At 28.6% G+C, this 144,179-nt stretch overlaps 7 protein-coding genes across 8 annotated transcripts; 5 read left to right on the top strand and 2 right to left on the bottom strand.

Annotated features, from left to right (window-relative positions):
• The first annotated feature begins 26,852 nt into the window (after positions 1-26,852).
• Positions 26,853-31,071, top strand: LOC114176146 (leucine-rich repeat receptor-like serine/threonine-protein kinase BAM1). The gene is made up of 2 exons (XM_028061084.1): positions 26,853-29,660; positions 30,206-31,071. The coding sequence occupies exons 1-2, from the start codon at positions 27,074-27,076 to the stop codon at positions 30,664-30,666; spliced, it is 3,048 nt and encodes a 1,015-aa protein (XP_027916885.1). The 5' UTR covers positions 26,853-27,073; the 3' UTR covers positions 30,667-31,071.
• An 18,939-nt stretch (positions 31,072-50,010) lies between these two features.
• Positions 50,011-54,094, top strand: LOC114176234 (leucine-rich repeat receptor-like serine/threonine-protein kinase BAM1). The gene is made up of 2 exons (XM_028061195.1): positions 50,011-52,816; positions 53,362-54,094. Exons 1-2 carry the CDS (start codon positions 50,230-50,232, stop codon positions 53,820-53,822), a joined length of 3,048 nt encoding a protein of 1,015 aa, XP_027916996.1. The 5' UTR covers positions 50,011-50,229; the 3' UTR covers positions 53,823-54,094.
• A 27,853-nt stretch (positions 54,095-81,947) lies between these two features.
• LOC114177683 (tubulin alpha chain-like) lies at positions 81,948-84,713 on the top strand. Its single transcript, XM_028063140.1, has 4 exons — positions 81,948-82,210; positions 83,041-83,275; positions 83,383-83,753; positions 83,840-84,713. Exons 1-4 carry the CDS (start codon positions 82,118-82,120, stop codon positions 84,491-84,493), a joined length of 1,353 nt encoding a protein of 450 aa, XP_027918941.1. The 5' UTR covers positions 81,948-82,117; the 3' UTR covers positions 84,494-84,713.
• Positions 84,714-89,562: 4,849 nt separating this feature from the next.
• On the top strand, positions 89,563-92,471 carry LOC114176209 (cytochrome c oxidase subunit 6a, mitochondrial). Its single transcript, XM_028061166.1, has 4 exons — positions 89,563-89,752; positions 90,438-90,544; positions 90,692-90,734; positions 92,163-92,471. The coding sequence occupies exons 1-4, from the start codon at positions 89,638-89,640 to the stop codon at positions 92,198-92,200; spliced, it is 303 nt and encodes a 100-aa protein (XP_027916967.1). The 5' UTR covers positions 89,563-89,637; the 3' UTR covers positions 92,201-92,471.
• A 4,454-nt stretch (positions 92,472-96,925) lies between these two features.
• Positions 96,926-100,352, bottom strand: LOC114177119 (uncharacterized protein DDB_G0290685-like). Its single transcript, XM_028062370.1, has 2 exons — positions 100,090-100,352; positions 96,926-99,552 (listed from the first exon to the last, which is right to left on the bottom strand). The coding sequence occupies exon 2, from the start codon at positions 99,505-99,507 to the stop codon at positions 97,159-97,161; it is 2,349 nt and encodes a 782-aa protein (XP_027918171.1). The 5' UTR covers positions 99,508-99,552; positions 100,090-100,352; the 3' UTR covers positions 96,926-97,158.
• A 19,493-nt stretch (positions 100,353-119,845) lies between these two features.
• Positions 119,846-121,086, bottom strand: LOC114179198 (EPIDERMAL PATTERNING FACTOR-like protein 2). 2 transcript variants are annotated; one of them, XM_028065447.1, is made up of 3 exons: positions 120,582-120,761; positions 120,438-120,472; positions 119,846-120,340 (listed from the first exon to the last, which is right to left on the bottom strand). In XM_028065447.1, the coding sequence occupies exons 1-3, from the start codon at positions 120,688-120,690 to the stop codon at positions 120,095-120,097; spliced, it is 390 nt and encodes a 129-aa protein (XP_027921248.1). In that variant the 5' UTR covers positions 120,691-120,761; the 3' UTR covers positions 119,846-120,094. The 2 variants fall into 2 exon arrangements, with proteins under 2 accessions (XP_027921248.1, XP_027921247.1); XM_028065446.1 differs by lacking the exon at positions 120,438-120,472 and having other exon boundaries at positions 120,582-121,086.
• A 20,088-nt stretch (positions 121,087-141,174) lies between these two features.
• LOC114177311 (probable xyloglucan endotransglucosylase/hydrolase protein 7) lies at positions 141,175-142,700 on the top strand. Its single transcript, XM_028062598.1, has 4 exons — positions 141,175-141,418; positions 141,539-141,639; positions 141,736-141,932; positions 142,022-142,700. The coding sequence occupies exons 1-4, from the start codon at positions 141,235-141,237 to the stop codon at positions 142,410-142,412; spliced, it is 873 nt and encodes a 290-aa protein (XP_027918399.1). The 5' UTR covers positions 141,175-141,234; the 3' UTR covers positions 142,413-142,700.
• The last annotated feature ends 1,479 nt before the right edge of the window (positions 142,701-144,179 follow it).

The raw sequence follows: 144,179 nt of genomic DNA, 5'->3' as shown, positions 1-144,179 counted from the left end.
TAGGATAATTTTTATAAAAGATATTAAATTTGGTGTCAATTTGAAAGTCACACAATTAATTCATTTTAACCAAAATTGGGACGAAAATAAACAAATATAACGAATATAGGAACTAAGTTGAACATAAATAACGAATATAGAAACTAAAGTGAGCAAAAAGAAATAATATAACCACAAACTGACACGTGGCACTGGCATTGATACGTAGCACAATTGTGACGTGACATGTGGACTATTTTTTTTAAAATTTAAAAAAAATATTAAAAATTTAAAAAAAAACAAAAAAAAAACAAGAGTTGTGGCATGTACTGTTCAACAACGTTAACTATGTAAACACCGTTACTAAAAATGACCAAAATTTGACGAAAATAAGAACCTAATTAAACACAAAACGAAAATAATGACCAAATTAAATAAAAAAGGAAAATAGGGATCAAATGTATATTTAAGCATATTAATAATTTTTTTCTTATTTCTTAAAAAAAATTAATATTTTTCTCTTTTCATAGTATGATTATTAGGTATAAATTTGAGTCTGGTTCTGTTTCTTATAAGTAATGGGTATAGTTGTACTAATATATGTATTATAAAAACGATAAAAAGGTATAAAGATAAATAATAATGATAAACATTTTTTATTTCTTTTTATTTCTTATTATTATAAAAGATTATTTTGATTGTCTTTTTAATGTATTTATTTGTAACCAAACAACTTTTTTTTTCATTAATTTTTCACTTTTTTTTTTCAATTTCATTACTTCTTTCTAATTTTTCAAACAGTGGCCTAATACATTTCATTTCGTCCACGTCCCATCAATAGTATTTTGACGGAGACCACTTTGAGGGTCTTTGGAAATTTAGGTTGTGAATGACATTATTAGTTAAGTTTCGTGGTTAAACAAAAGGAGTGTGTGAATGCGGGCCACAAGAAATCGAAGGTCTAAGTTGAGCTAAGAAAGAAGCTAGGAAGGGAAAGATTGGACACAGATTAGAAGCGAAAATTTGTTAGTAATCTGCAAAATTAATAGCTTTACGTAGGTTGGTGCGTAGCTGGAGATTCTTTCCATCTTCTATAAAGGATTTGACCCAATTCAGTTAATGGGAAACTAATATGCTCATACTTTTCAACACCCTTCAGTTTCGCCATTGTTTTCGTAAACATATATAAAGGTTTATCTACTTGGACTTTACTAATAACTTTAGAGAATTAAAATAATATATCTAAAGTAAACTTAAACTTATATAAAGTCACAAATAAGTTATAAGGTAACCTTAGTAAGTTTTTATTGTTTTTGTATATTTATTATACTATTCTCATTTATAATAATTTTTATCTTTATTTGAAGTAAAAGCGTGTTTAAAGTCTCACATCAATTAATATAAAGAAAAGATCATTATGAATACCTTGAGGTGTTGAACCACGTTAAATTTTCTATGCACTTTTATTTATATTTTTGTTCTTATTTATAAGTATGTTTCCCCTTGAAGAGAATATATTTTCCTAACATATAATTTTCAACAGTGGTATCAAAGCTTACAGGAAAGAGGAATAGTTTGACATGTTGATTCGAATCAACGTTGCGTGTTGCATCTTTGAAAAAAGGTTAGTCTTGATCATTCTTCTTTTCCAATGACTTCATTGATGCTTTTGTGGTTGAGTCTAGCTTGGCCAATGTGGTGTTGGTGATGGATTTCACCTTGAGTATTGGTGAGTTATCAATGACAATGAAGTGGAAGTTGTCGACGATGAGTCTGATGCAAGGTGGTAAGGGATGATGACGAGAAAAGATTGTCACCATCAATCAGACCTTGAGGATCACCGGTGACAAGAGCAAGGACGACTCAAGAGTTTGGAAGGCCTCAAGCAAACTTAAAAAATGAGGTATTTTATTTAAAATTTATTTTTTGAGCTTTTTTTATGCAAAATTATTTATTAAATTGTCATAATTAATATCATTTGACATTTATTATTCAATAGAAAATTACGATAATGCATTTAATATTTCTTGAGATATTGTTGATCTTAAATATATTTTTATTATTTTTAACTTTGAGAGACTCCTTACGGTAACATTATTCTATACGCTTTATATACATTTGGAAAAAAGAATATATTCTTTTTATATAATTAAGAATATCAATTGGTTTATCATTTTCCAAACCTATAGTTTCTCTTAAGATATTTAATTATGAAAATAAATCAAATTTATAAATATCCAACAAATAATCATATTTTAAAGATTTTTTGTGGGGAATTCAAGTGTGAGTCTAAGTCCCACGTTGGGTAGAAACGAGAAAGTGAAACACTATATAAGGATGAAGACGCATAAGTCTATTGCCTTAAGATTTTTTGTCGAAAATGGTATTAATACCTTATGTGATTGGGCTTAAGTCTCACTAGAGTTGTATCTCCGTAGTGAACCTCTACCTTGATAGACTGCTTGGGCTCAGGTCTCATTGGTATCAACCTAGTGAACCTCCTCCCTCAATAGACCAAACATTCATTTTTCAAGGTTTAAGTATTTTTCTTTCAAAAATGTATAGTCTAGTCTCTTTATTTTTTTAACACACTAAACAAAAAATCAATAATTTCTTCATATATATTTTTGTCAAAAGTACAATCATCATCTAGTCTCAATCTCCTTCCCGTTACCATGGGTTTGAGAATCAGAATTATCCTCATCACTAACTACTTCTCTTTCTTTATTGTTGTTTCCACCTATATTTATATTATTATTATCATGTTCAATCATCACTAACCCACCTGTATTTTATTCATTTTTCTTATATTTTTTATATATTTATTCATAGCTCCTTTTTGTGATGCAATTAAAGTCTTAATTATTCTCTTCGTTTGGATTTTTGAATAGCCTAATTCAAATTTTTTAGTTGACATATATATATATATATATGAAAAAAATTATAATATATAAAACACTACTAAAAAGAAGTATATAAAACGAATAAGTTAAAACAATAAAAATTGTTCTAGTTGTAACGAAAGTAAACTCGATACTAGACTTGTAGTATCTTGAAATCTCAAGTCTCTTCCTCTTTCCCAAGTCTCAATTTTTTCACAAACATGCAGAGTTTATTTTAAGATTAAGCATTTAATAAAAATAATTAAAAAAATTCTTGTTTTTCTCAACTCGATAATAAGTCTTTTTTTTTTCTTAACTTGACTTATTTTTCTACAAAAAACTCAACCAACTTTGAATTATGCTTCAACTAATCTATTATCCACCAAAAGACTCAACTCTAGTCTAATTAATAGTTTTGTAAAAAAAAATTAGTTCCTCGTCAAAATTTATGTAAAAAAACTCTCAAAACTCATAAATCGAAAAGTACCGGAAAAAAAAAACTTGACAAAATAAACACATTTATAATTCTAATACAAATCCAAAACAAAATAAAAACAACAACAATATAAATAGAAAGAAAAAAATATTCTAACCAAAAATGAGAACGAAAGAATTGGTACGCACGGGCAATATGTGATTCATGGAATGTAAATTATCAGAACCATACAAAAATGAGTCTTGGAAGATAAGAAAGTAAGGAGAAACAAAAGAAATCAAAGAAATAAAAAAATAAAAGAAAAAAATAGAATCCATATCGATTATAAAATAATAAAGAATACTAATCATTCTCAAATAAAATTAATAAAATTATAATTTACTAAATAAATGTTTGAACTCATTAATTATCATTTTTAATACTAATAAAAATTAAGAGGAATTAATAATAATTTTTTTAATTTTTATTTTCAACCATAAACTTATAATTAATTTAATAAAACATATTAGTAATAAAAAATTTTTTTGAGGTTTTTTATTTTTTTAAACATAATTTTGTAATTAATTTAATAGAGAGATATTAGTAAAAAAGTTTGAGATTTTTTAAATATAATTTTATTATTAATTTAATAAAGAAATATTAGTGATAAAAAAAATTAAGAGTTTTCTTTTTCTAATGACCTAAAGGAGTGATTTACTTTTTATTCTTGAGCCATGTCACAAAACTAAAAATTGAAGAGAAATATGATCCGAGATGGCAGATACGTGTGAGGACGGAGAGAGTTTAATTTTATTGAATCAATGTGAAAAAAAAAGATTGATTTTTCTCTATCTTTACTAGTGGGGAGGGGACTAGTTTTACTATTTCATGTTCATTGTCATAGAACAAATTTATCCAAATTCTCATATTCAATTTCAACGAGTATCAAATTCTTAACTCATTCTGATCGTAACGGGTATATACTTGTAGAGATGACAAATAAACATGCTTCCGTGAGTATTGTCTGAACCCGTCCATGTTTTGACGGGAAATTCCCGCATTGAGTGGGTATGGAGAATCTTCGACTTTTTCAATTGGGTATGGGGATATACATATCCCTGCCATAATACTCGTCCCCGTCATATCTCCGTCCCCATTTAAATTTTTAAAATATTCACAATTTATTAAGTAATCATATATATATATATATATATATTCTATTTTTTATTTCTTTTAATTATTTGGTTTGTCATGGAACTCGCATCTCCAATATATTTTTAATTTTATCATAACATTTATGTAATTATGTTAAAATGATGTATGTCAATTAAAATTTTTTTATGACTCACATTTGAATATTTTTATTATTTTTTACTATTTTTATTTATTATATATTTTCCTTTCACATGAGAATGTTTAATACTCTCAATTTAAGGTAATATAAAAAAAATTCTTTACTTATTCTTATTAATTTTTGTTTAATTTAAAGAACTCTTTTGTTAAAATAATTTTTGTTTTTTTTTCAACCATTGGGTACGTATGTTGATATTTGAAAATTTTTTTAGATCTCTAAGGTATTTTTCATTTTATTATACCCTTAATTATACATTTGATTTCCTGATTTCTTTCAATAATCTCTTAAATTATTTCTAAGACACATATTTGTTAACTTTTTAATATTTTATTTATTGTTTATTTTCATCATGTAGAAAATATTTCGATATATTCTATCTAATTATTTTTTATTTTCTAACTCATTATCAATCATCTTGTAATTTTTACACTTTAATTGTATAAATAACTTTTATTTACGATAATATAAAAATTTAATGTAATTGTCATGAATATTTTTTTGTCACTATCCAACATATATTAGAGTTCAAAAGATACAAAATCTATGTCAAAATTTTATTATTATGTTTATTATTTGTTCTTTGTGTCATTTTGATCAAGTGATGTATTGTAACTTTTATTAGTATATAAAAAAGAGATTCATTATAACTTAAAAAATTGAAGTAAATAAAAATTTAAAATATATTTTATTTTGAATATTTGTTTTCCTTTTATATTTTTTAATTTTATCAAAACTAAGTTTCATTAATGTTTGTAGTTTACAAATTTAATAAATGTTTTGGTTCTCATGAAATTTTATTTGGTATTCTAATCTAAAATGTAAACAATTATAATTTATTTCAAAGTATTTGATATGGAAGAAACAATCATCCTCTTAATATTGAATATTTGATAATATTATGTTTCCTTTACGGTAATTTTTTTATATAAAAATTAATATTGAAGTAGTTAGAAAACGGGTACTGGTATGGGTACTAGATTATACCCATTACCCGGTAGGGATGGGGATGAGACAAAAGTTTGATACCCGTTGGGTTTGGGTATGGGAATGAAGATGAATTTTTTTTACATGGATGAGTATGGGATAGCAATACTCGTACCCATACATGTATTTGTTTTCTTACTTCAATGTTAATTAATTAATTTTTTATAAAATAATAAAAAATTACGACAAATGAAACATAATATTATCAAATATTCAATATGAAAATGAAGGTTATTTCTTTGATTTCAAATATTTAGAAAAAACTTTATAATTGTATACATTTGAGATGAGAATACCAAATAAAAGTTGATGAGAACCAAAATATTTATTAAGTTTGCAAATATTAATGAAACCTGTTTCATAAAATTTAAAAATATTTAAGAAATATATAAAAAGAAAACAAATATTTAAATTAAAATATATTTTAAACGTACGTTTATTTCAATTTTTTTTAAATTCTAATGAATCTCTTTCTTATGCACAAATAAAAATTATTATACATCACCATCGGATCAAATCACATAAACAACAAAGATTAAACTAATAATAAAAAATATTTTAACATATATTTTGTATCTTTTGAATTTCAATATACGTTTGATGGTGATAAAAAAAATCATGGCAATTACATTAAATTTTATATTATAATAAATAAATTTTATTTATACAATTATAATGACAAAATTACATTAGATAACGAGTTAAAAAAATTAATTATATAAAATATATCAAAATAAAATTTTACATGATAAAAATAAACAACAACAAATAAAAATATAAAAACATTATCAAATGTGTGTCTTAGAAACAATTTGAGAGACTATTGAATGAAATCGTTCGCACATAGGAAAATAAATATATAATTAAGAGTATGATAAAATGAAAAATACCTTGGAGATCTAAGAAAACTTTTTCAAAGATCAACATAGTCAATGGTTGAAAAATAATAAAAATTGTTTTAGTGAAACAAAAAGAGTTTTTCAAATGAAACAAAAATTAATAATAATAGAGTAAAGAAGATAAATATTTTATATTACCTAGTAAATGAAATGTTTGTGCTATTAAACACTTAAATTGAGAGTGTTAAACATTCTGGTGTGAAAAGTAAATATATAATAAATAAAAATATTAAAAAAGAATAAAAATATTCAAATATGAGACATAAAAAATATTTAATTGGTATACAATAATTTGAACATATTGCATAAAAGTTATGATACATGACAAACCGAACAACTAGAAAAAAAAAATAGAAAGTGTATAGTAATATATATATATATATATATATATATATATATATATATATATAAGATTACTTAATTAATTATGAGTATTTTAATAATTTAAACCGAGACAAAAATATGGTGAGAGACATTATGGCAAGTATGAGAACATAGCATATATGTATATTTTCATATTCATTTTCATCCAAATCAATGCGAAAATTCTTCATCAAAACAAATACTATATGTACAATATCCACAAAGTCAGTTTTATTTGTCATTCTTAATTTTTCACATATCTTCTGTCTGAACGGGTGTACAAGTAGTAATAACAGAAAATAAATGGATCTGCACCGAAAATTAAAAAAAAAAAAAATATATATATATATATATATATATTATAAAAAGAGGTGATTATTCAATTCAGAATGATCAAATGTCTCTTTCTTACCTGAAAAATAGAAGGAGAAACATACACTAAAAAGAAACCTATCAAAATAAACTTTACTGGATTATTATATGGATACCATGATAAGGGTCAACATCACCGTTTGCTTTTCTTAACAGAAAATAAGAGAGAAAGCTTCAAAGTTACGTCATGACGTAACATATCTATATTACTAAATTGTTGATTCATAAATAATTTATTTAATAAAATTGAATTAAAGTTCGGAAATTATGAACCGAAGAATATGCGTAGACAGAAAATAGCAGGTCCTGGCTGAGGAAACATGAGTTTGGTAACTTTCCACTAAAAGATACATACACGATCTTACCATTCACTTTTGTACCACATCAAATTTGATTTCATACTTATACTTTATACCATAAAGATGTGTGAGGATGACATGCAATGCTTCCTTTGAAGCCCCAAAGTCAAAGTTAGCAGTGACAAATGCATTGCACTCACTCTTTATTCACTTCCATTTTTTTCTTCCCTACCTTCTTACAGATCCTCATCACATCACCTATGTTTTAGCCCACAACAGGACAAACAAGAGGGTAGTGCTTTTGGGTCCTATTCAAACTCCAACTAATTATCTTTTCAACACTCTTTTGTCGTTTATGGGCCTCTGGGCCCAATTCATGTCCCAATCTACCCACTACACTAAATTATTCCCGAAATTTAGTTAACCTTTCACTTCTTTTCTTTTAAGATATCCAATGAAATAACAGAAATGTACAGTATGCAAAAAATATACTTTTTATCTATGAAATTCGTTATTCAACTGCTTTATTGTTCAAGACTCTTTCTTAAACCAAATATGTAATGCAATCATTGAGCCTGCCAAAATATGATACTCATTTGTAACTTTATTTATAAATGGATTTATAATGATTAAATATTTTTTATGGACCTGATTTATCTATATTTTGGTTCTACAAGTAATTTGGAATTTAACTTAACCGTTCCTTAACTCTCTCATCTTTTCTCAAAATTTAATTCTACTTTTATTGTGTGTTTGATATAAATGTTTCATCATTGATACCGTTTTTGGCGTGATTACTAATGAGCACACCCAATGATAAAGTTGTTTTTAGAAATTAAATTATTAGTCTTAATTTAGTTTATGAGTGAAAAAAAAATTAATTATCATTATATAAAAACAAATTTAGTAATTAATTATATAAAATTAATTTAGTAATTTTAATATATGAAAATCACATCAATTTCTTATATAAAGAACACAAGTGTGGAGTTTGTCACTTTTTCTGTGTAGAAAATGTATATCTCAGATGACCACTTAATGAAAAAACACTTTTCATTGTCATTTTTTGTTACAGTGAGTCCTTTAACTAATGCAGCGTGAAAAGTGATGTAAAATTTGTCAGATGGAAGTAAGAGACTACGTTTATTAAAATATCATTACTTATAAAAAAATTAAAAGATGATATTTTACCAAAATATTTTATTGTGATAAATGAAGAAAATTAACCACATCTAAGATTTGATAAGTTGTTCATTAAGAAAGAATAATTGTAAGTTGACACATGTTTTCTACAACGATAAAGTAGAAAAAAAAATTGTGTTTAATAAGTATAAAAGTGTGTCAAAGTTTTTTTTTCCCTAAGAAACCTAACATTGTTTATAGTTTAAAACCTTAAAGTTAATATTTATATCTTATTTATTTTATACACACTTATTTTTTTCATTTCTATTCGGTGTAAAACTTTCAATTTATATTTAAATTAATATCATTCCACTCACATATTGACCATCTTATTGATCTCTAATCAATATTGAACTTGTAACTCATGTTAAATTCATATCACATTTCTACAACAATTTCAAAAAAAAAGTAACATCCTTTGCATTTTCACGTTAATCTTTTAAATACTAAAGAAACTTTCTTTTCAAATATTACGAAAAAAAAAATGACAAACAACATATATCGAAAGGATGACAAACAACATATTTCGGAAGGATGTATTACAACTTTGATATCTCTCAGATTCCTTTTTTCCAAATTATTTCAAAATACCAAAGCATCACCCCGTCTCATACACACAATCTACATAAATCCAAAACCATATTTAAAGTAAGTTAATTATATAATTATAGAATTAAAAATAAAGTTCGTAATCCACTATATCATTAGAATTGAATCTTATTGACTACAGTAGTACATTGGATGATCTCTTTCATGTTTTACAATACTTCATGATTCATTCCGACATTCATTTAAGATTAGAAGTAGTGCACTAGAGTAATCGGAAGTCACTGAACTGCGTGATAAGCTGTAACACATCATTTCACACTAGATATCAATATTATATTCTATTATATGAGTTTGTTCTCTCATTCCTACCACCTCTACCCTCAACCTCTATAATTCCAAAAGTGTTAAAAAGTAATAATAGTATTTTGTCCACTTTTTCTAATTCAATTTTATTTTATTACTTCAGACACCTTTTTATTATCTATGTAAATACGTGATTATACACCTGATGAATATTAATCAACATATTTACATAGAAAGAAGCAGGCCTATTGCACAGACATGTAAAAGCATCCGTTCAAACAAATTACATAATTTCCAAATCAAGACTTTAATAAATTTATTTGCAAAATGCGCCTTTTTCGTTCCACTGGTATTGGGAGTGTATCTGTTAGCATATACCTTAAGTCAGCTTCAAGAATTACAGATAGAAGAACATTACATGATGTTGACAATTTGAAACTATTTGAAAGAGATAACAATAACTCATTGTGCATCACTGATTGATCGTGACATCATTTGAGTCTTGGTGAGATGAGTGCAACTCCTTTGATAGAGATCCAAATCATAGTTATGAAGCATGGCTATGGTAATGTAGGAAAATATTATGGTTAAGAAAAATACCAATACGCATTCATGAAATATAGTTTAAATACCACTCGTAAAATATCATTCACATTATTGAAAATATCAGTATTGTTTAGTTAATTCGTAAAGGAAATATTTCAGTGGCATGTGTTGAGGATACAGTACAACAACAAAATTTGTATATTCATGATTCTTATCCTATAAGAAAAGTTACATTATTGCAATTCAATTTAATAACTAGAAACAAAAAAGTTATGTTATATTTAAATTTTTTTTATCGGCTTCTTTATCTATTTAATAACTAGAAACCAAAACGAAAAGTTTCTAATCTTATTCTTTTATTAAAAAAAATAGTCTTTTAGATAGATTAATAGTTCAAAAAGAATTGTTCGGAACTATATTTCAATAAAAAACTAAAAAAAAATAATAATAGATACACATAAAGGAATTTTGGCGCTTCAAAATATTTTTTTAAGATCCGCCCTCAAGGAATTGTTAGACAAAATTTTGCCAACCACTTCGATTTTGAATATTGTGCATTAAAATTAGTTTTATTGCAAATTCAAGCTCAGTGAAATTGTGTTCCACTTCTCATGCAGAAATGGGAAATATGGTGGATGTCACCAAAACAATGTTTCTATGTCTTTACTATCATTTTGGTATCTGGTTAAAAAATTATATTTTGGGCTGAATAATTTTGGTATCTGGTTAAGTAATTTCTGAGTTGGATTTCTATGGTTGATAATATATTTATCGTTAAATTAATAATGGAAAATTTATGTAGACACATAAATGTTTGTTTACTATATTGGATGTTCTTAATTGGATAGAATATGCTGAAAGAAAAATAATACAAATATTTGAAAACTTTATTTTTGAATATATCGATCTGCATGCATCAGCCATGCCATTGTTAAGGTTTGATGAATATAAATCTAAAGAGTAGAAATAAAAATGAATTATATATGTTTTTCATCTCTAAGTTTCTACCTATTTATCTAAGTTTCTACCTATTTATTGCGGTAGATGATAGATTTGTAGTTAAGGGTTTTGTTTCTTTCGACTGATTTGAGATAATTTATAAGGACACATTTGAACAAATTTGAACGAATATAAAAAGAGTGATTTTCTCTAAAATATAACGATTTGAGTAGAAAATTAAATCTGTCTTTATAAAATTACTATTTCATTCTTATATTTTGTATTGTTTGTGTAATATATAAATTTTTTAAAATGAAAAACTGTTTTTTAATGCATATTTTTATTTAATAAATAGTATGATATATTTTATGGTAAAAATAATTACAAATGTATCTTTTTAAAATAATATTTTTAAAACTTGTTACGTAATTACAGAAAAATATTTAATTTAATTTTGTTGTTAAATCCATTATAGGAAATTTTTAATTTATTTTTTACATCATTAACTAAAATAATATTTATTATAAAATGTTGTAATTAATTAGATTGTAATTTTAAACTTTTTTACCCATTAGAGAAAAATGATATTTATTATAAAAAATTGTAATTATTTAAAATGTAATTAATTAGTACTTTATTTTGAATTATAAATTATTCAATTTTAATTAATTAAAAGTTACATTATTAGATTAAATTAATTAATAACTTGTTTAGATTAAATTTTTATTGGATAAAAAAGTTATATTAATCACGAATGAATAGAATTAAACACTTTTTTTTTTAAATATTATAAATTTGTAATTTATAAATTGTATTAGATAATTATGGTAAAAATATATATAATTAATATAAAATTTATAGATTATTGGAATTTAAGTTTGAAAATTATGGTAAATATTTAATATTTCTTATTATGTTTATTTTAATTTATTTTTGACCAGATTCCTGAAAACATAGTTGTAGTGATACATGTATTGGTAGTGGTAGAGGTTAACTTTTAAATATTGAATACTTTACAGGAAAGACACAATTGTAATCCTACATGCATTGATGGTGGTAGAGGTTGACTTTTAAATATTGAATGCTTTATTTTAAAACGTTGAGAGGTGTTAATGATGGTCTATTTAGATTAAGATGAGGGTGATTCCTGGTGACCACTTTAGAGAGTCTGTTTTTCTTGGTTTAATTATTCCTTGTTATTGATTTTGAATCTGAGAGAAATAGATAGTTGAGCTTATTTATATATATATATATATATATATATATATATATATATATATATGTAGATTTGTAATTTTATTTTCTTATCAATTAAACTATTTTTTCAAATTATCACATTCATCATGTCATTCCTTACTTCTCATAAACTTTCTTCTCATTTTTTCTTCAAATCTTATTATCTTTCCTTTGATCCAAACAACTCAACTTTACTCTCATTTTCCCTTAAATTCACTCAAATTTTGTCCCTTAAATTCACTCCCTGAAACAAAACAAACACAGGCTAAGGGTGTGAAGATTGATTTGGAAGAGAGGAAGATGATGAATTTCAATGGATTAGACAACGATGTTTGTATTATTCACTTAAAGAGAGTTGAGGGTGAAATTGAGTAAATGAGTGAATTTAGAAGTAAAGTTTGTAAAAGGTTGTGAATGATGTAATTCATGTGATAGATTAAAAATTAAGTTTAATTGAAATAAAATCAATATTACTAAATTGCCCTGTATATTGAAAGTAATCTAAAATTATATTTAGATGACTTAGATTTATTTTATAAAAAATATTTTATGAATATATTGGAAAAATTAATATTTTAATAAAAACATAATAAAATACAATATATATATATATATATATATATATATTGAAATTTTTAGATATTGTTCTAAGCATAATTTGAAAAATTATGTTTTTACATTATTATCATAGTTATGAAACATTATTAGTGATGATTTAAATCATTAATTCACATGAATTAAGAAACCATGTGAATCAACTTGAATTAACAAAACAAATAATAATAATAATAATAATGAAGGGTATTACGGTAATCTTACTAGAGATGTCAAAATAGGTTAAAACCCGTGAGCTAACCTGACTTACCACGGGTTCGAGCCGGGATGGGTTGAGAAAATTTCAGTTTTTTCATAAGTGAATTGACCCACTTAACCCACCAACATTTTTTTATAATTTTTTTAATAATTATTTACTACTTCTACTTATATAGGTTTACAATTTCATATTTTTAAATGCTAGAATGTTGATCAATAATATTTGAATAGTTTGAATGTTTCATTAATTTGATTGTCAAAGTTATATACAATAATACTTTAATCTTTAAGTATAATTTTTATAGTAAATTACTCAAGCAACCGTCTTATAAACAAAATTTTCTAAATTAGCATGACAAAAATATGTAGTTTTTTATGTATATTTTGTTGAATAGTATGACAGAAAATGTATAATATTAGTCATGTTTTCTTGGACAAATATAGACACTTTCTTATAAACAATTCATTATATATTGGTGGTGAACATGATGAAGATATTGGTTCTTGATTTTATTGTGATTAACATCTCATGGGTTGCTTAAAAAATTATTTGAATACTTAAAAATAAATACATAAATAATTTTTTATGTGAGTTGGTAAGTCATCCACTTAACCCACCAGTCCGTGATGGGTTGAGCCGGATTGCAAAATTTCTAACTCACCATAAAGTTAGTCGGATTGGGTTCACTCATTTTCAATCTGGCTCGTGGTGAGCTAACCTGTGTGAACCGGATTGTCTCACTTTGATATATCTAAATCTTACACAAATCACCTTTAAATTCCTTCATTTTTCCCTCCCTCAAGTTCCTATAAGTCAATTACCCTCAAATCATTCTTCTATCATCCATCTAACTAGTAAATACCCTCAAAGAGAAACATTGTAAATCATATTCAGAATTTATATTTTATTTCTGCATTAAATATAACTTATTTTGTCTTTATATTTTATAAAGCTCATTTAAAACATTTTTTCTGATAAATGACACATGAAATTTATATTATAGTTCATCGTAAATTTATATTAACTCACCAGTAATTTGTTAGGAAAAATGTTTTACATTACTTTTATAAAATGAAAGATAAAATAGGTATATGATTTAGTTTAGAAACAAAAGACAATTTTTATAATTCTTGTAGAATAAAAGTTATATTTAATTCAATAAAATTATAAGAGCAAATGGGTGGACCATGAAGTACTTGGTGTTAGGGATATTATCATGACATTATTGATGTAGTTTTTGTAGGATTAATATTTTCAAATTGATTTGTTGATGCGGAACAGCTACATTTAAATTTAAAAGAATAAATAGTTGGTTTAACATAATAAGTTAAGTCATAACTTTTAGTATAATGTATAAAAACTTTAATTTTGTTTATTTGATTTAAACTCTTTTAACGGTTAATATAATTTAACTAATTGTCGTATAGATTTATTGATGGAGGAAAATTAACGCTAATATGCAATTTATCCTTTGTTTTTTGTTTTATAAATTTAAAATTGTCCGTGCTTATTTCAAAGGTATCCATATATTAATATATATATATATATATATATATATATATATATACAAAAATTACGAAAAATCACGTGCTCAATTATATTAATCATTAACCAAATCCAAACAAAATTAATAAAATTAAAGTTATTATACAAAGACTATTTTTTTACTGTATTAAAAATTAAATATATCAATATTTATTATACTAAACCATTTATTTATCCAATTTAATATTATAACACTGATATATAACAAAATAAGCCTCATTTTTTTTAGAGAATAGTTGTTCTTAATATAGTATATTTTATATAACATAAAATGAGAAAATAAATTTGTTAAAGTCTTACGACTCCTTTATTATAACAACCCTCGCTGTAGAGTTTTCAAAATATATTTTAATAGTTAAATTTTATTAAATATATATTAAAAAAATATTTTGGACGTTGCAATATTTATAATATAGGTTTTTCATTTTATTTTTTATGATAGTAGTAGTGTTTAGGCACGAATATGTGTCGTTCACCAATTTCTTTTTTGTATTCAAAATGTGTTGAACAAATGTTCAAAATATTTCAAAAAGGTCTATAAACTAAAAGAAAAAATAGTTTTGATGATAACGCATTTGAAGAATATATATACATATACACTTTATTAGATGTTTGTGTGTGGTAGGTAGATTCATATTTCAAAATTGTTATATATAAGTTTAATAAAAAAATTCTATATATTTGTAATAATAATTCAACTTTTTATTTGTGTATCTGCTTTTTAAACATGACCTCTTCTCTTTGATCAGATGGCATTAATGTTTTTTAAAGGATGATGATTTGGATACAAATAGTATCTTTCTACTATCCGATCTGTAATAGAAAATCTAACTCATTACCTACTTCGTTATCAATTAGATGTCTATTTAAAAATATTCGTAAATATCATGTATATGAACATATGTCTAAAAAATATAGATTTTAAAAATTAATTTACATATATAATTAAAAAATATATAAAATATTTAAATTAAATATAAATAAAATTTTAATTTTAATTAAATATAATCTAATAAAATATAAACTAAATTTTTATTTTAATTAAATTTAAACCTAATAAAATATAAATTAAATTTTAATTTTAACTTTTTTTTTACCGATGTTGACCAAACATATACTAATATATTCATTATTTTTTTTATGTGTTTATTGTCCTATGTTAGGACAAAAGGAGAGGAATGACTTTAATATCGATGTAACTGAAATTACCACATTAAATTTAATATATATATATATATATATATATATATATATATATATATATATATATATATATATATATATATATATATATATATATATATATATATATATATATATAAATCACATTCACTAAAATTTAACAGAGAAAAACAATGAATAATAATAGGAAATGTTACTAGGCCTTTAAATATATATCTCTTAAGTAATGTTTTCATGTTCAAACTTTTTTTTATATGTGATTATTAATACTGGACTTTTTTTCATTCTATCAATTACGGTATACAATGCATTACTTAATAAAATAACGAAAAATAAGTTATATATTTATAAAATTTGACCATAACATGTTTTTTTTTTTTTAAATTAGAATTTGATATAAGAAAATTTTAATGAAAAAAAATTATTAGTCATTATAGTGACTAATTTAGATACCAATTTAGAAAAAAATAGTATTGGTTACTAAAATAGGCATTATTATAAAAAAAAGAAGTTATAATTGATTGTTAAATTGATCATTAATTAATTAGAAACTAATTTTAAAACTAATTTATGAGATAATAAAAATCTTGGTTGTTAATGTTTAATGACCAATTTACAAACTAATTCATTTAGTAATCAAAACATTGGTAGCTAAATTTTAGAGATCAATTTAGCAACTAATTGTAATTTTTTATTTATATTTATGATTATTTTAATAAACAATAATTTTTATTTTGTAAATTGGTATTTAAATTTGGTCACTATAATAACTAATTTTTCATCACAAAAATTATTTTTTTAATGATAATAATTAAATAATAAGTATTTATGGACGAGTCTTTTAAATCTCAATCCCTAGTATTGATAGTATTGGAGGATTTGAATAGTTTTAGAGAGATTTCATATTAAAGTTTGACCGTTGTTTATTATAAGAAAAAAATGTAATATTCTATCTTCATTTCATTAAAAATATTTCTATTTCAAAGTTAAAAATTGAAAATTGAAAAATATTCTTCTCAAATTTGATTGCTCACCACCTTCTAGCATATTTAGATTCGCGTTTCTAGGCGAAAAGTTGCATGCATTTATTAAAGCTAAAAAGAAAGAAAAGTATGCATCAAATGAAAAAAAAAAGTGGCATGATTTTGAGACCTGGTTAAGTAGATCAAGTAGATCGACAGTGTGTTTGTTAATACGCCTATAAGTTTGATTTGAAGCTAATAAAAAACCAATTAAATGTAAACTTTGAACGCGTTAATTTCACATTTTGAAAACTAACTCAGTATCACTCATTTAATTTTTGGTATTCTAGTTTAAAACTAACGAGACAAAATGAAGTGAGTGAGTGCATGATAGGTAGAATTGGGCAAACGTTATCGTAGGTGGTTAGGTAAAATGTAGGAGATCGAAAAGAACAAAAACACACATTTATTTGTTCAATGTGTCCTCTTTTGTCGTCAATTTTCAGCGGTAGTTGTTGATATCTCTCATTCAAAGTTTTGTCGTTAATATCTCTATACAAAATATACAAAATTGTTTGTACAAAGAGTGAGACAGAGGCTTTGCTTGTTTTGTTGGGTGGGGACTTGGGGAGGGTGAGTGCAGCAGTCTTACTCTTTTTGTAAATTGAAAAGACTGGTTATGCCATTTTCCCACACTAAAGTTGAATAATGGGTATCAACCACTTCCTCTGTTTCGATCTTCCAATTTAGAGCGTGGTATAGTAGCATAGCAGGTTGCAGAATCTGTTTCAGGATTCATCACACAACTCCAAGATGTTACTTGCACGTTAGAAAGAAAAAAAGGAAGGCAAAGGGACCAGTTAAGATTTTCGAGAGAATTAGAGGGACAGAGCCATGAATAGTTTGGGGTTCCAATGGTGAAAAAGAAGACAAAAGGAACACCATCCGAGACGATTTTTAAATTCTAACAATACAATTCAACGTGTTTTATGGGATGCAAGAGCTTCGGGCTCCCAAATTTTGTTCAACTCAACACAAAGTCTTTCTTGTTCCAAGTGAAAAAAAATAAAGCAATTACAGCTAGCGAATCTTGCGTGCCCCGCACCAGAATTACACAATAAACTAAAAACTTTCAACATAGATCATTATTACTTGTGTAACAGTACAGGTATATTAAAGTTTAATATACAATATCCCAGTTTTGGCCACAATTTGTTGTAATAAAGAAAACAAGGCTAGTTAAGATGAGCATGGAGATCTACTCCCTCTTTTCAGTACTTTGTTAATCTATATTCAGATAAGGAAACATAAAATAGTTTTAAAATTATTCCGAAAATTCCTTCCATAGCTAGCTAACTCCAAAAACATTTGTCTGGGCCATGCGATCACGTGCAGAGTGATTAGGAGTTAACATCGAGAAGATTAATATGACTTTGCATCATGATTAATCTGATTCTGATCCAGTCAAGTAAGGCACGTAGAAACGAGGCTCTATTCTTTAATGATTAATGAAAAGGTTATAAAGACAAACTTGACCTCTTGAAATAAAGTGGAACACCTATGCATGTATATATTTCTTGGATGCTACAATCATGCCCTGCATTATTCTCATCACTGTGTCTAATTCAGTGGAAAAAAAATCAAAAGCACCGAAGTGACTGTGATTGAGATTGATTAGGAGGTGCAAATTTGTTGCCAATTTATTATCTTTCTTGAATTGGAGAAATTGGCAGTGCCCGTATTTGGCAATACTACTAGTTCAAATGGCTGTGTTGTGCATGATCGATCTGCTTCTTAATTGCCGCGACATTAGTGGCTTTTTACAAAGCCTTTAAGAATCTGAATCGAAAGTGTGCCTGTATATGCATTATAAAGGACCGTGGAGCAAAAGTGAATGAAAATCATTTTTTCACAGGTCTAGAACAAAGTTATGGTAAAGCAGTGGACCGCAAAAGTTATATTGCTCCATGCCGTTATATATCTACACTTTTTTCAAATTCAAAATAAATTATATTTTACATTTTATGTTATTAAATGTAAATTTGAGGAATGTACTGAGTAGTTTTACTATATGATGCATATTAATGTCACATCAAACTATGCCCTCCACCGCTAATCACAATGAGTTTTTTTAACAAGGATTAAAACATTGGCTTTTTAGTGTAGGCAAAATCGGTGCAATTATAAAGAGACAGAGTAAAAAAAAATACAAACATAAGACCTGATACATAAAGTGTAACACACATTCATACTGCATCAGTACTACATCAACGTGACGTATTTAGAAAACGAAATACTTTTACAGGTGTGGATTAAAGAATAACGTTAATTTTAAATTGAACTACAAAAATATATTCAGTACCAGTTAAAAACATATTTACGCTTTTAAATTAATATAAAAAAAATATTAAAAATATAGTTTTATGTAATACTGAAGTTTAATAACACACGTTTACCATCTTGTTATACTTATTTCTGGAATTCTATTGCTTTAGTTATGTATTTTAGCGTTAAAACTGTCAACTTTCGTAAATTTTACATATTTTAAAAATTTATGAGAGAGGTACCATGTGATAAAGAAAAGTCCTTTAAGAAACAAAACAAAGTCAAAAGGACATCCACAAAATGATGTTGTTTTGGTTATTTAAAGAAATTGTGACGCGCCGAATAAAAAATTGACGAATCGGTTAATTTTTTACGAAATCAAGAACTTTCAATAGTAAAAACTGTGAAAAAAGTATCGAAGATAAAAATTGTGAAATAATGTTAGTTAAGTAAAAAAAAATCAATTAAATTTAGTAGCTGTCACGGTTAAATAAATAAAAAATTGCAATATAATTCATTACTACCGGTAGAAAATATTATAGAAGAAGCTTTGATTTTAAAATTGTATTCATTAAGAATCCATGTACAAAAATTTGTGGAATGAATGTTGTTTTAGTAAAAAAATATTAAGAAGCAAAAAAACCTTGAAAACAAAATGAGGAAAATGAAGTGTTGCCTGAAATTCACCCAAAGCACATTAAGCACTTGATACCCGGAGAATAGGGTTGCAAAGAAGGGCAGGAATTAGCGAAATGGTTAAAATGATTAATGACATTATTGGTGTTGTTACCATAAACACATGGGAAGGTAGAATTTGCAGTGCATGGTACATAAAAACATATGTGGTTACTTGTCACTTTCTTGAAACCCCATTGTTTGGTTATTTCATACAATTATTATTTTTAGGATAATAATATTATTATTGGATGTATTGGTCTGGTCATTCTCTTGGAGAAAAAGTATGTTGTTTCCTGTAGGATGGTAATGTCAGGGGACCATTGTGTTAGATAGGATAATAATGCTTTCTCATGCTACCACACCGTTTCATAGCTTCACTCTTCACTCTCCATGTGGATCACAAACGTTAGGCAAACATCATCAAAAACCAAAACAAAATCAATTCTTTAACTAATATCCTTAAGATCATCACTACTAAGAAATTATTATTATTATTATTTGTATGGATTGGTGGAGAGTAAAATGGGGTGGAAGAAAAGGGCAAAAAGGAGATTGAAAAAGTTGAGTGTTGTAAATTGTAATAATGGGGGTGGTGCAGGTAGGATAGAAGAAGACAAGGAAGATAACATAGGGTTTTGTTTTGTTACCTTCTCCTTCGTCTTCTCTCTTGCTGTGTCAGTCAGCAATGTTTGACCACCTTTATCCAATCCAACAAAATTATTACTGTTTAATAATTACCTACCACTGTTGCACAGTTTTATTTCCTTTTTGAATTTCTGTGTTCTTGCATTAACATTGCATGTCTAATTGTAAGGTGTGTGCGTGGTAAACTCATTTCGGGTAATGATGTCTGGTTTTATTATCTTGATGCTCACACTCTGTCTCTGCCGGTGGGACCTCTACTCCAATTCATGCATCACATCAATACCCCAAATTTCTTGCAAACCAATTCATGCTCACACTCTTCTTTTCTTTTCTTTTTCCGCCAATATATCTTTTTTTTTAAATATTCTCGAATTACAGAGTACCAATTTTATTTTCCCAAAAGAATCTATTTACTGTACCTGCCAGCCATAAGAGTTTGATATTTGGAGCCCATATTTTTAACCGGTGTTTTGATCCTCGATTCTAGAAACTTCATCCTAATTTAGCTCTCCCGATACCGAATTTCGAAAAGAGATTTTTGTTTTTTCTTCAGAAGAAGAGGAAACTTAAAAATAAAACTAAAGAAAATCGTTTAAAATAATTAATTAAAAATATTTTGATTCAGTTTTAATTAGTCCGAGAGGAAAAAAAAATTAAGGACGAATAATGTTTTTGTTTTGTAATATAATTTGAAATTAGTTTTTCATTGTTGATTTGTTAAAAAATTTAGAGTTTTTGAGTTAAGAATAAATATAGTGGTTTAAATATAATAAATATTATTTTAGATGGTGTAAAAGGTTTGAAACAGAAGTTTATTAATTTAACAATTTTTGTTGTTATGTCTACTATGATATGTAAATATTTTTGGATGTTGAAAAAATATTAACAAGCTTATTTTTATAAAAAAGTTTGATAATATATTAAAAAGATAAGATTTTATCGAGTCTTTCCAAAAAAATCATAGGTGAGATACAACACTAATGAGATAATTAATGAGATATGAATCCAATTCAATGATTGATAACATTTTTAACCCAAAACCTCTTACATTATGTTCTTTTAAAAGTATTTACTATTCATGAGTGGGATGAGAAACAAGGATTAGCATGTGATTACCGTGTTCCTTTGAGAATGATAGAATGTGATGTCAAACGATGATCATAATGATTCACTTTTAATTTATGAAATTACCCTCTCATATTTAAGTTTTCTTACATGTGATTTGTTCATTTCTCCTTATTATGAAAAAAACATAATAAAAATTAGTAATACAAATAAAAAGTTATTATGGTTATAATAAAAATTTATTACTTCTAAAATTGATATTAAAAAAGAATAAAATCTCCATATAAATAAATTATTTTTCACTTTACATATTAAATTTATTTTCATATCAAATAGAGTATTATTCGTTTTTTATAAATATTTTTTAAAAAAATTTAATCATTCAATATAATTTATAAAACTAATTCTAAATCATTTATAAAACTAATTTGAAAGGATTAGAGGGTGAAGTTGGTGTTGTTTCTTTTAAGTGATTCAAAGTAGATTAGAGAGTGAAGTTTATGAAAGTTTGTGACAGAAATGACTGATGTGATATATTAAAAAAATGTCAAATAGAAAAAAAAATTAGATTACCAAAATGTCCCTATTATTATAGGTAATATAAAATTATATATAAATAATTTAAAATTACTTTATAAATTTTATTGAATGATTAAAAATATAAAAAAATATAAAAAATGAATAATACAATATATTTTGTATAAAATAAATTTAATATATAAGGTGAAAAATAATTAATTTACATGGAAACTTTTTTTTTCTTTTTAATAGTAATTTTAGAAGTAATAAATTTTTATTACCGTTAACATGGAATTAAGAAAGTGAACTAAAACTATCACGTGTATTGATTTTAACTGCTAAATCACATGTAACCAAAATTAAATAATGAAGGGTAATTTGATAAATCCAGCTGTGTCACCCTCTAATCTTACTATAGATTGTGAAATTGAATTTTCAGTTCATCCCTTTAATCATCTATTCCCATCACCTTGTATCACCTCAAAAAGAACACACTATTCACCTCCTAATCATCTCTTCTCATTCCTTGTAAATAGTACATCCACCCAAAAGAACACAGTCTAAAGCAATGGGTTTGTGGATTTTCATATTTACATGGTGTTCAACTTTCTCGTCTTTACTCAATATGGAAACTTAGACTCACACTTTAATTTCCAACAAATTGGTTGAAGTAATTATTAAATAACATATTGATGTTATAAATTTGATGATAAAAGTTAAAAATAATTAATAACATCTCCAAAATTAAAATTTCAAAATATTAAATTTACAAATAATTCATAATTCGAATGGAATAGTTTTTTAATATAAAATGTATTTTATATATTTATTGATCGAATTTATGTAATAATATTTGAGGAAAAAAAACTAATATAAAGAAAACATAAATCCTTAGTGTTTTAAAAGGAAAATTTAAATATTTAGTGATAATTAATTGAGATTTAATTTATTTGATACTTAAGGTGGAATGAGAAAAAAAAATGTTGATAAAACATAATTATTATTAAAATGAAATTCATGTACATTCCGTCAAGATATTTTTATTAAGGTAGTATAAATTTATGAAATAACATACTGAAAATAATTCATAGAAAGACATATCTAATTAATAATACATAGTAAATATAGTAAATGAATGTACATTAATGTTGTTATTCCCAGTTTTAATTAAGCTTCTGTACCTATATCATACATATGATTAATGTTTTTCATTCTAATACTTATAAGCTAAGGATTTCCTGTAACAGAGTTATCATTGTGTGGGGGCCGTTTAACAATTAGTCATGCATTTTTTTTTAATCTTACATAACATTCTACATTCATTAAATAGATTTTAATATATCCTGAAAAACTTTCATATCTTCCAGATCAGTTAAAAAATTGTGACATTGGATTTAAAGATTTCATGACACTTCAGATTTTGACAGAGTTATCTTAAAGGTAACAAAATTAAGCTACCATTCTAGGAACATAGAAGTAGGAATGGTAATAGGGAGCGACGGTTTCCTATGAGATAGGTAAAAAAAAAATATTTTCATTTATAATAGTTATTAAATTTTTGTTTCATTTTTATTTTTATGAAGTAACAGGTATATTTATATATATATATATAGTCGTATCTGTTTTAATATTAATTAATTATTTTTTAAAAATAATAAAAAATTAGGTAAAAAAAATAATATAATCAAATATTTAATATCAAGAGATTGATTATTTTTTCGATGTTAAATATTTAAAAATAAATTATAATTGTATACATTTTAAATTAGAATACTGAATAAAATTTCATGACAATCAAAATATTTATTAAATTTGTAAATATTAATGAAACCTAATGGATAATATTTAAAAATATTTTTAGAAAAATATAAAAGGAAAACAAATATTTAAATTAAAATATATTTTAAATGTATGATTACTTCAATTTTTTAAATTCTAATGAATCTTTTTTTATACACTAATAAAGGTTATAATATAACACTGGATCAAAAACACGCAAAGAACAAATATTAAATTAATAATAACAAAAAAAAATTTAACATAGATCTTGTATCTTTTGAACTTCAACATATGTTATATGGTGATAAAAAAAATAATGGTAATTACGTTAAATTTTTATATTATAGTAAATCAAATTTATGTATATAATTATAGTGAAAAAAATTACAATATGATTGATAATGAGCTAAAAAATAATTATATAAAATATATTAAAATAATATTCGATATGATAAAAATAAACAACAAATAACAATATTAAAAAATTATCAAATGTAACAATTTAAGAGACTATTGAATGAAATCGCACAAAGAAAAAATAAATGTATAATCAAGGTATGATAAGATAAAAAATACCTTAGAGATCTAAGAAAATTTATTCAAATATCAACATAGTCAATGGTTGATAAATAACAAAACTTGTTTTAGCGAAACAAAAGAGTTTTTCAAATGAATCAAAATTAACAATAATAGAGTAAAGAATATGAGAGTCTTCAACATTCTCATGTAAAAGGAAAATATATAATAAATAATAATATTAAAAAATAATAAATACTTAAATGTGAGGCATAAAAAATTTTTGATTGACATACATCATTTGAACATAATTGCATAAAAATTTTAAAATTTGTACTTTGTTTTTTTTAATTTTATTAAAACGTAAATTGTCACGTGTCAAATCATGGTCGCACCACGTGGAAGTGAGTTGTTGTATAAATTCTAACAAATTATTTTAACTTGTATACACAAGTTTTTACTAAACTTAATTATTAATTTGGTCTCAACTTGAAAATGACAAAATTTGCTCGTTTTGAAAGAAAAGGAGAACTAAATTAAATAAAAAATAATAAGGGGACTAAATTGAACCTTTTTATGAAAATGGATTAATAAATTAAACCTAAAAATAATAAAAAGACCAAATTGTAACCAAAACAACAAATTGAAGAACTAAATCAATAATTAAGTTTATTTTTTAAATTGTCTTTTATTCACAAACAATAAAATGAAAATAAATATAATGTAAAATCATATTATAGAAAAATAATATATAAATACTTTTTTAAAATTAACATATTTAATTATTTTTTACTTTACATCTCAAAATAAATGAGTTTTACCATAAATAATAAAATAACATAAGAATAAATTATTATAAATAATATTTATTCATTTAAATTCTCAAAGTCGTATTTCCAACTACAATATCATATTTTCATATTTGTTTTCTATGCAACAACGGAACAAGGAATTCGATGTATAAATATTCTTTTAACTTACCACATTCAATTTTATTTTACATTAATAATATTTAAATGGCTTTGGAGTATATTTGTCACAATTTTATCTTTAAAAGTGTTTGGTAGGTAAAAATAGAAAGGTGTATTTAAACCATCTTAGACCTTGACTTATAAGCAATGTAGACCTATTGGGTGCGATAATAACAATGAGTAATGTTTACTCGTCTAAATCTACAAGATCATAACTCTCAATACATAAAGAATCTACTTATTATAAATGTTATTATTACTCAAGAATAATAATTAAGATTATTCTTATCGCATTTATTTGCCACAAGAAAATAAAATAATAAATATTAAAAATATAAAATACAAATAAATATATAGGATCAATATAAAAAAAATATATAAATAAATAAAGGATTAAGTATGTATTTATTTTTTGAACTTTCACGTTAAATTATAATTTATTTTTGTTTAAAATTTTGATGCATTTTGGTCACTAACTTTAAAAGTTAATAGATATAATTAGTTTAACCTAATTAGGTTAATTCTTTTTTTTGTTTAGGTCAATTTTGATTTTTATTGAATTTGAATTATTTATTATTTTCTAAAATTAATAAATTTTTAATTCAATTTTATTTATTTTTTTATCTCTATATATATGTAATTAAATTATGAAATATATTGTATTGAAAAAATATTATATTATATATTTTGAGATGTGACAAGCTCACTCACATGTAAATTCTTCATTGAAATCGAAATAATCAGTTGAAAAAGTTATAACACATGGTAGAGCTAAATGGTCTATTAGAGATGCTCTTATGAAAGAATTTGTTGACTCGTTGTTGAGTTTCTTGATTCTTTATTTGGTGTTTCGACATCATAAGGTCTCTCATCGGTTGTGTACTCAATGCATATGGTACTATTATTAGTCGGAAGGTCATCCGACATAAAATAACGATTTTGTAAAGTGTAAAGTACAGTACATTGTTATGAAGTTGTGAAGAATTTCTTTTGAATGTGGAGTATAGCCCTAAAGCTAAAGGTGCAAGACCAATTTATAACTGTTTAATATAATAATAACAACACTATACAATTGTCCAATAATCAATTTTTCTAAGAAATAATAAAATACATTAATATTAAGTTACAGAGAGAATTTTACTCTATCTCTTATATAATTAAGAAGTTTCTACCATATAACAAGTTCTTTTACCGTTTGGATTTGATGTATCAGATTCATGATTAGGCCGATAATAAATTCAATGACAAGTAGTTGTTCTTGTTTAGATGATTTGAGTTGATTCAAGGTAGAAATTTGTGAAGACCATATCAGTAAAATATTCTATAATGTGTTGGACAATTTAAGTAAATTATCTAATCTCTTAACAACTAATAATCTTTGAACTGTCTAAATAAATCATCTCAATAATATTAAATCTTAATAACAAAAAGTGATGATCACATTTCTCTCCCATTAATTTAAATACACTTTTGTGATTGAGATATTCACTACAGAAAAAATAAAAAGAAAAACGGAAAAATGAACATTAGTAAGATTGTGTGTGTCCGAAGGAGATAAAGATGGGAGGGTCTGGGGGCATGGCTGAGCACTGGCTCAGCCCTCATCCACTCACTCTGCACAGGGGTCAGTGATCAGTAGCATTCACACAAAAAAACACAGAATACAACAATGTACACACACAACACTCACTCACTCACCCTTTAACTCACTCCCCTTCCCTCCTCATTTTCATTTTCATTTTTCCATTTCCATTTCCATTCCCACACAAAATGCGACTCTTCCTCTGCTCCATCTTCTTCTTCCTCTTCCATTCTCACACACTCCATGCTGCGCGCATCTCTGAATATCGCGCGCTTCTCTCTTTTAAAGACTCTTCCATAACCGACGATCCTACGCATGCTCTCTCCTCCTGGAACACCACCACTCCCTACTGTTCCTGGTTCGGTGTCACGTGCGACTCGCGCCGCCACGTCACCACCCTTAACCTCACCTCCTTGTCCCTCTCCGGCACACTCTACGATGACCTCTCCCACCTCCCTTTCCTCTCCTACCTCTCTCTCGCCGACAACCAGTTCTCCGGCCCAATCCCCGCCTCCTTCTCCGCACTCTCCGCCCTCCGCCATCTCAACCTCTCCAACAACGCCTTCAACACCACCTTCCCCTCCAACCTCGCCCGCCTCGTCAATCTCCAAGTCCTTGACCTCTACAACAACAACATGACGGGTCCCCTTCCCCTCGCCGTCGCCGCCATGCCCCTCCTCCGCCACCTCCACCTCGGGGGCAACTTTTTCTCCGGCCAGATCCCTCCCGAGTATGGTACCTGGCAGCACCTCCAGTACCTCGCCGTGTCCGGCAACGAGCTCACGGGGAACATCCCTCCGGAGCTTGGAAACCTCACCGCGCTTCGCGAGCTCTACATTGGCTACTACAACGCTTACTCCGGCGGCATACCGCCGGAGATGGGAAACCTGTCCCAGCTTGTCCGTTTCGACGCCGCGTATTGCGGACTCTCTGGCGAGATTCCGGCTGATATCGGAAGGCTTCAGAATATGGACACGCTCTTTCTTCAGGTGAATGCGCTCTCCGGCTCGCTCACTCCTGAACTGGGGAACCTGAAGAGTCTCAAGTCGATGGATCTGTCCAACAACGTTCTCTCCGGCGAGGTTCCGGCGAACTTTGCGGAGCTCAAGAATCTCACCTTGCTGAACCTCTTCCGGAACAAGCTCCACGGTGCCATTCCCGAGTTTGTCGGCGAGTTACCGGCGCTGGAAGTTTTGCAGCTCTGGGAGAACAACTTCACCGGAAGCATTCCTCGGAGTTTGGGAAGAAATGGAAAACTCACTCTCGTTGATCTTTCTTCGAACAAGTTGACGGGAATGCTTCCCCCTGATATGTGTTACGGGAATCGTCTTCAGACTCTGATAACTCTTGGAAATTATCTGCTCGGTCCAATTCCTGATTCGCTTGGGAAGTGCGAGTCTCTGACTAGGATTCGAATGGGGGAGAACTTTCTTAATGGTTCTATTCCTGTTGGGCTATTTGGGCTTCCCAACCTCACCCAAGTAGAGCTTCAGAACAATCTTCTCACGGGACAGTTTCCTGAGGTTGGTTCCGTTGCTCTTAATCTCGGTCAGATTAGTCTCTCTAATAACAAGCTCTCTGGGCCATTGCCACCCACCATTGGAAACTTCACCAGCATGCAGAAGCTTCTTCTCGACGGTAACAAGTTCTCGGGTCAAATCCCTTCGCAGATAGGCAGGCTGCAACAGCTTTCCAAGATTGATTTTAGCCATAATCAGTTTTCGGGTCCCATTGCTCCTGAGATAAGCAAATGCAAGCTTTTGACCTTCATTGACCTCAGCCGCAATGAGCTCTCTGGTGAGATTCCAAACCAGATAACTGCCATGCGGATATTGAATTATCTCAACCTTTCAAGAAACAATTTAGTTGGCTCAATTCCGGGCTCCATAGCTTCTATGCAAAGTTTAACTTCTGTTGATTTTTCCTACAACAATCTCTCTGGTTTGGTTCCTGGAACTGGGCAGTTCGGCTACTTTAACTATACCTCTTTCCTAGGGAACACTGAACTCTGTGGTCCTTACTTGGGTCCTTGCAAAGACGGGGTTGCCAATGGCCCTCGTCAACCTCATGTTAAAGGTCCTCTCTCTTCTTCGTTGAAGCTTCTGTTAGTTATAGGGTTGCTTGTGTGCTCCATCGCATTTGCTGTTGCGGCAATAATCAAAGCTCGGGCTTTGAAAAAGGCCAGTGAAGCTCGTACGTGGAAATTAACTGCATTCCAGCGTTTGGACTTCACTGCTGATGATGTTCTGGACTGTTTGAAGGAGGACAACATAATAGGAAAAGGAGGTGCAGGCATTGTGTACAAAGGTGCAATGCCGAATGGGGATCAGGTTGCTGTGAAAAGGTTACCTGCCATGAGCAGGGGATCTTCGCATGACCATGGTTTCAATGCTGAGATTCAGACTTTGGGGAGGATTCGACATAGACACATTGTTAGACTGTTGGGTTTCTGTTCAAACCACGAGACAAATCTCTTGGTGTATGAGTATATGCCTAATGGAAGTTTGGGTGAGGTTCTTCATGGCAAGAAAGGTGGTCATTTGCACTGGGACACAAGGTATAAGATTGCTGTGGAGGCCGCCAAGGGCCTTTGCTATCTACATCATGACTGTTCGCCACTCATTGTCCATCGAGATGTTAAATCCAACAATATCCTTCTTGATTCCAACTTTGAAGCTCATGTTGCGGACTTTGGGCTCGCTAAGTTCCTTCAAGATTCTGGAACATCTGAATGCATGTCTGCAATTGCCGGTTCCTATGGATACATAGCTCCAGGTAATATATTGAAATTCAACATAATTGATGATTTAGACGTTGAACTAGCGTGACTAACAACCTTTATTTCTATATGGAATCCTTAATGATCGGAGCTTGTCTCATGTCACTCAACATCATTCGTTTAGGGTTAGAATCGAACAGTATTGACACTACTGTTTGGTTTGGACGTTTTATGTGGTTAATTAATTAATAAACGCTAACATCCTATGTTGCCTTCCTTGACTCGTTTTCCTTTTCATGACACACTAATAATAACGACCGCTTTGATTTGTCCTCTAATTTATGTTGCTTCGAAATACTGTTACTGTTTAAAGAGATAACTAGCCCAGTGTGTCGTTTGAGTGTTCATCGTAGCTCCCATCGTATAATTAGGCAGTCCTGCAGTCATAGATTAGAGATGTTCACAGTTGAAAACAGATGGTGATTAATTGGCAACATGTACGTCAAAGTAAATGGATAGCAAATTCCCATGGCATTATCTCGTATTCACTTAATTGTTTTCAATTAATGTGGCTGATTTAAGTTTGTGATTTCGACTGCAGAGTATGCCTACACGTTAAAAGTTGATGAGAAAAGCGACGTGTACAGCTTTGGAGTTGTTCTTTTGGAGCTTGTAACAGGCAGGAAACCGGTTGGGGAGTTTGGTGATGGTGTGGACATTGTGCAATGGGTGAGGAAAATGACGGATTCAAACAAGGAAGGGGTTTTGAAGGTTCTTGATCCTAGACTTCCATCAGTTCCCCTCCATGAGGTGATGCATGTTTTCTATGTAGCCATGCTATGTGTTGAGGAACAGGCGGTGGAGCGACCTACTATGCGAGAAGTTGTTCAAATTCTCACCGAGCTTCCAAAGCCGCCAAGCTCTAAACAGGGGGACTTAACAATCACAGAGTCCTCTCTGTCATCATCTAACAGTTTAGAGTCTCCAACCACAACATCTAAGGAACCTAAAGATGATCAACGTCCTCCTCAGTCTTCACCACCTGATCTTCTTAGCATTTGAAGGGATGTGTTTCATATTTATTTCTTTTGGGTTGTGATAGCTTATCTACTTGTTTTCTTCAGTTTTCTTCTTCTTTCGGGGTGGGGTTTCTCTCTTAGGTGTTAAATGTTTGAATATTTCTTCTCTTTAATGGTTTTGCAATTTGTACATTAGGATTGGTGGGAGTATTTTGTTATATAAAGTCCGTGTCTTCATCATGTAGCACTTGTTGTTTTATGGTACGGCCTGTTGCTGTTTTGATCCTGCACGGGGAACAGTTCTTCTCGTTTTATTTTTTCGGACGAGATGGTCAAATGGGAGAAAATTACATATCTAGGCATTGTCAGTTGCACCGGTTTATCCCCTTATAAATCTATCAAATGGCCACTCAAACAAAAGAACCTCTTGTGAGCTTTTGTTTCTACACATCTGCTGTTATTTATTATTGTTACTGTGTATTTTGTTGTCACTATCTTCAGTGCATGATCGAGTATATTCTGTTTGCATTATTAAAACAAACTTTTAATTTTTTACTTTTCTACGCAGGCATACCCATATTTGCAAATCCGCAATAAGAAATTCCTTTAGGGTATGTCTTCAATTTCATGCTGTTATCTATATACCATGTAGCTTCCCTGGGAGTAGTTCTTATTCCTCAATTATTTGTGTTTGAATTTTCCCTCCGTTTAGTGATGGAAAATCTGGTTAGCAATAGTCTTTTTTGTTCGTGTCATAATAATTGTTTACATGGCTATTTTTCGTTTTTATGTAGTGAATGGAAGCCATCTTAACACATGGGTAGGGTGGGTTGTGGTTATTTAGGGTTAATTATTAACATGTTATATTTTGTGGCCTCTTCAAGTCACAATTTTTATGCATATATTGTTTCCAATTGTCAAATTTATGGTACATGTAAAGCCATTTTTTGGTAGGAGATCCTGTGTGAAGGAGTTTTTTGTACTGCTTTTAGTTTTTATATGTTTGTTCGCTTTTTACTTACCTTCTCTTCATACAGACAGAACTCTTGCCACAGAAATATCGTTTGTCTTATTACTTGTATTGAGTTAAGAATAACATTTTTATTGACTGGAATCTATCACCAAAACGTAAGAAACTCAAATCCTCGGTACAAAACCAAACAATTTAATAATTTCAATTCTTATAATTTTCACCCTAAAAAGGGGGAGAAGAATTGACCTGGTCTAATGTTTGTAGTGGTTGCATGCTTTATAAAATAAAAAACTACTGTAATTTTAGTGTTTTGAATAACTTAAATTTATTTTTCCAAAAATGTAATTCAAAAATGTATCTGGATAGGCAACATATTAACATATTTTGTGGTGGCCGCTATAGCAGAGTAGCGACATTGTAATGCGACTGCAACTTCATTGTGTCGAGGGTCACGGTCGTCACAGCTGTTCAACTTTTCTGAATTAAAAGTTGAAGGAAATTTCGAAAATGCCCTCACCTTTTAGTTGTAGTTAGTGAGGGTACTTTTAGATTTTTACATACTTTTGGATTTTACTGTATCTTCCAAAGTAAAGACACCATAGACTCCCAAATTTTAAACCGACAGCCTTCTCTGTGCAACTTCTCTAACCCACACTGACAGAATTACCTTCTTTGTCTCTTCTCCTGCAAAAGAGAGAAACAGAAAATTTGAAAAAATACAAAGGTGCAATAATTGAATTGTGTTTTAAATTTATAGATCAAGCTTAATTATATATTTATTATATATTTGTTCTTTATTTTCGCTATTTTTATTTGATTTGGTTTTTATTTATGTTCTGTGTTCAATTAAGTTTTTATTTTTGTCAAATTTTGATCAATTTAGTTTTTTATTAATGGTATTTAAATAGTTAACGTTTTTTAATAATACATGCTACGTGTTATTTTCTGTTTTTTTATAATTTTTAATTTATTTATTTTTAATTTTTTTATTTTATAAAAATTGGTCACATGTCAAATCATAATTGTGCCATGTGTCAATGTCACTGTCACATGTTAATTTGTGGCTATATTATTTTTTGTGTTCAATTTAGTCTTTATATTTGTTATTTTTGTTTAATTTAGTCCTAATTTTTGTTAAAATGAATTATTTTTTTCTTTTAAAATTCACACCAGATTTAATATATTTTATAAAAATTATACTAATATTTTTCTTTAGATTGAAATTTTTATTAACTATTTTTGAAAGTTAATTATAAATTATTATATTTAATTATAAATTAAAAATAATTCTTAGATTCAATTGTTAAATAGAACATTTCTAATCGTTATAAATATTAATTTATTTTTCTAATTAAATATAAGAATTTTATTCAATTTATAATTAAAATTAATAATTTATAATTGAATTTAAAAAATAATTAATAAAAATGTCAATTTTAGAAAAAATATTGGCATAATTTTTATAAAAGATATTAAATTTGGTCTCAATTTAAAGGGAAAAAATTGATTCATTTTAACCAAAATTGAGACTAAATTGAACAAAAATAATGAATATAGGGACTAAATTGAACAAAAAAAAAATAACACAACCACAACCCACACCTCATACTCACGTCCACACGTGACACAATTATGACTTGACACGTGCACAATCTTTAAAAAAAAGAATTAAAAATAAATAAATAAAAGATCAGGAACTGACACATGGCATGCACTTTTCAAAAACATTAACTATTTAAACACTATTACTAAAAAGGACCAAATTGACAAAAAATTGACGAAAATAAAGACCTAATTGAACACAAAACGAAAATAAGGACAAAATTGAATAAAAACATTAAAATAGGGACCAAATGTATATTTAAGCCTTTTTTATTTTCAAGCTAATCAACTAACTTATCATCAAATTCGACATACATAAGAGGTACATCCTATTAATTAATAAATTTTAAAAAATTATACAAAAAATAATAGAAGCTCCAAATTATTTGTTCTTTGTGTCCCACTTATTTGCCTATCTAGTTTGACCTTTTTTTATTCAAGCTAGTCACCTAGTGCAAACAGGTTGATTTTTTAAAATATATTATGTTCTTTGTGCCCCACTTATAAAATAATACGTGGTTCCTCACTTATTTGTTCTTTGTGCCCCACTTATTTGTCTATCTCTTTTGACTTATTTTTTTTTTTCTTCAAACCAGCCATCTGGTGCAAGCAATTAATTTTTGTAACTTATAATCAAATTCAGGGTAAATAAGGGGTACATCCCATTGGATGATAAAAACAAGATTGATTAATAAATTTTTAAAAATTGTACGAAAAGTAACATGCAACTCTCCACTTATTTATTCATTATTTCCCACTTATTTGTCTATATGGTTTGACCTATTTTATTTTTTCAAGTCAGCCACCTAGTGCAAGTAATAGGAGTACGTTTTATTAACTTATAATCAAATTCGGGATACATTAGAGGTACATCCCATTGGATAATAAAAAAAGATTGATTAATAAATTTTAAAAAATCTTACGGAGAGTATTACACAGTTTCACACATATTTGTTTATTATGTCCCACTTATTTGCCTATATGGTTTGGACTATATTTATTTTCAAGCCAGCCATTTATTGAAAGCAATAAGACTTGATATTTGTAACTTATAATAAAATTTGGAGTATATAAGGAGTACATCCCATTAGATAATAAAAAAAGATTGATTAATAAATTTTAAAAAATGGTAAGAAAAGTAATAGGCAACTCTCAACTTATTTATTTATTATTCCCCACTTATTTTTGTATTTGGTTTGGTGTTTGTTTTTTTCAAGTCAACTAGTGCAAGTAATAAGAGTTGATTTTATTAACTTATAATCAAATTTGGGGTACATTAGATGTACATCCCATAGGATAATAAAAAAATTGATTAATAAATTTTAAAAAATCTTACGGAGAGTATTAAACAGTTCCACACTTATTTGTTTATTATGCCCCACTTATTTGTCTATATGGTTTGGACTATATATTTTTTTTTCAAGCCAGCCATCTATTGAAAGCAATAAGACTTGATATTTGTAACTTATAATAAAATTTGGAGTATATAAGGAGTACATCCCATTAGATAATAAAAAAAAGATTGATTAATAAATTTTAAAAAATGGTAAGAAAAGTAATAGGCAACTCTCAACTTATTTATTTATTATTCCCTACTTATTTTTGTATTCAGTTTGGTGTTTGTTTTTTTCAAGTCAACTAGTGCAAGCAATAAGAGTTGATTTTATTAACTTATAATCAAATTTTGGGTACATTAGATGTACATCCCATAGGATAATAAAAAAATTGATTAATAAATTTTAAAAAATCTTACGGAGAGTATTACACAGTTCCACACTTATTTGTTTATTATGCCCCACTTATTTGCCTATATGGTTTGGACTATATATTTTTTTTTCAAGCCAGCCACCTATTGAAAGCAATAAGACTTGATATTTGTAACTTATAATAAAATTTGGAGTACATGAGGAGTACATCCCATGGGAAGATAATAAAAAAAAAGATTGATTAATAAATTTTAAAAAATTGTACGAACAATCATACGCAACTCTCCATTTATTTATTTATCATTCCCCACTTATTTACCTTTATGGTTTGGACTATTTTTTTTTTCAAGGCAGCCATCTAGTGCAAGTAATAAGAGTTGATTTTACTAACTTATAATCAAATTCGGGGTACATTTGATTAGTAAATATTAAAAAATTGTACGAAAAGTAATACATAGCTCTCCAATTATTTGTTCTTTGTGTCCCACTTACTTGCCTATCTCGTTTGCCCTATTTTTTTCTGTAAGTCAGCCATCTAGTGCAAGCAATAAGGATTGATTTTTATAACTTATAATTAAATTCGGAGGTACATAAGAGGTACATCCATTTAAATGATAAAGAAAAAGATTGATTAGTAAATTTTAAAAAATTGTACGAAGATTAATACGCAACTCCCTACTTATTTGTTTATTATGCCCCACTTATTTACCCATCTGGTTTGACATATTTTTTTTTCAAGCCAGCCACCTAGTGTAAGCAATAAGGATTGATTTTTGGAACTTATAATCAAATTTGGGTACATAAGTAGGACAAACACAAAGGATGATAAAAAAAATATTGACTACTAAATTTTAAAAATTGTACGAAAACCAAAGCTCTCCACTTATTTGTTCTTTGTGTCCCACTTATTTGTCTATCTATTTTGGCCTATATTTTTCTTTAAACCAGCCACCTAATATTAGCAATAAGGGTTGATTTTTGTAACTTATAATTAAATTCGAGGTACATAAGAGGTACATCCCATTGGATAATAAAAAATAAGATTGATTAATAAATTTTAAAAAATCTTACGGAGAGTATTACACAGTTTCACACACATATTTTTTTATTATGCCCCACTTATTTGTCTATATGGTTTGGACTATATTTATTTTTTCAAGCCAGCCACCTATTGAAAGCAATAAGACTTGATATTTGTAACCTCGTACAAGCAATAAGAGTTGATTTTTGTAACTTAAAATCAAATTCGAGGTACATAAGAGGTACATTCATTGAATGATAAAAAAATATTGACTACTAAATTTTAAATAATTGTATGTAAAATAATACACTTATTTGTTCTTTGTGCACCACTTATTTGCCTATTTGGTTTGTTGTATTTTTTTTCTTTATGTTAGTCACCTAGTGCAAGTAATAAGGGATTATTTTTGTAACTTATAATCAAATTTGTGGTACATAAGAAGTGCATCCCTTCTGATGGTAACAAAAAAGATTGATCAATAAATTTTAAAAAATTGCACGGAAAGTATTAAGGAGTTCCCCACTTTTTGTTCATTGTGCCTTACTTGTTTGTCTATCTAGTTTGACCTATTTTTTTCTTCAAGTCAGTCATCTAATGCAAGCAATAAGGGTTGATTTTTGTAACTTATAATCAAATTCGAGGTACATAAGATGTACATCCCATTAGATGATAAAAAAAGATTGATTAATGAATTTAAAAAAATTGTACGAACAATCATACGCAACTCTCCACTTATTTATCTATTATTCCCCACTTTTTTGCCTATCTGGTTTGGACTATTTTTTTTTTCAAGCCAGGCACCTAGTACAAGTAATAAGAGTTGATTTTACTAACTTATAATCAAATTTGGGGTACATTAGAGGTACATACCATTGGATGATAAAAAAAAGATTGATTAATAAAGTTTAAAAAATTGTACGAAAAGTATTACGCAGCTATCCATTTATTTTTTTATTATGCCTCACTTATTTGTCTCTATGGGTTGAACTATATTTTTTTTTTTCAAGTAAGGCACCTACTAAAAACAATAAGGCTTGATATTTGTAACTTATAATAAAATTCAGAGTACATAAGGGATACATCCCATTGGATGATAAAAAAGATTGGTTACTACACTCTCCACTTATTTTTTTTTATCATGCCCCACTTATTTGCCTATCTTATTTGGCCTTTTTTTTTTCAGGCCAGCCACCTAGTGCAACTAATAAGGGTTGATTTTATTAACTTATAACCAAATTCAGAGTACATTAGATGTACATTCCGGATGATAAAAAACAAATATTGATTAAGAAAGTTTAAAAAATTGTACGAAAAGTATTACACAACTCTCCATTTATTTATTTATTATGCCCCACTCATTTGTCTATCTAGTTTAGCCTTTTTTTCTTCTTCAAGCCAGAGTCACCTAGTGCAAATAATAAGGAATGATTTTTGTAACTTATAATCAAATTGTGGTACATAATAAGTGCATCCCTTTGGATGATAACAATAAAAGATTGATTAGAAAATTTCAAAAAATTGTACGAAAAGTAATATGCAACTTCCCACTTATTTGTTTATTATGCCCACTTTTTTGCCTATCTGGTTTGACCAATTTTTTTCTTCGGCTCAGCCACCTAGTGCAAATAATAAGAGTTGATTTTTGAAAATTATAATCAAATTTCGGGTACATAAGGAGTGCATTCCTTTGGATGACAAAAAAAAAATTGATCAGTAAATTTTAAAAGATTGTACAAAAAGTAATACACAGCTCCCAATTTATTTGTTCAATTTGCCCCACTTATTTGCCTATCTAGCTTGACCTATCTTTATTTCAAGCCAACCACCTAGTGCAAATATTATTAGTTGATTTTATTAACTTGTAATCAAATTCGGGGTACATTAGAGATACATCCCATTGGATGATAAAAAGAAAGATTGATTAGTAAATTTTAAAAAATTGTACTTAAAATAATATGCAGCTCCCCACTTATTTGTTTTTTGTGCCCTACTTTTTTTTTTCTTCAAGCCAGCCACCTAGTTCAAGCAATAAAGGTTGATTTTTGTAACTTATAATAAATTTCGGGGTACATCCATTGGATCATAAAAAAATATTTATTAGTAAATTTTAAAAAATTGTACGAAAGGTGATACGTTGCATCCCACTTATTTGTATATTATGTCCCACTTATTTGCGTATCTTGTTTGACCTTTTTTTTTTCTTTAGGTCAGTCACTTCGTGCAAGTAATAAGAGATGATTTTTGTAATTTATAATCAAATTAGTGGTACATAAGAAGTGCATCCCTTTGGATGATAAAAAAAAGATTGATTAATAAATTTTAAAAAATTGTACGAAAGTATTAAGGTACTCTCCACTTTTTGTTCTTTGTGTCCCACTTATTTGTCTATCTGGTTTGACCTATTTTCTTTCTTCAAGCCAGCCACCTCGTGCAAGCAATAAGGTTGATTTTCTTAACTTATAATCAAATTCGGAATATATAAGAGGTACATCCCACTGTATGATAAAAAATAAAAAATGATTTAATAATAAATTTTAAAAAAAATACGAAAAGTGATCATTATAAAATCATGATTTTATGAACATGATACATCTTTAACTTTAATTCAAAAAACAAAATGATAACTTTTAAATTATATAATTTTGAATTAAAATATTTAAATTTTAATTATTTGAGGGTTACTGTTTCAAAAATTGTTGTTTTTTTTTAAATATTATTAAAAAATTATGATATATTTTTAACTTTGATTCAAATAACAAAATGATAATTTTAAAATTATATAATTTTGAATTAAAATATTTAAATTTTAATTGTTTAAGGGTTGCTGTTTTAAAAATTGTTGTTTTTTTGAAAATATTATTTAAAAAAATTAAAAAAGATATTAAAATTATAAATTTTAAAATGAAAAATATAAGTTATAAAAATATTAAATACATTACTATAGAATTATAAAATATAAAACTATAAAAAATTAAAAAAATTAAAATTTGATAATTTTGTATTTTTATAATTTCATAATTTTTTAATTTTTAACTAATTTTATAATTATATAATAGTATTATTTTATAATTTCATAATTATTAAATTATATGTTTTTATAATTATTTAATTTTTGTAATTTTTTATTTTATTTTTTAATGTTTTTACTTTTGTTTCATAATTTTATAGTTACATATTTTATATTTTTGTAATTTTTTATTTTTTATTTTATAATTTTAATGAAATTTAAAGATAATTTTTATTAAATAAATTGAATATTTGAAAAATATTTTGTCATTACTTTCTTTTGTAACAAAATATTATGCGAGAGCATTTATGGAGAGTGATTGAGCAATCACATCAAGATTTTAGAATTATAAAAAGTCAAAAGACCTTCAAAATTTATTTAAGAATTCAATTAAAAGTTTCCAAATTTAGCAAAGAGTCAACAAATAATTAAACCTATAATTAATAAAAAAGAAAGAAAGAGAAAACTAAAACCTTAAACACGATAACTATTAACCGTGTGATTTGTAAATGGATAGGGAATTATATATCTCGAAATTTTATAGCGATCACATAATTAATTATTTTATCCATAATTATATATAAATAACTGTTTTATCACTTTTTTTACACATTTTGTTATCCTTCTTATCCTTATAAATACAATTATTAATAAAAAACTAAAAACTATTTATAGAAAAATTATAATTCCTCGTTATGTAATAAGATAATAAAATGTAACTTTTTTTATGTGTTTTCTTTTTTAATTTTAATATAAATTTAACCATCACATTTGTATTTTAATAATTATTATAATGATTTTTTCATTACATATACTTTTGTTAAAACTAATGCGAAAAATAATTAAGGGCTAACATATGATCATCGTCACTGTCATATGAGAATATTCTTTAATGTGCTGTGCTTTTTTGTTTCAAATTCTTGTTGTCTAAAACTTTGATGATATAGTATATTGTAGAAGAGAGTAGATTTGATGACCCAAAGCATAAAATACCTATGATATTTATATAAATATTTGTCCATCACATAGTAGTTACCATAATAAATTATTGCCCATTATTTGAGATTGCATTATCAAAATTTATGCAACAATCATAAAATTAACTAACAAATAGACCACATATATGGAAATAATAATAACTGACAATGTGAATATGTCATATTATTCCACATATGACATATTGGGAAATTTTCAACAGTCTCCCATTTGATCCATTTATCTCATTATCAATTTATTAATCAATACAAGAAACTAAATACAAGGATTATGGTGTCAGGTCCTCCAAAAGTGAGTATTATCTTTCATGTATCACAATATATCAAGTCTCTCATAAAAAACTCTTAGCCATATTGAATAAACCATATGTTTATTCTGGGTCAAACGAAATTTCTAAAGATAAACGAATATGTGCACAACAAAATGAGAAAAACTGAATAAGAATTTTATCAAAGTAAAGAATAATGATTGTCACAACATGTGTCGCAACCGAGATCACACTGGGACGGCAAAAATAATTTAAAAGATACAGAAGAGTCGCCACCATAGCTCATTATGGAAAACTATAGAAAAACCTTAAAAAAATAGTCTTCAAAACCAAATTTGGGTTCAGGAGTCAGTTACGTGTGAGAAAAATATTAGCACCCCCACAACGTCTGTCCTAAGACGGTTCCCTTTAATTAGGTATGCAAGAACAAAATGAAAATTTTAAAATATTTGTTGTTCCCCAGAAAATCAAACAAAATAAATACATACACAAAATAACAAAAATAAAAAATTAAATTATTTTTTTTGTCCGATAAGGATTGTACCTCGCTCTTACTAATTTTTATTTGGAAAATCAGGGATGACGTAGTTCTTTGTAAAAGACTATTTGACTAATTGAGATTAGGGATGACAACGAGACGAGGCAGGGACATGTTTCGCCATCCCATACTCATTTCCGTAGAGAAAATTCATCCTCATCCCCATACCAAAACCCAACGGGTATCAGACTTTTGTCTCATCCCCATCCTCATCGGTAACAGGTATAATTTCGTACCCATACCTGTACCCGTTTTCTTACTACTTCAATATTAATTTTAATTAATTTTTATAAAATAATAAAAAATTACGGTAAAGGAACCAAAATATTATCAAATATTCAATATTAAGAAGATGGTTGTTTTTTCGATATCAAATACTTTGAAATAAATTATAATTTTTTACATTTTAGATTAGAATACCAAATAAAATTTCGTGAGAACCAAAACATTTATTAAATTTGCAAACATTAATGAAACCTAGTTGATAAGTTTTAAAAATATTTTAAAAAATATATAAAAGGAAAAAAATATTCAAATTAAAATATATTTTAAATGTTTGTTTACTTCAATTTTTTAAATTCTAATGAATCTTTTTTTTTTACACTAATAAAAATTATAATACATCAATTAAACATAATTGGATAAAGGTTATAATATGATGTATAATATATTGGAGATACTAATGAATTTCATAAAAAACAAACAAGAAGAAGAATTAAAAAAATAAAAAATGTGTTGTAATATATATATATATATATATATATATATATATATATATATATATATATATATTATAAAAGATTACTTAATTTAGTAAGAATATTTTAATAATTTAAGCGATGACGGGGATATGGCGGGGACAAGTATTATAATGAGTATGGGAACGGGACGAGGCGAATATGTACATTCCAATACCTAAACCTAGTCAATGCGGGGATTCCTCGTCAAAACGAGGATGAGTTCGGGCAATACCTACGAGAGCGGGTTTATTTGCTATGTATATTATACTATTATGTTTTACCGATATAAACACACATCTTTGAATGAATCTAGTGACATAAAACTTGCACATGGGTTAAATTATTACTCAATTTGACTCATTAAGCAAATGATAAAACTATTATACTATTATGTTTTACCGATGTAAACATGCGTCTTAATGAATGAATCTAGTGACATAAAACTTGTCTGTGGGCTATAGTCTTACTCAATTAGACTCACCTAACCAAATGATAAACTATTAGACTATGTTCCTTTTCTCAATTCCTGTGGGCAATTTGAGAAATATAATCTAATATTTCATCTTAACTAATCATATAGATGGAAGAAGATTCCTTCTTGTGGGTAAAACAATTCTTCACATAACCTATAATTAATGAATATTAATGTTTATTACGTGATTATAACTATAAATCAATTAAAGATGTTGTGGTCACTGTAACATTCCTACGGGATATTTCAAATTTTAATAAAAAATAAAGAAAATAACTAATTACATTGCATTTAATAATACATCATTTCCCAAAAACGTGGGAAATTAAAACTATTTTTATTAATTCCAAATATAACCAAAGTTCATAAATCATAAAAACTGAACATAATAATAAAGCCTCTCATGAGAGTTTACAAAATATTTCAAAACAAAATCATGTAAAACTCCCAGGCTATCCCCTCTCCGCAGCTAAGCCTCACCAGCTCCACCTGCAATATCATCTGCTCACGTGTACCGCGTACACGATCATCGCCAAACACAAACAGATAGGATGAGCTAAGAAAATAACACATAAATATACACCAAACATATATATATATATATATATATATATATATATATATATATATATATATATATATATATATATATATATAAGAAAATACATCAAAATCAAATCTCTTCTTTTATTCCGCATGGCCACCACCATGTATGATATCATTTCATCGTCAAGGAACCCCCTCCTTCTTTATCACATGGCCACAACCATGTAACATCCATACACACCAAGGAAGACTCGTTACCTTCCTTCCACATGGCCACAACCATGTAGTATCAGTGCACATCAAGGAGACTCCTTCCAGCTCTTCCACATGGTCACAACCATGCTAGCAATGTTCTACATCTTCTAGTGAGTATCTCAAAGCGCCTTACTGCCACACCTATCGGTCACAACCGATAGAGCACGTGCGAGAACCATGCTACAGATCACACATCGTAACGCCAGGTGGAGTTCCCAAATACGAACATAGTCCGTAATGTCCCTGGACTACCAAACTCGTCAACAAATCACTGAAGAAGGCAATCCATCTGGACCCATCCGTACTGGCCACAACCAGCACACTCACACCGACAACACTCGCCAACCCGAGCCACAACTCAAAGGTTCCTCGTGTTCATCCGCTATCCCGAGCCACAACTCAAGGAAAGTCATTCCGGGCCATAACCCATAGAATGCCACGTGTTTCACCCCTATCCTGAGCCACAACCCAAGGATACGTTCCGGGCCACAACCCATGGAACAACCAGCAAACCCACCATTGAGATATCTTAGAAGCATTGTAGACAACACATCTCGTGTTCAACATCACTAATATGATACTGCACTATCAGATTTCCTTGAAGTATATCCCTGCACTTTTCTTTGCTTGGACTAAAAGCCTTAGTTCCACATCCCAATCCATTTCGGTCAAGCTAGACTCACGAGCCTGAGCGAGTCTTAGTACAGTAGCAACCCCACAAAGTCTCGCCTAAGCGAGTTCCTTCTCGCTTGGGCGAGCCCATCCTTCGCTCATATCTAAGACACCTCGCCTAGGCGGTGAACCTCAAATGGACCACATTAGTTTCTCGAACTCTCGCTTAGGCGAGAGGCTGTCGCCTGAGCGATACACACTTTCACCCAAAACAGTAAATCCCGCCTGCGCGAGATGTGCAACCAAATCACTCAAAACGCACACGGGTTCTTGCTTAGGCGAGACACACTCGCCTAAGTGAGATGGCCTGTCGCCCAAGACCAAATCACCTCGCCTGAGCGAGATGCTCGAACAGAAAAGGTTTACGAGTCCCTGCATATTTCGCCTAGGCGAGCCTGGCTCGCTTAGGCGAAATATGCAGACTCTGGCACTATTTCACACACACAACAATAACAACATACCCAAATTCACACTCCAATTCATGCCACACAATCCAGAATAATGCACCAAACATGTACACACAATTCAGACCCAAAATAAATCCCGAAATCTCAGTTTATACCATATCTCATATGTACAGTTCCCCAAACCCTCATTATTTTCATTCAATTGCATAAGAAGTATGAGCAATTACCATCAGACCAAACAATTACAACTTCCATCAGCTTAGACACAAAATTTAGGGTACACACAGCCCAATCATGTAAAACCATATAATTAACATAAGATTTCGGGTTCAACTCCCTTGCTTAAAAACTTGAATAGCTGCCCTTTCTGCTAGGTTTTCTCCACCCTTTCATATTCAACCCACCATTAATTTTTTTAAGCACCCTTTCATATTCAACCCACCACTAATTTTTTTAAGCAAAAAAAGTTAAATCTAACTCACCAAGGTTCAAACCCATGACCTTACCAATGCCAAGTCAAAGCTAAACCACCAAGCCAATTCATGTTTCATGCAAATTCACATACTTTTACAATCATGTTATCACCCAACACGACCATGTATAATATTAAAATTAATAATAAATCAACCAAAACATAATGGATCAAGTCCTCTCACACAATAAAGTACTCTTAACCACTTGACTAGTACTTTTCCACGTCATATCCATTAGAATTTAATGTCATAAATACACTACCTACCCGCATTTATTAATTAATTAATTATTTAATTAATTAAATTCCGCGGATCTTACAATCACTCTATAATTCATTGAAAATATATCCACCATTTAGACATTCAAAATAAATATTTGTATCAACATTATTTATAATGCAGTAAAAATAAATAATAATATTCATTATATAAGTTAAATATACAATATATAATTTATATCAACATATATTATATATTATGTACAAAAACTTATAGTACGTATAAAACTTATAGTATGTACAAAAACTTTGGGCTATTTCTTTGCAAAATTGTGCTCAATTTCATATGTGACAATTCCGTCAAGATCTCTTCATTAGTTGGGGGAAGAGTCCGCACATCGGATTTTTTGAGGAACATGTCACGAGAGAATTGGATTTGGTTAGACAATGTGTGGTTGGGAAAAAGGGATCGGTTTTTTTAGTAAGTTACGGAATGTATCATCAAATCTTCAAAATGATTCCACGAGATCTAGTTTCATTCAAGTAACATATTCTAGCCAATTGAAAGGATCTTCTGAACAATCCAAGGATTCTTTCGATTCCATACATATGAAACCTTATAGTACCTACAAAAACATATATTATGTATAAAACCTTATAGTACGCACAAAAAACATATATTATATGCTTTAGTTTATATGAAGGAGTTATTTTATCAAAAGATGTAAAAGGAACAATCGTATGTCAATCCTTAATAAACTCATACAATAATTCAAATGAAAGGGTTACTTGACCATCACACCGTCAAATATTTCACTTCACGGTATAATATGAATATAAAACAAATTATATACTCCTCATTATTTTAAAAAAATAGAAGTTGTATTTTTTATTCATCTTCAACCGTAAAATATTCAACACACCCACAGTCCAAAAATGGTGTCAATTGCCATAATCAAGTGACAACGTTTTGCATTACATGAGTACACAAAACAAATTTCAGATTCCTAGAATTATTGCAGCAAAGCCTCGAAGGACCGCAATGCAGATGCTCCGAGATCTTTTGTACCTACAACCGCAAAATCCAATAGTGATATCTCCAACACCGATAATATTATGTTCGATATCAAACACAAATAAAGAATCCAAGAGGATAACCACGACAGATTAAAAATAAGATACACATTCAACATTGCTCTGATCCCAAATGTAAAACTAATGCCGAAAAAGGATTAAGGACTAAACTCCAGTCATTGCCACTGTCATATGAGAATCTTTAATGTGATTTTTGATTTCAAACTCTCACTTTCTAAAACTTTGATGGTATAGTATACTGCATAAGAGAGCAAATCTGATGACCCAACGTACAAAACACATAGAGTAGTTGCCATAATAAATTATTGCCAATTATATGGGATTACAATATCAAATTTTATGCAACAATTATAAAATTGATTGACAAATGAATCACATCTACGAAAATAATTGACCATGTAAATATCTCATATATCCCACATATTATATATTTGAAAATTTTCCAACAATTTTATCTTATTATCATATAATGTCAGACATCAAATATATATACATTTATATATGTTTGTAATGTTGTAATATATAAAGAAACTATTTGTAGAAAGATTTACAAAATTCGGTTAAACACATATTTTAAAAATAAAATTTAGTACCGTAGAGTTAATTTTTGTTTATGAGTGAAGTATGTCTAAAGTCATTATATTTGCTTAATATTCATGGTATGACCATCTTTGCTTAATGAGATTTCTTTAACCTTATTCTATTTGTTTGTTTTTTAATCTTACAAATATCTTGTCCTTAACCCCATACTATTTATTCATTTGATAATGTTATAATATATTTTCTCATTAAGAAGTCCATAAAATAGTAATCTAATAGTTAAATTTGTTCACTAAAAAGCCACTAACATCATTTATTTATTTGATTACTTTATAATTGTATTGATTTGCAAGATATCTCTAACTTATTATACATACTTTTTTCTTATTATTTAATATATCAATACATATTTTTATTGATTTCTTAATGTTGATATTTATTATATTTTTATGTGTGTGCGTGTGTAACAACTCCAACTATTTTAAACAACATATATCAATGGTTAATTATCATACGATCTATGTAGCATTAATAAAGTCTTTCGAAATAACTTCACATTATAGTTTTTTACACTAGATAATGAACTCAAGAGTATTTCAAAATATAAACTAGGGAACTTTATTAGAGTTTTTCAAAACTATAATTCATCATCTCTACCATATTTCCATCAAAATCCTTCAATTTCCCGTTCTAACTCTCAAATGTCACTATCACTATCAGCTTCTACATCTGTTTTCGTATATTTAGAATATACGATCATCACAAAAGAGATAAAAAAAAATAACAGATACACAAAATTTAAGAATAAGCTAATTTTTACAATATTAAACTCAAATATTAATACACACACACACACACATATATATATATATATATATATATATATATATATATATATATATAAGTATTTTATATATAAAAAAGTAGTTAGCTAAGGTTTAAACATCGAACTACCATACCTCATCTCATTTTTTCTCTAATAACTCAAGTTGAACTTCTTATATCTCTTTTATATCATATATCATACCGTTTACTCTATTAAGTATTATTCGACTCTCAACACCTAGTTATCTTCCTCTACATGAGTTAAATACTAGTAGAGTCAAAATAATCTTACACAACTAGTTCCTTTCAATACACTTGAACTAAATCTAAATTAACGTTTTCTCTTAAAAATAACCAATTTGACAACAACAACATGCTTATAATCTTCATGCATACACATGCATTGTTAAACACATTTTATATGCCTCTATGGGTGGATTTATTTATTTTGAAGATGAGGAGACCTCCCAAAAATTTAAAATTCTTTATATATATATATATATATATATATATATAATGAAAATTTATGAGAGTTAAATTAGATACATTTTTTATTTTTTTATAAAACACACAGAGATGTCAAAATGGATTTCAACTTGTGAGCCAACCGGGCTCACCACAGGTTTAAACCGGGTTGGGTTGAGAAAAATTTAGTTTTTGCAAGAGTGGGTTGAACTCAACCCAACTCACTTAACCCATGGGCTAAACGAGTTCGAGTTGGGTTGATCCACTTAACCTACCAACATTGTTTTACAATTTTTTTTATAATTATTTACTACTCCTAATTATATAGGTTCACAGTTTCATATTTTTAAATGTTAGAATGTTGCTCAATAATATATAATGAATAGTTTGAATGTTTAATTAATTTGATTGTCAAGTTATATATATTGATACTTTAATCTTTAACTATAATCTTTATAGTAAATTACTCAAGCAACCATCTTATAAACAAAATTTTCTAAATTAGCATTACAAAAATGTGTAATTTTTTTATTTATATTTTGTTGAATAACATGACAGAAAATGTGTAATAATATGGACTATATGGACACTTTATTAGAAACAATTCATCATATATTGGTGGTGAGCATGATGAAGAAATTGGTTATTGATTCTATTGTGATTGTCATTTCATGAGTTGCTTAAAAATTATTTAAATACTTAAATAAATAAAATAAATATTTTTTTATGTGGGTTGAGTCAACCCACTTAACTCACCAACCCGTGGTGGGTTGAGCCGGATTGCAAAATTTCTGATTCACGATAAAGTGAGCCAGGTTGGGCTCACTCATTTTTAACTCATCTCGTGGTGAGTCAACCCGTGTGAGTCAGGTTGACTCACTTTTACATATCTAAAACCACGTCATTTAATATTAATAAATAGTAAAACATAAAATTAAATTGAACAAATAATAAAAACTTATTAAGATTTTTTTATCCTTAAATCTTGACTTATTATCTTTCCCTCTTTTACATGTATTTTTTTTGTTTCTGAAAAAAAAAGTTAAACACAAACTAATTATTTATACTTTCATTTCTTACCTGTTTAGTTCATTTTGAAGAAAAAAATACAATTCTCTCTTGCCACCACACTTGATAGTACAATATTAATTTCATATTTTTTTATCTCATGAGTTTTTATATAGTGTTTTTATGAACATAAGTTAATTATTATGTGTTTTTTCATATCTTGGTTGATTTCAATTGCGTTTGATTATCATAGGTATACTTATGAAGAATAGAAAAATAGATTATTTTTTTAAAAGTGATAAGTCACATGTGAAAATAAAAACAATACAAATTCAATTTCTTTTACCAATTTTGAAACAGTTTACCTATTTTGAAACATGATATTAATAATTCATTAATTTATTTTACTTTTATTAGTAATAATAATTAAATTTTGAGTATATTATTTCGAATTCAATTTTTTTTAAAATCAGTCATTAGTGTCCTATTAACTCATTAATTAATATGTTTCCATAAACCACGTAAAAGAAATAGTAGGCTGCAATTAATAGTATAAAGGAAAGAAATTGAAGGAAATAGTAGTACAAAGGAAAGAAGAAATTGTAGATAAATAAAATTTCTTCATTCTATTTAAATAATAAGAAAATAGGTACGTGTATGAGTTAAAAATTATATATAATGTAAAAGAAGTAGAATTTTTATGTGATTATATGATATTTTAAGCAAAATATATGAAATTTTCATTTTAAAAGTAAGTAGTTTTTTAAGATTTTTTATTAAAAAATCTATTTATTTTTTAAAAAGTAATCTTAAACATTCTTCATTTTAAAAGCACTTATTTTAAGATTTAAGTTTTAAATAAACAAAACCATTAGAAATTGTATTGTACTAACTCAACCCCGCTTTACTCATCACCAATATAAAACTAATGTGCATTCGTCATTACCAAATTAGGTTTGTTGTGTCATGCAAAAGAAACCATAGAGGAATAATAAAAGACCATAGACGAAAGCTTGGACACGAGAAGGGACCAAATTTGTTGAAAGAAACCTTGAATGTTGTGACACTTCAGAAAATGCCAATAACATATATATATATATATGTGTATATATATATATATATATATATATATATATATATATATTCTTTTTTTTTCTTCACGTACTTCTGTCTATGATGAGATAATAAAAATTCTAGAACAGAAGACCACTCTAACCTTAATTAATCAATTAAAATAATATAAAGATAAAGTGACAAATGTATAAATGCGTGAGCATTAAAGGACAGTGATAGAATTAGACAGGAGAAACCAAAATTTGTGTAATGGTACAACAATAGAACAATTCATAAATGAGTTACCAAACACAAACCTCAAAACATGCAGTAGACATACTATAGGTATTCTACGGAGAGCTTTTCGGGAATTTTTTAGATAATGATTTCTTGTTACAGTAAACACTGTTTCAATCGTTGAAAGTGTGAAGGTATGGTATGATGTGCAAGGGTGATAAAATAAAAAGAAAAAGGAAAAGATGAACATTGGTAACATTATGTGTGTGTGTGTGTTCGATGGGAGGGTCTGGGGGCATGGCTGAGCACTGGCTCAGCCCTCATCCACTCACTCTGCACAGGGGTCAGTGATCAGTAGCATTCACACAAAAAAACACAGAATACAACAATGTACACACACAACACTCACTCACTCACCCTTTAACTCACTCCCCTTCCCTCCTCATTTTCATTTTCATTTTTCCATTTCCATTTCCATTCCCACACAAAATGCGACTCTTCCTCTGCTCCATCTTCTTCTTCCTCTTCCATTCTCACACACTCCATGCTGCGCGCATCTCTGAATATCGCGCGCTTCTCTCTTTTAAAGACTCTTCCATAACCGACGATCCTACGCATGCTCTCTCCTCCTGGAACACCACCACTCCCTACTGTTCCTGGTTCGGTGTCACGTGCGACTCGCGCCGCCACGTCACCACCCTTAACCTCACCTCCTTGTCCCTCTCCGGCACACTCTACGATGACCTCTCCCACCTCCCTTTCCTCTCCTACCTCTCTCTCGCCGACAACCAGTTCTCCGGCCCAATCCCCGCCTCCTTCTCCGCACTCTCCGCCCTCCGCCATCTCAACCTCTCCAACAACGCCTTCAACACCACCTTCCCCTCCAACCTCGCCCGCCTCGTCAATCTCCAAGTCCTTGACCTCTACAACAACAACATGACGGGTCCCCTTCCCCTCGCCGTCGCCGCCATGCCCCTCCTCCGCCACCTCCACCTCGGGGGCAACTTTTTCTCCGGCCAGATCCCTCCCGAGTATGGTACCTGGCAGCACCTCCAGTACCTCGCCGTGTCCGGCAACGAGCTCACGGGGAACATCCCTCCGGAGCTTGGAAACCTCACCGCGCTTCGCGAGCTCTACATTGGCTACTACAACGCTTACTCCGGCGGCATACCGCCGGAGATGGGAAACCTGTCCCAGCTTGTCCGTTTCGACGCCGCGTATTGCGGACTCTCTGGCGAGATTCCGGCTGATATCGGAAGGCTTCAGAATATGGACACGCTCTTTCTTCAGGTGAATGCGCTCTCCGGCTCGCTCACTCCTGAACTGGGGAACCTGAAGAGTCTCAAGTCGATGGATCTGTCCAACAACGTTCTCTCCGGCGAGGTTCCGGCGAACTTTGCGGAGCTCAAGAATCTCACCTTGCTGAACCTCTTCCGGAACAAGCTCCACGGTGCCATTCCCGAGTTTGTCGGCGAGTTACCGGCGCTGGAAGTTTTGCAGCTCTGGGAGAACAACTTCACCGGAAGCATTCCTCGGAGTTTGGGAAGAAATGGAAAACTCACTCTCGTTGATCTTTCTTCGAACAAGTTGACGGGAATGCTTCCCCCTGATATGTGTTACGGGAATCGTCTTCAGACTCTGATAACTCTTGGAAATTATCTGCTCGGTCCAATTCCTGATTCGCTTGGGAAGTGCGAGTCTCTGACTAGGATTCGAATGGGGGAGAACTTTCTTAATGGTTCTATTCCTGTTGGGCTATTTGGGCTTCCCAACCTCACCCAAGTAGAGCTTCAGAACAATCTTCTCACGGGACAGTTTCCTGAGGTTGGTTCCGTTGCTCTTAATCTCGGTCAGATTAGTCTCTCTAATAACAAGCTCTCTGGGCCATTGCCACCCACCATTGGAAACTTCACCAGCATGCAGAAGCTTCTTCTCGACGGTAACAAGTTCTCGGGTCAAATCCCTTCGCAGATAGGCAGGCTGCAACAGCTTTCCAAGATTGATTTTAGCCATAATCAGTTTTCGGGTCCCATTGCTCCTGAGATAAGCAAATGCAAGCTTTTGACCTTCATTGACCTCAGCCGCAATGAGCTCTCTGGTGAGATTCCAAACCAGATAACTGCCATGCGGATATTGAATTATCTCAACCTTTCAAGAAACAATTTAGTTGGCTCAATTCCGGGCTCCATAGCTTCTATGCAAAGTTTAACTTCTGTTGATTTTTCCTACAACAATCTCTCTGGTTTGGTTCCTGGAACTGGGCAGTTCGGCTACTTTAACTATACCTCTTTCCTAGGGAACACTGAACTCTGTGGTCCTTACTTGGGTCCTTGCAAAGACGGGGTTGCCAATGGCCCTCGTCAACCTCATGTTAAAGGTCCTCTCTCTTCTTCGTTGAAGCTTCTGTTAGTTATAGGGTTGCTTGTGTGCTCCATCGCATTTGCTGTTGCGGCAATAATCAAAGCTCGGGCTTTGAAAAAGGCCAGTGAAGCTCGTACGTGGAAATTAACTGCATTCCAGCGTTTGGACTTCACTGCTGATGATGTTCTGGACTGTTTGAAGGAGGACAACATAATAGGAAAAGGAGGTGCAGGCATTGTGTACAAAGGTGCAATGCCGAATGGGGATCAGGTTGCTGTGAAAAGGTTACCTGCCATGAGCAGGGGATCTTCGCATGACCATGGTTTCAATGCTGAGATTCAGACTTTGGGGAGGATTCGACATAGACACATTGTTAGACTGTTGGGTTTCTGTTCAAACCACGAGACAAATCTCTTGGTGTATGAGTATATGCCTAATGGAAGTTTGGGTGAGGTTCTTCATGGCAAGAAAGGTGGTCATTTGCACTGGGACACAAGGTATAAGATTGCTGTGGAGGCCGCCAAGGGCCTTTGCTATCTACATCATGACTGTTCGCCACTCATTGTCCATCGAGATGTTAAATCCAACAATATCCTTCTTGATTCCAACTTTGAAGCTCATGTTGCGGACTTTGGGCTCGCTAAGTTCCTTCAAGATTCTGGAACATCTGAATGCATGTCTGCAATTGCCGGTTCCTATGGATACATAGCTCCAGGTAATATATTGAAATTCAACATAATTGATGATTTAGACGTTGAACTAGCGTGACTAACAACCTTTATTTCTATATGGAATCCTTAATGATCGGAGCTTGTCTCATGTCACTCAACATCATTCGTTTAGGGTTAGAATCGAACAGTATTGACACTACTGTTTGGTTTGGACGTTTTATGTGGTTAATTAATTAATAAACGCTAACATCCTATGTTGCCTTCCTTGACTCGTTTTCCTTTTCATGACACACTAATAATAACGACCGCTTTGATTTGTCCTCTAATTTATGTTGCTTCGAAATACTGTTACTGTTTAAAGAGATAACTAGCCCAGTGTGTCGTTTGAGTGTTCATCGTAGCTCCCATCGTATAATTAGGCAGTCCTGCAGTCATAGATTAGAGATGTTCACAGTTGAAAACAGATGGTGATTAATTGGCAACATGTACGTCAAAGTAAATGGATAGCAAATTCCCATGGCATTATCTCGTATTCACTTAATTGTTTTCAATTAATGTGGCTGATTTAAGTTTGTGATTTCGACTGCAGAGTATGCCTACACGTTAAAAGTTGATGAGAAAAGCGACGTGTACAGCTTTGGAGTTGTTCTTTTGGAGCTTGTAACAGGCAGGAAACCGGTTGGGGAGTTTGGTGATGGTGTGGACATTGTGCAATGGGTGAGGAAAATGACGGATTCAAACAAGGAAGGGGTTTTGAAGGTTCTTGATCCTAGACTTCCATCAGTTCCCCTCCATGAGGTGATGCATGTTTTCTATGTAGCCATGCTATGTGTTGAGGAACAGGCGGTGGAGCGACCTACTATGCGAGAAGTTGTTCAAATTCTCACCGAGCTTCCAAAGCCGCCAAGCTCTAAACAGGGGGACTTAACAATCACAGAGTCCTCTCTGTCATCATCTAACAGTTTAGAGTCTCCAACCACAACATCTAAGGAACCTAAAGATGATCAACGTCCTCCTCAGTCTTCACCACCTGATCTTCTTAGCATTTGAAGGGATGTGTTTCATATTTATTTCTTTTGGGTTGTGATAGCTTATCTACTTGTTTTCTTCAGTTTTCTTCTTCTTTCGGGGTGGGGTTTCTCTCTTAGGTGTTAAATGTTTGAATATTTCTTCTCTTTAATGGTTTTGCAATTTGTACATTAGGATTGGTGGGAGTATTTTGTTATATAAAGTCCGTGTCTTCATCATGTAGCACTTGTTGTTTTATGGTACGGCCTGTTGCTGTTCTGATCCTGCACCGGGGAACAGTGTAAGCATCGTGAGAAAGTCTTGTTCTTTTATGGGGTACCACTGACAGGAGGGTGAAAGAGACATGCAGCGACACTTGATATTAAAGAAAGAAATGTGTACATGTTTCAAAACAGTATTTATGAAATGATACTGACAAAATAACCAAATAAGCTTTCAAAATGAGTCACACAAAAAACTTTATGGACACTATCTATTTATGACACACATAAAATATAAATATTTATTTTAGGTACAGAACTGCTTTCTATAAACCTTTTGTATTTAAGAAATAGAGTTCACAATGAGAGTTTTATACGGGAAAAGAATTATTAAACTTTACTTTAGTAATATGATAATTCTTTGGAAGTTCTACCACGTGCTACCACCTGTAATTTAAGAAAAGAAAATGCAGCAAATGGTTGCATCTTTGGAAAGTGATAACTTAAGAATGGAGTAAGTAACAGTTGTGCAACTTAGCGTCAACCCAGAGTAACTGGTTGTGGAGTTGTGGACCATGGTTTGAAGTATGGTTGCAATGCATTGCATGCATAAGGTGAGGATGGTCGTATCGGGAATTCTGGCATGGACATTTTACTTTGGCATTTCAGAAATGGGCCAAGTAAGGTATGCACGTGACACACGTTAAAAAAGATTGGTTTGTTAGGAACAGAGTGAGGGTGCATTTGTGGTAGTTGAAACTGTTATATTGTTGTAACAGATATGTATTCATGTTTTGGGTAAGTGGGGAAAGAAGTTTTCCTGGGATGGCGAAGCCATCTACCATAGGTAGCTGAGGAGAGGTTTGATATGGTTTGAATTAGAGAGTCACTGGTTGGTGCGTCATAACTGAGAGAGAAAAGAAAGAGGCATGTGAAATTAAAAAAAATTGGGGCCAACCTGCCCCCTGCCATTTCCTAAAGGGAAAAACCAGGACAAAATTCCACTCTCTGTTCAGTTGGGTTGATTGTGGAATCAGGATCTGTAATATTAGAATAAATTCATTTAAATAACCCTTTTGATCCTGAAATGAAACCAAATTTTAAAACGACATTGCATGCAGACAGATTGATTTTGCTTGCTACCACCATCATGATGGGATGTGATGGCATTCAATGGAGTGTAACCTTTGGGCCACAACTCACACCAAAAGGGCTCCACTATACCAATCATGCCTTCGTAAATTACATCTAACTTTGATCATTAATACAATTCCACTCTACACAAATTCCCCCTTTTAAACAAGCTTATTTCGTCATTAGTTATTGTGCTTCAAGTAAAATTTAACTACTTTATTTACGGAAAGCATGAAAGAGAGAGCGGTGTCTGATCTAAAAGGGATTAGGAGGTGGTAGTACAGTAAAAAACACACACACACTAAAGAAACTCTTCTCTCATACTTCGATATAAGATATTTTCAGGTTTAGATATCGTCTTAATTTTAGAGGAGGTAAGTGCGTATTACGTAGATTATTATCTTAATTAATTTGTTTAATATTCTATGAATACTTGTCCAAGGAAATATGTCTTACGCGACATAATCTAATATAATATAAGAAGTACGAGATTGGTATAGATGCATAAGTCGAGATAGTCTCACTTACATGACTCAATTTCAGATATGTATAGTACAATTATCATAAATAAATAAAATAAAATTCTTATTTTGTTCTACAATTATATTATGTTTTTTTAGTCGATCCAACACAAGAATAAAGATCAAAAGGATATGGAACCTCTAAAGAATACATGGTTTCGAAGGATCCTAAGGAGAAAAAAACAAACGTTGGATGCATTATTACACTATGATTGAGGAACTGAAATTTGGAATCTTGACACTGAATACAACCTAGTGTATGATAAATCATTCCCAAGTTTAGTACTGGGGGAAAGAAAAATCCAATATAATATATCACGCTAAAACTAAAGCACCTCGATATGGCTTTGAAATTCAAATTGTTTTTGTCGAAGAAGGAACAAATAATGAAATCCAAGGTAAAGAAAAAAAAATCGAAAGTTGAAACTTGAAAGACAGCAATGCTAATTCGGTACCAAAATGACAAACAACTTTACCCCAAAATCTATGAAAAGAAGATGAAGCAGTGGAGGGAGTTGCACTTTTTGTACAAAGGTTTTCTGTTTGGTTGGACCTATTGTGTTGTCCAATATATATCATATCACCCACTATATTCTCTTCGATTTTTAATTTTGATGTTATCTGTTACTTTCACTGGTTTTTATTTGTCTTATGTTTCTTTTGAGATTCAATGTTGTTAAGAGATCTCACTCGTTACGTCAATGTGAAGAAAGATCTGAACAGGGAATTTCATGGCTAACGGAAATTATAAGATTAACATTGTGGAAAGACTCACAGAAAGTTAAGACTAGATATACGCTAATACACCTATGTGGTTATTATCGCTAAAAATATTTAATTCATTAATTATACTCAACTTAAATTTTTTCTGTAAAGTTTTATATTATCTTATGGTAAATGAAAAAAATTATTCATGTCCTATTAGGCATTGCTATGCTACTGATAGAATTGTTCTAGTTCGTACTAACTAAAGTTTGATTGAAAGTAGTACCAAAGAGAAGAGATGCACCAAATGACAACACGAAGGGAAATAAATGGTGTAAAATATTTATCCCGATAATTTTAATGGTTTTCCTATTTTTTATCTTAAAAAATTAAATATGAGACATTCTGGAAAAATTTAGATTCATTTCCATCCAAATCAATGTCGGGTCGATATTTCAAGACTATTGATATAGAGCTGAGTTATTTTGTGTAAAAGTAGTACATTGAATGAAAATTAATGGGAACCAATTTGCCAACAATAGCTAAACAAGAGTAAATACACACAAATGATAAGAAAAAAGTTAAAAGATTTTCCCATTTAAGACAAATTAATAACTTTGTTTAATAGCCGGTAATTGACTAAGAAAGAGAAGAAATAGAAAGAATAAAGTATCATTTGCTTCTTTAAAAGAATAAAATAACGGAAAATTTAGACTTTTTTTTATTATTGTAGATCATATTTGAATTTTATTGACTTAAATAGACTATCACGTTTTTATTTTCAAACTACCTTTTATTGTTTAAGTATAATTTGTTTATTCGAATAATTAAATTCTGATCATGTTTTTTTTTCTAATTTTGCAGGTTTGTTTGTGGAATCTTATTTGTCAAGGAACAAATCCTTAACAACATCTTTTTCCTATTATTATAGATTTGTATATTTATTTATAATAAATTACTTTATTAAAAATTTAGGTTTAATTTTTTGGATCCTTAATAAATTTGAAATTTTTTAATTAAATCCTTACTAAATTTTGGTAGTTTACTGAGTCCTCAAAATTTCAAAACTTTTTAATTCAGTTATGTAATTAAATTTTTTTTTGTTACCTATAGAATCGACACTTAGCTTATATTGTCATACCGCCTAAATATTGTTACATAATACATTGTTTCAAATTATCATAATGATCATGATCTCTCAAGAATTTGAGATTGTATTTACTTAAAATTATACTTAAAGCTAATAAAAATTATAAATTTAACAAAATATTAAATTAAAAAAATATAACTTATATAATATTAAAAAATAAATAAAAATTATAAATTCATAAAATTATGAAATATAAAATAAAAATATATAATTTTATGATTTTAAAATTTAATAAATTTGTAAATTTATAAATTTATAATTGTACAATCTTATAATCTTATAAAATATAAAGTATAAAATTATAGATTTATAAAATTATAAAATGATATAAATTTAGAAGTTTATAAATCATAAAATTGTAAAATTATAAAAGTAAAAAGTATAAAATTATAAGTTTTTAAAATTATATATTTTTATTTAATATTTAATAATTTTATAAATTTATGATTTATATTTTTTTAATTTTATATTTTATAAATTTATATTTTTTATTAGCTTTGAGAATAATTTTAGATAACTATAACAGCAAATCCTTGAGAGATCTTTTTTATTATAATAGTTTGCAACAATGAATTATGTAACAATATTAAAGTAGAGTGATAGTGCAAAATAACTAGTTCGTCATAAAAGTAACAAAAAAAATATATAAGAGGTACTTAATTAAAAAGTTTGGAAGATACAAGGACTCAATAGAACACCACCATAATTAAGGCAAAAATTTATAATTTGTTACAACTCACGTGAATATAAACTTAAAAAATATATTTGACTTAATATTTATAAATTAATCGAGAATAAAAAGTTTAAATGACTATCATAAATAAGATAATTTCAATTTATTGTAATTATGGTAATAGAAAATTTATTATAATAAAATATTGTAATTATGGTTATTTTTTTCTTAAATTAATTTTGATAAATGTATATTTATTTGGTTAAAATAATTTACATTATACTTTGTGTAATAAATTAGAAAAAAAAAAAGATTGTATGCGTTTCTCCCACTTTATGATCCAAATTAAATAATAATATATGTTTCTTAAATTAAATAATACATATGATCCAAATTACTACTAACACCTACTTTTAAATAAAGTTATTGTATGTGTTTCTCCCACATTAAACTTGTCGAATATCATAAATAACTCTCGAGTACATATATGAAGGAATGGTTAATGCGAATTTATCAAAATATAATTTCTGTCAAAGACTTAGCTAAGACTCTAGTTGAACAAAAAATATTAGTACATATTCCACCATTAGTCCTAAATAAAGTGGAAGTATTATATACATGAAAACATTAAATACTATTAATGTTGTTAAAAGAAGAAAAGAAAGAAAATGTGATTGAAATTATATGAGTAGTGGTAGAATTAGAAGTAATGGTGGAGAAGAGAGTTGGAGTTTAGGTACCTGCAATAAAAGCAGTTGATAAAGAATGAAAAGTACAATTGTGTATTGTAGTTGGGGTGATTGATTATCCCTGTGGTAGCCCACACCATTTTCATATTATCATTGTTTCATCTCATTACTCCCCTTTGACTTCATTTAATTCTGCAGAGAGCTGCACTAATTATAATCTGCTCTGTCAGGGAACTCTCCTACCTTCATTATTCAATTCAACTTTCAACAAACGCACATTCAAATCTTAGTGCTTCTACTATTTTCACTAAATTATAATACTTCTAAATATTACTTGATACATAAACAAGTAACCTTAATATTCGTACTGAAAAAAAATGTCTGCAAATGCAAGAAAAACAGAGAAAAAAGCATTGAGGTTGTAATGTAACTTACTTTATTGTTTTAAACAAAGTCAATGCAACAGTTAAAGTTAAGAAACTTTTCTTCTATAACATTTATTTGAACTTGTTTTATACGACAATTAAAGTTGAGGAGTAGCAAAATGGATTGAAAAAAAAACTACAAAGTTGAACATTTGTGATGCAAACTTTAGACTCCGTTTTCCCTTGTTTCAAATCGTTGTTTAAAGTGTGAAAAAAGCATCCAGAAAAAGAGGAAAAAAGGAAAGTTGTGAAGGCTGGGTGTGAGTTGATAGGTGCACATGGCTCCAACAATAATACCAATAAAGCAGTTTGCCCTTAACGTGAGTCCACTTCCACAGCCCCACCCTTTGCCCTATTTTACACCATCCAAATTTTTGACCTAAAAAGAAAAACAAAAAGAAAAAACGTATTTTAGAAACAAATACTCTACTTGGAAGATAGGTTTCTGGTGAGAAGACATTTGAAGCTGATATTAATAATTTTGCTGCGAATGAGGAGTGAGGAGTGTTATAGAAGGACAGTGGCAGACATGGCGAGCATTGTGGGGTCACAACCATGAATCTGAAGACCAAAAGAGATCATAATTTGAACATTTTAAGCGAAAATTAAAAAATTCTTAAGTAAAAGATAAGATAAGAATAAAAGAAACCCAGAAATCATGCAAACGATCCACGAGTGTTTGTGCATGATTGTTTTGGCAATCATTTGCGTGGCGCATATCCTTCTCATCAACACTATGTTACTTACCAAGCAATCAATTATGAGCCCACAATGGTAAAAAAAGAACAATAGAGAATGCAACTTTCTGCTAATGCAAAGAAAGATCGAAATATAGTATTAAATGAAACTAGCTTTTCTTAAAAAAAAAAATAGTAATGGGGTAAATATTTTTAAGGTATATGATATGAACAATTATATTCGTAGTACCATTTTCTTTTGTGGTGGAATTTTACCAACCTATTGGCAAAGCACGCATGTGCCTCGGCATCAACATTAGTGGGAGTGGGAGGAAAAATAGACAATTCTCAAAATCCGTGACTCAGTTTGTCTATTTTCTTGTTTCTCGCCCACATTCAATAGAAAAGTATAACTTTTTACAAGAAAAAAACAAGCACAGATCTGGCTAGGAGTCTATAAATAAATTGTCCGATACATTCTTTGTTATATAGCATAAACACTATAGAAGAATTGTGATTGAAATGTGCAATGATTTCTTGAATAATAAAAAACGGTACTCTTATCTTTTGTTTGAAATAAAGAGAGAACATGGGAAGAATGGGTATGTAGATTAAAAAGATATTAAAAAATGGGAAGTATGGTTAAAATAAAGTTACTTGATTGAAAAAAAATTTAAGATTATTTAGTTTGAAAGAAGAATTTTCTTTAGATTTTTAGAAGAGTAGCCTAGGCTTTGTCAAAAAGATTTTATGTGATACCAAGACAAGGATGTAAAACAAAGTAGAGGTGGTGAATGATTTTTAACAATTTGTTTATTCTTATGGTATACCTATTTTTCATTCCAGGCTACGAAACTCTGTCAATGTCCTATGCAAGGAGTTAGGTTGAAAAACCTGTTTATATTAAAATAGGCACCCTAAACTTCGAAGGCATAGAAAATTATCTCTATGAAATACTTAAGATGAGAATAAAAAGAAAGAAAAGAGAGACTGTAAGAGGTTTGTTTGGAATAACAATTGAAGCCAATGCTTTACGAGATAAGTAAAATAAATATTTTCTGGAAATCAAAATAATATAATTAAAATGTATATATTTAATTATTATGAAAATAATATATAATTTAATATAATAATAATTATAAAAGAAATCACATCAATTTAAAGGATTATTTTTCGTTCCTTAAAATTCTTAAATTCATTGATAATCATAACTAAAATTTTATGTTATTTCTTTTTTAATGTAAATAATCATACGTCATCAAGAATCTTGAAATCACTTCTCTAATTGAACAATTGAATCATTGGTATCATGGTTCAGAATATATGAATAAGTTGAATCGATCTCATTTTCATTTTTACAACTAGCTTATCTTTTATCAATTTTAAAAAAATGATTCTATTTTTTATTCTTCATCAATATACTTATTTAAAAAAAAATTAAGACTACAAAATAATTTATCATAATCAAATCAAGAATTGAGAGACATATATACTAAAAGAAAAATCTATAATAATCAATCCACAATTAAAAATCGATTATGAAAAAAATGCACAGTACAATATTTTTTTCTACTATATTCATAAAAAATGAATATATAAAGACTCATGAAATAAAAAATCATGTTAATAATTAAACTAATATTTCACTATCAAGATAAACAAAAGAGTTACTTTTTTTTTTTCAAGAATAATGGAAGAGAACATGAAAAAAATAAGAGCAGAAATAATGAGTATTGTTCTCTTCAGAAACACAAAAGAATACAACTGAGAGGTGAGAGACGAGAACAATATCTGAAAGACTCAAAAGACAATGAGAGACAAATAAAAAATATCTTAATAAATGTTTTATTTTTTATTATATTTTATTTTATAAATTTTATTTATTTACATTAAATGTTGTGTTTTATAAAAGAAATAAAAAAATATTTAATATAATTCTCATCAATTTCCATTATACTAAATATAATTTAAAAAAATTAATTTTTTTACCATAATATATAATTTAAAATTTTTTGTTACAAAATTTTAAAAAATTTCAAAATTTTTGGGACTCATGACTCTCCCGGCCTCTCTTAACATATATCCCTGATGTTAGTAATATTTGTGTTATAATGAACCTTGATGAGTTTGTCAAAAAAAAATTGAGGACAACCTCACTAATAAACATGAACTAATCTAAAAATTATATTTTTATTTATAATAAATCATTTTATTAAATTAATAACCTTATATATTTCTCTACCTTTCTTCTCCTTTTCTTTACTCTCTCACCTCCACCGTTTATTCACTCATACACATTTGATCTTATTTGTACTTTATTTTAGGTATGGTTTTTTGAAAATTTCTTTGATTGAAATTGTTCTCTGGTATGATTTCATTTGGGTGACGTATTCATATTTTACATGTGTTTGTGTAGAATATTTTAAGATATTTTATCAATATTTATTAATTATATTTTTATTTTTAAAATAAATATATCGATATATCAAAGTATCAAATACGTATCATATTTGACATACATACCGTATTTGATACATGTTTCATATTTATACATCATAAATTTCATGATATGTTTTTCATCTGTTATTGATATTGTAATGACGGGAGAATTTCCTTAAATTTTTTTGCGGGAATTGATGACCAATTTATAAGCTCTAATACACCGAAACTGGGCCGAGAGAGAAAAAAATGGAAATTGTTTGGTTCTGTTTTTCAAATTTTGAGATGTCAAAATGGATTTCAACCCGTGAGCCAATCCGGTTCATCACGGGTTCGAGTCGGGTTAGGTTAAAAAAAATTCAATTTTTTCAAAAGTAAGTTGAATTCAACCCGGCTTACTTAACCCACGGGTTAAACGGGTTGGAGGTGGGTTGACCCACTTAACCCACCAACATATTTTTACCATTTCTTTTTATTTTTTTAATTTTTTAATTTTTTTTAATTTTTTTAATAATTATTTACTACTCCTATTATATATGTTCACAATTTCATATTTTTAAATGTTAGAATGTTACTTAATAATATTTGAATAGTTTGAATGTTTAATTAATTTGATTGTCAAGTTATATATTTGTTGATACTTTAATTTTTAACTATAATCTTTATAGTAAATTACTCAAGTAACCGTCTTATAAACAATTTTTCCTAAATTAGCATGAAAAAAATATATAATTTTTTTTTATATTTTGTTGAATAGCATGACAAAAAGTTTGTAATACTAGTCATGCTTTCTTAGACTATATGGATACTTTCTTGGAAATAATTCTTCATATATTGGTGGTGAGTACGATCAAGACATTGGTTTTTGATTTTACTATGATTGTCATCTCATGGTTACTTAAAAATTTATTTAAATATTTGAATACTAAAAAAAAATTAGGTGGGTTGGTGAGCCAACTCACTTAACCCACCAATCCGTAGTGGATTGAACCGAATTACAAAATTTCTAGTTCACTATAGAGTGAGCTGGATTGAGTTCACTCATTTTCAATTCTACTCGTGATGAGGTTAGCTCTCGTGATCGGATTAGCTCGTGTTTATTCAAATTGAAGACATTGGGTTGATTACAATATAACAAATTTACGTAAGGAAATGCGGGAATTTCTTTTGACACCCACGCAAATTTCTTCGCCACCTCTCATTTATTTCGAATTTAGTTTTTGGAACATATTTTTCATTCAAAAATAAATAGGATGTGGTAGAGACGAAACATGTAAGGTGTAAGAAGTGAATAGTGTCAATCGTGGAAGAATATAACATTACAGAGCACGTGTGACAGAGCACCTGTGACTTTTGGATTGCTAGTTCTACTTTAAAAAACAAAAATCCACTGGACCCAACTACTTGGGTTGGTGCATGAAAAACCTAAAATGAACATTTTCCCACGTCAGACAACCGGCATAGAATATGTTGAGGATTGATCTCTCGCAAAATTAATTATGATACTCCAGAATAATTGGTATTATAATAATATATAAAGAAAGTATATACTCATTAGTTCTTAAAAAAAAAAAAATTGATAAATTATTGATTAAAATTTTCACATAAATAGGTTTTTGAAAAAATATCTAACTGCATGTGAAAATTTTAATCAAAGACCTATCATACTTTTTTTTATCATTTAAGATAAGAGCATGTCTTCCCCATATCATACTTTTTTTTATCATCTCCCAATTATTTTGAATGAAATTTTCATACGTAAAATATACTTTCGGAACATTCCATTTCAAAATGCAAAGTGAGGCCAATAGTTAGTGAAGTTGAAGAGGATAACGATGTAATAATGGATAAGAGAGCTGAGAAAAACTTTCTCCGCCCATAAGGCCAGGGAATTCACTTTGCTTTCCGGAATACACTACACCAATTTCAGAAATATCTTTCCGGAAGACACTCATCCCCTCTATTTCGGATCAAAATATTCAGAAGGTTGTGTCGGAGAAGTGAAGAAAGAAATTTTATCGGGTGCAAAAACAAATACAAGAGAAAAAATAGGAGAACCCAAAGCCGTATATGTTTGGGCTATCATGCACTGTGAAAGTTCAAAGTTAGTAATATATATACATATTAATATAGAAAAAAAGAAGATTGTATTCATAATTAATCAATATTTTTTTATACATATTTTATTGTTGATTTTACTCTAATTAATATAAACTATTTTATTAATTATTCAACCATTTAGGTTTTTATAATTATTTCTTTTAATTCAATTAACTATATCTAATACAAAAGTTTGTTTATGATAAAATTTTTAAAAATTCTTATTTTAATATTTTTTATGAATATGATTTTTATAAATTAATAAAATTTTCTATTTTAATAAAAATTATAAGAATTAATTTTTAATTTTTTATCATCTCTGGACAAATAAATACATGTGTTTCCATTAATAAGAGTAAATTTCAGTTTGATAAGTGTTTTTGTATACTTTTATATTAAATGTGACATCTCATTTAATACATAAATTTTAGTAAATAAAACATCACATATCATAATATAAAGTAGAGCATGCGACAGAAGTACATGAGAATCAACATTTTCCAGTTATCCAAAATATATCAAGGTAGGAGTACCATAGGTGCAAAACAATGCCATAAAATGAACTTAAACATGAAATAGTTCGGCAAAAGGATTGCTCAACAGAACAAAGAATTATAATTAAAATTGTTCTTCAAAAGGGTGTACCAAAGAGCAAAAATTACCACCTAGTCTAAACAGCGACATCTCCACTATCGGAATGATCTCTAGGAATCTCCATATCTGCTCACAGCAGTGACGAATTATAGAAGAGGTAGGGAGAGGCCATGGCCCTCCCAACATTTTTTCTAATGTTATATATATATATTGAAAATTTTAAATTTTTTTAAATTATTAATAGTATATTTAGAAATTAATGGAAATTGAATTGTGTCTTTTTTTTTAAACACAACATTTAATGTTAATAAATAATAAAACATAAAATTAAATATAACAAAGAATAAAAATATTTAGATTTAATTACTTTTTTTTTCTATGGTTTCATCTAAAAATGTTAAATTACAACTACAAAATCGGGACTAAATTAGGACTAGAAGATTTTGATGACCAACTTGACGTTTTTGGAAACCGGAGCCAAACATGTAATTAAACAAAATATCTATTAAGATATTTTTTTATTTTCTTTCTCGTTGTCTTTTTAGTTTTTTACAAAATTGTACTCATTTCTCACTCTCATATGTTTTCCTTTCGTTGTTGAAGAAAAAAAATAAGTTAAATACAAACTCATTCTTTTTGCTCTCATTTGTCATTTGTTTTCTTCCTTACTTGAAGAGAAAAAATGTAACTCTCTCTTGTTTCACTTTATAATGAAATATTAGTTTAATAGTTATTAACATTATTTTTTATCTCACGAGTCTTTGTATATTCATTTTTATGAATATAGAAGAAAAACAATGTATTATATATTTTCATAACCAATTTTTAATTGTGATTTGATTATAATATTTTTTTAAGAATTATTTCTTAATATTTTTTATTAAATTATTATAAATTATTTTTTAATATTATTAAAAAAATAGGTATATTATGAAGAATAAAATAATATATGTTTTTTGAATGATAAGAGAGAAGCTATTCGTGAAGATGAAAACAAGATAAATTTTATTTCTTCTCGTATAGTTTTAAGCATTGTATTAATGATTTAATTGTTTAATTAGGGGTTAAATATGTTTTTTATCCTTCAATATTTAGTGAAAATTGGAATTAGTCCCTCTTGTAAACCTTGAACCAATTTAATGCCTCAACTTTGTAGATGTGTGTGTGGATTTAGTCTTTTTAACCAAATTTTATTAAGTTTATTTGATGTTTCAAACATATCTTAATATAATATTTTAGTTTGTTTATACCGTTTGACATATGTTCAGTTCAATATTAGCTCAGAAACGCGTTTAAAACATCAAATAAACTTAAAATAATTTTGGTTTAAAGGTCTAAATCCATGCATTTATAAAGATAAGGGACTAAATTGGTTCAAGGTTTTCAAGATGGACTAATTTCAATTTTCACTAAAAGATGAATGACCAAAAACATAACTTGACCTTTGTTGCTTGTTTGGTGCATAACTTTCTCTATAGTTATTAAATTAAGTTGGTTCTTTTTGCATTTAGTTCTTGATTCAATAATATTTAATTTGAATGTAAATACAAAATTTTTAGAGCTTTACACAAGCTGAAATTTTATTTCTAAAATCCCAAATTATTTGCATAATGTGTTGTTAAGTTGGATTGGATAAAAATGATAAGAGTTAGTTATTTTCCAAGAGAGACATATGTTGGATTGCATAAGAAGTTCATGTTGTATCCTGGAGGCTTGTGCAACACACCACGGATAAGTCCTTAAGGGTAGTGAATCTACACGTCTCAGGAAGTACCATTTTTTGTTTATGATGTTAATTACAACAGATTCCATGGGGAAATCCTATCTGATTTAATTAGTAGTGTGTTTATTGATATAAGGAGTCAGTTCTGGAGGTTTATCATGATACTCTAATGTTCATTCAAGACTCATGTAGAGTGGAATGAGTCATGTGGTGAGAGGGGTAGGAGGTCTTATCTTTAATAATAATCCCATGGTTCTTATGACGGTTAGAGGGACTAACCTTATATAGTAGGGTAAAACTCATTGACAATGACTCTGCAAGTAGTAGAGATCACCACAAGTGCAAAAACCACCAAGAATCATATATCAATGTCTAGATCGGATAATTGAGTCTAGAGTGCCATCTTATGTGATCGGAGCAGGACATAGCTCAAGCCTAGCAGAATTCCTATTTCAGAAAAGGGAGAAAGACAATGAATTGTTGCTAAGTGAGGAAACACAATGAAGGATTGAGTAACTGAGAAAGAGGTCATGGCGGTAACAAGTGGGCTGACATGGCCTTTTAATAAAACAAGCTCGAACCTTTTTAAAACAAAAAGAAGGTCTTACATTAACTCATGCAATTAAAATATATATTTACATTATCAACAGAATTGTTAATATTAATACTATGAAAATAACATTTATAACATTAATAAAGAAATTGCTTTTTTAGTATATATAAATTCTTATCATTTGTTTTTAAATTAAACTAACTACTTATAATAACGAAACCAATCTATAAAAAGAACTATTATAAGCTTACAAATATTATTTTTGTTTACAATATCTGCACATTCACTCTTTAAATGACTTCAAATATATAGTCAAACATATCTTGAGAGTACTATATTATTTTTATGTGGCACGTGTCATATTTATTTATTAGGTTATTCTATTAAAAAAACAATTTTATTTAATTAATTAAAATTACCGTCTTGCAATAGGCTTTTATGATATAGTAAATTTTTCTAAGTTGTAATTAGGAGTATGATGTGCTCTGATCGAAACAAAAAATGTATGAGGTAAAATATATTTACGAGAATATGAATGCTAGATGTATAAAAGATATATACAACAACACGGGCGCTTTGGATGTAATACGGAGGTGATTATGGGTTATGTTACGTATTTAAGATTACAATATCACAGGTATATCAGTAGGTATGTGTTAAAAAAATGATAAATAAAAAAGACGTAAAATAATTTATTAAAAAAATTTAAAATAGAAATTTTCCTTATTTAAAAGAATATGATAAAAATAAATATAGAAAAAATAAATAATAAACAAAAGAAAACAAAAAAAAAAGAGAGAGAAAAAGGTAGCAGAAAAGAGAGAAAAAGAATAAAAAAGAGAGATTCCAACCTTTTCTTTATAATATACCCCACTATTATTCTTTTTACTCCATATTTGCATATTGGATTAAATACTTCAAATTCATTTTGCTATCCGCACCTGCTTTTCTTTTAATATCCAAACTAGCTCTGCTTTTTACACCTTGGTCTTGTTATGTTAAAAGTCCAACTCACGTTTATATTATTTACGTCCCCAAATTTTCTATTTTCACCCATTTTGGATCCAAGCCCAACACATTTCCTACCTACACCTCCCTCGTTTTATTTTCACACCCTTTTCTCATGGGATAACAAGCCCAAAACGTTTTACCACCTATCCCAGCCTAGTTTTCTTTTTACACCCCTTTCTCAATGGGCTAATATGCACAACATGTTTTCTATTCTCACCTCTCCAATTTTTCTCTTGCACCCCTTTTGGGTTTAAGATCAAACGCACCTCAAACAAAGTTGAATATGACTCATTTGAGTCCAATCAAATCAAGTTGAACCTATGTAGGACCCAATTCAGTTTGGTCCATATCAAACATAATAAAGATGAGTCAGTGTTTGATCAAATAAAGTTAAGGTCACATTGAGTTATTGAGTTATGTCAAGTCAAATCAAGTTCGGTCTACAATGAGTTTTGTTGAGTCAAGGTTATCTCTGGCCAAGTTGATGAGTCAAGCCCACCCTTGATTAAATTGAGTTGGTTTGGACCCACTTTAGATTGAATAAGGTGGAGGCTACGCTGGGTAGAGTCAGTTTAAGTCCATATCAAGCTTAGTCGAGTCAACCCCACCTTTACCTTTAGCTTAGTAGAGTCATGTTTACCTCAGACCGAGTTGTGTAAGTGTCTCCATAGACATAATTAAGTCGAGCTCACAACATACCGATTTAAGTCAAGCCCGCCACTAACCAAGTTAGGATAAACCTAACTTTGATCAAGAAAAACAAGACCCAACTCTAACCAAGTTGGGTCAGATCCAATTCTGACCGAGATAGGCCAAGCCAACTTTAGTCGAATCATAATGAGGCTAACTTTTATGATATAAGAGTTTTCATTTTTTTTTTGAAGAATTTTTTGTAAAAAATGATATATATATATATATATATATATGTATATAGATATTATAATTTAGTCATAATTATGTTTTGAATCCCTAATAAATTTTGGTGGTCTGTTGAGTCCTTCCAATATTAAAACTTTTCGATTGAATCCTTACATTTAAGTGGAGTTGTTAACTTTTTGAATTTACAGTTATCTTACACCACTCTCCATGAATATTGCCACATAAAAGACCATGATGACGAGATATTTTTAAAATATTCATTGTATTTGATGAAAATTAATTTTAAATTTAATTAAAATTATAAATTAAAAAAATATAAAATTACAAAATATCAACAAATTATAAAATTATAGAATATATAATTTCATAATAGGAAATATACAAATATAAAATTATAAACTTATATCCTATAAAACTAGTTACAAAATTATAAAAAAGAAATTGTGAAATTAAAAAAATAAAAAATTATGAAATTATAATATTATGAAATTGTAAAGTTTTTAAATTTTATTTTTTTTTAATTTTATAATTTTATATTTCACAGATTTTTATTTTATAATTTTATAGTTTTATTGTAAGCCCCATTTCTTTCAGCTTATGAGTATTGGGTCTGGCCTTTTCGTAGGCCCAAGGCCAGCCTTGTAGGGAACCCCTGTATCTTTGCAGCTCACTCACTCTCACTTGTTTCCTTTCAGAAGATTTTCTCCCTCCCTCAAACACCCTTGAACTCCAGTTAGAGCTCTGCTTGGGCATAAGTTTCCTTTCTTTCCAGCCAGTTTTTCTACTTTGTACTATCAGGTAAGTTGGACTTCAACTTCATCCTTCCTCTTTTTCCAGTTAAAAGCTCTGGTTTCGTCTTAGGTTTTCTCTAGTACTCCATTCTCAACTTTGTGAGTGTTCGTTTTCAGCTCAGTAGGTTGCTCCTGTACTCTTTTGCTCTTGTTGGGGTTACCGCTCTCTGTATTAGCCTCCAAAAAGGTAAGGGAAGCTAGAAATTTTGTGCTTTTAGGTTATTTTTGCTCATTTATGGTCTGTTTTCTGAGTCTGACGTTTGACTGATATCGATGGGAGTATGAATCTACTTTAGTCTGTGTGTATGTTTGGTTGAAAATGGTAGTGCATGTGCTAACATGTGCGGAACCTACTAATCTCGCCCAAGCGAGTGATCCTCGCCTAAGCGAGAGTAGCAGGGACTCACCCTGGATTTCCAGCTCGTGTTGTCGCCTAGGCGACTAGTTTTTAATTTTGAGCGAGGCGCAGTCTCGCTTAGGCGAGACGTTGTCGCCTAAGCGAGAACTCGTTGGAATCCTGCAATGGCCACTGTAGAGCTCTCACCTAGGCGAGAAGGGGTCGCTTGAGCGAAAGGAACCCTTTCGCTTGGGCGAGGACCTTTAGCTGGGGCGAGAATTTGTGACATGGGCTGTTGTGTTGGCTGATGTGACTCCATGCTGTGTTAATTATTTTCTTTGCTCATAGTATGTGGCCATGCTTAGTATGTATGCTTGAATGAGACTGGAATGAAAGTGTTGTTATGTAATAAGCTATGATTTCATCGGATTGAACATTAGTATGCATGTGATAAGCATGAAATGAGAAACATGATATATTTGTTGGTGGAATTGCATGAGAATTGGGTGATGGATAGGCATGTGAAATGTGTTGGTGAGGGAGTTTCATGGGAAACTCCTAGTGATATATATGTATATATATATGTGCATGCCTAGTGTATACCTTGATATAGGAGATGTCTAGATAAAGGAAGGTATCCTGAACTCTAATAAGCATTCCCGCTCATGTAGAGCAGAATGGTTTATGTGGTGAGAGTGGCAGGAGGTCCTAGTCTTGGGACAGTTTGGGCCCGAGACAATAGAGGATTAACCCCCCTGTGTGGTTGGGTGATAACCCCTGCGTCTTGACTCTGTAGAGTTTAGAAACCAGCACAGGCGCATACTTCCTTTAGAATCCTATATCAAGTGTATGATCCAGATATCGAGTCATAGTACTTGCATTTGATTGTTCTCACATGATCTGAGTGTTTTCTAGTTAAATGTTAATAGCTTGTCTTGCCTTGTATATGCTCTATAAATTGTTAAAGAATATTACGGATTATAAAAATAGGAGTTGAAATAAAATAATGTTTGTCTTAAAGAAGACTTTTAGTATAAAAAAACTGCTAAATGATATTGTAAAATAGTTTTACATTATTATCGTACCACATCTATCATATAACATAAAATAGTGTATAGGTGTAATTAATGATTAAAATTGCTAATTACCAAATACTTTCAAATACATTTAAAAATAAACCGAGTCTTCCTGTACCCTTTGAAGAATGTTAATAGCCACGAGGAGATTAATTTGTTATTCCGTAGAGCTTGAAGCTCTTCTCAAGGAACACCCAGTAACCAAGATAAGAAAGAATGAAAAATCCTGCAAATAAGCATAGAGAATTATAACTTCAGTGAGTGTGCTGCCACTTGTGTGATTAGTTTCGATCATGGAGAATTTAAAATAAATCCCCAAACATTATAGTTATAAGACAGAGTAGCTAATCACTACAAGTTACAATTAAAAGTCAAGAAAGTATGTTTAAAGAATATTGGGTATATAGGTTGAATAATCTCAATCCCTCACCGTTGTGGTAAAAAGGTATTTGCATGTGGTTTAAGAATAAGAAATCATGATTAGAATGTAAGTATTGACTCCAAGGTAATTTGTATATTGTTTTCTAAAACAAAATATTTATCACATTAATGGGATTTTTTCTATGATTATATTTTGAAATCAGGTTACATCGGTATAGTAACATCCTAATAATGTATTTAAATTATATGATTTTAAGTAATCAAAGGATACATGAATTAACATCAAATTTTAAAGATTAAAGACGGAGGAGAATCTATCATTAGTGTGTTTAGACAATTTTTGCTAGAAAATGATTAAACAAATAATACTACTACTAATAAAATAATAATAATAATAATAATAATAATAATAATTAGAGCAATAATAATATTGACAGGTATGTGAATCAAATAATATTAATCACAGATTTAATCATTCTTATAACAATAATAAATAAATGAGGTAAGGAGTAAAAATAGTTCGGGTTAAGACACGCATAACTCTAATTTTGGAGAGAAAACATCCCTACTGCACATGGCAAAACAAAATCATATGCATTTCTCTTATAAGATACAACAACCCGTTAGATCGATCGAGTTCAGCGAAGGATCTTCGAACCTTATGAGCACCATTGTTTTAAAAGATGATATAGAGAAGAAAATAATAACGTTTTTGAGAGAATTCTAGTGTTTGTTGTTGTGTCTTCTCCCATGCACTTATGTGGTATTTATAGGTAGAAAAGGGAGATACAAAAGTAAATTATAATACAAAATATAGTAGTTAACCATAAATAACATTATCCAATAAAATTAAAAGTGCATGAAAACTTGAGTAACAGTAGAAATTTATTTTTATTATTTATTTTTGAAGTTATATTAAAATATAAACAACAATTCTCCACATAATTTAAAAAATAAAATAAAACAAAATATATTATCCTTTAAAATAAAATATTGTAGTTCAATGTAATAAACCTTCCGGGTTTGAGCCTTACACCAAGTGTGCTTATAAACTTCCACTAAGAGTGCATAAACTTAATTGTCTTGAGCTACATCCTTTATGTTGTGACCGACTTTTAGTAAATAACACATACAATATCAATGTTCATTTTAGGTTCTAATTAGTGGTTGCATGTTACGACATTGTGTATGTATCTTGTTCATGAGTGTCACTTAGAGACCTGCCCATGTCTCCCAATGGCGACCCCACCATCACACTTAATATGTAAACCTTTAAAGGATGATTTGTGACTCACACCCCTACAATAATTGTCATTGGGTCTATTAAGAGGTATTTTATAAAATAAGCATAATAATGCACATACCTCAACCTTATTATTGCCACAATTTATAGTACACATCGTCATAGGAATGAGACATAAAATTTAATCAAATTAGTTGGTGTACTTTAGTCAACAACAACTTCGTTGTTACCCATTGAACTTCATTCCATGGGATCGCCATTCATGTGGAGATGGGTGTCCATTTTTGCAACTAATTTATACACTTAACTTCTTGATGCATCAATCCTTTGGTGAGCGGAACCACAATTTTTTTTCTGACCCGACAAAGTCAAGAAAATTCACACCATGAGCGATAGCTTTCTAATAAATTTGTCTCACTCTCTTTTACATTTTTTTCAATAATTTTTATGCTATAAACTTTATATATATATATATATATATATATATATATATATATATATATATATATATATATATATATATATATATATATATATATATATATATATATATATAGCAACTTGAGTGTCACATTGCAATGCCATAGGAGGTATATGTTTATTTAATAATGATAAATCATATAGATAATAAATATCTATGTGAGCAACACTAGTATCATAACAACAATCTTTACTTCCATGATATATCATGAAACAACATTTAGTTTAGTAGATTTTCATGACATTGCACCTCCACTTTGTGTCACCAAAATAAAAATACAATTTGCATTAATATATTATTCAATAATCTTAAGAAATTGGACATATTGCCATAACTGGAAGGAAGAAACACAAATAATATTACACTAGATTGCAAAAATAGTACTAGAGGTATATTTTCACTCACTTCAGAATATATAACCAAGAAATTTTATTTATTTTTTATTAAGAGGTATATTAACCATTTCAAGACACTCATACATTTTGAAATATTTTAAATGTGGTTCTCATAAGAATTTTACAACCGTTATAAGAAACTCTATTTGAGAATATAGCCAACATTATATGAAGTTTTACACTATTTAATTTTAGGCAAACTAGAACTTGTAGAATAACGTTTACCATATCAAACCATTTTTTTCTTTCTTTGGCTACACCATTAGATTCGCACATATGAGTATATTACTTAATGAATAATACCATGAGTTTCATACAAAAACAATCATTTATATACATGTATTATCATTTCTAAACACATATATTCATCACTTCCCTTTTTAATTAATTTTGTACCTCATAATTTTATAATTTGAATGATCTCTAATCAAACAACTTCTCCACAATTGTAATAATAGCATTTCATATATCACAACTACATTTGTAATGATCATAGAAAAAATTACTAAATATTTTATGGAGAATGCTAACCAGTACTATAAGGATATTGTTTAAGATGTAGTTAATAAATATTGAATTTTGTAGAAGTTCATAGACAACTATAATATTAAATAAACCATAACTTTAGTAATTATTAGTGCACTTTTACTTTATTTGGAGGACAAAAATACTCATGAATGTTATATATTTAATAATCGATAATTTATTTGATAAAAAAATAATAATACAATAACTATATTTTAATGTTGTTAAAAATTAAAATATAAATAAACACACACAAAAATTAACAGAAAATAAAATATTGTTTGTTTTTTTAAAACATACAATATTATGTGAATTATTTCTTTATTAAAAAATAAATAATATTTTATTTTCTCTTAATTTAATTTTTTGTGTGTTTAATTATATTTTAATTTTTAATAATATTAAAATACAATTACTTTATTATTTAATTGTTATTTTTTTGTATCAAATAAATTATCAATTACACAATAAATAACACTTATGAGTGTTTTTGTCATCTAAATAAAGAAAAAGTGCACTAATAATTACTAAAGTTATGACTTATTTAGGTTGTGTTCTCATCTAGGTAATTATTGTGCACGGGTGATGAGAAGCGATGAACGTAGAGAATTTTTGTGTTCCTTTCTATTGATTTAAAAGTGAAGAAAAGTGATGATTTGAGGGATTGGGGTCTGTTCTCATCTCTCTGCCATGAAGAGATCAGAGAGTGATTGCCGTTTTTTTACGTAATTACCCTCATTATTTTATTTGAGGGTGTGCCCTTCAGCTGTAGGAGGTGAGGGGAGCTTCTTCCCTACCACTGTGATGCACTTCTTCCCTTCTTCATGCATTATCCACATCTAAAGTTAAAAACACCATTCATTGCATTTATGTGGCAGGAACCGATACACATTTTGGTTGGTGAAGGGCTTCACAACAGTGGGAATGATGTGGTTAGAAATGTTTTTTTACATTAAAATATTAAATTTTCTAAATCTAAGTAAATTTTAGTTATTTTTTGTAATCAATAAATATTTAAAATATTTTTATTTATGATAATAATATATGAGAAACTAATTACAATTTATCTAAATATCATTTTATTTTACTTTTTAACACTAAGGACAATTAGGTCATTTTACATTTTCATCTATTAAATTTAATTTTTTTACTCACATCAATCAAATCCTTCACAAACTTTCACAAAAATTACTCTCAAATTCACTCAAATATCACCCACAAATCCTTAAAAAAGAACAACATAAATATCACCTTCTAATCAACTCAAATCAATCCTCTCCCTCTCTCTCAAATCATCACCCACAGAAGAACACACCCTTAATATTACAAGTATCCATGAACTTTTACAAAATTCAATGTTCATTATCTGCACCTTAAACAATATCTTTAGGACACTGGTTAGCATGACCCATATTTTATTACAAGATAAAGGTACTTAATTCAAACATATCATCACAAATATATTATTTACCAACCAAAACACATGTCTAGAAATAATAATCCTATTGCACTCAAAAAACACTTCATAACCTTATTGACACAACACACATGATCATAAGCATGATATCAAATAATTAATTTTCATTTCATGTTATAAACAATATTTTAAAATTAATAAATTTGATAAAAAAGAGATTTTTTATCAGAGTAACTTTTTAATGTATATATCAAGATAAACTTTAGTACAAGTGTTTTCCATAACTCAATCATACTTTTAGTATGACAAATTATTTTATGATTGTTTTCATATAAAACACTTAAAATATATACATGATATAGAACATCTTTATCAATTATAAGAGTAGATGTTAAAGCATAAATTAATATACTAGGAAAAACATTAGCTTTAGACATCACAACAAATTATTCAGTGAGCCAAAATTTCATTTATTCATAACTTTATTTATTGTTACAAATAGAAATAAAAATAATTATACACATAAAGTTTTAGGCTTAGTTGACATTGATTTATTATAATTTTAACAAACACATTAGTTTATAAGATGTGTTTTTAGTCCTAAGTTCTATATTGTTTTTAATTTTATATATGAATACATATGAGTAATCAAAAATTGAAATAACAAGAATTTTTTCTCTAAGAATATTAGAAAATGATTAAACAAATAATATTATTAATAAAATAATAATAATAATAAGTAGATCAATAATAATAATACTAACATGTATATGAATAAAAGAATATTAATCAGGCACTAATGCCCCTACTGTACAGGACAAAACAAAATCATATGTGTTTCTCTCTCAAGATAAAACAACTCATCGATCAAGATCGACCGAGTGCAGTGAAAGATCCCCTAACCTTACAAACACCAACTATATTAAGAGATAATATAAAGAAGAAAAAATAACACTTCTAAGAGAACTCTAGTGTTTTTTGTTGTGTCTTTCCTCATGCACCTAAGTAATATTATAGGTAGAAAAGGGATATACAAGAGTCAATTGTAATAAAAAATGTAGTCATATAATCGTTTATCATAAATAATATTAACTCATAAAATTAAAAATTCATAAAATATGAGTAACAATATAATTTTATTTTCATTATTTATCTTTTAATTTATATTAAAATATTTCCAAAATCATTTTGGTAAGAATTTTCACCAAAGATAAATAAAAGGAAAAAAATTGAGTTTTAATAAACTAAAATTCTGTTATGTATAAATTAAAATAAAATCTTAGATAAATTGTATGAGCAAACTTTTATAAATTATGTATAAACTAATTCAAATTATTTCTTAAAAAAATCTTTTGGAAGAATCATTCCCATATTTTGCAATTATTTATAATAAAGTTATATGATTAGTTTAGTAAAGGTTAAAATACTTTATTGATCCTCGTTTTTTACCAAAATCTTAATTTGATCATTATATTTTTATGAGTCTCAATTAGGTCTACATTTTTATAAATGAATAACAATTAGGTTCTTTCTGTTAGGATGAAACTAACATTATTAAGTGTTAAGTAGGTTTAGCTCCTCGTTTTTTTTAATTTTTTTTTAATTTTTTAAATACTAAATAAACTTAATATTATTAAAATATTTAATAAAAATATAAATTTTAATAAAATAATCATAACATCTATATAAAAGTTAAATTTGGTCTAAATGTAGAGCACATTAAATTGATTTTTTTTTTTTAAATTGGACTGAAATCAAATCAAATTAACAAATATAGAGGTCAAATTGAGATTCATACAATAACTTGACACGTGTTACCACACTAGATTGACACGTGACACATTATAAACGTGACATGTGATATAAATATTTTTTTAAAATAATAAAATAAAAATAAAAAAACGAGGAGTTAACATGTTATTCATACTTAACTGTATTAGTTCTATACTAATAAAAATAACTTAATTATTACTCATTTATAAAAAATGTAAATGTAATTGAACTGATAAAAAATATAAAAATCAAATTAAGATTTCGGTAAAGAAAGAAAAAACAAGAATCAATGGAATATTTTAATATTGGTGATGTCGGTACCTGATTGGGATGTCCAGAATGCCTAATCGTAGTTTAGATGCATTGCTTAAATAACTCACTTAGACAAGGAGAACATAAAAACATGGTGCATGTGAATCTTTTTGGTGTCCAAAGGTGCACGGGGTTTGGTATGAAATGATAAATTCAATTATTGAAATCGTTTTCGTGCCAAAGAATCCCCTTTGAAAGCAAGAAATTCAACGTAACAAGTAAATTCGTCATAGTTAAATGAATTGGAAATCCTGATTTGTTCTTTCAGTTTTTTATATCTTTATTATATATATACATATATTCAAAACTTGTTTACTGATTTGTTAATTAATTTTTTAATTGGAAAAAAGAAAAAAAAGTATCTTTACATAATAAATTACTTTATTATAATTAACATTTAATTTTTTAAATATTAATTGTTTTAACTATAATAATATTAATATTTGCCTCTTTCAAATAATACAATATAAAAAAATATTTTAACTATTTTAATTTTAATCTTTATTTTTTTAAAATAATTACTATTTTATTTGGTGTGCCAACTTTTAGGTATTTCTCTCTCTCTCTCTCTATATATATATTCCTATTTTATTTATAAAAATCATATAAAGACTTGATGTGCGGCTCTTCTTCTATTTAATGTGAAGGTATATTTCTCCTTCTCAACTACTTCTATACCCTCTTTATTTCAATCCCATGTATGACACAACCATGTCGTTTTTACGTGATGAAAGCAATGTGGAAGTTAAAAATTAGAGTACAACCCAATAAATCTAACTAACGTTGATAATTTAAGAGGGTCAATCATATAATTTAATAAGTATTATTTTATACATCAACGTATGATTTTTTATTTTATATAAAATATAAAATACTAAACATTTAAAACTCAACTACAAAATCTATTTTTATTTATGAATGATATTTAATGCCAAATTGTAAGTCTTTAATCCTTTAAGAACTAAATTAAATTTAATAGTTTTAGTCCTAACATCTCCAAGTTTGTGTACCTCCATAGGGATGGATCTGAGAGAGAGTGTGAAGATGAATTTGTGTGAATGAATATGCATGTTTTTTTAGTGGATATTTAGAGGATAAAGTAAGTGAATTTATGTTATGTTTGGATTGGGGTGTGGATTTGAGGGAGTGAATTTCCGTTGATTTGTAGATAAAGATTGAGTTGTTTGGATTAAGAGAAATATGATATGATTTGAGTGAATATGAGTGAAAAGTTTATGAAAGTTTGTATATGATGTGATTGGTAAAATTTAATAAATTATAATTTTTAATAGAGTAAATTGTATGATTACCATTTTACCCTTCAATGTAAATAGAAGAAATGATATTAAAATTAAATTAAAAATGTTATTTAAAATTAGAAAAATATAATTTATTGATATCATTAATAACTTAAAAATATTATTATTATTATTATTATTCTCAATGATAACTTAAAATAATTTATAATATATACTATTTAATTTATATCTCCACATTTATTTAAATTTATTTTATTTTATATAATTAATTCATTTACAAAAGATATTTATTTGAATAATAATATTAATTATTATTATTATTATATAATACTAATTAGTATAATAATTCACATTAAAATTATATATATATATATATATAATAATAATAATATACAGTATTATCAATATCCATATAATTAATATATAATTATTATATATATTTTATTATATAATACTAATTATTATATACATGTAACATATAGGAACCTATGCAGGGTGTGCAGTCAGGAATCTTTTCTCATAAGTTCACGAAAAAAAAAAACTAATAAATATAAGTAAATTAAATTGTTAAAAAAAATGGACAATAAAGTAATTTTAATACGATGATCTGACTTTTCCTGCACATATTTTCATTTTAGAAAGTGTCAAATTTTACAATTCACTTGCAAATCCACATTCACAAATTAGCGCAAACAAACAGATCTAAACGTGTTTTCAAATCACTTTCCATTCGCATGAACAGTACTCATGCATATCCAAACACAACATTAGAGATATATTTTATGAAAGTTAGTGAGTAATTTGAATGATGTGATAAATTAAAAAAAATATTTTAATAGATAAAATTTGAAGATTACCAAAATACCTGTTATAATAAAAATAAAATAAAATAATTATTAAATGAGATAAAAATATTAAAATTTGACAATATTATTAATTATTATATGTATATATATATATATATTATTAATTATTATAATATATATATATATATATATAAATTGTGAAATAAATTAGATAAAAATATTAAATTTTAAAAATTATTATTTAATAAATTTTAATAAAAGAATTATATTACATTAAATTATTATTAATATTTTTTTATAATAATAATTATTTAAAATTATAATTAATAATTTCTATTATTACTATTAATTATTATATATATTAATTTTATTATTTATTATTATATTTAATTACTATATATCCTTTATTATGTATATCTATATATTAATAATAATAATTATTATTATTATTAATTTTAATAATAATAATAATTTTATTATATATATATATATATATATATATATATATATTATACATATATCTCAATTAGATAACGGTTGCGTAACATATGTTATATATATATATAATATAATTAATTAATAGTATATATAAATGTATGAAGTATTTTGAAAAGAAAAAATATTTTTATTATTATAAATATTTGATGGATAGTGAGAAAAAAAAAATAATAAGATGACAAAGTTAAATTTGTAAAAGTTCTTTATATTATTGAAATTTTTTGTATTTTGTGAGAAATGATAATTTAATCCAATCTCACATATCCATTTGTTTGTTCACTCATTGATCGTTTGAAAGGAACATAAAAAAAATTTTGTTATCTATTCACGCAAATAAGTGGAATGTTAAAATTCACTTAAAAGAACACTTCGTAAAACTCGAGAATTTTAGTGTTTTGTTAATTTTTTTAATGTTGATAATATCCATATTTGTATTTAAAAATAGTTTGTATAATAAGAATTATTCTTATGTTCATACCCGATCATTCTTTTATCTAAAACTATTAACGAAATTAGAATATTACGAATCTTTTTGAATTTACCTACACATTAAAAAAACCATTAATTTTGAAATATACTTCGTGATATTTTGTGTTATTATAATATTTAGTGTTAATGTGGTATAATTTAAAAATAATGTCTTACAAAAATATACACATTATAGATTATTCATGAACTATATTGAAGTTAAATAAGTTAAATTAATAAATTGAAAGATAAGTATTAACATAATATTTATATATGTAATGTAACGTTTTCTATCATATGTTGGTCTTAAAATATAATATTTATGTACACAAAGAGATATGAAATTTAATTTTATTAATATACTTTTATATAGACTGAAATAAAAAAGTCACATACTTAATATACTTATATTTTAATAATTATATTTAATAAATACACTACTATATTATTAAGTGTAATATTTAATTGATGAAAATAAAGTACTGATAAAAAATAGACTTAAAAATATTAAGTGTTAAATCAATATCTAAGTAATAAATACATTAATGTGAGCAATTAATTAATATAATTAAGACTTTTAAATTTGATTGCATCTGTTTACCGAAAACATTGGTTGCATATAATAAATATTTGCAGAGTTGACGATTCGATCAACCCTTAACGTTAATTCAAAGTTGAAGGTGATTATTTAATTAGTAGGAAAAAATAATTTGAATGTTACTTAAAAAGAAGAATATGAAAAGTTGGATAAATTTTGGACGTAATGGTTGCTGAGTGGGACGTTGGAGGTGCTTCGTGGCCAGAATGGCACCCGCCCGGGAAAGGTGCATAAACAAACAAGTTTAAAATTTGAAGGTAAAAAATGGGCCCCACCATTAGCAGAATAAACCAATAATTAACCGCAATTAAACCCTTACCCTCCGCTTCCATAAATACACCGAAACCAAGCGCACACGCCACAGCACTTCTCTCATTGTAACCCAAATCTCAATCAGAGAAGCAGAGAGGCGTCTTAATAAACGCTCATCTCTGAAACCCTTTCCTTCTTTTCCATTTCGATCTTCCTTCTTCTCCAGCAACCATGAGAGAGTGCATCTCAATCCACATCGGCCAGGCTGGCATTCAGGTCGGAAACGCCTGCTGGGAGCTCTATTGTCTTGAACACGGCATCCAGGTCTCATTTCTCAACCCTAATCTCTCCATTTCATTACACTTTATCTCCTCTCATGCTCAATGTCGATCTGTTTCTGTTTCCGCTGTTAGCTTTTCCTCTGCATCTTAACCACATTGTTGTCGTTTGCGTCTATTATTTGTGTTTCCTTCTGTATTGCTTCACCGATTTGCCGATCTGTATGCACTCTATGTTTTTGTACCAACATTTTTTTCATTTTGGTCAGATTTGTTCCCAGGTTCCCGTGTACGTTGTGTATTTTCTGGACATTTACTTCTGGAGCCGTATTGCTCGAGTGATTTGAGATTTATATTTGATGATTACGCCTATTTTATGTATAATTTTTTTTTTAATTTTTTGGTTTATATTTATCATTACATTTCTAACGAACAACAGGCTTCGATGCATTTCTGTAACTGTTTTTGGTTCTGACTTTTCTATCAGAATTGAAGTTTTGTCTCCCTAATTTATGTCTCCTGTCGTTATACTCAATTTTTGATTGGAAAATACCTAAAATACCTAAGAAAATTTAGATTTATCGATTTCAAATCTGTGTTAATTGTTGTGTTTTATGTGCTGGCAATGCAGCCAGGATTCCACCCTGGTAGTAATTTCTGGAAGAAAAATATATGGCTTGGTAGTTTAATAAGCAGTAGTTTTGTTATTATTTACTTTAGATAATTTCCCCTTGGCTTGGAATCTGAATGTAATTCTGGTAGAATGAAACTAGTAACACTTTAGAAAAGGGCACAAATTCTAAACCGAATTTAGCCATGTTTGAGTTATCTTAACTTGTTTTAGATGTAATCTGTGGTGCATTCGTGTTGTTTCAGCCTGATGGCCAGATGCCTAGTGATAAGACCGTTGGAGGAGGCGATGATGCTTTCAACACCTTCTTCAGCGAAACTGGAGCTGGAAAGCACGTACCTCGTGCGATTTTTGTAGATCTCGAGCCCACTGTGATTGATGAAGTTAGGACCGGGACGTACCGCCAACTATTCCATCCTGAGCAGCTCATCAGCGGAAAGGAGGATGCAGCAAACAACTTCGCTCGTGGCCACTATACCAGTAATGCTGCTCCTTTTATTTATTTGTTTCACATTGATATTAATTCTTTTGCAATTTTACTGTAATGAACTGAATATCAGATTCTAAGAAGGGTGTTTTTGGTTCAGTTGGAAAGGAGATTGTTGAGCTTTGCTTGGACCGCATCAGAAAGCTTGCTGACAACTGTACTGGTCTCCAAGGCTTTCTAGTTTTTAATGCTGTAGGTGGGGGCACTGGCTCCGGTCTTGGTTCCCTTTTGTTGGAACGCCTTTCCGTGGACTATGGCAAGAAGTCAAAGCTTGGTTTCACTGTCTATCCTTCACCCCAAGTTTCAACCTCTGTTGTTGAGCCTTACAACAGTGTTCTCTCCACCCATTCCCTTCTTGAGCACACAGATGTGTCTGTTCTGCTTGATAACGAGGCCATTTACGATATATGCAGGCGTTCCCTTGACATTGAGAGGCCAACCTACACTAACCTCAATCGTTTAGTTTCTCAGGTATTTTTTATCACAAGAATTTTAAATAACTGTTGTGCTGTGTTGTGATAGGCTGTGCCTTCTTGACTTTCTCGCTGTATATTCAGGTGATATCCTCACTGACTGCTTCCCTGAGGTTTGATGGTGCATTGAACGTTGATGTTAATGAATTCCAGACCAATCTAGTGCCATACCCCAGGATCCACTTTATGCTTTCATCTTATGCTCCCGTGATTTCAGCTGAGAAGGCTCACCATGAGCAGTTATCAGTAGGTGAAATCACCAACAGCGCCTTTGAGCCATCGTCTATGATGGCCAAGTGTGATCCGCGCCATGGGAAATACATGGCTTGCTGTCTCATGTACAGAGGTGATGTTGTGCCTAAAGATGTTAATGCAGCTGTGGGCATTATCAAGACCAAGCGCACCATTCAATTTGTTGACTGGTGCCCCACTGGGTTCAAATGTGGAATCAACTACCAGGCCCCAACTGTTGTTCCAGGTGGTGATCTTGCGAAGGTGCAGAGGGCTGTGTGCATGATCTCGAACTCCACTAGTGTTGTTGAGGTTTTCTCTCGCATTGACCATAAATTTGATCTGATGTATGCTAAGAGGGCGTTTGTACATTGGTATGTTGGTGAGGGTATGGAAGAGGGAGAGTTCTCTGAGGCTCGTGAAGATCTTGCTGCCCTGGAAAAGGATTATGAGGAAGTCGGTGCAGAGGCTGCTGACGGTGAAGATGACGAGGGAGAAGAGTATTGATCAGAAGAAATTTGCACTGTTATGTTATATTTTTCTACTTACAAAATCTGTAATGTTACTTTTGGCCGTGTTGTTTTTCTTCCCGTGCTTGGTGTATGGTTGTTATTTTTAGGGAACTTTCCCTCTTCCGGTACTAAGGGATATTGGTCCAGCCTATTTTTGGCTTAAGCAAATTACTTGGTTTACAGTTAAAATCAAGGTTTTAAAAAATAATTTAAAAGTTCTTTGTCTGCTTTTGCTTTATATTTAAAAAACTCCTTTGAAAATAGAATCTGTACAGATTTAAATTTATTCAAATACAATTTACTTTAACGACAATAAATGTATTAAATACAGATATTGAAAACTTTTATTTTTTTTAAAAAGTGTGCAATTTTACACTAATCAATTAAGAATTATTTTAATAATGAATTGAAAATAGTTTATTATATGTTATGTCAATTAGAAAATATAAATATTAAATATATGATGCTTTGAAACTTTTTAATTTTCAATGATATTTTCTTAGAAATAAAGACAGCAATAACATGAGGATTTACCACAACACTTTTTTGGTACATGAAATTGATTGTCTTCGAAACTTTTATACACTATTTTAATATTGTGGTGATAGATATTCTTGTTAGAGCATTACAATTCTGATGTGCCTTCTAGTTCAATCCATCGGATAATAATGCACCACCGAATCAAATTTTTCGCATAGTTATAGGTTAGTGGTTTCTCACGGCTAGTCCGATAAAGAATTGATAAAAATCCTGTAGTAATATTACAGATTGTAGTCGTAAAATAAAGGCTTACACGATGGTATGGTTCTAGTTTTCTTTTGATTTTTTTTTTATTTTTTAACGTGATCTTATTTTTGTTTTTTTTTTCTTAATTTGATTTTAATATTTGTCAATTTATTTAATTTGATCATTTTAGCTAACACGGATGTGAACACTAATCACCACGTGTCATTTTTTTTAATTTTTTAATTTTAAAAATGTACATGTGTCAAGCTAATATCATGTCATGTGTCATTTTGTGATTTTTTAATTTTTTTAATTTAAAAAAAAATTCACGTGTCAAACCAATATCATACAACGTGTCAGAATCAGTTTCTTATATTCAATTTGGTCATAATATTCTTTATTTGTTTTCAATTTGGTCCTTTTTTTTTTAAATTTAACCTTTTTGTTCTTCTTCAAATTAAGACAAAATTTAATTTGTATATAAATGATATATGAATATTCTTATTAAAATGCACATTTTTATTAAATATTTTTAATTTAAAATTAGAGTTAGTTTAAAATTAAAATGAAAAAAAAAACAATCAAACCATTAATTTAAAATTTTAAGAGGTTAAAAATTAATTTTAAATAAAATTTAATTCTAAATTAAAAATATGTATTTTAATAGGAATATCCAAATAACATTTATATACAAAGTATATTTTGTTTAGGGTTTAAAAAAGAATTAGGACCAAATTGAAAACAAGTAACGAATATTAGGACTAAATTGAATATAAAAAACTCATTCTAACATGTGGCATGATATTGGCTTGAAACATGGATTGTTTTTAAATTAAAAAAAATAAAAAAAATGATACGTGACATGATATGAGTTTGACACGTGTATATTTACTTTTAAATACAAAAATTTTAAAAATTAAAAATTAAAAAAAATCACAAAATGATACGTGACGGTTACTGTTCACATCCGTTAACTATTTTAACAGTGTTAGCAAAAAAGACCAAATTGAAAAAAAAAAACAAAAGTAAAATTCCATTAAAAAAATCGAACAAAAACTAGGATCAAATCATTATTTAAACTTAAAATAAAAAAATGGAAACATGACAATTGTTTTTTCAAATTATAAAAGATTGCAGTATAATGCGAGTTTCAACTACTCACTTTTCATGAGATTAAATGTGTAGGAGTGTGTAATAAAAAATAGAATGAATACAGAAACAATCATTATTTGAAACTCATTCCACACCGGCTTAGGTACTGTTGCAAAAAGACCGATTCAATCTTAAACCATCCCAAAAAAAAGTTTTTAAACATATTCTAAATATTTTATGGTATTAAGAAATTATTATTGATATATTAAACTTAGAAAAATGTCAGATAATAATTAAGATGCTTGTAAAATTATACATATTCACCAATAATTCATTTTGCAACTGAGGGTGGTAAAAGAAGTTTAATTTATCAGACCAGCCTATTTAATTTTGAAAAACAATGGTAACGTAAATTTAAGATTAAATATGTTTTTTATTTTAAAATTATTGATTAAAATTATATTTTTTTCCTTTGTTCAAAGTACATATCCATTTTGTCTCAATACATTATAAAGGAATATAAAATGTCATTGACAACAAACCATAACCAACTGTATTAGAGTTTTTATCTCCTTTCAACACTCTTATAGTTAACAAATGAACTTTAAACCTAGCTTAATCTTATAAAATAAACTTATTTATGAGGTTTGCATCCATTTTATAGGCATCAATTAAATACATGCGTAAACTTTAAATATGCATGATATTTATTAGTAGGAAATGTTATTCTAATGTTATTAATGTAACATCTAAATTTTAGTGGCTTAAAACTAATAAAATAAGATGTTCATCGTAGTTTCAAAACAGATAAGTCAGTTTACAAACTATATTAATACAGTCTTACAAAATATATGACCATATATATATATATATATATATATATATATATATATATATATATATCATGCAAAACACTTACATACATGTTTATAAAACATATCTTTGATCTATAATCACTCAAGCAGTTAATACTAAAGTCAATTATCCAGATACAAGCATTAATGTCGATTTCTGGTAAGTTATGCACTTGTTGTGGCATCCAATGCTCTACAGAGCTGTAGACATTACCACACACAAGGTAAGTTCGTTAACACCTTTGGTCAAGGTAAAACTTCTAGGCTAGGACTTCCTGCTCCTCTCACCACATGTCTCATCTCCTCTACTTGAGAAATTGATGGTCATTAGAGTGCATCAGGATAACTTTCCAACTGAACTCCCACATCAATACTTACACTATGATTACCACCACTAATTCTCCTTCAATTAGTATGCTCATAAACCCATTCCTCAATCAATAATTTAAATAACATCTAGAACAATTCAAATCATACTCAATTGACCACATAAGGAATAATTTAAGTTATGAACTACCCGCCTGGTCAATGCCTCAAGTTTGAAAGTTCTTGACTTGAAAACTCACCCAATGAGAATTACTCACCTAGTGAGTTTGCGAATCTGCATAATTTTGTAGATCAGTATTCTGCATAATTCTACAAATCAGCCCATTTGCCTAGTAAGTAATACTCACCTAGTGAGTCTGCAAAATTACACAAAATCTTATTTCTGCATAATTATATCTACTCAAGCCAATCCAAACAACCCAAGAACATTTACAAATGTCAATAACAGATAAAAATCAAGTATAATACAAACATCAATACCAATTGGTCTCAATTGCAATGCCAAACATCAACAATTTCAGATAAACAAAATTCAACCCATATACCCTAATTTCATTTATTTCATATCATACCACAACTCATATACAACCTCAAACATCAATAGGTAAAATTCATCATACAATTCAAGTAGGCCAGCAAATCATAGTACAACAATGTAATTAGTAAGTCTAAAATGTATATAACTTAAAACAATGCAATTAGCCAATTAGCTTCCCTTTCCTAATATCTTGCTTAAATAGCTCTATGAACACCAAACACCTCTAAGTCCACAAGATGCTCTATTTACACATAGAAACATCACAAGAACGATCAAAACATACAATTATGATCACTGATCAGTAGAGACTCATACTGATGAATAAAAAAGCACATGCAAGCAATCACATGTAACAAAAAACAAAAATAGGCACAAAAGACAACAGAAACTCAACTTACGCGAACGGATAAATTGATTGGTCTAACTTGAAGAGCTCGCCGAGAGGATCAATCCTACGGGTCTCGGCTCTTCAATCAAATGACCATAAAGATAAAATTCTTAGAGAGAAGTCAGAGAGCTCTAGAGAAATGGTCTCTAGAGAGATAATGTATTTTAAAACAATGAAACTCTTTTATAACAATCCTATATATGCTAAAATCTTTTAATATTAAAATAATCGAGTCTCATTATTTTTAAACCACTATCACTCTTAAATACAATTTTATAGGATTTTACAGTTAACTTAATATGCAAAAATAAATTTATATTTATTAAAAACAAAGTGAAATGAATGAAAAAAAAAATGAAAAAATAACTGTTGATGGAGAGAAGAATAAAAAAGGGAGAGAAGATAAACGATTTTATATAAAACATCTAAAAGTAACGATTAATTTTTAAAAATTTAATAAATACTTATATTGTTTAAAATTGGAATTATGAAATGTGAACACATCAGAGAGAATCTTTTTATATATAGTTATAGATGAATGGATGGTCTATATGATTATTCTATTTTATTTTTAATTGATGTAAGACTTTCAACCTTCCTCAATATAATTAGAAGGGATTCTAAGTTACAATATTCAAATGTAGAACTTTTAGAAATATTTTTTAATAATTGACTAAAAATGTCCTTGACAAAAAATAGTATTTAAAAACAAATTTTGTGATTATAAAAACAAAAATCAATTAAACCTATTATTACTTTTGCCACAAGATTTTGTGTCCAAACATATGTTTTAGAAAATTTCAAATAATAATCCCAAATATCACTAAAGAAATTCAAATATATAAAATGTGTACTAAAAAATTTAATAATTTTACAATTTTAAAAGTTAAATATAAGAAATTATTTAAAAAATTAAACCAAAGTTTAGTCATAATTTTATAAAAGAAAAATATATATATATATTTTTTAAATTTTAGAAAGGTAAAAAAAAAAAAAAATTTACAAGGCTGTAAAAACAAAATCCGTTCATTTTGAATATTAAAATCCCAATTGATTCTTCAGAAAAATGTAAAATATTAGACAGAAAATGATGGAATTTGTGCCAGGTGTATTCGTGCAATATATAACCAGTTCTCACGTTTAGGCAGCTCCTATTGTTTCTGTTGCCCCTTCAAGCTAAAACAGAAAGAAGAGAAAGAGTCAAGCGGCGAGCAATGGCGACATCGCTTGTAAGATCGGGTTTTCTTCGAACGGCCCTACGTGGAGGCGCTCGTGGCTCCCAGGCTCCCAAGCGAAACTTTTCTTCGGCTGGTCATCACGATGATGCTTGTAAGTACCTTATCATCTCTCTCTTCTCTAACCCTATTTATTTTAGGGTTTAAAAAATTAGATCTGCTGCAATAGGTTTGTTTCGCGGGAGCGTGTCGTGCATTAGGTCAATTTTCGTGCGGAAAGGGTTTGCGTATTGATGAGATTGGCCCAGCTCCATTTTATTTGACATTAAAAGAATTATGCGATCCGTTATTTTTTTTCTAACTTTTAATGTGAACTGTTTGCGGTCGATTTCTTTCTTTGCTGAAATCGATTCGTAATTTCTATTTATTCTCCGCTGAAATGGATTTGTGCATTGATTTCGACTCTAAGTTTGAATATTTTTGCGCTTATGTTCGAAATGATAATAAATAAATAAATAAATCGACGTTTCAATTATCTCGATTTCAGACGTTAGTTTCGAATCCGATAGCGTGGTTGCGTTTAAATTGCTGGATGTAGACTCATTGGGTTTGTATTTATAGATAGCAACATTTTTCAGTTTAAATGAGCAAAGTATATTAGGATTTTTGTGTCTTACTTCATCACTGTAATATTGACCTTTCTGTTATGAATTTCATGTATCTTTTATTTCAGGTTGAGATTGATAGATTTTCTCTACCTCCCCTATATTGCACTTTGCATGTTTTATTTCAAAGATTTGTTTTATATTTTTTAATTATTTCTCTTATTTTTTTCTCAGACGAGACGGCCAAATGGGAGAAGATTACATATCTAGGCATTGTCAGTTGCTCTGCTTTGGCCATTTATAATCTATCAAAGGGCCACCCACACACAGAAGAACCTCCTGTGAGCTTTTGTTTCTACACATCTGCAGTTCTTTATGATTGTTGTTCTGTATTTTGTGTTTGTCTATCTTTTCCCCATCTCCAGTGCATGTTCAAGTACATTTTGTATTATTAAAACAAAAGTTTAACTTTTTACTGTTCTGCGCAGGCTTACCCATATTTACATATCCGCAATAAGGAATTCCCATGGGGTATGTCTTTAATTTTATGTCTTCGTATCTGTGATGTGTAGCTTTCTTTAGAAGTAGTAATTATTTCTCAAATATTTGAATAGTTTTGAATTTTCCCTCCGTTCCTTTAGTGATGGAAAATCTTGTTGGCTATAGACTTTTTTTTGTTAATAATAGTGTAGGAACTGTTTACATGACCATTTTTCATTTTTGTTTAGTGAATGGAAGCCATCTTTTGTTGATTAGTATACTAGATTTAGTTTCTACTGGATGGTTAGGGAGGGTGGGTTGTGGCTGTTTTGGGTTTATTATTCACATGTTAATATTTGTGGGCTCTTTCAGTCACAGTTTTTATGCATATATTGGTTCCAATTATCAGAATTTCTAGTAGGACATGTAATGCCGTTTTTAAGTTGGAGATCTGGTGTAAATGAGTTTATTTTTACTGCTTTCGGTTTTTACATGTTTGTTTGCATGGCACCTACGAAGGCACATGGCCTCCAATCTAAGGGTCACACTGTGGCTCATAGTTTTCTTTTATTTTTGCAACTTTGGCAATGATTTAATGTAAAGAAATTTTCAATATAGATACCAGAAGTTATTTTAAGGGTACTGAAGTTGCTCTTACACCCAACCAGTATTTCTCAGTGACTCATTATTTTTCGTTGGTTGTTTGTATAAATTTCTAACTTTATTATCACAGTATGACGGTACAGGTGGTTGTTTATTCTTATAGTTCTGTTTGAACATGTTTATCTACAAACACTTGTAGAAAATAATAGGTTTAGTTACCCACCCTTTTGGTTAAATATTTTGAAACGAATCAAGGATTTTTCATCAAAATTAACGTTATTAATAATGATGATTTGCTTTATTGATGTAATTAACATAATCATAAAACCAATTTTGATACAAAAATCATTGATTCGTTTCAATAAATTTAAAATGAAGACCAAATTGTATTAACTTTTTAAAAATTGGGACCAAATTGAAACTTAAAAAAATTGGAGGACTAATTTGACACTCTTAGATAAAAACAAGTACCAAAAGAGTAATTAGACCAAAATAATAAGAAAAAAAATTGAAATACCTTTTTCTTAGAAGATATACTTTCTTTAATGGTTTAAATAATTTTTTGGAGAAGCTTAAATCATTTAGTTTTCCAAAAAGTTGATTATAACGAATAGATAAACTAATTTTAGCTTATAAAATAGTTTATGTAATTTTTTCTTTTCATTTTTAGTAATTATGGGGAAACTTGTCTAGATATATGAATTATATACAAGATTAGAGGTTACTGTTTGCTTCTACATTAGTAGCAGATTTCTTGTGTATTTGCATCCCTCGTCTGCTGTTAGTAATCCAATGCTACTGTGTCTGCCTGTGTCTTCAAAATATCGTTGGACTAAGATTTCATGTTGCATGACATGTTTCTTTTATGATATGCAGGTCCCGATGGGCTATTCGAAACTAAGAACCACCACTAAGAGAGTATTAGTGGTTTAATGAAGGTGTTTGTGGCACCGGGGGCATTTCTTTCGTCGATGTTCAAGAAATAGTGATTGACTATTGCGGTTTTCGAAATGTGATCTACAACTTGCACTTGACAACATTTGTTTGCCATGTTTTTATTTTGTGTTGTTTTTTATGGTTGAAACAAAATAAAATTGCCAAACAAAATTATGCTTTTCATATCGATTCTTGGTTCAATAAATTTTGAAAGAAATCGATCGTCAGGCCGCAGGTTTATATTATGTTATCTCCTTAACTGTTTTCTGGTCGCTGTTAGCTTTTGTTTTGATTTTTAAAGATACGCTATCCATGTTTGCGAATAGAAAAAGTTCCAAATTATAAAAATGTTAATTGCTGTAGGTATTTTACAAGAATTTTTAACCGCTGGATGTGGGAGTAGTAAATGTTTATGGTTCCATCATTATTGAATTTGACTAATTAGGCAGTTTCCTTTAAGATAATATGGATTTGAAGTGGGTAAGTGATGGTGTAGTTGTATTAATTTAGAATGTGTTTCAGTTTTATTTTTTTGAGCGTAGGGAACAATGTTGGATTATTTTACCAAAGAATTTTACGGGAGGGTTTTCCTCTTTTAGTCTGCTATCCACCAAATTTGATGCCTTGCTGATAAAGGTTATAAAGTGAATGTGACTCATATGAGTGGTTTAATATGGGTGGAATTGAAATTGAGTTAATTTAATTTGATTTATTATTTTTGGTGAATTAGAATTTTTTTAACTTATCTTTATCTGTTCGCGTTAAGTAAATCGATTCATTTAAAAGTATTTTATCTTTTTAATTTATTTTATATATTTATTGTATATAATAAATATAATTTATTTATTTTATAACATGATGATCAAAGTATTATTCATGTTATTAAATGATGGTAACCAAAAGTTAAAAAGTGTTAATTAATGACAAATATGAATATTAAATATTTAAATTATTCAAATAAAATATTATTGAGTATGATTTTGATTTTTTAAAATTTAAATTGTTAAATTATGTTATAAAAGATAATAAATAGTTATAATGAAAAAATTATGAAAATAGTAAAAGAATAATAAAGAATGGTTGGTGGTAGTGCCGTTTATGATAGATAAGATCTGTTGAAAATAATAGAATATAATATATTATGTATAAATTTTTTTAAAAATATGATAATTTATTGTTTGAATCTAAAATAAAGTTAAATTTATTAAATATTGTTAATATAAAATTTATAAATTATTATCATTATAAAAATTTATATATTATCATTATATGTATCTTATTTCTATTCTTTTATAAACTTAAATGTGAAAATAATTGCATTAATAGTGTTCATAGAATTGTGTTAGGAGATTGTAAAGTGTTAACATTGAATTTCGTGTGGATGAATATATTTACTTTTGAAAAAAATAAAAAAATAAAAAATGTTTCTTTAGATAGCGGTAAATAAGAATCGATGCAATAAAATCTTTTTTAAAGATTTTTAAACTTTAAATTTAGAAGAAAAAGAGGTGAAAAAAAAAAAGAAAGAAAGCCCAATTTGTTTTTAATTATCACACCCTTCTTCATGAACTCAATAACCCAACATATTTTAGTTTTCACTCTTTGTTTTTCTACCCTTTGCTCCTAATAGATAGGAAATAATGATATGATTCTAATAATTAGAAGTCATATATCTTCTAACGAGTATTTGTAAATGGGTTAGAGGACTCCTCAAGTGCTCTATTATTAATTTAATTTAATTCTTTGTCGATCAAAAATAAAAATCAATATTACTGATGATGATTGATAGTATGTTCTGATTTGCTGTGATTTGATCAGTGTAATGTGATGCTATCATGAGCAATTCCTTTATTACATTGTTCATTACAATTAAGACTACAATTACATTGGTATTGCAATATGTGGATACAAATACACAATTTGTCATGTGAAAAAGAATCCAAGGAAAAAAGAAAATGTTCTCTATATTTCCTCTTTCTTGTTTGGTAGTTAAAAAGAGTGAGATTAACACGAAAGAAGAGGTATTGAAAAGTTTAGAAGGTATGTCATTGTCATTATTTTCTTTTGATTGATGCATTCCTAATCTTTATTATATATTTTTTTAATATTGTACGAGTTTTTGTTTTACATCTAATCTCATTCTTTTGGTTTAGGGATATTATTTTATATTATTCATTCATATCTTAATCTAAAAATCATAAAAAATACCTTTTTTCATTTCTTTTCGTGTTTACTCGGTCGCTAGTGCCCGCGTGACACTAATTTTCAAATTTCTTTTTCTAGAAAATATTAAAAATATAAAGAACTAAAAATAAAAAAATAATTTACTTTATTTAATTTTATTGTCTATCCGGCTGCTTGCGTCGCATGATATTCATTTTCAAATAATTAAAAATACTAAAAACATAAAAATCTTTTCAAAATTATATAAAAATAAAAAATCAAATCAACAATTTACAAAAGGATCTTTAAAAACTAATGATCCTTGATTTTCCATTATAAATGGAAATACGTATGAACAAGATCAATTCTTGTCGGGTTCACCAACTAAAAATTAATTAATTTCTCAAAATAGTTCTTCGTAAGAACATGTGATCCTTGATTATCCATTGTAAATGGAGATATGTAGGATTAAGGTCAATCCTTGTTAGATTCACTTCCAACAAAATCAAATCATTTTTAAATAGTTTTCTGAATAGTTGTTCAGAGAACACTACGTAAAATGGAGAATGGTATGAGCTGGGATTAATCCTTGTAGGACTCAAAAAACTTTTTTTTTCTTTTGTACATTTTTCTGTTATTATTTTTGGGGAAAATAAACATTTTGATAAATCATATATTTTCGCACCTTTAATTAAATGTCCGTCTTAGGATGGACGCAGTAAGGTGTCAATACCTTCCCTCATGCGTAACAGACTCCCTAATCCAAAATATGGTTTTTTGCATACCTTGTCTTATCTTTTTTGTTTAGTTGTAGTTTTCTGGAATAAACTATGGTGACAACTCCAAACTCTGTTTTTTCAAATTTTATTTTTGGTTCGTTGTACTGTCACAATTTCGGTTGCGACAATATTGTTTATGGGAAACACAACATTCATCTGGCTTTCGAAGAAGCAACCCCTTGTAACTCTATCAACTTGCAAAGCCAGTCGAGTACGTTTTAGCATATTGGAGTGTTTGCGCCATGCAGTTTGACTTAGAAATCTTCTAAGCAAGCTAGAGATGAAGCAAGGGAAGGGGATTGTGATTCAAGTTGATAACAAATCAACCGTTGAATTAGTGAAGAGCCTGGTCAATCATGAGAGAAGCAAACATATTGATGTTCGATTTCACTTTGTCCTAGAGCAAGTAAAAGAAGGAAATGTGGAGTTAGAGCACATAGGAAGTCAAGCACAAGTTGCATATATGTTTACAAAGTCATTGCCGGCCACTCTGTTCGAAAATAGCAAGATGATGACTGGAATGAAGGACAAGAAAACTATTTAAGTTCACGGGAAGATTTTGTTGAGTAAACATAAATGTGAGTAGTTGCATTTAATAATGTTAGGAGAATTAAGTGTATTGGGAGATTGAAAAGGTTACAAGTGCTTCTAATGATGATTATGACATGTAATAGAGTTCTTTAATTATGGTTTAGATAGTAGATGTATTTAATGGATGTAATTCTTAATAAAAATGGTATATAAATAGTCCTTGTTTGTGAACCGTCTTCTCCACCAAAAGGAAGAAAAAGAAACTTTTGTACAATTGTAGATGTTTTTATCGACAATACTAAAGTAATTGTTAATTTAATTTGACTAAATCTTAAATCTTTCGTTACTGTTAGTTTAGTGTCTTCTTCTTGAAGATGGTGCAGTTGCTTTCCTAACGCAAGTGACATTTAAGCATGCAGCCGTTATGACAGTTCTATCATCGTTGTATTTGGTTAGTTGTAGAGGCGCCATCTAGTTAAGGAAAGGCCAACTGCCAATAGCTTCTCCATTGTTGCCTGCATTTGAACTCTTTCTGTTTTTCAACTCAAACATCATCACATTTCTTTTGGTGTCAATTGTCAATATCAACATGTCTCAACCCAGTCACGGAGGCAGCAAAAGACAAAATTTTAAAAGTCCATATTTGAAAAAGAGGTTAAGAAATGTAAAAGTGTTAACTTTGAAAAGGGACTTGATGTTCCCTTATGCTATGAAATCCAGTTTAAGGTGCAAACTCCTTCTCTTTAGTCTTTTCATTTTCACCAGCTGTTGTCATAAGTAGTCGTGTTTTTGCAGTGTAGATGTAGAAACCATAGTAAGCTATTCATTAATCGCTTGAGAAAGCAGAACAAATATTGGAGTCTTACCATTCATGTCATTTTCTGAATCACGAATGAATGCCTATAATTCTTCCAATGCGATGCTTATTAAACACATGATGGAGATATCTAACTAACTGTTCGATTTTCCTTTTCATAAAATGGGATTCATAGTTATTTTTGCACTATATTTGGGTAATTCATTTATTTTATTCAATGTTCTAAAAAAAGTGCTTCACAGACAGTTATAATTTTATTTTGCACTATTTCTGATCATTTTCCAGTTCAAAACTAATATCTTCACACTACAAATCATTTACAACTAACAAATTAGCCAAATGATTCTTGCCTTGCGTTATGATTCAATAACCTTTCCAAAATAACAGTACGAAAAGGTCCAGTAGTAGAAAGATGAGGAACTTTGCTCTGATGATATTCTAAAAGTGGTAATTATTGTTTCCATAAGGGTTCAGGTTACATATGAAGAATAGCGAATAATTTATACAAAGAAAGCTGTAGAAATTCTTAATCTGACTTTGAAAACAAAAAAGCTTGACATCATAATAACCAACTAAAGAAACTCAACAAAATTCGAAAAAGAAGTAGGACCAAAAGAAGCTGCATACAGTTATTCTATTAGAATTATCACTGTGCTGCAGTATCCTTAATTTGATTGCTTTCTTCATGTGATTGTGGCAAATCCACGCGAGATTCTTTATCCTCATGAGTGATTGAATGATCAGAACTTCCTTGATCATTCAAGTTAGAATTGCTGTCTCCATTGGAGTGTGCAGATTCCTCCTCCTTTTGTGACTCCACTGTTTTGTTTTGAGCACCGTCTTCATTTTCACTAGTCTTGCTCTGAACTGTGTTATCATTCTCACCCTGCCCTGCATCAGCATTGTTATTTGAAGATGCATCTTTCTCTTCCGGAATGGATGAACCCGAAGCATTGTCTTGTGCTTCACCATTATGATTCCCATTGTCATTTTCATTTTCCTTGTTTTCAGAGGCATTCTCGTTAGAATCACTGCCGTTATCTGAGTTTGAGGTTTCCTTATTGTTTTGCTCAGAAGAAGTATGAGACTGGCTAGCATCATTGCTGTTATCTGAGTTTGAGGATCCCTCTTTGTTTTGCTCAGACGGGTTAGAATCATTGCTGTTATCTGAGTTTGAGGATTCCTCGTTGTTTTTCTCAGATGAAGTGCCAGACTGGCTAGTACTGCTGTTATCCGAGTTGGAGGATCCCTCTTTGTTTTGCTCAGATGAAGAATCAGACTGGCTAGTGTCTTTGTTGTCATTAGCACTTCCATCACCGTTTGCGTTGGTTTGATCAGCATTGTCATTCTGCGCAGAATTTGTATTACTTTCTACATTTGCGGCTTCATCTTTCTTTTGTTCTGAGGAAGTATCAGAAGAAGTGAGTTGAACATCATTGCTAGCATCTTTGTTGTTATTGTCGGATGATGCAACATTTTCCTGCTTTCCTTCTTGGACAGAATCGTTGCTTGGGTTTTCATTCTGAGCAGCATTACTTGTTGTGTCCTTGTATTCACCATCGTTTGCATTGCTTTCATCTGTTTCAGCTTTCTTCCACGCTTCTTCTGAGTTAGAAGAAGAAGAATCTTCGGTTTTTAGTGTTGCATTCTGTATGTTGGAGTCCTCTACATTGGAGTTGTTGGAGTCCTCTACTTTGGAGTTGTTTTCATTTTCTGATGCTTCAGTATTATGAGATGATGTGTCAATCCCATTCTGCTGTGATGAATCTAGAGTATCTACACTATCCTTTGTGGAATCATTTTTCTCTTGTTGTTCTGATTCTGACGTGGAACTTTTCTGTGACTCATTCTCTGACTGTGTCTTATTTTCAGCATCACTTTCATTTCCTTGGCTGTTTGTTGTGACGCTAGAATCAACCCCTTCTTTAGTGTCAGCATTCTTCTGAGACTCTAGCTCGAACTCATTGTTTTCCTTTTTATCAGATTCTTCTTCTGTCTTAGAATTGTCATCCGTGTCTTGCGGTTTGTGGTCTACAGCACTAGAAGCATTATCTCCAGCATAATTTTCCTCTCTATGCTCCTCCTCATTTTTGCCCCCGTCCTGAACCTGATCTTTAGATGTAGTCTCTTCCTGAACTTTGTCTTGCTCTTCTCCCCCACTTTCTCCATGATTGTTCTCATCTGTCATTTCTTTACTATCTTGCTCATGATTTCCCTCCACATTGTCCTTCTCTTCAGTTTCATTCTGTTTCACCTCTTCATTTTCCTTATCTTTATTCTCCGTCTCTTCATTAGCTTGCTGACTTTTCTCTTCACTAGTGTCTCCAGTTTCATTGTTCTCCCCTTCGCTTTTGTTCTCTTCATTCTCCTTCATTGCATTGTCACTCTCATTGTTATCCATATTGTCATTCTCCGGCTCATTCTTTTCTTCTTTAACTTCTCCAGTTTCTTTGTCCTCCGTTTCACTTCTGTTCTCCTCATTATCCTTCAATGTACTCTCACTCTCCTTGTTTTCCATATTTTCATTCTCTCCAAAAAATTGCTCATTATGATGTTCAGCTTCCCCTTTTGTCCTAGCATTTTCAGAATTTTCTTCAGTTCCTTGGTCTATTGAATCCTGTCTGTGCTCAGAATTCTCTTCATTGTTACTTTGCTCATCATGCTTTAGGACCTCATCTTCCACACCATTAACATCATCCAGTTTGTGTACCTCTTCGTGCTTGTTTTCTTGTTGTTCATCCTCCTCCTCCTCCTTGTGCCTTGCATCTACCACTGGAGTTTTCTCCACGCCAGGATGAAGGTCCTTCCTCCCCAACTTGATAACATCACCGCCAGTCTTCGTGCTTTCAACAAAGGATGATTTCTTGTCATTAGAGTGTTTGATTTGGTAGACTAGCCAGATACAAACGCCAAGCAGAACACATAACTGTAGAGCATGCTTCACCTTGAAGCCTCCTTTGGATCTTTGACTCCTCCGGGGAGATAACCTGAACATGCTGGAAATTCCTCACCCACCAAATTTGACTTCTTTCCAATTTACCTGCCCATATGAATATCAAATTCTTTGAGGGGCTCACACAATCACAACTAGCAACTCAACTCAACATAATTAATAACCATGAACTTGGCAAAGAAAAGAAATATCCACAAATTTAAAGCTTATCTATGTATTATAAACAAAAGAATGTTTCTATCAGTTGAACTGCTGCTGATATTAAATAACACAGGGTTTAAAACGCCATCTTTAGAAGTAACAAGATTATGCATACACGTCCTAAATTCAAATCAATGGCAATAGAAGACAGGCCAAATCGCATAATATACTGGTATCCAGTAGCCAAATCTAGATCAACAAAGGAACATGTGTATGAACAGAAACAAAAACAAAATAGAATAGGTGATAATGTATGGCACACTAAAAGGCATTCACAGGTGTACCCAGATCTAGACTGGCTCTTCTCAACAAGATCATAATTGAGTTAGCAGTTCCAAGTAAATCAAAACTGAATATTCCTTGAGATATTAGCAATGGTACATGCACACATAAGAATTGCAACGCAAATACATACACACATACCTGATAAAAAGTGAGTGTTCAAGAAAGAGGAATCCTTCTGAGTAGGGTGGAACAGTGCTTACAAGAGGCAGTTGCAGACCACCGTCTTCGACAGCACTGAGAATGAATGAGAGAGATCACAAAACCTTAATTTGTATTTGGAGTTTCTCTCAGTGGGAATGCTGCTGGATCTGATCCCTTCACTGCAACAGGAACGAAAACCAGATTTAACAATAATTTTTCACTGACAAAATGGCAAATCACAATGCTAGGCTTCTCACTTATTTATAGCAACTCAACAACCTTCTTGTACACAAATTTTTTATTTTAGAATAGTGAAAACAAGTTAGCTTCCACATTTATGTTCACATTTTTTTATTACATTAACTTATATAATTTTATTTTTATGTGTAATAAAAAAATAATAAATAGAAATGTAATATAATTTAATATATATAATTTTTTAAAAGTAATATTAAAAAATATGTAACTGTTATTTTAGAGAAAAAGTTATTTAGCCTTTTTAAATAAAAAGATATTATTTAATTATTTATTTTGTATTATGAAATAAAAAGATTACTTTTTATTTAAAGATAACATGATGTAGTGTATAGTGTGATATATGTAGATTTTTACACGTTAATCGGTTTAACTGTTTTGTCACTCAAAGGTAAACTTTAAATTGTTGAGTCCTAAACGACGTTGTGTTTGGCAAAGCAATAGCACTTGGTGGATCCAAATCGGACACGTGACATTCCACAAATCCTGGCCATTGACGATGTCGGTTACACTCTTCCACCGTCCGATCCAATCGAACTTATAAAGAAAAGCGGTCTGTATCTTTTTACTTTAGAAAAAAAAAAGTAAAAATTTAATAACATTTAAATAATACAAATGAGTGGTGTCCGAATATATTCGTGAAGTTAAAATTAAAATTTACAGATATAAAATATATAGTCGATATTTTATATTTTTTATGTTTAATTATATATTTTATATAAATAGAAAACTTCATGTTAGTTACTTTGCCATATCAATAAGATAGGGTTGAAGTGGAAGTTGGTTGCTTCCTATCTTGACCACCGCAACGTAAAACCTTATTTAGTGGCAGTGCCTCAAATATCTACCAATTCAAGGTAGTTTTGACTCAGAATAATTTCTTTTTTTCAAAATACAGAAATTCATTCGAAAAAAATTAATAATTTTTTTTATGCACAACATAAAAAATTGAATATCTGATTACATTTATGAAAAAAAAAAACGATTATCAATCAACTACAGCGTTGATTTTGTTTTGTAAGATCAATGTTGAACCCTTTAAAGACCTAAACTAGGTCAGATGTAGTAGGATTTGGTGACAGAGTATTAGACAACGGTGGAGGAGAAAATTGCTATGCTAACTTTTTTCTGCCATGGATGGATCTTAATTTTCTTTCATAATTCAAACTCTGTTCCTCTTTATATAGTTCAGGATTACAGTTCACACGTTTTATACTTACATAAAATAATTTATAGTGGAAAACACACGTCCTCCACAACCAAAATTATATAGAGACTATTTTATGAGGTTAGGTATCTATTTGTGCATTGGTCCGGGTTTGCCCAAGTGGGTAAGCAGTGCTGTTAAAGAAGACAAACCTAATGTAGACTTGTGAAGCCCAATCACGTTGTTGGTCCACTTCAATAGATTAAGGTCTCATTTTCCATTTCATATTGGATTCTTAACTGATTTCTTTATATATATATATAGTTTATCATGGCATTGTCTTGTTTTAAAATTTAATTTTGAAAAGTCAACTTTGGTTAAAGCTTATAGGAGAAGGTGGTTCTTTTAACATAAAACGGACAAGTGAGACAGTAAAGAATGAAGAACTTATAAGTACTTACAATGGAATCATACGTAAATAATGACAAAATAGAATGAAATTTGAAAATAAACTATTATATATATCAAATATTGGAAATTAAATTTATGTTGGAATGCAAACATGCACCTTGAATAGAAGGTGTTCAGATTTTTCAATATATCGTCTGGTCATTAGATTTATCTGTATGATATTTATTTTGAATTGAACTTTTCAATATATAGTCTGGTCATCATATTTATCTTTATGATATTTAAAGAAATGTTGATGCAGATATCTCTATTTTAGTATTTTATTATGGGAGATTATCTTGGCAAAAACAAAATGCTAAAATGTATCAGGTGACGGAACTAGTGAGTGGTCAAATTAATAAACAAATGCAAGTTAATTATAGTAAACTAGAGTCTCACTCACTTATTACTCCACTTATTGAGATTAACAGTGATAACTGAAGTTGAGTAACATAACTACCTTAATTCAATAAAAAAAACATCTAAATTTTTACAAACAAAAAAATCTTGTTCAATAAAAAACAGATTAAATTTAAATAAAAATAAATACATTAGAAAATAAATACTTAAGGAAGAATATAACTCTAATTCTTCCTTTTCTCACACACTTCTTTCTTTCTCAAAGTATTACTGCGAAAAAAAGTTAGAAAAAAATATTTGCTTTTAATTCTTTCTGTTAGTTAACACCGTTTTTAATTTATTTTATTAGAAATAAGATAAAATAGATACTAAAAGCTAACAAAACTATTATATATTTATCTAATCAAAATTTTTGTTTAATATTGATGGACACGTACCGTAATAAATTTGTTTTCTCTACTACTTTTTTAGTATGTTCTGATGTCAATAAACAAAAACTTGGGACTTATATTTATTTAAAAATTTTATTTTATTATCATCTAAAAGTTAGTCAAAAGTTATTATTTAATTCTGTTAGATTTTTTATAAAAAAATGTATTTAGTTTTAAATTAACTATGTCAATCATACCAACTTGTAGTGGGTCTTTCAAGTGGGCCTTCGTGCGGAGTCAAGTGAATTTGGTTTAAATTGAGATAAAAAAAAAGCTTTGATTCAAATTTAAACGAATTAGTCTACATTTAAGTTGAGTAAAATCAGTCTAGACTTAAGTTGAGGTAAGTGAATATCATTCAGATAAGTTGGGATAAGTCCATAATCATTTTAGTTTGTATCGATCCACCTTCAGTTAAGTTAGACTAAACCTAGGTCTTTCCTAATTTGGTTAAGACTGGGTCAAGCTTAGTTGAATTAAGATCACATCGCACCCAACCTGATTAAGACCAAATATAGTTGGGTCCAAGTTGAGTATAATTAACTTGGGCCTAAGTAGAGCTAAGTTGGCTTAGGCCGAGCTTAAAACGAGTTGGCTTGCGTCTCATTTGAGTCGAGTGAAATTGGGCCCAAAACAAGCTTGGTTTGGTTGGTTCAAATTAAGTTAGACTCACATGGGATCAAGAGGGATTGGGACAAGTTAATTAAACTCAAGTTGGATTAGTGATCGACCGATGTATTAGGCTTACATTGGTTTGAGACCATATTAAGCTGAATTGGGTTAACCACATATTAGGTCAATCTTAGGTCAAAATTAATGTCATTGAGAAAGTGTATTTAATCTATATTTCTTCCTTAAAGAATTTGAAAATATTTAAATCAATGTGATATAGTTAAAATGAATTTAGATTTTAAATCCAATATATGTCTTGATTTGGTTTGGATCTAGATTGAATCTAGTTTGAATTTTGAAAAATTCAATCTATGATCACTCTTACTTGCATGACTTCAATAAACTTAAAATACATTATAGTCGTACATCATCGACACAACTTTATTTCAACACTAAAAATAGAAAAACATAGATTAATAGTTATCAAAGTTGTGTTTGATGCACACGACTTCTATATTCATACACAAATTTTATTATTCACTTTGAAAAATCGAGAGTCGTTCTTTCATTGTAAATTTTTTTTCTTAATGATATCATGCCAACTTGACGCAACTTATTCATATTTGTAAAATTTAAAATGTTAGTCCATTTGTGTAAAATTGAATGAAAAATTATAGCGCTCTTAAAAATTTTCAAGCTTGTCTCTTAATAATTATATAAGTCAAATACATGTGCACTTGACCATAATTCAACTTGTATATGGTTTGTCATGATAAACTAATGTATTTGATAACTTAATTATTGTACTAAGTTGTCATTGACTTTTCCCTATTTAAATATATTTATGCTTTCTATTAGTTCTCAAGTAAAAAGTTTCACGTGGAATAATATGAAAGAAGGGAGTAATAATTTTTTTCTTCAAAAAATGAAAAGTTGATTTGAAAATTGTTATCCGAATTTAATAAATATTGGATGTATGACTTTGATAGTTGCGTAATATTAGAAGATTTTTTATTTTTATTAGAAAGATGACACAAAAAGGTTTACCACTTTTACGTAAAAGTTACCGTAATAATTGTGTATTTGTAAATTAAGGTCTTAAAAAGAAACAGGTTGGAATATCATGGTGATTGTAGTAAATATTCACATATATAAATTGTAGAATTGATTTTGGATTAAATTAACTTTCGTAATGGATCAGAAATTTTATACTACATTTTACTATTAACTTGTTTTTCAGAGTAAAAAGTCCAAACATAAATGACGCATTATTTTAGAAAGTTTTAACAAAACACATACACTACTCAAAATGTGAACTTGAACATTACATTGGATTAGGAAAGCTTTGCCAACACATGGTGATTGTGGCCATCGAATTTCAATTTTTGTTTTGGCAGACTAACAGGTTGCCAAACTGGCAGTGTTTGAGGCTGACACTGCTCTTCTCCTATCTCTGACTTACATCCGAGTTCAAATTTTAGCTCCATTTCTTACAATGTTTGCTGCTCATGTTTTTTCAACTTTCACCCATTAAGGAAAATAACGTAGTTGCAGTTTCTAGCTTCCTTGATATTGTAAAGGTTTCCATGGGGTAAAGTGGTGTTGCGAGAAGCCATGGAGGCCCAAAAGTTTTGAAAATGCATAAAAAAGAATAGGTTGGTGTTTGGATGGGTAAGAGGTGCAGACAAAGGCGTTAGACAATGATGTGGGTGTGGTAGTTCAGGTTGGCTCAGACCAATCAGCATCAGATTGGAACTAGAGTATGACTTGTTTTTCCACGCCACAGCAGAGCACAGGGATGGGGCAATTTCAAAAGTATCGCTGATATTTACAGCACAAAAAAACTAGAACTAAAGTGAAAGGCACAAGGCATGAGATGATAAAAGAATCAGAATCCCCTTTTGGTTCACGTGGTCCCTCAGCTTTTCAGTTGACTCTGTCTCTCTCTCTCTTTACCTTCGCACCAACATTCTCTTTTTTCTTTTTGATTCCACCCACGATAAATAAATACTTACACCATCTTCCTCTTCCTACTTCTCACACCCTCACGTGATCTTCTTCTCTTCAACTTTTCAATTCTAGGATAACAGAATTCCTATTCGCCTTTAACCAATAAAGCTTCTCTTCTTTATTAGCTAGATTATCACAATGACTTTATCATCATTTTGTCATGTATAGTTTCCTGGTTAATGCTGACTCTCTAGATAAAGCTCAACAAATATAGAATGTAAAGCAACGCCATTGGATTTTTTAGATCAAGCACTAAGTTTTATGGTGTAATAGAGATAGCTTCTTTCAACTTACCGTTCTCTCTCAAACTAGACCTATTTATAGTTCCAGAGATATAGCATTCACCTTTGTCAATATTGTTTGCTCTATCCTCCCATGAAAGACAAGCATAACTTAATTAAAAATTTTGGAAAGATCAAAATAATATATTCTAAATTTTTGTATATTTAATCATTGTCACTAATGTAATAAAAGTATATATGATTTAGTATTTAAATATTTTTGAATGTTTCTCCTTAAAAATATGATAGTTTTGAAATTGTATTTGATATGAAATCATTTTAATTAAGCCTTTTGATTTCATTTGTTTTACTAATCAAATATTCTCATATTTGATGAGAATGTTTGTCTGATATAAGTTCCAAAGAATCAATATAAGATGGTTCGTCTAATTCAATCGTTGGATCTTTAATATCACATTTGATAATATATCAAATAAATTTATTTTATTTTCATATTTACGGGTATCTTCGGTTTCATCACTTTAAAGAATGAATTTATTATTTCATTTTTCATCAACATACCCATTTTAAAAAAAGAATTTAAGACTAAAAGAGAATTTATCAAAATATAATTGGAAATTGAGAAACATAATTACTAAAAGAAAAATATATGATAATTAAGTCACAACTACAAAAATAGTTATAAAAAAACATATAGTACATAATTTCTACTTCTAGATTAATAAAAAAAATATATACTAAAAACTCATGAGATGAAAAACATACTAGCTAAAGCTGATATTTCACTATTAAGATATAATAGAATATTACCTTCTTTCATTTTAAGATATATATGGAAGAGAACACATGAAAAAAATGAAAACCAAAAAAATAAATTTACGTCCAGTTTTTTAATTTTTTCTTTTTAAAAAACATGCAAAAATAAAAGATGGATACAATACATGATAAACTTAAAAAATAATAAAAATAACTCAATAAATTTTTTTATTCTTTATTATATTTAATTTAGTTTTATATTATTTATTAACATTAAATATTATACTTTATAAAAGAATAAATAATTCTTCTAATTTAACTTTTATTTATATAATATATACTAAATATATTTTTAAAAAAATTAAAAATTTTGGACAGCCATGACCTTGAATATCAGAAAGATCCGCCCATGAAGCTATATGGTGTATGCGGTTCTAGCTTACTTCATGACAAACTTCTGTTTAACCGAGAAAAGTTACGTACACTATCATAAGGTATATTTTCCAATTATATTATTCATAGTTTCACGTAACCATTATACAGTATCTTTAAATACAAATTACAATTATATTATTATATCATACCGTTAACTATTTAAATGATATTATTAAAAACTAAATTAACGAAAATTAATAAAAAATGAAATTAAATTAAAAAAAGTTAGAATTAAATTAATAAATTTAACAAAAATAAAGACTAAATTAACATTTAAATATTTTTCTTAGTACTAACTCATTTTTATGCATAAAGGCAAAACGTGTCTGAACAATTTAATCAATCGAATATCCATTTAGGGTATTCACAAAATGGTAGTTAAAAAGCTAATTTCTTGTATTTTTATTTTTCAAAATTTTTTTAAACTGTGAGTCTATCTGGCTTTTCTTTTCATTTTTTATTAATTTTTCTTCGTATTCTGTTTAAGTTTTTAGAACATTTTCTTTACTATAAACATACTCTATAGTTCAAAAGGTAATTAAGTAAAAATAAATAACCAGTTAAAATCCGATTTACAATAAGTTTTCTTTTACTTTAATTTGTTTAACGTATTTTGTTTATATTCATAAGTATTTTAAGGTCTTACAAGTTTAATTAGTTAAAAATTCATTCTCTCGACTTTTTGATAAAAGTTTTCTTGTATTTGAAAGGATTTTTATTACATACTGAAATTCTTTTATAAAATTAAATTAAGAAAGATTTATTTATTTAATTAGTTAAATTTATTTTGAGTTAAAATGGTACACATAAGATGAAAAGAAAATATTAAAGAGATGATAGATTGTCAGATAAAATAAATAACTAATTTTGAATTTAAATTTAATTCCAGCCTTTCATAAATCAATTTATATTTATTTTGACGAGATGGACGACCGTTGAAGGCCTAATGTGTGGTTTTATATGTTTCAATGTTCTCTCTTACATATTTAATTAAATAGTTAACTTACTCTTATTTTTGTTTTTGTGATTTTTCTATAATTGTACTTTGACATGACATTAAATTTTTTGCATGAGTAAATGTTGAGAGTAGATGTTGAAAGACACCGGAAAAATTTCTATAATATATATATATATATATATATATATATATATATATATATATATATATATATATTAAATATTTATAAGTCATGAGAAAAAAAAAATACATACAAAAACACATATAAGATGTGTTTGGTGAAAAAACAATCAATTCAAAAAGAACTTGTCACATGATTTATTATAAATTTCTTTAATATACAGAGTACAAAAGATAGAAGAGAAAAAGGAAAACTTAATATGTATCATGAAAACATAATATTTACAAATAATACAAGAGTATAAAAAATATAATATCTCTATCACCCCTCTTAAGGTGGGCATGAATATTATAAAAGTCCAACTTGGAAGTAACAATCCGGAAAGCATAAGGATGCAATGACTTAGTAAACATATCAACAAGTTGATTTGTAGAAGAAACATGGAGAAGGTGGATAAGGTCACCAATAAACTTTTGTCGGATAATGTGACAATCGAGTTCTATATGTTTGGTTCTCTCATGAAAAGTGAGATTCTTGACAATGTGAATAGCGAAATTGTTGTCACAAAAGGTAGTATATGGAGTGGGAACAAAAAAATGCAAATCTTGAAGGAGGTATTGAATCCATTGTAGTTTACAAGTCAGAGATGCCAAGGCGTGATACTCAGCCTCAGAAGAAGACCATGAAACAGTGGTTTATTTCTTAAACTTCCAAGTAACCAAAGAGGTGCCTAAGAAAACACAATATCCAGAAATAGAGAGTTTGGTAGTGGCACATGTTGCCCAATTAGAATCAAGAAACGCCTAAATTTTAAGAGAGGTGTTTGACTTGTACAAAAGGTCATGTCCAGGAGCATGTTTTAAGTACAGAATGATCCATAAAGTCGCTACATATGTGGTTCATGAGGAGAAGAAACAAACTGGCTAAGTTATTGGACAACAAAACTAATATTAAGCCTGATGTTACTTAAGTAAAGTAATCATCCAATCAGACGCCGAAAGAAAGAAGGATTTGATAGAAGAGAAATACCAAGTGGAGACTTCATTTAGATCTCTTCATGTAAGTCTCTATGGAGGAAAGCATTATCAACATCCAACTGATGAATAAACCAATCACTAGCACTGACCAAGGCTAAAAGGATGTGTATAGTAATAAGATTGACAACAGGGGAGAAGGTTTCGAAATAATCAAGTCCCTCGATTTGAGTAAAACCCTTAGCCACACCAACCGTGCTTTAAACCTATCAAATATGTCATCTGGATTATGTTTGAGTTTGTAAACCTAACGGCAACCAATTGGCTTGATGCCAGAAAGATGCACTAAAATCCAAGTCTGGTTTCTGTCAAGAGCATGTAACTTAGCATCCATAACCTGTTTCCAACAATCATGTTGAGCAACTTCTTTTGAAGTAGAAAGGTTCATCTTGGACAGTAATATTATGACAAAAGGCAGTATGGTCAGAAGGAGAAATATTAAGTGTAAGTTCTCATTGTTATATATCTTAAGGCAATGCCAAAAGATAAGAAGTGATGAGTGCAAATTTATGTCTTTGTTTAACTTTTAGACTTGCTTTCTTTTTTGAGTTTTGTGCTTTAAAATGTTATTTTTATTAGAATTTATTCTAAGATAGATAATTGATATTAAGAAATAAAAATGTGTTAAAAATAGTTTTTTAGCGTTGGACTAGTGAAAATAATGTATTGGAAAATTTCACATGGCCTAGGATAAACTAGGGAGTGAATCTTGGTGATTATATCATGGACTCTAAGTCCACATTTTAAATTTGTATTTGACCTTTATTATACTCTTGTAATCGAGTATTGTGAGGTTTGAGTTTAACTATTGTTTCGAAAAATGTGTATGTACTACTTGAGGTCAAAAGACATGGAGATGTAGTTTATGTGTTTATAAATTTTTACATAATGTTATCCTCTGGTTGTCTTTAGACAACGATAGTGTTTTTTCTCCAATTTTGAGATTTTTATTGTCTAATAACAGAGTAATTCTTTGAAATAAAGACAATAATGCTCTTAATTAATCATGAATTGTTCTCGACAAGTGGCTCAAAAGCTATCATTTTGTAAGATTTTTTCATTATATGTTGTGTGGTTGCAGGTTAATATGACCTTTCATGTCAGAAAAAAATATTTCGTTGTTGATGCATAAACACTTAAATACTTTAAAATCAAATTGAAAATCATATATTTGCTTTCCCACTAAACAAATTGATCGAAAGTTATTCTGAAAGGATCAAATCCTAGTCCTCGATAAAAACACACACACACATATATATATATATATATATTACTTAATCATTATAAAATTTAATTATATATATATATATATATATATAAAATTAAATTTTATAATGATTAAGTAAGAAATTATATTTAAAATAATTTATAGTCAGCTCATTATGTAAACATATTTTATATTATATTATATAAAAATTGAAATCTTTAACCAATTCTTATAAATAATTTTTCGAACAAGCGAATAGAATTGTATTAACAGATTAATTAATTTGAGTTACAGAATTTCTATAAGTTAAAATTAAAATTATACCATGTTTATACTTATTCTGTTTTGAGATAAAAGTTATTTTTTAGATCGATTATAATGATTAGTCTTTAAATGTTTTTCGTTAATTTACTTATTTATATTTTCTATTCTATTCTAATATTAAAAATGAATTAAAACAAAAAATTTCAATGAATTATTGAATTTTTATTGTCCATTATTTAACTTGAACATATTAGAAGAAAATTATTTACAGAAAAATTGATATATTTTAATAATTAAGTAAAATGAAATTAGAATTCTGGATGGCTATTTAAAAAAAATCAAATTTAAGGGCTTCCTGAAATAAAATTGAAGTTTAAAGTGTTTATAATAAAAATGTGATAAAGGTTAAGGATCAATTAAAATTTAAGGTGTCTACTTGAAATGAGAGAAAGTTTAGGGTCTAAACACTTGTTTACCCATTATATATATATATATATATATATATATATAATGTTTTAATTTATGATATAGTTGTTTTTAATTATTGAATAATTTGTTCTAATAGTTTGTTAAAATTCAATTAGGAATAAGATCACAATAGATTAAAAGATACAAGTATTTAAAAAGAAATAGTTATACTACTAACAATCAAACAAGAATAGTTTTGACAGGAAAAAGAAAGAAAGTAGAAAATATAATTATTTTTAGATGTTTGGATAATAAACTTAATTTTACATAGTGAGATATAAATTATAATACTAGTTTTATTAGGTATTCCTTTTTCAAAAATAGGTGTGGTTTGCTTGTTTATAATTATTTATCATAAGTTTTGGTTTGGTTTTCTTATAACTTTTTGTACTTATTTTTTACATTTACTGCTGATGTACTGTAAGTGATAAGTAGAACTCGTCAAAAGTCTTTGTAGCAATGTTATTTTGATGGCATTTAATAAAACGATTTTTAAATTATTCAGTAGGAAAGAGAATAAAAATATACGTTTTTATTTGTTTAGTCAAACAGAAAATATACATATTTTTTCTTTATTATCTTTTTAGTTTTCCACACATTATATTTATCTCATAGTCTTATATATTTTTGTTTTGTTTCTAAAAAATATATAAAAGATAGACATAAAATTATTATTTTTACTCTTATTTATCATTTATTCTCTTTCATTTTTTTTTTAAAATCTCTTTTTTCTCATTTTATACTTAAATATTAATTTAATAGTTAATATTATTTTTTTATCTAATTATCCTTTTGTGTATTCATTTTGTATCAATATAGAAGAAAAATAATATACCATGTGTTTTTTCAAAACCAAATTTTAAGTGTAGCTTGATTATCAAATATTTTTCTTTTAATAATCATGTCTCAATTTTTTAGTAGATTATGATAAATTATTTTTTAATATTAAACTTAAAAGAATAGGTATATTGATAAAGAAATGATTAGTTTAAAATTTCAACCCAACATTTTATTGTTGATACTCATAACCATCCGAATTTAAAAAAAATTATCAACATTCTTGAGTAATGTCAATCTTTGACAATAATAGGAAAGTCAATGACATTTTACTTAATTAATCGTTTAATTTATCTTATTTTAACTTTTTTTGTTTCTACGTCTAAATAGAAAGATCATTTTTTGCAATGAAGATTATAAAAATAAGATTGCAAAATAAAATGAAAGATAAAATTCTTGCCAATAATATAGTTATTTACATTGAAAAAGAAATAATTACAAATTTTAGTTCTCATTCAACTATTAATGAATTCAAGATTTTTGAATGTATTATTTTGGCTCCCTCAAAATTCTCGACCAAGATCCGCCACCGACTATAATAATATCCTGTTGACTGGTTAGCTTAAAATTTGTACATCTACTCGACGAAAACCATCCTCTAAATTTTTTTAAAAAGTTAAATTGTATTTTTTTATAATATTTATTTTTAAATCAACTCAAATGTTTGTATAGAAATTATTGAACTTTACATATTTTAAAAATATATAATCATTTGAAATATAAATTCGAATAAAAAAACAATATATTAAAGTATGATATAATAAAATACAAATATAAATAAAGTTTGATGTAAAATATAAATTTAAAAGGAGTTGAAAATTTTGATAAATTTATTTTATTTTGTGAAATGCAATTGACAAACAAGTTTAACATATTTGTTAGTTGAAATTAATTTTGAATTTTTTTTTTCTATTAACAACTTTAAAACAATTTTAGATAAAGTTTGATGTAAATTATAAATTTAAATAAACTTAATCTTGTTAAAAGTATTTAATAAAAATATCAAATTTAATTAAAATATTTGTATATCATTTATATAAAAATTGAATTTGATTTGTGACTAAATTGAGACAAAATAAAAATACAGGTACCAAATTGAAAATGAGAAATGGCACCTATCGTGATAGTGACGCGTGACACTGCTTCTACTGACACACATCATTGTCACTCAGTGGTGTATCTTCACCAATAATTTAGGAGGAGTCAAAATAGTACATTCAAAATTTATATATTTAATTATTGTCAATAATACATAATTCTGTATATATATATATATATATATATATATATATATATATATATATATATATATATAAAATAAAAGAAATCATATATATAAAGAATTGTCATTCATTCATTCAGATTCTCGAATTGATCAATAATTTTGAATAAGAAGTTATTTCGTTTTCAATGTATATAATAATATTGTAAGCAATAAATTCATCTTTTATTTTATTCTACAATCTTGTTTTGATAATTTTCATTGCAAAAAATGATCTTTTGTGTTTAATTGTAGAAATAGAAAGAGTTAAAATAATCCGAAGTAGACAATCAATCAAGTAAAATGTTCTTGACCTTTATGTTTTTGTCAAAGATAGACATAATTCAAGCATGGTTTCAAATTTGGATGGTTAGAAGCATCAACAAGAAAATGTTGAAGTTGAAATATTAAACTAATATTCTTTTCATCAATATTCTTTTTTAGTTTAAGAATAAAAAATAATTTATCATAATCTAATAAAAAATTGATACGTAATTATTAAAAGAAATATATATGATAATCAAGCCATAATTAAATCAGGTTTCGAAAAAACATACTATATTTTTTTTTCTTCTATATTCATAAAATAATAATATATATAAAAGGGTCATGAGATAAAAAATAATGTTAACTATTAAACAAATATTTAGATTTCAAGTGAGACAAAAAGGTTATCATTTTTTTCAAGAATGGATGAGAACAAATGAAAGAATGAGAGTAAAAATAATGAGTTTGTATCTATTTCTTTTTTATTCAAAAACAAGAAGAAAGGAGAACAAGAGAGGGATTAATTTGTGGAAAACTCAAAAGACAGTGAAAAAAAATAAAAAATATCTTTATAAATATATTTATTTTTTATTGTATTTAATTTTATGTTTTATTATTTATTGGCATTAAATATTGTAATTTACAAAAAAAATAAAAAAATAACTAATTTAATTTTCATCGATTCTTAACATATATTACATATAACTAAAAGAAATTCAAAATATTTTAAAAATTTCTAATATATATATATATATATTATTTAAAAAAATTTCAAAAATTTCAATCTCTCTCATGATTTATGTCACCTGATACAACGTCAACTTGACGTATAACAAACTTTTAATATTAATATAAAAATTAAATTAAATTAAATAAAAATAAAATAAATAAAAATTTAATAAAATCATGAACTCGCACATTATACATCTTTAACGTACAAATGAAAAAAATTTGATTACATCAAAATTTTCAAAATAAAAATTAAGAAAAAAAAGACCAAATCAATATTTTTTTACAAATTAACAACTAAAACATGATTTAACATAAATAACTTTAATATATATATATATATATATATATATATTATTTTTATCATTTTATTTAATAAAGCCTGCGACAAATCGATGTAGTTAGAAACCTATTTTTATCCTTATTAATAACTTGCATTTTTACAAAGAAAAAAAAAACTAAAGCAGATTTCGTATATTCGAAACTTTGTATCGTGTTATTGGTTTAGTCATGTCTGCAGAAAGAAAATATTAAATCTGAGATTTTGAGCACGGTAGGATGTAAGAACCAGGAAAGACGGGACAGCGCAGAATCCCATCTACCTTCTGTCATCATCTTTATTCTCATTTACATCTCAATCATTTTTTATAAAAAAATTATTATTTTGACATTTAATAAAATTTTTACACATATCTTATATCTTATATTTCTTATTTTCTTTTAATCTCTCTTCTTTCAAATATAAAAGTCAATCTTTTTAATGAACAAAATATTCATAAAATGAATTCTGAACTCAACTGATGCAAAATATTCTTAAAAAAACATTTCCTTCTATGAATAATAAGGAATACCCTTTTCTTCCTTCTTTCATCACTCCTAAATTGTGAATCGGGGTAACCCCTCACCCTTACATTACTCCAAAATGACAGTTAATCTCCTCAAATGTACATTTGCCATGGATGAAATATTAGAATATAAGTCAAGTGTAACGTTTTGTTGTTGCCATTTGTTATAACACTCACACCTGTCATAACTACTTTTTTACTTTTCTGTTCCTAGATCTGTTGCTTTCTGTATATAATACAGCTTCTGTATAACGTTTCTAATAATGAGAATACATTGAATTCTCTCTCTCTATACCACTCTACTTCTTTCTCCTAAAATCCTATATGGTATCTAGAGCTACCTACGATTGTTAAAAGGGGGCACGTGGGTTTATCGATCAAGAAACTGCCATGGTTGGAGTAGGAGGAATGATGCAGGGAGCGTTGCCGGTGTTTGACGGAAAGTCGTTCGATGACTGACGCATCAAGATGCAGCCATCTTTGGCTTCCAAGATGTTGCAGATGTTGTGCTTGATGGATTGCCTGAATTGGGAGCAAAGGCAACTGACGAAGAGAAGAAAAATTACAAAGCCCAGCAGAAACTTGACAGTAAGGCTCGTTATATTCTTTACCAATGCGTGGGTCCGAAGGTGTTTCATAGGATTTCAAAGGCTGAAACAGCCAGAGAAATATGAGAGATCTTAGTCAAGACCTATGGTGATGGTGATCGAAGTAAGAAGGTGAAAATGAAAACTCTACGAAGGCAATTTGAGTGCTTGGCCATGGAGGATAATGATACTGTGGCAGACTACTTTGATAAAGTGCAAGAGCATGTGAATGCTATGCGTGCGTGTCGGGACACAATCACTGATCAATATGTTGCTGATAAGATTCTAAGGTCACTCTCACCGATATACGATCACATAGTGGTGGCTATTGAAGAAACACGAGATATGGAAACCATGGGATTGGAAGAGTTGCAACATACGTTGGAGTCACATGAACACAGGCTAAATGAGCGCAAACAGTTTCAAGATCAAGTTCTGCAGGCTCGATCTCAGTATCGTGGAAAAGAAAAAGGGTCCAAGAAGTACAATAAGAAGAATGATAAGCGTAAAGAAACTCAAGAACAACACAAGAAAGACTCGAGTGATCAAGAAAGACGTAAAGATCACAAGACAGATCAAGGTTCTGATGGAGAATAGAATTGGAAGTTCGACAAACGGAAGGTGAGATGCTTTAACTGTCAAAAGTTGGGTCATTTTGCTAAGGAGTGTTGGAAGGGAGATGGAGCTAAGAACAAACCGAAAAACCAAGCACACCTGGCGCAAGATGAAACGTCAGATTCTGAACCAGTCATGTTAATGGCTAAGACTGATGGAGATGAGGCAGAGTGCAGTTCCTGGTATTTGGATTCGGGGTGTTCAACCCACATGACTGGCCGAAAGGAGTGTTTCGTGGAGATGAAGGAAGTTGCTAATGGAAAGATCAAGTTTGCAGATAACAGAAGCTTGACTGCAGAGGGTTCTGGAAGGGTTGTTTTGCGGGATAGTAGTGGAACGGAAGTGGTGATTGAAGAGGTATTATATGTCTCTGGGTTAAAAACAAATTTGCTAAGCCTGGGACAACTTTTACAAAAAGGTTTCACGATGCAGATGGAGGACAATTACCTCAGTGTGTTTGATCAGAATGGGAGGTTAACCATTAAAGCAAAACTTTCCCAAAATAGGACTTTTCGTGTTATAATGAGTGCTGTCAATCATCAATGCTTTGCCCTTTCAGAAAAGGATGCAGAATGGTTATGGCATATGCGTTTTGGTCACTTGAATTTCAAGGACCTATCTCGTTTGAGTAAAGACTCAATGGTTAAAGGGCTTCCGCTGGTTAAAGTGCCTGAAAATGTGTGCAGAGAGTGTGTTCAATGTAAACAAACAAGGGGAAGTTTTTCGAAATATCTGCCACAAAAGACAACAAGCAAACTTGAAGTAGTGCACTCGGATGTGTGTGATCCCATGCAAACAGAAACTCCTGGAGGCAACAGGTACTTTGTGCTTTTCGTTGATGATTTAACAAGGAAGGCTTGGACATATCTTGTTAAGCAAAAGAGTGAAGTACTCGAGGTGTTTAAATGTTTCAAGACCTTAGTTGAAAGATAAAGTGGTGAGAAAATCAGATGTCTTAGATCAGATGGGGGTGGAGAGTACACATCTACTTATTTTAAGAAGCTTTGTGAGGATGAGGGTATTGTTCATGAGGTCACACCTCCTTACACTCCTGAACACAATGGAACTGCAGAGAGAAAGAACATAACACTACTGAATATGGTACGTTGCATGCTCAAGAGCAAAAATCTTCCAAAGTTTCTATGGGGAGAAGCAGTTATTACAGCAACATATATTCTTAATCGATCTCCCACAAAGAGGTTGAAGAATATAACAGCAGAGGAAGCATGGACTGGTGTTAAACCAAGTGTGGAACATTTGAGAGTGTTTGGCTCTGTTTGCTACAAACATGTGTCAGATCAACTAAGGAGAAAGTTAGATGATAAAAGTGTACCGTTGCTGCTGATTGGTTTCCACTCCACTGGTGGATACAAATTGTTTGATCCCAACACAGGGAAAGCAATAGTGAGTAGATATGTGGTAGTAGATGAAGCTGCTGAATGGGATGAGAAGACTAGTCAGCAAGCACAACCGACTATTGTGATAAATGAAGATGGTGCAGATAAAAACTCTGGTTCTAGGAATGATGATGTGAATGTTAGAAAATCATCCAGAACCACTCAGGTACCATCCCATCTAAGGGATTATGATTTGTCTTATGAAGCAGTTGTGACCTCAGATGGAGATTTTGTGCACTATGCTCTCATAGCTGAGTCTGAGCCACTGAGTTATGAGGAGGCTGTGTCTGATGAAAGGTGGTGGAAGGTCATGAAAGAGGAAATTGAAGCAATTGAAAAGAACCACACATGGGAGTTAACTGAGCTTCCATCTGGGAAGAGGCCAATAGCTTTGAAGTGGGTTTACAAGTCAAAGGTAAACCCACAGGGAGTCGTTACAAGGCACAAGGCCAGGCTTGTGGCCAAAGGATTTTTACAGCAAGCTGGAGTTGATTATGGTGAAGTGTTTGCACCAGTGGCTAGGATTGAGACTATCCGATTAGTAGTCTCTCTTGCTGTACATTTTCACTGGTTACTACATCAACTTGATGTAAAGTCTGCTTTCTTGAATGGTAATCTTGAGGAAGAAGTCTATGTAGTACAGCCACAAGGTTTTGAGGTTAAAGAGCATATAAACAAGGTGTATAGGTTGAGGAAAGCTCTTTATGGACTCAAGCAGGCTCCAAGGGCCTGAAACCAGAGAATTGATAGCTTCATGAGTAGTATTGGATTTGGAAAGTGTGCGTCTGAGCATGGTGTTTATGTCAGGATTAGTCACAAGGATGGAAAAACTGATAAGTTGATAATCTGCTTGTATGTTGATGATTTACTCATCACGGGCAGTAGTGAGGAGTTGATTTCAAAATTCAAAGGTGAAATGTTAAATGAATTTGAAATGAGTGACTTGGGTAGGCTGAATTACTTTTTGGGCATAGAATTTACAGAAACTCAGTCTGGTCTGATCATGCATCAGGGAGGTTTTGAGGAAGTTTGAAATGCATCAAAGCAATTCAGCCAACACACCAGCTGAAGTGGGTTTGCATTTGGAGAAAGAACCCGAGGAGATGAGTGTAGATCCTACTGGATACAGGAAGATAGTTGGGAATTTGAGATACTTATGTAATACAAGGCCTGATCTATGTTTAAGTGTTGGACTGATCAGTAGGTACATGCAGAACCCGCGCCAGTCACACTTAAATGCTGCAAAAAGAGTGTTGCGGTACTTGCAGGGCACTTGTGATTTTGGAATTCTTTTCCCGAAAGCTGAGACTGAACCTGGGTTGAGTTTAACTGCATATCAGATGCAGACTGGTGTGGGGACAAGTGTGATAGGAAAAGTACAGCTGGGTACATCTTTCTTGGAGACTCACCCATCTCATGGAGTTCAACTAAGGAATCAGTGGTGGCTTTATCATCTTGTGAGGCTGAGTATATTGCAGCCCGTGAAGCTAGTTGTCAAGCAGCATGGTTGAGTTCATTAATAGAGGGACTGAAGTTTGATTTAGGTGGAAGAGTAAGGCTACTTGTTGACAACAAGTCAGCCATTAATCTGGCAAATCATCCTGCTTCTCATGGAGAAGCAAGCACATCGAAACAAAGTACCACTTTATACGTGAGCAAGTGAATAAAGGGAGGCTTGATCTTATACATTGCAGATCAGAGATGCAGTTAGCAAACATACTCACTAAAGCTTTGAAACGGGACAGATTCAAGGATTCAAGGAACCTGATTGGTGTTATAAAGCTTGGGTGATGTTTTGGCTTAGGGAGGTGTATTAGAATATAAGCCAAGTGTAACGTTTTGTTGTTGCCATCTGTTATAACACCCACATCTGTCATAACTACTTTTTTACTTTTCTGTTTCAAGATCTGTTGCTTTCTGTATATAATACAAGCTTCTGTATAACGTTTCTAATAATGAGAATACATTGAATTCTCTCTCTGTACCACTCTACTTCTTTCTCCTAAAATCCTATATCAACCAAATAAAAAATAGGTAATAGGAGGTTTTAGTTTGTTCAAGTGTAAAAAGGGACTACTAGTCTTGTCTAAATATTTTCTAAATCAAGGGCATTTGACAGTTCTGATGAACAATGAAAAAAATCAAGATTCGCTGGCTACAACAACTACGAGGAAGTAAAAAAATCAATCTTTTTAACACGTCAAACACGAAAATAAAGAGGGCAATCAAAGATTAACACGTCAATTTTTTTATCAGATGCTTCCTCCGTTTACGCATTGCAGAGGTGGTTTACACACTGCAGAGGTGGCTGCTATAAAAAAGTACTGACAATAAAATTTCTCAATCAGAAAAACGAGACTACAAACAAAAGAGAGAAGAATAGCAGGGCATGGCATTAGATTTTCAAAATCAAGAGTCCGTTCATGGAACATGTTAGGTGAAATCTTTCTTAAAATCTCAACTTACATTAATATCTATTTGTTCTTGTAATAACAGAATGTTTGAAATAATTCAGAGTAAATCACACGCTCTAAAATGTTGGAACGAATAAAGTTATATAAAGGAGAGAGCATCCGGGGCTATGAAATAATTTACAAAGTAAATTAGATGAAAGCTAAAAGGTAAAAACTGAAAAAAAGAATGACTTGAGAGTGTATAATCATGTACAGAATTGAGAACTTGATATCCTTGATATACGAAAGAACTAATGGGATTCAGGGGTTGAAAATGAGGTTCCCACATTTACATTTCCAACTCATGGGCTTGTAGTTGGAACTGCCACCAAGCCTGGCATATGCAACCGAAGAAAACTTCCAAGAGTTTTTCTTTCCGTTCTGCGCCTGGGGATTTGTAGGCACCTGGATTGCCTCACAGTGCTCACATGATCTGCACCTTCTCTCACATTTTGGTGGCCTTGACCCTATTCTTGGCCTCATTATAGCTTTATCCTCACTTATTGTCTGCAGAAAATCATCATCATTCCAGTAAACAAAAAAACATATTTCCCTGTGTCAAACAACTCAACAGAGAAATATGAAAACTTTTGCCTAGTTTTACCTGATGAAAATCACTTAGTTTTTTTGTCATTCTACCTGTTAGAACAAAGAGAGAGAGAGAGAGAGAGAGAGAGAGAGAGAGAGAAAACACGACAATGTTAGTTTTAACATACTTTGCACTCAGGTTTCAAAAGTGATCATTTACCTTCAATAAGGAACCCCTTATGGATCCAGCTTGAAACAATGAGAAACAGAAGACAAATGCAAAGGAAGCCAAGTCTTTGACCACAAATGAGATGATGATCGAAGCCCATTTTAGTGTGAAACTTTTGTGAGGAATGAGAGGGGTATTGAGGAAGAGAATGTAGTAAGTGAGGGAATGGAGGAAATGAATGGGATGAAATGAGGAGCAGTAAGTGAATGAGAGCATAAATATTTTGGGAAGATATGTTTATGTTGTTGAGGTGATGGAACATGGAAAGACAAATGAGAAAATTGCAGAAGTGGAAGAAAAGGAGGACCCCCGAAAAGGGAAAGACTTGTCCTTCGATTGGCGAGCCCCTACTGAAAGAAGAAGCAGAGATTGTATAATAATTGTTGGAAAGAAGAAGGCTCACAACCCTGAGGACTGCAAGTAGATGATATATGAAGGACTTATAGCACCACAAACAGCAAAACGCCACAAATCTCACTAGATGTGAGGGACAACTTCCCACTACCAGACATGCAATTACAGCTGTGGATTTTCATTTCTTCGTTTCTTATACATGCATACATGCACACCCAAACATCTCAATATAATATAATATAATATAATACGCTTTACTTTTTTATTCTATTTTAACTTTTAATATATAGTAGGAATGGGGTGTTGTACAAATTTATGGGTTTTCTGTACTATGCACCCTTGCAGTCCCACCTTCTCACGGCACATCCTTCTCTCTCCTCGTCTCCGAAAGAGAAAGAACATTACAAAATCTCTTGCCAGTTACTGTGTACTAGTGTGTGCATGTGTATATATATAATTTTTTTTTTAATTATTATGCAATCACATGAAATAATGGCAATCACTCTTCTACTTCTTTTTTTCAGTTGGGGAAATCTGATTATCTGATAGCATGAGCCTAGGTTCACATGGCACACTCGGAAAAGAAATAGACTCAAATAGATAATGAAAAAAAATAAAATCAGTATTTCGGTTGTAGTCCACGGGAACGAACACTAGATTAGTGATAAACAATCTGTGATCTTGCGTTATTTGTAAACTTTTTTTTTTCTTCAAAGATATCGGGATTTTAGATATCAATAGCAAATATAAATGAATAGTGTTTGAGATTAAATTTCAATTTTCCAAAACTCTAATGGATTATCTTAATCACTTATTCATATCAATTTTTATTTATGTTACAGATTGATTAATATCATTAACTATTGATTTTTTTTAATAATTAACTTACAAGTTGTGTTATTTAATTTTAAATTTTCAAGTGCTTAGAAAGAGAACTTGCGTTAAAATCAACATTGCCGATCAACTATATAGATTGTATATCTGAATATTCAACTCGGATCCGTAAGAGACTAATAATGGCGTGTTTGTGTGTGTAGATGTCTTGTAGCAGAGAGTGGATTAGCGAGATTTTTTTTATTCATTTGCGATGATTTGAGCAAATGCACAAGAGACGATTTGCATAATGAAATCAAATTACAATCTTCAGCGGGAAGAAAAGATTTGAGGTGGAAACTTACGCAATTACTATATTGGCCCTTCTGCTGCAACATTAATAATAATAATAATTATTATTATTTATTTTATAAAAATACTAGTAGACTGATCGGTGTGTACTCACATTATTTTTTTTATGTTATATATTAAAATAATAAAGTATTGAAAATATTGTATAATGAAATATTATGAAAATTATGTTGTATTGTTGTAAATGTTGTTATTAAAGTAATCAAATAGTAAATGTAAGTGATGTAACAAAAATTTCAATTTTAAATATAATAAATAAAATTGATATCATAATATATATTTAAATATAATAAATAGAATTGATATCATAAATAATGCAGTTAATTAATTTTATAAAATAATTATAATAACATCTAACATGTGTACGTTTTTTTTGATCTTTTCAGAATAATAATATAATTGTTATTATATTTATTTAATCATTAAACATACTAATAACAATATAAATAATAAATTTTAAAAATTTTGAAAAGATTAAAAATCTATTTAACAAAAGTATTTAGTATAACAACGTTTTTAATAATTAAAAAAACATATAATAATAACACCACTACGAGTAGTAATAATAATAATAACAATAATAACAAACTAATGATAATAATAATGTTTAAATTATAAATATTAATGTCAATGTTAATACTAAGACTAAAGTTAACGATAATAATTCGATAATAATATATAATTATATATAAATATATACATCAATAACAAAACAAATAAAAATGACAAGAAATTAAAATACAATCCCGTAGTAAATTAAATTAAGATGTGTGTCAAACTATAATAATAATAATAATAATAATAATAATAGTAATACCACTATAATAATATTATGTAGTGATAAAAATAATAAAAATAATAATAATACAACAACAACATATATAAAAAGATACACATTTTGTTATCATTTTACTAATTTAAGTAACTATTTTTTTAATTCAAAAAATCACATAGATTTAGAGATAAAATGAACACTAAAACAAATTAAAAGTGCAGGTAATTGAGATATAATCTCGTAGTAAATAAAAGTAAGATGTGTATCTAACTATAATAATAATAATAATATTATTATTATTATTAACACTAAAATAATATCGCGTAGTGATAATAATAATAATAATAATGATAATAATACAATTATATATAAAGAGATAAACATCTTTGATGTCCTTTTTTGTTTTTTCAATTTTATTTATAATAAAAAATTATTTTTTTAATTTTATTATTTTACTAATTTTAGTAACTATTTTTTAAATTGAAATAATTGTTCAAATGCAAAGAGAAATGAACAACAAAACAAATAAAAAGGGTAAGTAATTGAAACATAATTCCAACATAGTAAGTAGAAATAAAATGTGTAGCTAACCATAATAATAAAAAACAACAACAACAACAACAATCATAATAATAATAATAATAATAATAATAATAAGAATAACTATTATAATAATTATAGTTCTTATTAATAATAATAATAATATCATTATAACAATATTCTGTAGGGATAAAAATAATAATAATACAATAACTACATATATAAAAAAATACATATTTGTTTTTACAATTTTATCCTCTTAATTATTATAATTAATATTATTAAACATAATAATATTATTTATAATTAATATTATAGTTGAAATCGTAAATAAATGAAAAAATAAGAATAAACTAACTTTTGTAGGATTTAAACTTGGATTCTTTTGTCCTAGAGTTTTTAAATAACGAAAAAATTAATTTTTATAATACGTATCAATATGGATAATGTAATAATTTTAATAATATTTTTTTTTAATATATAATAGATTGGATAACATATATCAATTTTGATAATATAAGATCTTCTTTCTGAAAGCGCGGAAAAGACACACTTTGCGTTAGAAAAGTAGAAAATTGCTAGAGAGGCTAAAGTTGATACAGCGGACACTTGCCATTGCAAAAAAAATAGAGATTGTAGTTTCAGAGAAGATAGGAAAGGAAAAACCACCTAAAAGAGAAGAAGAGTCTCAAAACAAAACCTAATTTTTTCTTATCAATTTAATAATTTAGTTATTTTATTTAATAAATGATTATTTAAAAATGAGTTTGATTTCACGAATTCCAAAATAATTCTTTTCACCTATCACATCCTCACCTCATCAAGATTTTCTTCTTTCTCAATATAATATATTTTATTTAAAGAAATTTTAATTTTTTATTTTATTAGTATATAATATATTATATTATAAATAATTTTAATCTATGATATCTTTTATTCTTTTATATTTAAATAATTTAATTTATATTATATTAATTTATGTGATTATATAATTAATATATTTTACTAGATATACTTGTGTCCCGTGTTTCAAATAAATACAAATAAATTATTTTATATAAAAAATAAAAATAAAGATAAATACACAGATAATGCAAACTGAAAATCTTAACAAATTATATCGAATCAAAATTAAAAATCTTAACGAAATAATCTTCAAATATATCTATTTGAATATCTTTATATCTCATTTTTTGGATAATAAAATCGTATACATGCCCTATAGAAAGGAATTGGAGTACTTACTCTTTTAATATTCTTTGAAAAGAAACAAGATGACTTCCAAAAGGACGGAATATTTAGTATTGTTTCGTATTAATTTTTGTCTTCTCTCAAGAAACTCCTCAAAGTACAAAGAAGAGGAAACTAAATGGTGGGATATTGGAGAAGATGACTTTTCATTGGAAGACAACGAAATTCTTCATATTGCTAGCCTATCTCTTGATGAACCAGAATTAGAAGAAGTATTTTTCAATAAAGATGAACAAATATGAGAGCATTATGATTTACAAACATTTTTCTTGTTTTTCTTTTGTTAGACTTTGTTTTTTATAATGGTTTATCTTGATTATTTCTATTAGATCATGAAGTATAATTGGTATATATGAACTGTAATGATATATATATATATATATATATAACGGTGGAGCATCATAGGGACAGGGAGCCACGGCTCCCCAAAAATTTTTGGATTGTTTTTATATATATTTATATACTATTTTTAAATTATAATTATATATTATTTATATTATAGAAAATAATAATAAAAAATAAAATAACAAATGTAATGGAAACATTTATTTATAAAAGAGAATAAGATTTTGTTTTTGCTATAAATTTTTTCTACCATGTAAGTTATTATGAGAGTGTGTGAGGGCAAAAAAAATATGAAGAGATAGATTGGAAACAGAGGTTAGAGAACACATATATTGAGATTGAAATATATATTTATGGATGATCTCTAACATATCAAGCTTAATATCTTATAATGATTTATGTATGTTAGATTTATGATTCTTTTTAGGATGTTTATCCCAAATTAGTATAAACCTTAATTATGATTTTAGGGATTCTTTTATGAAATTGGTATGAACTCTACTTATAATTTTTTCCAAATTAGTATAATCTTTAATTATGAAATTTAAGGATTTTGTGTTTTCCTGCCTATGGTAAATTTTATAAAGTTTTGAATTTATACAGGAAAGATGATAAATTTATATTAGAAAGATTATAATAAAGAGTAAAAGAATTAATTCTTTTCTTTTTAAGGAGGAAAGTCTGTGATAAAGGTGAAAACAAATTGCATCTACGTTAACTAAACTTGAGAAATTTCATGAGAACTAAAAATTCAAGACAATGAAAAACAATCTCTAAAGTTCATAGAGTTACATATAATGAATTTAAAAATTCATTAGAACGCAATCCGAGAAAAATATCTTCAAATTTCATAATACTCATCAAATAAAATGGATGAGGTATGAAGGACTTATCTAAAATGATATTCATGATTTGGTAGTATGATATAATAACAAACGATAGTCATATTTTTCTGAATTTTATTATTATGTGTGCTTGTTTTAAGTAGAAGAAATGAGAAAAGAAAATGAAATTTTTTTTTAACTAATATATATATATATATATATATATATATATATATATATATATATATATATATATATATATATATATATACACACACGTGTCATGTTTATGTATGGTCTTTATAGATCACGATAGATTTAAAAACAAGACATAGTTATTTCACATTGTCATTATCATAAGAATCCTTGTACTCTTTCACATAGGATAGTTGTAGTTGTCGTAATAAATTGTTCTCAATTCTATGAGATTACATTATTAAAAATTATTAGACAATTATAAATTAATTGACCAAATGGTCCACATCTTCAAAAATAATTGACTGTATGAATATCTTGTATTATCTTATATATTATATATTTGGAAAATTTTCTAACACTTATTGTATTTTGTAAATTTTATATTATTATAATTGTATGTTAAATGTGATATTAGATTTTAGGATATTTGCGTTTATATTTGATGAAACATGCATTTTAAAGTATTATGTAGGAAGTGAAAATTCTCTTCTGATTTGTGTCATTAAGTTGAATTTTCCTACATTTCCACTCATTTGCATAATCGGTGTAGTAGAAACTCTGATTCCTTTACTTCTTTTGAATCTTGCAGCTTTTTAAAGGATAAAGGTTTTTAAAGGTGAAGGTGTACACACATGAAGGAAAGAAGATGATGTGTAAGCATAATCCACATTAGTTTGGAAAAACAAGAGATATACAATTGGATTCCTGCAATGTTTTAGAAAGTAAATGTTTGATTGGGAATGAAGCTCTCATCTTGTGTACCCAATTTAAGTGTAGCCCAAATTCAGATCCAGCATGAACGTCCAAGAGCTCAATGTTTAGTGATGACAATGGTAATATTTTGTAAAGATACAAATGTTATGCTTTTCTAATATTTCTTGGTATACTATGTTAAAATCTAAAAATGAATTATACACATTATTTTATTTTAATATTTCTTATTGTACATTCAAACCATGAAAATATTATTTAATGAATGGTATTAAACTATAAATACATCACTAAATTTTACTTAATAGATTTATCAATGAACAATTTCTATTATAATTTTCATAAATTTTTTCTTGAAAATTTATTATAAAATTTTATAATAAAAGAATACTTTTTATTATTTAAAAAAAAATTTACAAATAATTCTATCATAAATAATTAATTTCTCAAAATTATAAAATTTGTATGTATTTCTTACAAAATTTTATAACAAAATTTATAAATATTTTAAAAAAAAAAATATTTGATAAAAAATATGTGGTTTTTTTATTAGTGAGTTTAGCCTCTTTTTTCCTATCTAGTTTTTACTAATTTTGACGGTACACTTTGCGAAATTAGCAAGGATGCAAAATTTGGTTAAGGAATTTCTCACTGGATATTCAATTCTCAAAAATTAGATGAGAAATATCTCCAATATTGGCACGTAGCTATGTTTTATTATATATATATATATATATATATATATATATATATATATATATATATATATATATATATATATATATATATTAAAAAATGTTTTTTAATTATTTTCATATTCATTTTTTTAAATATGTAAATTAGTTACTTTTTAAAAAAAGTTTGGTTCTGTGATGCTTAATAGGGTAAAAATGGAAGCCAAAGAGTGTAATAATTTTTATTTAAATTAAACAATTATTTTACTTTTCAAGTAAGTGTTTTGTCCATTTAATTTTTTTAAGTATCTTTAATAATAAAAAAATCTGCAAAATAAATAAAAATATTTATAATAAAATTTACAAAATTATTTATATTTATTTTTTAAATTAAAAAAAGAAGACAATGTGTCTTTACATAAAAATATACTATTTATGGTATATATATATATATATATATATATATGCAACCCGGCCTTCTAACAACTACTAAGAAGAAAAAATATTAATTATCAAAATGACGGTGGCTGTTATTGTGTAGGAGCAGGAAAACATACTTTGGTCAACATGCCCTGAAGGAATTATCAAGTTTGTAATTACAGATAACTATATAAGTCCGCTATTTATTTCTATCAGCAAAGTTCATGAACTTGATCCTTTTCTAGCTCACATCTATCAAGAATACTACCATGTTGAGAAAGAAATGGGGTTTATGCATCGAAAAATGAGGTTGTTGCCTCACGCACATCAAGCTAAATAAAAAACGACAAAGTTTGATCGTTCTGCAGCTGTTTTATATATGATGTAGTATTGTCAATCACACTTATATCCATTTGCTTTAGGACAACCGCATTTAATGTAACCACATTAAGGTGCTAGTTAGTAATTATTATGGTATACATCAAAAGGGTTGAGAAGCTTGTTATGAATGAACAATAACATGTGGTGTGTGTGTGTAAGTCTACATCTGAGTCGAAAGCAAATGGAAAGGATTCATTCAACTGTAACTCAGCTTCTGGAAATTTGTCCAGCTCCTTCAATTATTGTTTTTTGTATGATGCCGCTTCCAAAGCCATCTACGTCAACGTGTTTGTTTGATAGTTCTGCGCATTATGAGAAAAAAGAAAAGTGGGAATCTTAATCTATTTCAATTTCTGGATATAGTGACCAACACTTATAAGTGATCCATGTAATTCAACCCAAACAGAAATTCCAGCAAAGTGGCTACACTGTATGATATTGACACTGCAACGTGCCTCAGATAACACATCCCAACAGCTTGCATAAATTAGGATCTAATGTTCTCCCTCAATTTCAATTAACAGAGTTCATATATGAACTATATTTCTGCATGCTTACAGATCTGGGAATTTCACTCCAATATGAAAATCAGATGTAACAATATGAACTTTACAGTTAAGAGATGTACTCAAAACTCATCAAATAACAATTCTTACTGTGTCTATTTTATCTCACTTTAGCAGAGAAAAATTAAACAAAGGTTGGTATTTTTTTTTTCATTTTTCTTTTAAGCTTCTCTTCTTCTTTGAACAATGTAAATCAAGAAGTAGTTTTATAAAAAAAAAAAAGAATATAAATAATAAATATATGTTTTTTAAATAAAAAAAAAGTCTAAAAGTTAAAGATTTTTACCGAAGTCGCTTAAAAAAAAGTCATACCATGTTCACTTGGACTAATTTTTATAAAACTTATTAGATGAGTGCCTCATTTCTAGATATTTTAGGGACATGCATATTATTAAATTAAAAACGTGGTACATCTTATATTTATAAAATGGGAGAAATCAAATTTCATCACTTTTATCAAATTTTATACTATCAACAATTTTATAAAAAATAGCTTTTCCAGCTTATTCGTTAAATTATAATGTCGTATATAATCATGATTGTTTATATTAAAAATTTAACAATAATAACAACATTATCGAATCATTTATATTTTTTATACTTAACAAAGTTTTATTATATATATAAATCATTAATTAATTTTAAATGAATATATTTTTTAGCTGTATAATTTATGTGAAAAGGATTTTTAATTTAACCATAAATTTAATGTTTCAATAAAAATATATGAAGCAGCTTAATATTTAGCAAAGTTGATACTGATGTAATTTAATCTTTTCCGATTTATTTAAAAAGCTAGATATATTTTAGAAAATGAAAGGTAGCATATATGGGATTTTCGCCGCCTTTGTAGCATGTATGGGATAATTCCAGTAGTGGAAACAAACTTTAAGGTGAAAATGAGGAGGATGAAGGGATGGTGATGCTGAAATGGATAAGATTGGAGCTAAGAAGAGCCCAACTACTCCAAGATGCGACATTTGATTATGCGTTTTGAAAAGGTTGAGGTATCTGCTGCAATCAAATCTGCTTAGAGAAACCAATTTTTTTTGTCGGTGCTCAATACAGCGGATCTTGTGCATTTTTTGAAACTCATAACCTTGCTATGTCCTAAACCAAAAACAAATTATTGTCCTCGTCTCTATTTTTGTTATGATGCGATTGGAGGCTGTTATTTATTGCGTAAAATCAATAATAGTCTATTCTAAATTGATGGGAAAAAATATCTCAGATAACTAGACCTTGACAATTGATTAGTGGAGAATTGATTCACATAAGTCTTTCACATCCACTTTTTTACTTGCTAATTTCATCAGAAAAATAAAACGACAAAAAAGTTGGGGCTGATAAACTTTTTCCAACATGGTATAGTAATATTTTATTTCAAACATTTATTAAAATAAAATACAATTATATATTATAAAAAGATAATTATTTAGTTTTAAATATTCTTAATAATATATATATATATATATATATATAATCAATCAATTATTTTATTTTACAATTTTGGAGAATATTTATGTATATTTTCTCAAATAACTTACTAAAAGAATGTATGGTTGATATTTAATCATGGTAAGTTCCAATCTTTTGTAACAATGACTAATACAATATTTACATAAACAAATTTAGCCACCGATGAGAAATTGTCTAAGAAATCAATCAAAATTTGTTGTATGTAGTCTTTAACTACTGATTGAGTTTTGTATGAATCAATTAAACCGTCAATATTGTATTATAATTTAAAAGCTCATTTCCATCTTATGTAATGTGTGCCTCACAAAAAAAATCAATTTTTTAAAACCAAAATTTGCATGTAAAGCTTTAAAGTTGTATATAATTGAATAATTCTGATGAATTATATACGAAAAAAATCGTATATAAAATAAACATAGGTAATTTTTTTACGGAAAAAAATTTGTATATAATGTTATATATGAGGATATACTCACAAAACAAATATGTATGTAAGATATGAGGATATTACCCACAAAACAAATATGTATGTAACAGATTAGAACATTATATACAGAAATGGATTCGTATGTAATAAATGTAGATTTTACCCATGAAATAAAATTCGTATGTAATTGAGTGACATTTTTCATGAAAATATTCGTATGTAAAATGTACGGTAAGAATTTTTTTCTTATATTCCTGTAACCCAATTGTAACGTGTACTTATAAATTTTTTTATAAAAATTATATTCCTGTAACCTAATTATGTATTGTATATTTTTATTTTACATGAGAATCGAGAATTTTTAACACTCTCAATTTAAGGTTCAATAACATAATTAGTTAATATAAAATATATTTTCTTTATTCTGTTATTAGTATTATTATTTTCATTTAAAGAACACTTTTATTTCGTTAAAACAATTTTCATTATCTTTCGATCATCGACTAGGTTGGTATTTGAATTTTTTCTTTAGATCTCTAAGGTATTTTTTATGTTATTATACCCTTAATTATACATTTGTTTTTCTTTGTTCAATTTCATTCGATAGTATTTGAAATTATTTCTAAGACACACATTTGATTATATTTTTTATATTTTTATTAGTTATTTATTTTTATCATGTATAATACTATTTTGATATTTTTTATATAATTTTTTTTCTAACTCATTATCATACATGTAGTTTTATCACTATAATTGCATAAATAAATTTTATTTGCTATAATATAATAATATAATATATTTTTATTAATTTTTTACTTTTATCATGTATAACACTATTTTGATATTTTTATATAATTTTTTTTCTAACTCATTATCATACATGTAATTTTATCACTATAATTGTATAAATACATTTTATCTACTATAATATAATAATTTGATGTAAATGTCATGAATTTTTTTTACCACCCTCCAACATATATTGAAGTTCAAAAAATGAAAGATCTATTTTAAAATTATATTATATTAGTTTAATATTTTTTTTAATTTTAATCAATTATAACTTTTATTTATGAATAAAAAAAGAGATTTCATTCAAATTAAAAAAATTAAAGTAAACCAACATTTAAAATATTTTTTAATTTAAATATTTGTTTCTTTTTTATATTTAAAAAAAATTAAATTTAATTAACTAAATTTCATTAACATTTATAAATTTAATAAGTATTTTGACTCTAATGAAATTTTATTTAGTATTATAATTTGAAATAAATATAATTATAATTATTTTTTAAGTATCTAAAATTCAAAAAATATACTTCTTTTAATATTAAATATCGAATAATATTATATTTCTTTTGTTTATTAATTTATAAAAATTAATCAATTAATATTTAACATTATAAATACATATATATAAATATGATAATACATGTGTTTATAAAATCGTTTATTTTTCTTTTTTTATTTATAAATAATTATTTTCTCATTTTTTTTATATATTTTATTTTATTTTTAATAAATATAAGTTAATTTTATATATTAATAATTATATTATATTATCATTGTTTACTAATATAATATTATAAATATTTAAAAATGTTTGCGACTGTACTCCGTTATTAACAAAATTTGTTTATGTCAGATCCATCGTCCTCCCTTGTAAAAACCAAGATACATTATTTATACACGTGTCATGTTGGGGGCAAAAGCAGTAGTTATTCGCACTACTCTTGCATCTGCGATTTTTGGAGCAAAAGTAAACATTTAAGAAAACTTCAAAAGTTAGTTCTTATTTGCTCATTCCTCAATATATATATATATATATATATATATATATATATATATATATATATATATATATATATATATAATATGAATACTATCTTTAATCAATTCCAGAAAGAAAACTGTAATGTTTTTAATAAAATCGCAGTTTTTAAATTCTGTTGAGTTACACTATCATCAACTTCACTTTAAAATTAATTTAATCATTTAAATAACAATATATGTAGTCCTTCTATCCACTTCAATCAGCAAAATAAATTAATTTTTTTTTTAGGTTAACCTTCACATTTTTTTTTCATAAACTACTTAATTACAAATTTTTGTTACTTAACGGTCATCATTTAAAAAAAATTAACATCCAATTTTTTTATATAAAACTTTTCAATTTTCACACTTTTACCGACACATTGGCAACTTAGTGAAATGATGATGTATTATAAAAAAATATAAAATTAAAAGTATATTAAAACTAGGTTGTTTTGAAAGTATTAGTAATAAAATTATACTACTTTTCAATTTTTTTGACAGATAATTCCTTATTAATACATTTGTAAAATATGTTAAAATTGAGATTTTTGACGGTAAAATCTAAAACAAAAACATGATGATAAAATTTTCCCAATAGTGAATGATAATTAAGTAATAGAAGTGCTATTAAACCTTCTTAACATGCTTCACTACAAACTTCAAGGACTTAAATGATAATTAAATCTTGACTTTTTAAAAGTATAAGTATATATTATATTAATTGTAGCCCAAACAGAGTACAGGTGGTTCCATAGTTTGGAGAAAAGAGGTCAAAGATAGAAGAGTTAGGAATTATAGAAGTGCAATAGAAGCATGAAAAGCAATACACCTATACAAGTACCACCTAATCAGTGGCGGAACTTGGACTAAAATTGTAGAGGGCCAAATTAGATTTGTTATATATAATTTTTCTTTAGAAGAAAAACTATTCATTTTTTTCTCTTCATTTATTCTTCTTAAAACAAACACACATAATAACAGAACTCAAAAAAATATTATTATTCATTCGCTATTATATCATGCTATTATATCATGATACCAATTCATGAATACCATTTTAGACAAGTCATTCGTATCTCATCAATTTGATTTAGTGATGTTGTCAAATTTGATGTCGTTTTTCCTAGATCACGTTCTAATGAATTGTTAAATTCATTATATGTAACTCTAAGAATTTTAGAGATTTGTTTTATATTGTCTTAAATTCTTGGTTCTTATTAAATTTCTCAAGTTTAGTTAACATAAATGCATTTTTTTTTCAACTTCATCACAAACCTTCGTCTTTGAAAAAAAAGAATCAATTTTTTTACTTTTTATCATAATCTTTCTAATATAAATTTATCACCTCTTACCTATTTAGAAAAAATAAAATTTATTCACAAATCACAATTATCACAATGCAAAACATAACAAAATTCATACTACTTTAATTAAATAAGCAATATTGTATAAATTCAAAACTTAAAAAAAGTTTACCATAGGTAGCGAAAAACACAAAATCCCTAAATTTCATAATTAAGGGTTATAATAATTTAGGAAAAATTATAATTAGGGTTCATACCAATTTCACAAAAGAATCCCTAAAATTATAATTAGGGTTTATATTAATTTGGGATAAACTTAATTTGGAAGAAACATCCTAAAAAGAATCATAAACTAACATACATAAATCATAATAAGATACTAACCTTGATTTGTGAGAGATCATGCAAGAATGTATACACGAATCTCAATCTATGTGTTTCCAACCTCTATTTTCCAACCTATCTATTTGTATTTATCTCTCTTCATACACTTTCATGATAATTTACATGGTAGAAAGATCTTATAGTTAGAAAAAAAAACTCCAATCTCTTTTATAAATTAATGTCTCTATTAAATTTTTTTATTTTATCTTTTATTATAATTTTCTATAATATAATTTTAATATAAATAATATATAATATAATTTCAAAAAATATATAAAAATATATAAAAAAAATTCAAAAAAAAAATGGGGGAGCCGTGGCTCCCCCCTGTCCTATCCTAGTTCCGTAATATCCAGTACCCCTTTGAAGCGGACTAGTATTTTGACCCTAAATAGATGGTGTTTTGTTAAGTGTAACATCCGAAGAACATTGATTCTAGCAGAACTACTGTATTCGAATACGTGGACGTAATATTCGAATACTAGGTTTATAGATGTTTGAACATTATAAAATTACACGACTATCTCATTTTTATTTTTACTAAGCCTTAACACGAAAAATGTCATCATCAAAATGAAGAAAATTAAGGGCTATAAACTGTTCTCCGAAGGCTTTATTAGATTCTTAAAGTTAATCATAAGAAAAGAAAATAGTTGTAAATATCTTTTAGGAGTAAAATGTTTTGTTTATAACTTTTTTTGCAAAAATGTAGAGCCGTCAAAATGGGTCGTCTGGCTCGACCCGATCCACCATGGGTTGGCTACTTAGTGGACCAACCCAATTCGGTTCACTTATAAGTGAGTTGAAAAATTTTGAACTCGACTCGGTCCATCACGGGTTGGTGGGTTAAACGGGTTGGTTCACTAGCTCACTTAATTAAAATAAAATATAATTTTTTTCTTAAGTCATAAACTATAATTCGGATTAAAATTAAATAAACTTCAATACAATCTAAGTACAATCCAAAATAATGTTAAACTCTAATACAAACCAAAATTAAAAAAAAAAATACTATCTAAGATCAAAACATTTTTGTCACTTATCCAACTATAATATTAGAGTCTTGAATGGATAAATCTATAACATGTTCATCTCTTGAAATATCTTCTTTATCCTTATCTATTTGGATTTGAAGTAAGATTTCGATTTGTCAATTCGCTAATGTGTTTGGTTAAAAAAACAGTCAAACATTCCAAAGCTCAAAATAATATATGTGACCATACATATTGATTGGATTCTTAGGGGATCATGTCAAAAATTAATTCGTATTAACATTTGTAAAAAAATTTCTATCTAACCCAACACAAATCTATAATAAACTGGGTTGGCCATAGGTTCTGACTCACTTTGAAAACTATAAAAAAAATTATCAAAATTCTTTTGAAATTAAGTTCTTCCTTAATTATAGACTTTAGAGATACATTTATGCTACCATGACGAAGATAATGTCATATTCAGAATCCAATTATTGAATAGTACGTTGCGGTCTGGTTCAACCAATGAGTGGGTCCCACGTCGGAGGTACCTACCAATGGAACCTGTTCGTGATCAATCAACGTCTCTAAGCTGTCCAAACTGTAGTGATTAACACATAGATAGATGAATTAATGGCTGACATTGCCTCAGCTACAAGACCTTCAATCTTCACAAGAACATTTAAAGCTCATAAGTCACATTGTTAGGCCTGTCACCAGTAATGATTAATTAAAATCATACCAAACCTTTTTATCAACTTATAATCGATTCTTAAATGTTCACGCCTGCTAATAACTTATTTTAGATGAATGTAAGACATTTTTGTTCGCTAGTTAAGGAAGGATTAATTTCTGTATTCTAGGTTCTTTTTAGTAGATACTCTTTTATACTACGTAATTTGAAAATAAAATTATACATTACTGATCTATCCGAATTTCTTGGGTTGATTTGAGGTCAAAGAAACATGTTCTTGATGTGTCTTTGAGTTTTTGATCGTAAAAAAAAAAAAAACACACCTGCAAAGACTCAGACCCTAAATCAGTATGATATACTTTTGTGAGTATTTAAGTATATAATAAGTATTGAGTTAGATTATAGGTAGTATTTTTAAGTTTTCGTGAATCTAGTAAAATTCGGAAGATAATAACAAATATGATAAAATCAAAGTATAATAATAAATATTATAAGATTATGTTAATTATCAAAATGGGTTCTGTTTAAATTTTTTTATATATTCAAATATTATTATTTTTTATTTCAAAAAGATTATGGATCTCACACTCGGATTATTTTAAATTTAACGATAATAATATATTTTGGACCTAATATAGCTCCATTATATCATAAAATAATATTTTGTTCAAGAGAGTTAGATAATTTTGAGCCGTTTCTTGGTTATAATTAAGTGTACGATAGCAAGTTAGTTAAGAAATTTGAAAAAGTACTTATATATTTAAATGATAAAATATTTTCTTTTACGTTATGTCTTCACATTCAGATATGAAGTGAAATTTTTGAAAAAGCACATTTGCAATGACAAAACCTGAATGAAGAGGGAGCGTCAAATATTGTAAAGATGTGTAGCTACAATAAACGTCTGAAGACAGAAGAGTACTGTCGGGTCGTATTAACTAAAATTCCTAATATTATAGACCGCTTCAGGACATATATTATGCCTAATTAGAAGGAAAAGAAAAAAAAAGAATGTACTTTTTAAAGTGGTGTTTGACTCTCTTTTTTCTCATTGTCTCCTGGTAATAGTGATGTCTTGATTATGTTTATTTTTTTAACATTTTTTTATTTTAATTTACATACGATAAAGTTTCTTCTGTTTTAAAAATTAGAAAAAATTGACTATCTGGATTATTTTACGTTGAACTTAAATTCTCAAATTCGAATTTTTCTAAAATTATTTTTAAATGTCCATGTGTCAATCTAACAACGTGTCATATGTTCAATTTGGTCCTTATATTCATTATTTTTGTTTAATTTAGTTTCAATTTTTTTTAATATGAGCTAATTTTGTCCTTCTCCAAATTAAGATCAAATTTAATTTTTATATTAAAATTTTCATTAAATAAATTAAAATTCACAACATTATAACTTTTATTTAAAAATTAAATTTGGTTTCAATTTCGAAAGGGACAAAATTGCTCAATTTTAAATAAGATTATGACTAAATTGAACAAAAATAACAAATATAGTGACTAAATTGAATATAAAACATTGATTCTGACACATGACACTATGTTAACTTGGCACGTGAACATTTAAAACAAATTTTAAAAAAATTAAAAAATTAAAAATTTTAAAATTATACCAAAAATATTAAAAAAAAAAAAATCACCAAGTAACATGTGACCGTCACTGTTCATTACAATCAATGATTTAAACGGTGTTAGAAAAAAAGACAAAATTGACGAAAATTGGAACATATTTAAGCATAAAAACAAAATTAGGAATTATTTGACAAAACTTGACGAAAATTGAAACGAGAAAAATATTTTAAAATTAACTCGGTCTCATAAAATTATATTATAAAATAAAATTTATTTATATAATTGTAAATTAGTTTCAAACAAGCTCTAAAGCATACCTTTGTTTTAAGAAAATGATTCATACATATTTTTTCAAATTTATAAAATAATATCTGTGTAAGTGATGTTTAAATTTATCAACCAAAAATATCATTTGATTATGTATGTTATTATGTTTGGATTTTATTTTATGTTTAAAAATTTAGAAATACAATTTTAATTAGAAAATGTCCTTCATAATTGTCCAAAATAAATATGTTATTGATTTGGTTAAAGTGCTCAAGAACAAGGATAGCAGTAATTGCATAAATAAATGAACTAATTAATAAAAGTCGTACTCTGTGACTTTTCTTCGTAGTTAAGGGGGATTTAATTGCAGAAGTTTGCAATTATATATATATATATATATATATATATATATATATATATATATATATATATATATATATATATATATATTAAAATTTCAATGTTATAAGGTTTCAAATTTTTATAAGAATATCAAAATTACTGAGAAATAATTATATTTTTTAGGTGTGACAAAAATTTAATTATCGAATGTATAGATATGCATGTGTACGTATGCATATAATTTGTTGAAAAATATGAATCTTTCACTCAAATTTCAGAATTCTAACTTTTAAAATGTATTTGCATCCAACAAATTAAGATGTATGCACCAATGTTTTAGGTATAATCTAAAATATATACAAACGAATAATGTTAATTCAGATTATAAATAAAAATAAGCATAATTAATTAAAGAAATAACACCATAAAAAATTGCATGTCTCATAATTCCTAGAGACAAACCAAACATGTAATTATGATATAATTTAGGCTTAATTTCATTTTAGTGCTCTAATTTGTTTGAAAATTTAATTAGATCCGTATTCTTATTTGATACAATTAAGTCATTTAGTTTTTATAAATGATCTAATAAGATACTTTTTGTTATATTAGCATTAATTTTGTCTTCTTACATGTCACGTGTCAATTAGTAATATTTTCAATTTTTAGTTATTGTTGTGTCACGTGGCACTGCACTGTGGTAATATCACATGTCCCTACAATGTCATGTATCAATGGTAGTGTCACATGATAGTATCTTGTATTTAATTTAGCCCATATAATTGAGATTTTGACTCAATTTTGTTTAAAACGAAAAATGTTGTTCGTTTCTCAAACGTGATCAAATTAGTAATTAAGTTTAATTACAACTTATATATACGTACTAAAATAATTTTTTAATTGTATTGATCAAATCATTCCACATAAATATTGAAATTAATTTATTTTATACATTTTAATTTCAATAAAAAAATACCTATTTTAAACTTATAAAATTTTAAAATATTAAAAATGTAAATATAAGTGACGGTTGTAATTTTTAATTTTTCATATTTAAAAGCATTTAAAAAAAGTGTTTTTTTGTTAACTTATTTATAAATTTAATGTAATAAATACGTTTACATGTTTTAACTAAATTACATTTTTTTTATATTTTTTAAAATTATATTTATATATTATTTATATTAAAATTATATTATGGAAATTATAATAAAAGATAAAATAAAATATTTAATGGAAACATTGATTTATAAAAGAGATTAGGATTTTTTTTGGCTACAGATTTTTTCACCATGTAAATTATCATGAAAGTGTGTGAGAAGAAATAAGGTTTAATCAGTCGGACGTTATCCACATTCATTTAGATGTGTCAGTTTGATATCCGCTTTTAAAAATGTATCAATTGAGTCCCAACTTTTGAAAAGATGTCTCAACTAGGTCCTTTTCAGTAAAAAATTATTAGGTCCTAAATTTTGATATAAATATCAATACTTAATTTTGTAAGTCATTTTAAATATCAATACCGTTAACGGCTATAATAATTTTTTTCTAAAATGGACCACACTTTTTCAAAAGTTGGGACTAGATTGACACATGTTTAAGAGTGGGTACCAAATGGACACATCTGAACGAAAGTGGGTACCATCCGACTAATTAAACCACCAAAAAATAAATACAAAGGGATAGATCGAAAAACAGAGGTTGGGGAACACATAGATTGAGATTGAAGTAATTCTCGCATGATCTCTCACATATCAAAGTTAGTATCTTATTATGATTTATGTAAGTTAGATTTATGATTCTTTTTAGAATGTTTCTCTAAATTAAGTTTATCCCAAATTAGTATAAACCTAATTATGATTTTAGGGATTCTTTTATGAAATTGGTATGAATCCTAATTATACTTTTTCCCAAATTATTATAACCTTTAATTATGATATTTAGGGATTTTGTGTTTTCTGCTGCCTATGGTATTTTTTTTTTAAGTTTTGAATTTATACCGTGTTGCTTATTTAATTAAAGTGGTATGAGTTTTGTTATGTCTTGCATTGTGGTAATTGTGATTTCTGAATATAAATTTTATCTTTTTTCTAAATAGGTGAGATGTGATAAATTTATATTAAAAAGATTATGATAAAGAGTAAAAAAATTGATTCTTTTTTTGAAGAAGAAGGTTTGTGATAAAGATGAAAAAAAAAGGCATATATGTTAACTAAACTTTTTATGAGAACCAAGAATTCAAGACAATGAAAATCAAATCTCTAAAGTTTCTAGAGTTATATATAATGAATTTAAAAAGTCATTAGAACGCGATCCAGGAAAAGCGTCTTCAAATTTGACTATACCCACCAAATCAAATTGATGAGGTACAAAAAAATTATCTAAAATAATATTCATAGTTTGATATCATGATATAATAGCAAATAATAGTCATATTTTTTTGAATTATACTATTATGTGTGTTTGTTTTAAGCAGAGAAAATAAGGAGAAAAAATGAAAAACATTTTTTTTCTAACTTAAAAAAATTATATATAACAAATTTAATTTAACACTCCTAAATATTTTCTCCAAGTTCCGCCAATGCAACCTGACTCACACGGGTTCAATCCGGATAAGTTAGGTTCTTGATAGACAAGGTCAAAAACTAACCTACACCGACATTTATAAAAAAAAATTCGACCCGATCTAACTTAAAGTGAACCAGGTTAATCCAGGAGTTCTAACTCACTCTTACAACTCTGTAAAAAGTATAAGAAAAGAAGTATAGGAAGAAGAAAATATAGATGAATGGTTTTAGCAATTGGTAACATCCGTGGAGACATTAATATACAGTAATAGTGTTCATTGAATTTATGATACAGAGATGTATACATGTATGTATGGTATGCACACGGTGAGAAAGTGATTTAGGCCGGAGAGGATTAAAGGAGCCAAACAATAACACAAACTGTTGGGTAGGGCCTAATGACGGCAAACCATGAGCTGTAAGGAAAGCTAAGCTCTGTTTGACACATTTCATTTCAATGCAACTCTTCTTAATTCCCTTCCATTCCTACCTTTTCTTTCCCATATAAATAGCTCACTCCCTCTATCTTCCATTTCACAACAAAATTTTTCTTCCATATAAACATACATATATTATCCATGACCACCTTTTACCATGTTAGAAATGGCAGTGTTCTTTTCCTATGGGTTCTGGTATCTGCTGCCTGTGTTTGGGGTCGACCAGCCACGTTTCTGCAGGACTTTCGTGTCACCTGGGCTGACTCCCACATCACTCAAATTGATCAAGGCAGGGCAATCCAACTAAGGCTTGACCAAAACTCTGGTACTTCCATATATAACTCTTCCGTGCTTTAAACAATCATATCAATTTTACACATGTCAACTCTCTATACTTCTTTTCTACATCAAAAGTTTATAACAATTCATACCCTTTTTCCAACAGGATGTGGCTTTGCTTCCAAGGTGAAGTACATGTTTGGGCGTGTTAGCATGAAGATCAAACTCGTCCCGGGAGACTCTGCTGGCACAGTCACTGCATTTTATGTGAGTTCAAATTTTATTTTTATATATCCTTGCAAAAGTCTAATACCCCAAACTGGAACGCTGACATATATAATTTTATTGTGGTCTCTGTGGTAGCTGAACTCTGACACGGACAATGTTCGTGATGAGCTTGATTTTGAGTTCTTGGGGAACCGTACCGGACAACCTTACACAGTTCAAACAAACATCTACGCTCATGGAAAGGGTGACAGAGAACAGAGGGTTAACCTCTGGTTTGACCCTTCCGCGGACTTCCACACTTACTCAATTCTGTGGAACCATCGCCACATTGTGTAAGTATATACACATGATAACAAAACTGAAATATTATTAATAAAAGATATTGAAAACAGAAATGGCGAATTTGTTATGTTGCGTGCAGATTCTACGTAGATGATATTCCAATCAGAGTGTACAAGAACAACGAGGGAAGGGGGGTTCCGTACCCGAAGATGCAGGCGATGGGAGTGTATTCGACACTGTGGGAAGCAGATGACTGGGCCACAAGGGGTGGTTTGGAGAAAATCGATTGGAGCAGAGCACCATTCTACGCTTACTACAAGGACTTTGATATTGAAGGGTGCGCAGTGCCGGGACCAGCTAACTGTGCTTCCAACCCCAGAAACTGGTGGGAGGGTGCTGCATATCAGGCTCTTAACGCCATTGAAGCCAGAAGGTACAGGTGGGTTCGTATGAACCATGTCATCTATGATTACTGTAGAGATAAGTCAAGGTACCCAATCACCCCACCAGAGTGCCTTGCTGGCATTTAATTCAGTGGCGCACAATTCACAACATTCCTTCCTGCTTCATTTATACCTACATCCTATGTTTTTCACTTTATTTTACGTTGTTTTCTTCTGTTGTTGTGTACACACAATGTTCACATACCAAATTATTCTTGGGTCCAACCCTCTGTTCCTATATCTCACCATGCAAACCTCTTCAGGTCCTCTTACTTTGTGTTTTGGCGCTCGCTCGCATGTTGTTTGCTGTATAAGAAAAACTTTTCTACCCATTATTGTCAGGATTAAATGAAACTTTTTATTATTTCTTTTTTATGTTTTTGGTGTCTCAATTTATGTGGAATAAAGTCTTCCTCTGTTTCTGGATAAGCAAAAAGGACAACATAAATGGTGGGTCTAGAGACCGCATTAACATGCTCCAAACTGATCTTATTGGCTCTTTCATTGTTCGCCAGTTGTTTTATAATTTATTAATGTCACATCAATGTATCCGAGTCATGGAAAGTTTAGTATTATCGTATAATTTAATTATCAGAATTTCTGAATTTGAGAATAATTATAAGAAAGAGTAAATACAATTCGGTAGCGAATAAGTTGTTTTCTATAAATACGAATTAAATCTTTTATTTATCATCACGTTAAAGGTGTATTTAGCATGCATAATTTCGTTTTATATAAATATTTCTTTTACTTTAAGTTTTACTTCTTTTTTATTAAAGTCATGCTTACAATATAAAAAATGATTACAATATGGAAATAAAACAAATATCACATATATCAAGCACAAATTCAGTAAAAAAGATGATAAATTATATTTAACAAACATAATTTTAATTTTAGTATAAAAGAAAACATATACTTATGGTGTACGACTTTAATAAAATAATACGAAAATATATGAAGCAAAATAAAATGTGTTAAACACCATTTTTATGTAATGAAAAATAAATAAAAAATAAAATCGTATTTGTGAAAACAATTTTTTCAACACAAACTCATATTTCTCACGGACAACGTATCCAATTTTATATTAATCCATCCAATTTTTGTTGTTGTATGATTCCTTAAAGAATCCAATAATAAAGTCAGTCTTTTAGAATAATTTATAAATTTTTTATATTAAGTGCTCGTCATCATTCATCTATTAGTGTGTTTGCATAGAAATTTTTTACAAATTAAAATTGTAAGAATTTCGTTAATTGATTATTATAATGCTAAAAGAATTGTTGATGAATACGTTAGGTTAGCTGTTGTTGGTTTATACCGTAATGTAGCATTAAGAACTTAACAAATCAATTTGTAACCACACGTTCTATTCCAGCTCCCTGGTTTATACGGGTCTCACTCACCTAATGTTCAGTAGAATAGAACAAATACGTTTGACCAGATGAAAAAGTAAGAATCAGACAATTAGGAGAAAAATCATAAAAATAATGTAATGTCTAGAAATTAAACTTAGAGAACATAATTTAATTAAAACGCATTGAGAATGTATCCACTATTTTTTTTTTTTAATTTCCACATGAGTGGAGAAGTACAATACATAAATGCCTTTTTTTAGTGCATGCAATGCATGAACATAATGTCATGACCTGTTTTTGTTGTTGTTTCTTATCCAAATTGTTAAGTAGGAGGTTGGCAGGTATCTTTCGGTTCCCCATTTATTATTAGTGTTATGTTATCACATTCACTCCTTTCTCTTGCTGTAATTTTAACGGGGGAAGAATAGAGAAGTGAAATTATCATGGCCGATCGGAAAGCCCCTTCACTACCTCTTGTTTTTTCATTTCTTCC

The sequence above is a fragment of the Vigna unguiculata genome, chromosome 3 (genome assembly GCF_004118075.2).
Source record: "Vigna unguiculata cultivar IT97K-499-35 chromosome 3, ASM411807v1, whole genome shotgun sequence".
In the NCBI taxonomy this organism is placed as follows: domain Eukaryota; kingdom Viridiplantae; phylum Streptophyta; class Magnoliopsida; order Fabales; family Fabaceae; genus Vigna; species Vigna unguiculata.
The sequence above is the reverse complement of the archived record's forward strand: the minus strand, read 5'-3'. Positions and strand labels throughout refer to the sequence as shown.

Excerpts from the sequence above, each read along its gene's own strand:
- LOC114176209 (XM_028061166.1), top strand. The coding sequence starts at position 89,638 with ATGGCGACATCGCTTGTAAGATCGGGTTTTCTTCGAACGGCCCTACGT. Across the intron at positions 89,753-90,437 it reads TGGTCATCACGATGATGCTT|ACGAGACGGCCAAATGGGAG; the intron begins GTAAGTACCTTA and ends TTTTTTTCTCAG. Across the intron at positions 90,545-90,691 it reads CACACACAGAAGAACCTCCT|GCTTACCCATATTTACATAT; the intron begins GTGAGCTTTTGT and ends TGTTCTGCGCAG.
- LOC114177311 (XM_028062598.1), top strand. The coding sequence starts at position 141,235 with ATGACCACCTTTTACCATGTTAGAAATGGCAGTGTTCTTTTCCTATGG. Across the intron at positions 141,640-141,735 it reads GCACAGTCACTGCATTTTAT|CTGAACTCTGACACGGACAA; the intron begins GTGAGTTCAAAT and ends TCTCTGTGGTAG. Across the intron at positions 141,933-142,021 it reads TGGAACCATCGCCACATTGT|ATTCTACGTAGATGATATTC; the intron begins GTAAGTATATAC and ends TGTTGCGTGCAG.
- LOC114177119 (XM_028062370.1), bottom strand. The coding sequence starts at position 99,507 with ATGTTCAGGTTATCTCCCCGGAGGAGTCAAAGATCCAAAGGAGGCTTC.
- LOC114176146 (XM_028061084.1), top strand. The coding sequence starts at position 27,074 with ATGCGACTCTTCCTCTGCTCCATCTTCTTCTTCCTCTTCCATTCTCAC. Across the intron at positions 29,661-30,205 it reads CTATGGATACATAGCTCCAG|AGTATGCCTACACGTTAAAA; the intron begins GTAATATATTGA and ends TTTCGACTGCAG.
- LOC114176234 (XM_028061195.1), top strand. The coding sequence starts at position 50,230 with ATGCGACTCTTCCTCTGCTCCATCTTCTTCTTCCTCTTCCATTCTCAC. Across the intron at positions 52,817-53,361 it reads CTATGGATACATAGCTCCAG|AGTATGCCTACACGTTAAAA; the intron begins GTAATATATTGA and ends TTTCGACTGCAG.
- LOC114177683 (XM_028063140.1), top strand. The coding sequence starts at position 82,118 with ATGAGAGAGTGCATCTCAATCCACATCGGCCAGGCTGGCATTCAGGTC. Across the intron at positions 82,211-83,040 it reads GTCTTGAACACGGCATCCAG|CCTGATGGCCAGATGCCTAG; the intron begins GTCTCATTTCTC and ends GTGTTGTTTCAG. Across the intron at positions 83,276-83,382 it reads CGCTCGTGGCCACTATACCA|TTGGAAAGGAGATTGTTGAG; the intron begins GTAATGCTGCTC and ends TTTTTGGTTCAG.
- LOC114179198 (XM_028065446.1), bottom strand. The coding sequence starts at position 120,806 with ATGCTCTCATTCACTTACTGCTCCTCATTTCATCCCATTCATTTCCTC. Across the intron at positions 120,341-120,581 it reads TAAGGGGTTCCTTATTGAAG|ACAATAAGTGAGGATAAAGC; the intron begins GTAAATGATCAC and ends GATTTTCTGCAG.